The sequence below is a fragment of the Nycticebus coucang genome, chromosome 20 (genome assembly GCF_027406575.1).
Source record: "Nycticebus coucang isolate mNycCou1 chromosome 20, mNycCou1.pri, whole genome shotgun sequence".
Taxonomy (NCBI): domain Eukaryota; kingdom Metazoa; phylum Chordata; class Mammalia; order Primates; family Lorisidae; genus Nycticebus; species Nycticebus coucang.
The window spans coordinates 67,031,309-67,173,120 of NC_069799.1; the positions used below are offsets into that span (position 1 = coordinate 67,031,309).

General features: G+C 50.3%; 2 protein-coding genes across 5 annotated transcripts; one reads left to right on the forward strand and one right to left on the reverse strand.

The window, feature by feature from the left end:
• Positions 1-34,613: 34,613 nt before the first annotated feature.
• Positions 34,614-66,200, forward strand: PITRM1 (pitrilysin metallopeptidase 1). 3 transcript variants are annotated; one of them, XM_053573279.1, is made up of 27 exons: positions 34,614-34,691; positions 35,741-35,840; positions 38,144-38,250; positions 39,373-39,524; positions 40,039-40,153; positions 40,232-40,328; positions 41,478-41,638; positions 43,822-43,948; positions 44,181-44,269; positions 45,026-45,154; positions 45,679-45,792; positions 45,989-46,085; positions 46,893-47,027; positions 48,202-48,340; positions 50,680-50,796; positions 52,043-52,175; positions 53,247-53,367; positions 53,475-53,551; positions 53,779-53,944; positions 54,213-54,313; positions 55,865-55,985; positions 56,825-56,896; positions 57,608-57,720; positions 59,321-59,446; positions 64,274-64,419; positions 65,562-65,664; positions 65,788-66,200. In XM_053573279.1, exons 1-27 carry the CDS (start codon positions 34,636-34,638, stop codon positions 65,879-65,881), a joined length of 3,108 nt encoding a protein of 1,035 aa, XP_053429254.1. In that variant the 5' UTR covers positions 34,614-34,635; the 3' UTR covers positions 65,882-66,200. The 3 variants fall into 3 exon arrangements, with proteins under 3 accessions (XP_053429254.1, XP_053429255.1, XP_053429256.1); XM_053573280.1 differs by lacking the exons at positions 34,614-34,691; positions 35,741-35,840 and having other exon boundaries at positions 40,043-40,153; XM_053573281.1 differs by lacking the exons at positions 34,614-34,691; positions 35,741-35,840; positions 38,144-38,250; ... (5 more) ...; positions 44,181-44,269; positions 45,026-45,154 and having other exon boundaries at positions 45,685-45,792; positions 45,969-46,085.
• Positions 66,201-67,460: 1,260 nt separating this feature from the next.
• Positions 67,461-114,292, reverse strand: PFKP (phosphofructokinase, platelet). 2 transcript variants are annotated; one of them, XM_053573282.1, is made up of 22 exons: positions 114,063-114,292; positions 104,854-104,927; positions 93,748-93,825; positions 92,178-92,367; positions 90,773-90,938; positions 90,329-90,373; positions 90,015-90,123; positions 86,974-87,069; positions 85,724-85,816; positions 85,104-85,229; positions 84,530-84,594; positions 84,082-84,151; positions 83,760-83,906; positions 83,319-83,389; positions 82,676-82,763; positions 81,715-81,867; positions 73,701-73,865; positions 71,296-71,357; positions 70,529-70,640; positions 69,310-69,409; positions 68,136-68,238; positions 67,461-67,863 (listed from the first exon to the last, which is right to left on the reverse strand). In XM_053573282.1, the coding sequence occupies exons 1-22, from the start codon at positions 114,172-114,174 to the stop codon at positions 67,725-67,727; spliced, it is 2,364 nt and encodes a 787-aa protein (XP_053429257.1). In that variant the 5' UTR covers positions 114,175-114,292; the 3' UTR covers positions 67,461-67,724. The 2 variants fall into 2 exon arrangements, with proteins under 2 accessions (XP_053429257.1, XP_053429258.1); XM_053573283.1 differs by lacking the exon at positions 114,063-114,292 and adding an exon at positions 105,063-105,084.
• Between the last annotated feature and the right edge of the window lie 27,520 nt (positions 114,293-141,812).

The window sequence follows — 141,812 nt, forward strand, 5'->3', positions numbered from 1 at the left end:
TTTGCAGAGGGAGGAGAGGGCATGAGAATTTGTACTTCACAATGTAAAAAATGTGAAGCAATTTTAAGTGATCCTAAGTCTTTTTTTGGAGAGGAATACTTGCAATCAGTAGTACATAGAGCTAAACATTGATTCCATCTTCCTCAAGAAATGTATTTACCTGATCCTTGGCTTCCTTCAGGATACACAACTTTTGAAATGAGCATGGAAAACTGCCCTTCTCTGCTCCTGGGTCCTGCTTTGTGAAAATGGGACGAGTACAACCCTTAAACAAAACCATCATCACCACCACAACCATTATCACCACTATCATAACACCATCCCCAACACAAGCAGGTGCACCATCGCTACCATCATCACCACCACCACCACCATCTTTGGCACAATCATCATACTATCTCCAACACAACCAGGTGCACCACCACTACCGTTACCATCACCAACACCACTGTCACCAAGATCATCACACGATCCCCAACACAACCAGGTGCACCATTGCCACTATCATCACCACCACCACCACAAACACCAATGGCATCAGAAACGCCATCACTAACACCACCAAAAACACCATTAGGAATGCCATCACCAACAGTGAAGCCATCATTATTATCATCATCACCAATGTAGTTAGAAACACCATTATGGCTATCATCACCACCAGTAAAACAATACCATCATCACTTTCTCATCATCATCATCACCACCATCATCAAAAATACCATTAGAAACACCATCACCACAGTGAAACCATCACAAACACCATCACCACTACCATTATCACCGACACCGTCATCATTAGAAGTACTATCACCAGTGCCATCTCATCATTGTCACCATCATCACCAATACAATTATCATTGTCACCATCACCATCATGAGTAGCACCAACACCAACACCATCACCACCTCCCCCATGGTGACCCTCAGCAACACCGTTACCATCACCAACAATATTGGGGGTACTTAGGTCGGGACTAAACATCCTAAAAATCAAAAATAAATCCTGTATGTACATCTAACACCAGCCTATTTGTGACAGCACCCTCCAGGAAATGGAGTCCCTAACTTGCCCAGCACTGGGTGTGAAGAGAAGAGGAAGAAATCAGCACTGGGTGTGAAGACAGTAGGATGAACTCAGCACCAGGTGTGAATACAGAGGATGATATCAGCACTGGGTGTGAAGACAGTAGGATGAAATCAACACCGGGTGTGAAGACAGTAGGATGAAATCTGCACTGGGTGTGAAGACAGTAGGATGATATCAGCACTGGATGTGAAAACAGAGGATGAAATCAACACCGGGTGGGAAGACAGTAGGATGAAATCTGCACTGGGTGTGAAGAGAGTAGGATGATATCAGCACTGGGTGTGAAGACAATAGGATGAAATCAACACCGGGTTTGAAGACAGTAGGATGAAATCTGCACTGGGTGTGAAGATAGTAAGATGATATCAGCACTGGGTGTGAAGACAGTAGGATAGTATCAGCACTGGGTGTGAAGACAGTAAGATGATATCAGCACTGGGTGTGAAGACAATAGGATGATATCAGCACTGGGTATGAAGACAGTAGGATGAAATCAGCACTGGGTGTGAAGACAGAGGATGATATCAGCACTAGGTGTGAAGACAGTAGGATGAAAACAACACTGGGTGTGAAGACAGTAGGATGAAATCAGCACTGGGTGTGAAGACAGTAGGATGATATCAGCACTGGGTGTGAAGACAATAGGATGATATCAGCACTGGGTATGAAGACAGTAGGATGAAATCAGCACTGGGTGTGAAGACAGTAGGATGATATCAGCACTGGGTATGAAGACAGTAGGATGAAATCAGCACTGGGTGTGAAGACAGAGGATGATATCAGCACTAGGTGTGAAGACAGTAGGATGAAAACAACACTGGGTGTGAAGACAGTAGGATGAAATCAGCACTGGGTGTGAAGACAGTAGGATGAAATCAGCACTGGGTGTGAATACAATAGGATGAAATCAGCACTGGGTGTGAAGACAGTAGGATGAAAACAACACTGGGTGTGAAGACAGTAGGGTGATATCAGCACTGGGTGTGAAGACAGTAGGATGATATCAGCACTGGGTGTGAAGACAGTAGGATGATATCAGCACCGGGTGTGAAGACAGTAGGATGATATCAGCACTGGGTGTGAAGACAATAGGATGATATCAGCACTGGGTATGAAGACAGTAGGATGAAATCAGCACTGGGTGTGAAGACAGTAGGATGAAATCAGCACCTGGTGTGAAGACAGAGGATATCAGCACTGGGTGTGAAGACAGTAGGATGATATCAGCACTGGGTGTGAAGACAGTAGGATGAAATCTGCACTGGGTGTGAAGACAGTAGGATGAAATCAGCACCGGGTGTGAAGTCAGTAGGATGAAATCAGCACCGGGTGTGAAGACAGTAGGATGATATCAGCACCGGGTGTGAAGACAGAAGATGATATCAGCACTGGGTGTGAAGACAGTAGGATGAAAACAACACTGGGTGTGAAGACAGTAGGATGATATCAGCACTGGGTGTGAAGACAGTAGGATGATATCAGCACCGGGTGTGAAGACAGAAGATGATATCAGCACTGGGTGTGAAGACAGTAGGATGAAAACAACACTGGGTGTGAAGACAGTAGGATGATATCTGCACTGGGTGTGAAGACAGTAGGATGAAATCAGCACCGGGTGTGAAGACAGTAGGATGAAATCAGCACCAGGTGTGAAGACAGTAGTATGATATCTGCACCGGGTGTGAAGACAGTAGGATGAAATCTGTACTGGGTGTGAAGACAGTAGGATGAAATCAGCACTGGGTGTGAAGACAGTAGGATGATATCAGCACCGGGTGTGAAGACAGAAGATGATATCAGCACTGGGTGTGAAGACAGTAGGATGAAAACAACACTGGGTGTGAAGACAGTAGGATGAAATCAGCACTGGGTGTGAAGACAGTGGTATTAAATCAGCACTGGGTGTGAAGACAGTAGGATAATATCAGCACTGGCATTTTACGTGAATCATGATTTCCTTTGCAAGTTTTAGCATTGGCACAAGGAGGTAGTGAACTGGGGAGTGGGGTGAAAATAAAGACCCTGCATGACAGGCTGAGAGGCAGACCGAGTGGAGGCCGGTGTGTGTGGCCCTGCCCGGCAGATGGGTGGCCTTGCACAGCAGGGACAGGCCCAGAAGCCCGCATCCTCCTTGTGCCACCCTTCACCTGTGGTCACAGGCCCTGAGTCTTCCCACATGTGGCTTTGCTTGATTGTGTGTGAAGAGAGAACAAACAAGACCTAAAATACATACACACATGCACAAAGCTGAGCTTGCAGTGTGCGGGGCTGAGGGTCAGGGCAGGGGCTCACCTGCGGGAGTGACTTGAGGTGGGACCCAGGGTCTCCAGGTGCCCTTCAGGAGACCTCACCAGGACACGGCTCCCAGGAAGGGAGACACACAGCCAGGGAAAGGCTGAGGGGAAACACGGACATGGGGCCAAAGGGACAGCTCAGAGTGGGCTCAAAGGACCCCCCCAAACCCAGCAGCACTTCTGAGTCTGAAAACTGTGAAACCAGGCCGAGAGCTGAACGTAGGAACCGAGGAACAAAACAGAAGAGTTAAAATGGGTTTGGAGCCATAAATACCAAAACCACTGTGCAGACTAGTCAGCTGGTAAAGAGGCCCGGGGGTGCAGAGGAAGAGGATGGAGAGGTGACGTGTGGGTAAGATGGCGCATGGTGAATGACAGGGAACAGGGAACCCACATATGAATAAGGAACTTTCTAGAGAAGGGGCCAAAAAGTAGCACAGGGAAACCCGCAGTCCAGCGTCCAGGGCGTGGATGTGCAGCCCCCAGCGTGCTAGGTGACATCATCCTGACAGCATTTTCAAACAAATGAACAAGTGAATAATAATAATTAAAGGGAAAAATTCTGCAAATATGCAGATAGTTGGCATAGGGTGCAGGGGAGTACAGAAAAGAAACAGAATATTAATGTCATTCATGTACAAAGAAGTGCATAAAAGCTCTGATATGACATTAACTGCCATTAGTGAAGGGCAACACTGTGGTGTGTGGTCTCTGAAGATGGTGGGGAGAGAACCCTGCATGTCCGAGACATCGCAAAGTACAGACCCCAGGTCCTTCTTCTGAGAGAGCCTGAGGCTCCCTGCACCCTGGCACTTGAGGGGGAAGGACTTCGAGTGAGAGTGGGCCGGCCGAGTAGGGAGAGGACGGCTCCTTTCTGCAAGGACCTAGGGCCGTCCAGCTGAGCACAGGCAAAGCCAGCTGCACAGCTGCAGCGCCCAGCCCTCTGTTTTCATGAACTTCTTCTCATCCTTTTTCTACCAGAAAGTTTGGTTTGCTTAGCAAGCCTCACCCACAGAATGAGACCAGTCCATTTTTCAATCTCGTCTCCAAGGAGCATGGTTTATTTAACTTGTTAGCAATGTGTGACTTTGTTTAAAGGAAAATGTCAAACGCAATTACGGTAGCACCCAAACTGACTGATTTTTAAGCAGACTTGATGTGATCTGCTCTTTCCCAAGCCTTTGGTATCTTAGCAGGGAATTTTCAAATAATAAACAGTCTTGAAGCTGCATGAAAAAGCTAAAAGACAAACCATAATTTTGGCCCCGATCTCTGGATGGGGGGTTTTCCTCAATGATGACAACATCGGTGGGCTGAGTACCAGGGCAAAAATAAACACAAGTGCAGCACAGACTGCCAGAGAGAAGATTATTGAGGGAGAGTTTGCTCTCCAAACAGAAGATGCTTGACTCGTTCAACAATTTCTAATCGTTCAGTGATAACCCACCTTGAGTCCTTCAAAGGTCACAAGCACTTCCTGTTTGCTGAAGTGGAATTAGACTCAGGGACACACAGTGCTGCGGTGAGATGAGGGGGCTTCCCTCACACAGAGGACACTCTGGGGGAGGGAGGAGCAGTGGCAGGAAGGGGAGTCCTCAGGCCTCCCCCGCAACTGTGGCTTTTCCTCCAGGTCTGTCAGATTCAGGGGAGGGGTGACAGGCACCCCAACCTCCTGTCTGCCTGTCATCCTATCAGAGGCACCACCCCCTCCATTCTGTTGTGTGCATTCAACAAACTTTTCTGAATCTCTGCAGGGAGTCTGTGCTGGGTGCTAAGGCCGCTGTATTCACCTTCAGATTCGCGTGTCTCCTGTTCAATATGTAAAATACACACTCAGTGAAATACATCAAAGAGCCTCCAGGAACTGTGCAGGGTGATAGAAGTGGCCTGATTGGCAAGGGTCAGATGTCACCTGGGGTGCCCATGGCCCCGGCCCTCAGACTCTGCTGAGGGGTGCAGACCTGTGAGTGAATCTGTTCGTCAGGCCCCCAGCTGTGCTCCTCCCAAGAACCAGCCAGCTGGGTACATGGTCCTCAGGCATTTCTGCTACGCGCCCAGGGGTCTGGGGTCCACATGCCCCAAGCCCCTGAATCATGGGAGGCTGCTCTTCCCTCCCTGCCACGGAAGAGCTGCATGGCTGGGCTTCGGTATCTCCAGTTTATTGTCTCAACCGATAACAGACGCTTCAGCAAAGTAGATGATTAAAGACCATGTTCCATAATACAATGACTGATTCCATAGACACAATAGCTCACTGCCCCTCCCTCCCTCCACTGGTGGGGCAGGGACATCACCTCACCTCAATTAGCCAAACTCCAGCCCACCCTGCGGCGGGTGACACTCAACACCTCCAACATCGTGCCCATAAAACCAGTTTGCTCACCTCTGTGGATCACATGTAGTTTTAGAACAATTTCAAAATCTCCTCAAAGTAATTGGTGAGAAAGAAGAAAGTTGGTTATTTGCTCTAAGAAAAAACAAACTAGTGAAAATAAATTCCGTTATTCCCTAAATATGGTATGTGCTTAAGGCACCAGGCAAAGCCAGACACCTGGGTGGCACAGGTGGGAACTGTTTTGGTCAGAGACGTTTTTACCAGCCCATCTCATGGAAATTCTGTGTTAGGATATGGTTGTCCTTCTTTGGCCCTTTTTCTTAGGAAGGAGTCATGTGTGTTCTCCCAGGACACTGTGGCCACTCCCTCCCTGCCACCCCAGCCTGTGCCTCTGCCCTGAGCATGTTCTTCCATCCAGCAAACTCGCGCGCACTAGAGCCGGAGGGCTTCTGCGCCACCGGCCACTTCTAGTCACAAAGGAGAAGCCCCAACCCCCGCCTGGAACAGTTTCTGTCTCCTCCTTAATCTCATCGCCTCCCACCTAATGCTGTCCTCTGTCACCCCAGCCCTGTGCAGGGCGGCTCCCCTTACAGTGGCAGCAGAGACACGAGCTTGCAGGCAGCGCTTAGGACCCTGGCAGGACTCTGCTCCTGCACCAGAGTCATTAGGTTCTGTTATCCCAGTTACCAATGAAGCCTAGTTAAGCAGCCCCTCTCTGGAAGGGGCTGCGTGGCTCATCCGGTCACAGCCCATCACCCCAAGAGCTTCACGTCAAGAAGATGCAGGACCATGAATCCTTTCTGGGGCCAACATGAGCCACTCTGGAATCACGGCCAAACAGGCATGGGGTGTGAGGGGCGCTCCTCCCCCAAACACTCACCTTTCCTTTCCTTCTGTCCCCTTTATCTTTCTGCAGGTATCTCCCCTCTAAGTCTTTCTGATGATTCAAACCACCTTTAAGCAGCTCCTGGCAGTGGTGAGCTCCGTGATAAGCACCCCACGCATCTAGGACTGTGACTGATGTAAGCTAGACATCTACAAAAACATCTCAGGGGTCACAGCACCAGCCACATACACCCACATGGTGGGTTTGAACCTGGCCTGGGTCTGCTAAACAACGATGACAACTGCAAGCAAAAAATAGCCGGGTGTTGTGGCAGGTGACTGTAGTCCTAGCTACTTGAGAGACTGAGGCAAGAAAATTGCTTAAGCCCAAGAGTTTGAGGTTGCTGAGCTATGACACCACAGCACTCTGTGGAGAGACCTGTAGGACGATGACAGCTGCTCCCCAAAAATGGCGGAGGGATGGGAAAAACCTAACCTGTAGAGATAGCTGCTCCCCAGAAACAGATGACGCGCTAACTGCTTGTACTACATTAGGCAACCTATAACGGAGTCCCTTCCCTAAGCCCGGGGGCCCCCTCCTCAGCCGGTGAGACTCAGTACAGAGGCGTCCCTCCAGGAGGGTTTTAGACTCTGTAGGGAAGATGAGACAATTAGGCTTTCTCGCCTGAGGGCCACGAGGAGCCAGATTATTTTGAGTAAGGATGATTAGTCAGGCAGGTGTCCGTGCTTTCTTAAGTAATGGTCATTAGGCGTGATTCAGAGCCACTGTTGTTCTGGCCACTACTTAAGGCTTTCCACGGGGGGGGGACGCTTCGGCGCTTGCTCACCTGTCCTCCGCAAGCTGCCTGCAGGGCGCCCCACGGGTCTGTCCGAATCCCGTGTGAACCTTCCTGCCTCAAACCCTGGCAGTACAGATTCCATTTCAGGAGAAAGAAGAGGAAGGAAGAGGAGAGCTTGCTTTTTTCCGAGCTGTATCATTTCTACAATAAAGTGCCCTTGATCCTTCCGTTGGTGTCCTCGTCCCTGCTGGTCAGCGGCCCTGCGACACCGACACACTCTACCCAGGGCAACATAAAGAGATTCTGCCTCAAAAAAAAACATACGATAAAATAAAGAAACATCTCGGCAGCTGACTGCATGGGTTGGAATTGATGAACTGAATTCCTGGAAGCCCCTTGCAGAGAAGGTTTCTAATTCACAGCTGACTTCAGCCTCACCATTTGCATTTCACTTGGTGCGCAGTCATTAACAAAGACTGATTGCATGAGCATTAATGTGATTGAAATCTGAATTAATATATTTTAATAATTTATTGTTTTTATAATTCCAAGACAATAGGATCTGTGAGATGGACCTTATATGCGTAGACCAACGGAATTCAAAACGAGAAAGCCATTTTACCTTCATTTCCACCTAAATTAGTGAATTTGCTTGTCCAACTACAATCATTTTCCTCAGTGGTGACAAGTAGTGAATTTTCTAGCTCTCACCACAGAAGCTCTGTTCTTCTAAGGCTGCACACCCATCCTTTGGTGACATGAATAGCAATGGCTGTTATGCAGTGCTCCACAGAGGCTGCAGGGGCAGCCTGAGTCCTGCAGTCCTGAGCCCCATCCAGAGGTGTGAGCCCTCACGGCACAGGGCAGCGAGTCCTCAGCTGGACCGGGGGGAGCGTACACTGTAGGTTCTCACTGCTGCTGCTGCTGCTGCTCAACAGACCATCTGCCTTGTCTACTCTGTAAACAGATGGAAGCTAAGCACAATGAAATAAGAATAATCATCCTAGGGCAGCGCCTGTGGCTCAGTGAGTAGGGCGCCGGCCCCATATGCCGAGGGTGGCGGGTTCAAACCCAGCCCCGGCCAAACTGCAACAAAAAAAATAGCCGGGCGTTGTGGCGGGCGCCTGTAGTCCCAGCTGCTCGGGAGGCTGAGGCAAGAGAATCGCGTAAGCCCAAGAGTTAGAGGTTGCTGTGAGCCGTGTGACGCCACGGCACTCTACCCGAGGGCAGTACAGTGAGACTCTGTCTCTACAAAAAAAAAAAAGAATAATCATCCTAGGAGAATCAAGTTCAATAATCATTTTAATATTGAGTATTGAAAATCTACATAAATATGTTGAGTGCCATGGACTTAAGTGTGCATGTGGGAAGCTTTTTTATTTAGTCAAAAGGCCGACTTGAGTGTTTTTGCATGCCAACAGCTAATCTAATTTAGCTAAAATGCATTAAGTTTGTGTAAAGCTTTGTGTAAAACAGTGCCATGACACAGTGTAAAGTAGAAAGTTAAACTGTAAGCACTTTTAGATGAGAAGGCAGGTTTAGTTTCTTCCTTTCTTTTCTTTTTTTTTTTTAGAGACAGAGTCTTACTTTATCGCCCTTGGTAGAGTGCCCTCATCACAGCAACCTCCAACTCCTGGGCTTAAGCGATCCTCTTGCCTCAGCCTCCCAAGTAGTCCTCAGGGACTACAGGCACCTGCCACAATGCTGGGCTACTTTTTTGTTGCAGTTTGGCCAGGGTCAGGTTTGAACCCTCCACCCTCTGTATATGGGGCCGGCGCCCTAACCACTGAGCCACAGGTGCCGCCCAGGTTTAGTTTCTTACCTATATACATTTGAGACATTGTCCACTGTCTATGTTGACATACTTACATCAGTTGCTTAAAAACTGATAAACTGATCTGTCCTTTAATCATTCAGCATATGAGTTTGATGACATGATGCCAAATAACAAATTATACTATTTGAGCGTTTGTTTGAATGATTTAAATAGATTGGTTTTACCTGTGGACCTACATGGTGACTGTAGTTAATGACATTGTACTGTAGACTTGAAATCTGACAAAACACTAGATCTTAAATGCTCTCATGACTTAACTGTACTTAACTAAGTCAGATGACAGATGTGCTAATTCACTTTATTGTAGCAATCATTTTATAATGGATAGGTATACCAAACATTCCACTGTACACATTAAATACATACAAATTTTATTTTCACATATACCTTAATAAAATTGAGAAAATAGGTAAATAGGTAGGATGGATGGATGGATGGCTAAAAAGACAAGTGGATAGATGGATAAGAAGATGGATGGATAGATGGGTGGATGGATGAGAGGATGGATGGATGGACAGGAGATATTTGGCCTACGTAGACAAAATCTATATCAGATTAATATCCACAAGACATTCACAGTCACACAGTCTGAACCACAAATCCACATGGGGCACATGGACCTTGGAGCTATACAAAAGAAAGTCAAAAACATAATGAATGGCCTTTAAAACAAGCTGTAACCTTTTACAGAACACCAAAAAATTCTGCAATTTTACTAGAAAAGCTAAATGAAAGAAACTTACACTGGTACTAACTCCAATTTATGTTCCTCTGATGTAAGAATTATTATTAATGCAAATTCAATACAGATCAATAACTTTCTTGATGGTACACTGTCAGTTTTTCAAGTAATCTAATGAAATTAGTCCTTAAAGAGTGTAAGTCATTGAAGAGTGTAATTGCTGGAAGTGAACATTTTGGCATTTCTAGCATATTCAATTTATTATCTTGAATAGAAAGAATGTTATTATGTTGACCCCTGGTGTTAAGCAATTTAGATACTAAATACTAAATATCTATAAATTAGGTAAACTTACTGATTGTTTTTTATTGTTAAATCATAGCTGTGTACATTAGTGCAATCAAGGGGTGCAATGTTCTGGCTTCATATACAATCTGAAATATTCTCATCAAACCTTTCATGGTAGCCTTCTTGGCATTTTCTTAGTTATTGTATGTAGACATTTGTATTCTGCATTTAGTGAGTTTCACCTGTACCCGTTCTAAGATGCACCGTAGGTGTGGCCCCACCCATGACCCTCCCTCCAACCCAACCTCCCCACCTTCCATACAGTAAATATATATCAAAAATACTTTCTGTATTTTAATATGTTTTGTACTTTTGTATATTTTATATTTTAAAAGCAGCAAGAAAATGACAGGACAAAGTGTTTTTACCTTTTTTTTTTTTTTTTTTTGGCCAGGGCTGGGTTTGAACCTGCCACCTCTGGCATATGGGACCGGCACCCTACTCCTTGAGCCACAGGTGCCACCCAAACCGTTTTTTTTTTTTTTTTGAAGAAAAGCAATCATTTTCTTGGAAATCATTTATGGGATTGTAATTTTAGTTTAGTCTAGTTTATTTTTTAATCCTATGTGTATAAATAAAGTCAAACATTCCACAATAAATAAATAAATAAAAATAAAACAAGCCAAAACCAAGGGGTGAAGGCAGTAGAGAGCAAATGCAGACAATAAGATTCTATTATTAAACTATAGCTATCTATCATCACTGTAGTCAAAATCTTTGGTAAAATTGAAAACGATCCCTGATTATTTATAATTGTTGTCTATAACACACACAGAAAGAAACAAATAAACAAAAATCCTCTGGTAAAACTCTACTTTGAAAGGATGATTTGTATCAGTTATCTTCAAAGCCGATCAGAACCACCTTCCAGCCTGACCCCTTCCTTGTCTCCAGATGGCTTGTGCCTGGCAGGTGCTCCCACCTGTGGCAGGTCTTACCCACCCCATTCCCCCGCTAGGTGAACACCCAGCCGTCTTCTGTGATAAAGAGCCCCTCACTGCAGGGATTGCATCAGAAAACGCTTACATCTCTGTTGTCCTATGGACTGCAAGGGCATTGTCTTTTTAATCCTATCATTTCTTTTGACAAAATGTTATTTTTGATTCTGCTAATAATGAGTAAAATAGATAGTGTTAGCATATACTAGATGGTTAGTAAAACTAATTATCTTACCAGCCTGTGTTAATTACCTACATGCTATTCTTTCATAGTCATTCGTTCTTTACCTTGAATATATTTGAATACTTTTAAATATATATATGGATCCTTCGTATGTATTAGTAATTTGAATACATTTAAGGATACGTACAGCAAAGATTGTATCTTCTAGTCACTCATGGAAACAGTTTCTGCTGAAATAACCTAGGTTTTCTATATTTATAAATTTTTATTAATTACTCAGAACTGTTAGAACATTGTGGGACTTACTTCCATCCTGTGTTATGCTTTCTGGGATATTTTTACTAATTTCTAAAAAATGTTAATGGTAGTGAAATACACATAACAAAATATTTCTAATCGTAACCTTTTAAAGTGTCCACTGTCCTGCCATTATCACCACCACTCCTGTCCAGATGTTTCGTCTTCTTACCCCGAAGCTCTGTTCCCACAACATACCAGCTGCCCACCCGACCCCCAGCCCTGCTGTGACCATTCCGTTTTCTGTCTTTATGATTTTGACTACTCGAGGGACCTCCCGTCAGTGCAGTCACACGGTATTTGCTTTTGGAGACTGACTTATTTCACTTGGCTTAATCCCCATCCACTCTGTGGCCTGGGTCAAAATGTTCCTTCTTTTTAAGACAATAATATTTCATGGTGTGTGTCCACCACAATTTGTTCATGGGCAGACACTTGGATGACTTCCACATTTTAACTACCGTGCATAATGCTGATATGAATATGAATACAAGTATCTCTTTGAAACAGTGCTTTTTATTTATTTATTTTTTTTGTAGAGACAGGGTCTCACTTTATGGCCCTTGGTAGAGTGCCGTGGCCTCACACAGCTCACAGCAACCTCCAACTCCTGGGCTTAGGCAATTCTCCTGCCTCAGCCTCCCGAGCAGCTGGGACTACAGGCGCCCGCCACAACGCCCGGCTATTTTTTGGTTGCAGTTTGGCCGGGGCTGGGTTTGAACCCGCCACCCTCGGTATATGGGGCCGGCGCCCTGCTCACTGAGCCACAGGCGCCGCCCGAAACAGTGCTTTTTAATTATTTTGGGAATATACCCAGAAGTAGAATTAAATAAATAAGGTCATGGAACACAGGACACTGGCAGTCAGGGGGTCGGTGAAGCTTGCAGCCCCGAGACAATACTCCCAGGTGCATCCTGACTCAAATAAGTGTTTCAATGTTTATAAATGTTTCTATTGGTGGAAAAAGCAATATTCTCAATTTGAATGTCTCATACCACACTAACATCTCAGTGGCTCCAACAGTCCAAACTCTATTTTAATAAAATGCAAAATCTGAACATATTTATGGAGCTGGGATTGTCTATCCCTCTTCATGGACAAATCTTAGGACATTTTTTTTCTCTTTGGTGATTAAGGCGAGCTTCAAATGCAAGTTAATGGGACCCAAAGTATCTCTATTTTATGTTATTAAAGGTAATCTTCTTTAATTAACGTAATCAGGGGAAAATAATATACCGTGGAGACCAAAAAAAGTGGCATCATCTTAGATCAAAGATTTTTTTCCTGTTGATTATGTTTGATTATATTTTAAAAACAAGCATCCTAAGAGTTTCTAGAATGCAGTAATTTTATTTTTTACTGCATTTACTTTATGTACTACTAATTCTTACTTTTAAATTATAAGACAATTGTGTCTTTTTGTAATGTTTGTAATGTCAGTAATCTAGAAGGGGAAAACTGCACATTTCCTTAATTTTTATGAATAAAATTATTTCTAGAACTGTAATTACTGTTTCTGAGCAGCCTCACAGAGAACCCTCACTGGCTCGAGTCTGTTGCCTCTCCAGCACCATCTAGAGGGGGTTCAATGCAAGTGCCAGTCCAAGTCTGTTGCCTCTCCAGCACCATCTAGCGGGGGTTCAATGCAAGTCCCAGTCCAAGTCTGTTGCCTCTCCAGCACCATCTAGGGGGGGTTCAATGCAAGTCCCAGTCCAAGTCTGTTGCCTCTCCAGCACCATCTAGCGGGGGTTCAATGCAAGTCCCAGTCCAAGTCTGTTGCCTCTCCAGCACCATCTAGGGGGAGTTCAATGCAAGTCCCAGTCCAAGTCTGTTGCCTCTCCAGCACCATCTAGAGGGGGTTCAATGCAAGTGCCAGTCCAAGTCTGTTGCCTCTCTAGCATCATCTAGGAGGGTTCAATGCAAGTCCAATCCCCCAGCAGGCCCATGTTCATCTGAGTGTTTTGAAGAGCATCACCAGGCGGGTTTAGTTGGGGCCTTTCTCATCGCATGTGGAATGTCTGTTGAGCAAGGCCTGTCTGTAGGTGGTGCAAAAAGCTCTTGCTAAGGCAAAGAGCAGCCACACAAAGTGCCAGCACAGCCCTGCGTGGGGCCCACCTGGGGAGAACAGCAGCACTGTGTACACCACACCCCGATGGATCTGTGCATTATGTATGATTGAAATCTCAGGAGAGACACCTGTACCAACAGGAGGACAGAACCTAGACAGAAATGAGGCAGAGGAATGGAGATGTGGGCATGGCTGGGGGAGCCCAAGGACAGTGGGGCCCAGGGGAAGACCATTAGGACAGTCACCTAGAAGACAAATCCATGGATTTGTGTATCCACTGAGGCTGCCCACGCCCTGCCACGGCTGGTTTGATACAGAGCTGGAGGAATTGGAGGTGCCCTTATAAATTCCACGGCCTGATAGTTTCAGCCACAGCGCTCGTCTTCCTCCCAGAGGCTGAGTCCAAGCCAAAGTGCCATCAGTCTGCTCTGGGGAAGGTGCTCTTCCTGGCCAGCAGATGGCTTCCTGCTCACCTGTTCACATACCAGAGAGAGACAGTGACAGAGCAGAGAGAGATCTCTTTCTCTTACAAAGACACCAGCCCATGTGGAATGAGGGCCCCACTGTTATCGTCTGACTTAACCTTAGTGACCTCAATTAAGACCCTGTCTCTAAATACAGTCATTGATGTTTGAGGTCAGGACTTCCACTTACACAAGTGGCTGGGAGAGGAAACAAAATTTAATCCACACTGGGAGCAGGAGGACACAGCCAACCACTCACTGACCCCACTGTCCCCAGCTCTCTCCGAGCTCCCCAATTGTTTGATAAATCTGGGACCTCTCCCTTCCAAGAAAACACCTTGAGTGTGGTGGAAATTTCTCCTTGCTGCATATCCTCCCTAAATGATAGTTCCATTTAAAGGAGGACCCAAGTGACTCTGTGGGGAACACACCCTAATACTCCAGAGGCACCCAGAGGGCAGGCTGAGCCTCGCTCCTGCACATCTGCACCCAAGCCTGCCCTGTCCCTTGGTGGAGCCAGATTGTCAGGGTGTGGAGATTAGCTTCAGACAGGTGAGATGCAATCTGTCCCCTTTAAAGCTCGACTGTGACCCCCGGGGACAGAGCCTGCAGCCCAGGAGCACCCTGGAGGGACTGCCCAGGTGTCACTGGGCGTACGTGCATGCACGCACACACACACTGATTATTCTTCACTTTTTTAATAAACTAAAATGAAACTGATGGGAAACCTTGGCTAAAGGTAAGTTGTGAGTAGGAAGGTGAAGCGGCTTTGACTGCTCTTTGACAGTCACCGGCCAGCATTCTTCCTGCAGGAGGAAGAGCCCCTCGAGGCAGCTGTCCAGGTCAGTAGTGTTGTCTCTAGAGGAAGAGGAGCAGGACGTCAGGAAGGTATGGACGTGCCCCCATGTGGACAGCCAGACGAGCACACGGCAGGGCCCTCACACCTGCTTTCCTGTTTGTTTATTAAGCTACATGGCCAGATAGAAGGATCAGAAAGATTTTGTTAGAACATAGAAACCCAGTCTAGAGGGCAAAGTGAACCAGGAATAATGAAAATGGTTTTAGCCTGAGGAATGTTTTATACCAACAAGGTCAGACACCCACATGTCACTTGTCAGAGGGCACCTGAGGTCAAGTTAGGCCCCAGGGCAACATCTTCCTTGCAGCCTTCATGACACTGGTGCTTCTCACAGATGCAAAGAATGCATGAAAAAAGCAATGTTTGGGAAAAATTATAACAGAAGTGGACGCGAAATGAATGTTGGGAGCAGAGGGGATTAGGACGGGCCAGCCTGAAAGACCACTGGTGGGATGTCCCAGCAGGGCATCTGAGTGGATCAGGGTATGAGCTTGATGAAGGAGGGAAGGTTAGACCTAAAGAGAAGTGGGGTTTGCCCTCCTATGCAAACTAAAAATACAGATGTGCTTAAAGTGTGTTTATGCAGCCTGATGAAAGAGTCTCTGTAACAGATCGTTACATGATGCTTAGGATTTGGGAAAGGCAGGAGGAAGAAAAACTAACGAATACAGACCCTCGCTTACGAGTGCAATTGGGGTCACAGCAATAAACTAGATGAGATATTCACACTTTATCATAAAATAGATGTGTTAGATTGATGTGCTCAACACAGGCTGGTGTGAGCGTCAGAGCACGTCCCAGCCGGCTGGGCTAAGCCACAGTCCTCGGCAGATTAGGTACATCAAATGCATTTTCAACTTAACCATATTTTCAGTTTACAATGGGCTTATTGGGCCGTAGCCTTACTGTAGGTCAAGGGCCATCTGTACTGGGTTAGACCACCCCCTAGTCTATTGCCACAATACCCCCAGGTCCCTTTAGGGTCACAGCAGAAAACAAACCAGTTTAATGAGCCTTGCATTTAATACCCAGCAAGATATGGCCAAAGCATCTGATTATGAATCTGATGTGAAATTGCATCATCCTGAGTGCTAGGTGGGACTCAACCAACACCTTCGGATCACCCTGACGGTCACGGCACTCACCCCCGTGTGGAGGCATAATTAATTGGGGGTTTGTAAATACTAGTCACCCCCATGTGGAGGCATGATTGATTAATTGGGGGCTTATGAATACGTCTTCCATAATCATTTTTCATCTTCAGCAAATCTGTGTCAATACCCTTGTTCACCTCTGGCTTCTACATTCCTGCTGTCTCTCAAAGGAGATCTAATATTTCCTTTTCCATTTTCATAACATTTTTAGGAGAACGTGACCCCAGATTTGACAGCAGTAAAGAGCTGATCAATATGTGCCTTAAGGAGGAATTACTGGACACCCCTGTGCGTGGACCAGGCAAGGGTCCTCCTGGAGAACGCGTTCACCTGCTCTCTGTGGAAGCACCTGCGTCCTTGTGTGGAAAAGCTCATCACAGCCCTCTCCACGGTGACAGGGCTGTCAGGACAGTGAAACGCTTCTAACGAAGTCCTCTGACGCCCTCCCAGGACTTCAGACCCCAGCAGGTAAAATGTCACTCTTCCTGCCACCAGTTGTCACTTCCTGTCCCAGCTGTCACTCTGGTTTGGCTTGACTGACTTGCAATCACTTTGTTAAGAAGTTTGTTTTTTTGCCGGGTATGCTGGCTCACACCTGTAATCCCAGCTCTCTGGGAGGCCAAGGTGGGTGGATCGTCTGAGCTTAGGAGTTTAAGACCATCCTGAGCAAGAGCAAGACCCCAGGTCTTTAGGAAGACCTCAACTAAAAATAGAAAAACTAGCTGGGTGTTGTGGCAGGAGCCTGTAGTTCCAGCTACTCAGGAGGTTAAAGCAAAGAGGATCGCTTGAGCTCAAGAATTTGAGATTGCTGTGAGCTATGACGCCAGGGCTCTCTACCCAGAGCAACAAAGTGAGATTCTGTGTCAAAAAAAAAAAAGTCTGTCTGGAATTCCTCCCAGAATCCCCTGGCTACTATTGGCACATACGCTAGTGAGGCCCTCAAGCACTAATTTTTGAAATAGAAAATGCGATTAAATCTACTGGACCATCTTCTCAGGAAGTGTGAATATACACATGCAAGAAAAATCTGCCACTAATGTGAGGAGGTTTGTAGCTCATGCAAGCTTGAGCAAGCTTGAAAACATTCTTGAGTGGAAGAAAGAGTGACCGAGTAATAGCCCACTACATCTACTGCCTGGACCCTGATGGAGATGAGGACCTTGTGTGTTTCCAAGGCTGTAGTTAAAATTATTGATATATTTGTTTTTAATAAAATGTATTATCTCAGCATCTCCCTAGGATATTATTTTAGAATTCACTGCATTTGGTTTCTTAATTTTTTTTATGCCCCAGAAGAGTAGAGAAAAGCCATTTATTACCAGAAAGAAAATTAGACAGATAACTGCCTCCCGGGAGGTTCTGTCGGTCTGGCTGGCCCATCTTGTTTAATTACTGCTGTGTAACCAGGCCTGACCTCTGTTATCACTCTGTGGTTCTATCTTCTGGGGTTGGCACTGTGGCAGAGGTTTCCAGACATTTTATTGTTATTATCCGAAAGAAACATTCTCATTACCATGCCTAACTTGGAACACGGAATAGTGAAAAAAATTTAGAAAGGAAGAAATCTGAGAGCTATTCAGTTCTTTTAAATTTTTGCTTTGCAAACTTTTTAGTGGCCCATTGGCAGACACGACATCTACCTAGGTGACAGGAATTCAAGAAAAATAAGTGAGTTCCTGAGAGGCAGGGCCTGGCACTGTGTGTCCTCAGAGAAGCTGTGGAATGTGCCTCAGAGGCAGGGGATGACTCTGGCTCCCTTCCCCCACCTTTTCAGCGTCCTAGAACTGTCTTGAGGTCATCACTTGGTATGTTTACTCGGAATCCTTTAAAAAGCAAAGCCTTATTGCGTTTCAAATTTCAAGGTATTTTCAAAAGTAGCACATAGGTTCCCCTATGCCCGGGGTCACACATCAGGAATTTCATGCTCACATTGGGTCGTCTGCTTCTCATGTTGTAGCTGAGTGAGGCTTGCCTGAGGAAAGCACCCGAGGCCCTGGGAAGCAGGTGGTGGCCGTGCCCTGCACCGTCACTGGGTGACACCCTCTAACACAGGGCCACTGCCCATCCTCTACGTGGTTTTCTGTGAAGCGGCCATTGCTGTTTGTGTCACAGTCACTCACATGACCAAACTCCTCGGCCTTGAGCTTTACATAGAAATTTCAGCTTCAAGTCCTTTATCTGATTAATTGCAGCCCCGTCTGGTCTCCCCTCGCAGCAGTCATGGTGTCTGGATTATTTCCACCTTTTAAAAAGCACCTGCCCTCCCCTCCTGCCACTGACGCTGGGAACTAACTTATCTGTGTCTGTCTGTGTCCAGGCTGGCACACGCCCTGACCCTGTTCTATGTCCTAAGCAAAAGTTTGTTGAATACATAAAGAATGAATGAAATGTAAATGACTTATTGTGGCTCAAAAACACACCTAGCATGTGTGTTACTCATGTTTTAGGGGTGGGAACACTTTTCCATGATTTGGCTGCCATGTGACTTTAACACCCACCTGACCTTCAGGGTCCCTCTCCTCACCAGGTATTTGAATTTCCTGCTTGTTTGTTTATTTGAATTGTTTGATTAGGTGACCCTGCCCTCCCCTCTCCCCCCTCCCTCCCCAAGTTCACCAGGACCCCTGGAACCAGCTTCAAAGTCTTGCTGGTAAAACCTCACACAGCACACTAAGCTGTTAACTGCTGACCTGGGGGACTCAAAAGTCCTCAACCAGGCCACAGGGGCTCTCAGCATTTCCCTGCCCCACAAACCTCCCATGGGAACACCTGCCCTCAGGTCCTGCACCTGCAGCCCTGTCTGTCTCTGCAGTGAGTTTCAGATGCAGTCACCCCTTAGCCCCTCAGAAAGAGAACCCCGCTGGATGACAAAGCAGAATTTGGTCCCTAAAGGAAGCTTTTCCATGCAAACACCTTCTGCACGGTGTGGCTGGAGCAGTCCCCCATTGCTGCACACGAGCCTGGGGGCCTGCCAATGACCCCTGCCTGGGCTTGAGGACCACAGGTTCTCATCCTCCTGCAGACTTGTGCTAATGCCCTCGAGTATGTGTGGGGCGCTGCCCACACTGTGCAAGACAGGCCTCGTTCCACACTCCAAGAACGTCCAGTCCAGGGAGAAGAAACGGACAGGTGGACCAGCAGTGATATGTGTCCAGGAGGACAGCTGGGCTGAGTCAGAGACACCAGCATGTCAGGGCCGACTGGCCAGCACGGCTGGGCACCACCCACGGCCAGCCGGGGTGGCTTTCCGGAAAGGTGGGTTTTCAGCTCTGTGGGCAGCTGACTGGAGGTTTTTCCTGGATGGCTCTTTGCAGACCCTCAGGAAGTAGAAGAACATGACAGAGAGCGTGCTGAGATTAGAACTCCAGGCTGGCATTTTGTGGCACTAAGAAGATGTGCAGGAAGCTGAAACAGAAGCAGGAGGCATAGCACACTGCTCTGGGAAGTCTGCCCATGAAGAGCTGGCTCTATCCTAGCCCCGTGGGCCGCACGCCGAAGAAATTCGAGACCCACCTCTGACGGCAGAAAAGCCAGACCAGAGGGGTGCCACGGCTGCTTCAGCAAGGTTAGACCCAAGCCACCTGGCTGGCTTCCTCCCCAAAGTGGAGGAGCCTCAGGGCCACCTCTGAGCAGCCAGGAAGCCACAGAGCTGGGTTTCCTCCCAGGCCCAGATAGAACATCCTCTGTGTACCCTAAAACTGTGGCCTTCCAGAATGGAACATCAGTGGGGGCGCAGTGGCTCACACCTGTAATCCCAGCACTATGGGAAGCCGAGGTGGGAAAAATCACTGGAGGCCAAGAGTTTGCTAACAGCCTGGTCAACATAGTGAGACCCTTTCCTATAGAAAACATTAAAAATTAGCTGGGCCTGGTGGCTTGAACCTGTATTCCCAGCCACTTGAAATCCTGAGGTGGGAGGATCACTTAGGACCCGGAGTTTCAGGCTATAGTGAGGTTTGATCAGCCCACTGCCCTTAAAAGAAAAGAAACGCCCACACCCAGCAGCCTAGGACCCTGGGGTCATGTATTCAGCCTCTGACCTGATTTGGGATAAATTGGTTTCAAAGAAACAATAAATGTATATATTTAACAAATGGACTTTTAGCAAATGAGATGTTCTAGAAAGCAGTCATCCAGGGGGTGGGTTTTGGTGGCCCACGAGCTTCTAAACTGGTAGCCAATGCCAGTGGTCAGGTGGGCAGCACCCACCTTCTCAGATCGAACAAGTCCCCTGTACGTGAAGGATGTGTCCTCCCTGGCCCCCTTTCTCTTACTAGTCCCCACGGCTTTTCAGGGAGCATTAGGCTGTTACAGCGAGGCAAGGAAGTTCTGCAAAAATAAACCTCTGTTCAACTCTGTCCAACAACACCATTTGGTGGGAGGAGAGATGTCAGTTTCCACCTGTAACACTGATGGGAACCTGTCTGTGTCCTCCACGAAGAAATGACCATTCACTCTCAGGATATGGAGCACAAGATTGGTGCTAGCCTTGGCTTCTGGAGGTTCTGCTCATAAAAGAGTAAAAAAAAGAGAGGAAGAATAAACATGGGTGGGTAGCTAGCAGTCTGTGCCCCTGTGGACCCTCAGCTGCATCTTCCTTTTCAGCTCTGCTCATGCAATTTCACGCTACGTTGTCCCGGCCATTGGCAGGAAAGGGAGAAACTTTCAGACTTTCCACACTTAATGAGACACCTCTGTCTCTGTTTCCTTATTTTGATTGAAGCAGGGTTCTAAGTAAGTGTGTGTTCTAACAGAAAAGCCTGGAATGTATAAACATTCACTAGACCCATGAAATGCTACCAATATTGGTATGTGTATGTACGCAAATGCATTATATGTATAAATACGGCCATATAATAAATATTTACCATAAAAAAAAGAAATAACTATTCACACACAATGCTGTCTCTGTTCTATTATCCAGTATGCACCAGGGACCCCAAAACACAACGCGAGTGAAGGTTGGCATTTCCAATAACAAAGTTGTTAAGGGAAAAGAGCCCCAACTCTGTACAATAATGTAAAGAGGTTTATTCTGAGAGAAATATGAGTGGCCGTGAACCAGAGAGCCATGCCCAGGAGCCCTGAGCAAATGGACTCACCGTGGTTGAGTCACAGTTTGGTTTCATACATTTCAGGGGGATCAGAATTACACGCAAAGTCATACGTGATTACACAGAAGGGGTACACTACTTTGGCCCCAAAAGGCAGGACATCTCAAGGCAGGGAATTACAAAGGTTCTCTGATCTCACTTGAACCCAGGAGTTTGAGGTTGCAGTGAGCTACACTGGTGCCAAAGCACTCTCACCTGGGCAACAGGGTAAGAGTGTGTCTCAAGAAATAAGTAAATAAATAGACATCCTTTGATTTATAATTGGTTTTAAAAAAAAAAGAAACCTTTGTCTAAAGGCTTGGAATCTTTTAAGTTAAACTCTGTTGAGCAGAGACAAACCACCAGATGTATATCAGACATATATTCAGAGTCAAGTGATTGCTCAATGAATCAATGGCCTGCAGGTGTGATTCAAGCTTTGTCTTACAGCCTTAGGCCTGTTTATGAGTTATTAATACAAAAGGCAACTCCAGGAGGGGAGGGGGGCATGGAGAAGCGTGTCTGACCTCCTTTCTCATGGCTAATAACTTAGATTTAGGGTAATTCTGGGGTCCCATTGGCCAAGAAGAATCCATTCAGTCAGCTGGGGGCTTAACATTTTATTTTTGTTCACAAAGTGGTTTGTCCAAAGTGACAGCTAGCATGCAGTCAAGTTACAACATAAACAAATGGTGTTTGCCTTTGTACCTGCAGGAGTGTGGGTTACAAGTAAAGAAACTGGCTCAGAGTTGTAAACTGAGAAAACCCAAGTATGGAGAGGGCTGCAGGTGCGAGTGGGGGGAGGGCACACCCAGGGCCTCTGTCCTCCCGCTCTAACCAGCCTTATCTCTGTGGCTTTGTTTTGGAGGGGCTGTCTGTTCTCTGAGAAACCCAGGTATAGAATGAAAATATCTGTCCTAAGAGTACCCCAAAAGTTCTAGAAATGAGTTTTTGCTGACTTGGCTTGAGTCACTTGTTTGTGGCTCAGCAATCACCAAGCCAGAGGGATAAAATGCTCTGATGGGGCAGGTCCAGAGCAAGGATGTGGGCCCAGCCACCAAAATCCCAGGAATGGGGGCCGGTGTGTCCAGGACAAGGCGGGCCCTCACCCAGCAGGCAGCAAACCCAGGGAAGGGTGGCCAGCCCTGCAGTCTGGACGCCCAGCCCCAGAGCACAGCTTCTCCTGGCTTTCAAACCCACCGCCGCTTTCCATCAATTTGCAGTGACAATAGCTTTGTTCCACTTACCCGGTTTGAAATGCCAACTTAGCAGTATGAAGTGGTTGTAAGTTTGAATAACTGTCATGAAAGCAATTTGAACAAAAATAAATAAACCATGTAAAGGACACATTTACTCCAATGCAGAATCCATGCCAGGGAAATTGTAAGAAAGGTGAGGCAGCCACCTAGCGGCCACCTGCTGGTAGGTCCTGCTGAACACCAAAGTAAAGGGTTGGGGAGACTCAATTTAAGGGGAAACCATTTTACCAGTGAAAGGAAATGACATGACTAAAGCAGGGGGTCATTTGCTTCTTTAAGGAAAATCTGGGCTCTATCTGGAAATTCACTGTTGGGATAATTATACAGAAACTACTTCATTTCACTTCCCTGTGCCTGTGCTAACTTCCACTCTGCTCCTGGCTTACTGACTGAAACTGAGATTTTTGGCCTATGAGCGGTAAGGTTTTCAACGAGTGTATTTCCCTGCCTCTAACTCTTACGTCTGTACTTCACAATCGTATGACTTAATAACACCGCTATTAGTTTGACATTGAATGACGTGAATCCATCTTAGTAACATAACACTCACTAAAGACAGCAATTCTCAAAACTTTGTCTACCACGTGTTATCATTTTATGGGGTTAAAATCAAGTCAAATAAGAAATCCATGTGTTTTAAGCTGGTATGGGCATGTCATAAACATCTATAAGAAGCAAGAGAATAGTTATCTTGGGTCAGGGAAAGATAGTTTGGAGGGAAGTTGTTATTGCCAGTATTTTAAGATATCATAAAGTGCATGAATAGAAGTTTGTGAAATATATTTATAAAATTAAGTCCTGTCATGGAAACTCTGCAGTCTGTCTTTTCAGTTTGTGTCTCAGTAGAATTTTTGTTGTATTTGATGTCACACCAGGTCTGAGATACAAAGAGGGTGCGAGGGGAGTAGGGAGAGAAAGGAGGGGTGTGGGGGGCTCCCCGCTGGTACCTGCAGGTTTCAAGGAGAAGTGGCAGCATCAGCTGTACACGTGTGTTCCTGCCTCATCTGATCACTACTGCACAACGAATTCACAGAGCAGCAGAATGGTGGAACAGAAAGGGAACTTGGAAGACTGCTTCGACCTCTTTATTTTGCACAAAAGGAAACTGGAGCCCAGAGCAGTCGTGTGCCTTCCCCAGAGCCACCCAGCTTGGCAGTAGCGGGGGTGGAGATGGACTCCCGGCCCCGTGTTGCTGAAATACACCTTGCCTCTATCTTCCCACTAGGGCTCAAGAGTAGCATTACCTCCGTGGCCTTGTTGGATGTTACTTTGTACACCTTTGATTAATGCATGCAGAGTGCTTGCCAAAACTCCGGGCACAACATTTCCCCTGTGAAATAGCAGAAGCCACAGATGCGGCTTATGGTGTGGCCTTGGTTTTTAAAGACACGGAATGGAATGTATGATACACAGACTACTTTTCTTCTTAAAGTTTCTCATTGAAGTATTTTCACATAACAAATCTACCAATTTTAGATTGTATGTATTAGATTTGTATATGAAGTATCGTTTGCCGATAATAACATGATGTGTTTAAGTGGTCGTTATTGAACTATGACAAAAATATCTCTTCAGAAAAGAGATAAAATAGCCTATATTAGTATTCAGGAAAAACAAAGTAGTATGATAGTAAGCACAAGAAGCCCTATAATATGTGATCAATATTAACAGAGACATGGGGTTTGCATTCTTGAACAGCATTAGGCTAACACTGTCCAGGAGGAGCCAGGCGTATTCACCGGGTGCATACTTAGCAAACATGTATATGTCACGCATGTTCCCCATTCACTTTGGGGTAAAGACTTTCATGAAATGCGTTAAAACTAGGCTCTATCTGTCGAGGGGAACAGAGGGCGTGAAGATGCTATGTCTGAGCTCCATAACCCAGCTGGAACAGGTGCACGTTGCTGGTCACTCACCAGGAAGGAACACCTTGCATGGCCACACGAAGAGAGGTGGGTCAGCCTTACTGTCCAGAGATTGGTTGAAATTAGCAGAGAAATGAATTTTTCTTTCCTTGTTTCCTTAGGGCTGGGATCTATTTAACTCTTGGGCAAGAATGTGGTAAAAGAAGGGGGTATACTGAGGAGTGAGCAACTTCCATCTCATCATGGCCGGGAACCCTAGATTTTAAAGTGTTTCTGGGGTTACCTTAGCCAAACGGGGCCATTCACTCCGTGGGGGGGGTGGTGGGAATTTTAAGTATTTTCTTTATTTCACGCTCACGATAATATTTTAAGAACTTAAATATCCAAAATTTATTATAAGAACCAGAATCTGTGTTTAAGTTTATATATAATTCATGCTGAAAAAGACAAAAGCCTGCATGAGAGATATTACTTTGATGGTTAGATTTTCTAATACAAGTGAATAAATAATTTCAGAAAAAGAGCAGGATGATTCATTTAATGTAAACTTAACGCAGTGGGCTACATATTTATTTCTAAAGAAATAATAGGAATATATTTATTGAATCTGGACAATTTTATAAATATACCCTTTGGTAGTATCAAAAAGTTCATGTTAACATGATCACTAAAGTGGCAGTAAAGAGTTTGGAAGCCTCGGTAAAGGTTAACTGCATCTGTTGAGTGGATACCCCTAGAGATGCTAAAATATTGTAAGAAAAGATGAACATATTATATTAATAATAGCCCCTGGACAGCTTCACTCTTATTCTCATTCCAAGAGCTATTCCAGGGGCTGCAATTAGCACTTCTGTGCACTATTCTCCGATGGTTTAGCAGCACCCTGAGGTGAGCAATGTCTCATAATTATCAGCCTTCATTCTGTGAGGACACTTCTTTCCCGTGATGCTGTTTAAAGGGTGAATGTTGTTATGTCCTGAAAAATCTGTAACAATGTATTTCTTTGAGTTACTTCCAACTATCTCTGACTATTAAATTTAAGTATTTCTAAAAGGAACATCTTGGTTTCTTACTGTTCTTCTGGAAGAAACAGTAGATTACAAACTGTCATGTGAAGTTATTGTACATTTGAAAGTGACTTGTATTTACTCAGTAGAAGACCCTTTAAAAATCTTTAGAAGTCAGAAGCGTGTTGGAATGACTATTATTGTTATAATTGCGGTAATGTTAATATCAGCTTTAAAGCTTTTAAGCTATCCCTTATTTGGTTCCTATTATGTAAAAGATACTACGGTGAATGCTCCCTGTATTCTATAAGATCTGACGTATTATCCCTATTTTACAAACTAAAAGATAAAGATTTTAGGTAAAGTCCTTAAGCTCAATTAACCCCAAAGTGGTAAAACTGAGATCCAAACCCAAATCTTTATCATTAGAAAACTTTATTTTAGGGCGGCGCCTATGGCTCAGTCCGTAAGGCGCCGGCCCCATATACCGAGGGTGGTGGGTTCGAACCTGGCCCCGGCCAAACTGCAACCAAAAAATAGCCGGGCGTTGTGGCGGGCGCCTGTAGTCCCAGCTGCTCGGGAGGCTGAGGCAAAAGAATTGTTTAAGCCCAGGAGTTGGAGGTTGCTGTGAGCTGTGTGACGCCACGGCACTCTACCCAGGGCCATAGGGTGAGACTCTGTCTCTACAAAAAAAAAGAAAAAACAAAACTTTATTTTATTACAACTGCTTCCTCTCAAGTTAAAGGCAGAAATCGCATACAAAAAGCAGGAGGCAGATGAAAAAGGCTGGAAGGAGCAAAGGGGAATGAAGGGCTTTAGGCTGATGACACAGAGCTGGGACACCTTCTTTTCTATCTTGAAGTGTGCAAGAGAGGGGGAGGGGTGGAAGAGGGAGGAGGAGCAGAGGGAAGGACGCTGAGGCTCACGCCTGTAATCCTCACACTCTGGGAGGCCAAGGTGGGTCGATTGCCTGAGCTCAGGAGTTCAGGACCAGACTGAGCGAGACCCCTTCTCTAAAATTAGCCAGGAGTTGTGGCAGGCACCTGTTGTCCCAGCTACTCAGGAGGCTGAAGCAAGAGAATTGCTAGAGTCCAAGAGTTTGAGGTTGCTGTGAGCTGTGATATCATAGCACTCTTCCTGGAGGTGACAAAGTGAGACACTCTTGTCTCGAAAGGAAGGAAGGAAGGAAGGAAGGAAGGAAGGAAGGAAGGAAGGAAGGAAGGAAGGAAGGAAGGAAGGAAGGAAGGAAGGAAGGAAGGAAGAGGAAAAAGATAGAGACAGAGAACAGAAGGAAAAGGGGAAGTGAGCAAAGGATGTATGGACCTGGGGGACAGGTCCAGGTTGACATTTTCAGGGATTGCTAAGAACATCAACAGGCAATACTAAATGCTCTCTGCACCCTGGAAAGGGTACTATTGGGGCTCAGAAAACAATACCCCCAGACTCTGCTCTTGACATGCTGATGGACGCAGCCTCAAGTGTCTCTGGCGTCCCCCTCTCCTGTCACCCCCCAGCCTAGCATCTCTCGGCCTCTGCTGGTCCCAGAGCAAAGCTGAGGCTCCTCTCCGGCAGCTCCTCATCTCCTTACAGCTGGACTCGGCAAGGAGAACCAACTGCCCTCCATCCCTCCCCTGCCACACTTGACCTAGGGAGGAAACAAACCACATATCCATCAGCTGGTAAACGGATGAGTGAGGTGTGGTCCAGCCATACAGGGGATATTATTCAGCCTTGAAGAAGAAGGAAATTCTGACACTGCAACATGGACAGAGATGGAAGCTACTATGCTGAGTGAAAGAAGGCAGACACAAAAGCCCAGGCGCTGCAGGATTCCATGCATGTGAGACGCCCAGAGCATCAGGCTCGCCGAGGCCGAGAGCAGCACGGGGGATGTTGGGCCAGGGAGTGGGGGCGTCTGCGGCGGGGAGTGGGGGCTTGCTGCCTGGTGGATACAGAGAGTCAGTTTGGAAAGGTAGCAAGAGTTCTGAATATCACTTGCTTAACAATGAGTGTTAAAGTGAAACTCAAAAATTGTTAAGATGGAACATTTTATGTTGTATGCATTTTATATGATTAAAAAATGTTTAATCGAAGTGAGGGTCATACTGCTCACAATTTGACATTTTCAGATCAACACAGAGGGGCCATCTAGTCACATAGGCACCTGCAGCTCTGCCATGGGGACTGTAAGAAGCATGGAAGGGATTTCCTTGTTTTTTTCCCTAGAATTTGCTAGAACCATGGGAAGGGGTAGTGTGAGAAGAGGTTAGTCACTACACCAGAGTGCATGTCCCATGTCACAGGGCCGAGACAGCCCGTGGTGAGGAGTCTGACACCTCATGCTGCCCTTCCATTTGGGGAATCGTGGGAGCCCCAGCCAGCCCAGCCAGCCCCTTCCCACTCCCTGGGCTTAGATGGACAGAGAGGGAAGGCTCTGAAGTCAAGTAAGGGGCCTGGGGATGGACCATCCTCGTTGACTGAAAGAGCCTTCCGGTGGGAATGGGCCAAGGGGTGCGGAAAGCTGAGGACAGCAGCTGGCACGTGAAGCCAGCCACTCCGTGGTTGAACTCTACAAGTGAAGGCTTACCCCCCTTTACACCTCCAAACTCAGCTCTCCTGAAAGACCCTGGCATCAGAACCAGGACGCCCTTTCTCTTCCCACATCGGACGACCTGTGGGGGCATAGGAAATTCTTCCCACGAGGACCCTCCCTTTGGCACAAATTTATTTGGTTTATAACCCCAGAGGGCCTCACTGCTGCCCCAAGAAAGATGTTTCAACATTATCAACAAAGCCAGAACGGTAATGATTAGGATGTGGAGAGGTGTGTTAAAATCAGTCTCCTTTAATGATGATATGTTGATATGTTGATTGAACAAAGAAAGTATCAACTGAGAAGGAACAAAACCAGCTTTCCCCGGGGTACTCTCTATTTTATAAACGTGCCCTTGCCTCTGGCTTGCTTCCACTAAAAAGGCATTTCACCGATGAATATTTATTTCACTGCCACAAATGATAATGCCTAAAAATGGAGCATAAATGCTCTCATGGGCATTCTCCTCCTCCCCTTTCCTCTCATACGTACCCCTTTATTCTTTCTATAACCGGCAGGTATTTGTTTCAAAGCTCCAAAAAAATGCTACCTGAAAATTAAATTATAATATTCCTTTCCATTTCTGACAAATCAAAATCCCTCCTGTGCACAAGTCAGCTGGACTATGGTAGGATGTTCTGCTGAAGATGCCAACGGTTTGCAGTAAAACCTTCACATTTAATCCACATGATGATGATTTTCATCACTAACAAGAACTGAAGAAACCGAGGAGAAAAGCTGGAAAAAATGTATAAATTGGACAATTTTTTTTCTCAAACATCAACAAAAGCTTAGTAAGACACTGATGTTTGTAAACAACTAAATATTTTATATTTAAAGGTTCTTCTAGTTCATAAGACAAGATTTTTAACATCGTAGTAGGCAGAGTAACAACCCCTCTGAGAAGTTCCTGTCCTAATTCCTAGAACCTGCAACTGTGCCGTGGTGCATAGCAAAAGGGAATTAAAGTCGATAATCAGACAAGACAACTGCTGGGTGCGGCGGCTCACCCCTGTAATCCTACCCCTTTGTGAGGCCAAAGCAGTGAATGTCTTGAGCTCTCGAGTTCAAGACTGGCCTGAGCAAGAGATCCCATCTCTACTAAAAATGAAAAACTGAGGCAAGAGGATCACTTGAGCCTGAGTTTGAGGTTACTGTGAGCTGTGACACCACAGCACTCTAATCAAAAAAACCCCAAGGGGATTACCCTGGATTATTAGGTGGGCCCCGCATAATTCCCGTGATCCTTAGATAGAGAAGGGTGAGGCAGAAGCCGCAGATCCAGAGAAGTGGTGTCAGAGGAAGATTTGCTGGACGCTGCGGGCTCTGAAGATGAAGGCAGGGCAGATCCCAGGGGTGTGGGCAACCTCTACAAGCCGGAGAAGGCAGGGAAATAGACGCTCAGCCCACACCTTGACTGTCGTCCAGCCAACCCTATGTTGGGCTTCTATCCTCCAGGACATTAAGATGATAAATCTGTGTTGCTTTAAGCTTCCAAGTTCCCAGCCCTTTGTCACAGTTGCTTTAGGGAACTCACCCCCATTTCACTGCTGGGAGCTCACCATTTGGGGGAAGTCTTGTCTGTCCCCTTCCCTGGGAAATCTTTCCTGAGCTATGATCTTGCAGGAGGATCTTCACGCCTGCAGACATGTCACACTGCACAATAACTTCCCATCTGTCTCTCTGTGTGACCTGTGCTAGGCCAGAGGTTTCATAAATGTAATGACTGGGTCTTTAATCTCTGCCTAAGTACTAGTTCCAATACTTAGCAGCAGCAAAATGGGTAGCCTATCCGGGAAGCTTAATAAATATTTATCCCATGTAAACAGTGATTACTATGAATCTTTCGGCCTTTTTAGTTTGAAACCAATGATCAGAGTATCCTGAACTGTTGCAAGGTTTATAAAATGGCTTGTCACAGAAAGAATGTAATCCCTGGTCACAGAGCCTACACCAGGTCAAACAGGGAGCCTTAAAAGTGATATTTTGTAACCAGCTCAGTCAGCCCTGGTGTGGTCACACAAACTTTCTGGAAATTCACAATGCAAACAGTGGCTATGTTTTAGCAGTGAAAAGTGCGTTACTTTTTTTTTTTTTTTTTTCAGTACAAAGAGTTTTTTATTGACATTGTTTTTAACAGTTTAAACATCCCAAACAAATAGAATTTGAGCAATGGCTAAGAAAAGAAACATTTGAAGAAAATACATTTTGTCTTTTAAATTCCCAGTCTTAATTTTTCCTCTCCATTTGATCCTTCCCAGCAGGTAGTGGTGCCCTTGCATGATGTCCTCTGACACTTCCTAGGCCTTTTTCTTTTTCTTTCATTAATTTTCCTTAGAACAGTATTCACTCTTAATGTGAATTTAAAATGGATATTTGCATTTTATGCATTTTGCTCAATTTTGAACACAGATTTTTTTTTTCCTCTTCTTCAAGTACTACAATTCAAGCATCAGCAAATGCGTGACAAGGATAAAACACGTGTTAAGGCAGGTAAAGGCCCCTTCTCAGGCTGAGCTCCATCCCTGAGATTGTGCTTTGAATCCGGGGTCCCACCTGATGACTTTTTCTGAGGCCATTCTAATCTTGGAAACCTTTTCTATTACAGAAAGCAAAAACAAAGTTTAAACCATGTGTTTTAAAAGGATGAGTGAGAACAGTAGAGCTTTCAAACTTCTAGAAGCGATAGAAGCTGGCGTCACCACCACCACCTCGGGTGGGTTGAAGGCCCTGGGAAGCAGACATTCAATTTTCGTCCGTGTCCGTTACAACGCTGGGTCAGTTCTCCAGCAACCTGCTTGAGTCACAGGCCAGTGTGTCTCCTCCACGGAGCAGCGTCTGCTTCTGGCTTCTGAGTCCTTCATTTAGTCTCTTTGCCTCTCTCTCCATGCTGCCAGCATGCTGTGTGAATTATGACAGCTTTGTAAGACTTAATAAGCCTTCAGAAACGAGTCTGTGATAAAAGGCTGCCGTGAAAGCTGGCAGAGTAAATCCGCCTCCCTGTCCTCAGAGATGGACTTGCCGGTTCTTCACTCTTTCCTCCTCTTTATGTATTTTATGGTCACTCTGTGCTCCTAATGGGTTGGGATTTTTACCAGAATTGCATTACATTTTTGGAGAGTACTGACATCTTTGTCATGATGAGTTTCCTATGTATGAATGTGCAATGTTTTGTCATTCATTTAGTTTTCATAAATGTCTTTCATTGAAGTGTTTTTCTAGGGTCACAATTAAAATCTCCCTTGGACTCTTCCCACTAAAGCAGGAGGGTCCCCCACTCACATGAAGGGCATCAGCTTGTATCCAGCATCCAGGCGCTGCTGTTTTTTTTTTGCTAATTTATAGTCCACATATGCCTACCTGAAAAGTGACATGTGCTACTATTTGTAGCATCTGCAGCATTTACTTACATGAAGGTGTCATATTTTATTTAAGAAAACTCTTCTGGATAGACTTTTATGTTGTTCTATATTGGTTGTGGTAAAAAATGCTTCAGGGAACATTTATTTACACATCGCTGTGCTTTAGTGAGAATATAGCTGTAACATAAATTTTATGAAGTGAAATTTCTGGTGAAAAGTTACACGCACTTAAAATAATGCTAAAGTGCTTTTTAAAAGACAAAAATAAAATATAGTATATTTCACCATAGTTAGAGTATGAAAATATCTGATCCCCATTTCTGCACAAACCTCACTACTCTTTGTTTTATGAAATAGTTACACATGACAAATAAAATAATGAATGTCTCAATTGGTACTGTATCCTTATATTTAAAAAAAAAGCATATATAAATTTCTCAAGTTAAAGAAAGATGTTAAGAATATATTCAAGAAGAATCTTAATAACATCTTAAATTTTCTAAAACAATTTAAAACTCCCACGATTAAACTAAATTCAGGGAAAGGAGCTCTCTAACAAAAGTGGGTAGGGAACATAACTCACAATGACATGAAATCAACGTCAGCCACATCAATTGAGTTTCTTAATGAGTCATTTTAAACAGACAGAAAATAAATTGAAGGCTAAGATCAGTGCTGGGATCAGTGTCACAAGTAAGGGCCACAATAATAAAACGATGGAATTTTAGGGTTGAAAGCAAACTTGCAGAAACTCTGGTCTCTTCTTTTTTAAAAGGTGAGCCCCATCTCTACAAGTTAAACAGAAAGTTAAACAGAATGTTTTGCTCAAATTCAGAACTGATGTTCAGTGGTTGGCAAATAGGTTACACAATAATTATTTGTTGAGTGAAAATGAAAGAATGACTAAGGGGCTGGGGTTGGAGGCTAGGTTTTCTGAGAAGCACTGGACTTTTTTATATTGCCTTACAAGTACTGAGTTTGCCAATATTTCATATAATGCTACAATCCTAAATTTGGAGACACTGAGTTAATATCTCATTTTTCAATTCCAACAGTTACCAGTTTCAAGTCAACGACATAGAATCTTGGAGAACACCATATTTGGTTAAATCACTTTCATATTTTTCTTCTGGAGGTAGAAAAATCTTGACTTCCCTGGTTTTTTTGCTAGAGCTGCCCTAACAGCAATGCCCAGAATGGTGGCTCAGAAGGGCAGAAATGTATTGACTCAATACAGATTTAGACAACACAGAAATCTCTTGTTTCTGGAGGCTGGGCGTCTGAGATGCAGGTGCTGGTCCAGGCCCGGTTCCTCCTGAGCTCCCAGCAGAATCTCTTCCCCCAGGCTGCTGGCAGGTTGCTGGCAGACCTTGCTGTTCCTTGGTTTGTGGACATGTCCCCTGGATCCGGAGTCTCTACCTTTATCTTCACAGGATGTTTGTGTATGCATGCACGCCTTTGCATCCAAATGTCCCCTGTTTACAAGAACACCACTTCTTATGGAATGATGACCTCACTCCAGCTTAATTATCTCTGTAAAGACCCCATCTCCAAATAAGGCAATTCCTGAGGTATGGGGATGAAGACTCCAACAGACCATTTGGGGAGACACAATTCAACCCCTAGTACCCCGATACTCACCCGATTCCAAGTCTTGGTTACAATCTATTTTGACTTTTTGCAAAAAACTCACTTGCTAATCTTACCAGAATGATGGTTCTCATGGCAACGTAGAACGTGTTTTCCTAACAGCAAAGTACATAGACGGTTTCTGATTTTTAATTTCTATATTACAATTATTCGTGTTAATATAAACTGACACCACCATCTAAGTGTTAAAATTAGATTGAATACTACTCAAAATAAGTATGTATACATGTCTGCTGTTTGTGTGTAGGTCGAGTTTCTGCATCGGCAAGATTGTACCGTGTGAGAACACAGTAGGAAGTGGTAATTACTGGATTTACACAGCATCCATTCCTCAAAGGCACACAAATACCATCACCCACCAGGGCCTCAGTTTCCCCACACTCACAGCGAGGTTAATGACACCCAGCTGTGTCCCCCAAGATCACAGGGGTGTTGGACGAGTCATCCCTGGAAGGAAGTCACAGCGCCGCGTCTCTCATTATCGCTCGTGCTCAGTCAGGTTGGTTCGGGTTCCACGCTGAGTGGGCGCTTGGTGAGGGAAGGTATCTGGTGGCGTTTTTGTGACGGTATCACCCTCCGAGTGGCTGCCAGGGCCTTTCATGTTCCAACCCACTGCAGCTGTCTGCTCTCCAGACAGCGAGGAAGGCGGAGGGAGATTCGAGTCCCTTTGTATTAGTGGGACACGAGGAAGCGGGGGTCTGAGAGTCCAGGTCAGGGCCGGACCCCGCCTTCCTCCTGTCCAGACCACTTCCCCGCGTGTGGCCTCTGGAGCCTCTCCCTGCGTTTCTGGGGGTGGGGAGGGCGCGACATTTTGGCGACCCCAGACACACAGGGGTAGTCTTCTAGGAGCGAAATGCAGGAGGACCGGGGAAAGAAGCGGTGGGCAATCCGCACTGGGCGATTTCTTTGCAGGGTCCCTTGTAATACTCCTTAGCCACGAAGCCTCCCAGGCTCCAGGCTCAGGCAGCGGTTGGGACGGGCTGCGCGCGCACCGAGCCCTGCAGACAGACGCCACCTCGCAGACAGCAGGTGCAGGCGCCCAGGCCACGCCAGAAAGGAGGTCGAGGGCCACCCGGCCTGGCGGACTGGCGCCACCTCGCAGACAGCAGGTGCAGGAACCCACGCCACGCTAGACAGGAGCTCCAGGGCCACCCGGCCTGGCAGCGGGCGCCCCCGTCACTCACCTGCACAGCCCCGCCCTCACCCGCACAGCCCCGCCCCGTGGGCACGCCCGCACGCACTTACGCAGCCCCTCCCGGCCCCGCCCCGCCCCACGGACACGCCTGCTCCCGCACAGCCCCGCCCCACCCGTACAGCCCCCAACTTGCCCCGCCCCGCCCCCAGTACCGCCCCCGTCATCTGTCCACATCCAGCACCCTCTGCGCCCCGCCTCTTTTATCCCGACGCCCCGCCCCTCAATAGCCACGCCCCGTTCCTCAGGCCTGTCCCGCCCCTCCCGCCTTCCAGGCCCGCCCCGACGCAGCGGGGGCCCGCCCTTTTCCTTTCCAGCCTATCAGGAGAAGGCCGCCCTTGGCGCTGACCAATGGGAGTGGCGGGCGGTGCGCCCCGCCCCGCGCCTGCGTCGGGCTAAATGTTGTCCCGGCTCCAGCCCCGCGCGGGTGTCGGCCATGTGGCGCTGCAGCGGGCGGGGGGTGCTTGGCGTACTGCGGAACCTACGACGCAGGTGAGGCGCGGCGGGCGGGCGGGCGCCGGGCCCGGGCGGGCTGGGGGTGCGGCCGTAGGCGTCTCCCCGTGCCAGCGTCCAGGGTTGCAGCTCGGCATCCCAAGGCCCGGCGCCCAGCTGGGGAACGCGCAGGCCCGACAGGGGTCCTGGCCCCGGGGGAAGCGCGAGGAGGGGCCCCTGTCCAGACCCGGGCTGCAGGAGTGACTTCCCCAGGTGGGTGGTCTCGGGCGAGTCACTGCCGTGGGTTTTAAGGCATGTAATGAAAGTAAGTGGCGGTTTGTGGTCAGCGTTAATAGGTTTGCTCACATTTCATTGTTACGAGGAGCAGAGTCCTTAGGACACCAGGACTCCAACGTGCCGTGCTCTCTGAGTCTGCTGTGCTCTCAGTAAAATGGTCGCTTCCTGGAATTGAATTTGGGGAAAAAGAAGACAAAAAACGTTTAGTTGTCATGCTAATCCCCCAATCCTTACTTGATTTATGGTGCAGTTTTGGTACTGTTACCGCAGGTGAGGAAACACGGGATGTGGTTGTTGGGAATCCCTTAATGACCCCTATGGAGACTTCAAATTTGGCAGCAGAAACATTAATCTTATATGTAGGATGTTACCAGAAGGTATATGGGGGAAGCCTTAGTATTGCCCCTCAAGGCCTTCATAATATTGTTGGTGATAAATAACTTCTTAAATTTCTCTGTCCCACAACTCCAGAGTTTGCTTAATCAGTGAGAAAGTATTGGTTGAGGATGCTGTGATGGAAAGAGGCCATTATGACATGAGAAGGAAAATTTGTATTATAATTATTTATGGATATGTACAAATAAAAGGTTTTCAACATTTAATTATTAATATTTTGAAGCTCCTGCTGAGTTGAGTAAAAGATTATTAAAATGAAAGGAATTTTACCAGACATTAAATTTCCAGAATGTGCAATATTTAATTTTTCTGTAGTTAATAATCTTTACTACATTTTCATTATGTTCTGAATTGTGTTAGCCAAGTCATTTTCCTGCACATCATTTGACTTTGATGACTTTCCTTACATACTACAGGACACACCACGAGGTGTGGAGATGGAGCGGTCACCTGGCTTGTGAGAGGGCCCTGCAGTATAAAGTGGGGGAGAAGATCCATGGGTTCACCATAAACCAGGTACAGTCCATCAGCTCTTTACGAGTTAGTGTATGTCACAGATAGGACATCTGTTGGCTCTGAAGGTCCATCAGAGTCAACACTGGGGTTTTTGCTCTGTGTCCCTGGGCCCTGGCACAGCACCTGTTTGGTGGTGGCTGCTCAGCCAGGCAGAGCTTGCAGATGGCGCGATCCCCAGTCCCTTCCCTGTGCCCCTTGAGGCCTGACATCTGTTCAGAGTCTGGAAAGTAGCACTACTAGCAGGGTCTTTGTCACCTAACACACTCATATTTCTGCAGCCACACCTGGCGATTTCCTCTGAGTGTGATCTGCAAAGACTCCGTGCCCTGTGTCTGTTCGGTCAGGTTTTGCCAATAGTTTGCTGTAAACTTAACAGAAACTTTCTTTTCTGAGCTATTTGGATTTCAGAGTTATAGGGAAGAAAAAGATCATGGGCTTATGTTTATGTTAAAATATATTCATTTGTTTCTTGCTTTGTTTTATTGCATAAACCTTTCACATTGCTTTTTTATTTAATAGGATAATCAAAGAATATGTACTTGAAGCCTGTGGGTGGCTGGTGGCTGTTGATGCTGTAATACACGTAGTCACAGCTTATGAACTGAACACTCACAGGCAGCTGAAGCTCAAAGCCTGGCTCAGTGATCATCTTAGAAATGCCAAGGTGGAGAGGAGGGGTTTGTGGAGGTGGTGGCATTGAGAAAGAAGGCCATCACTCCCTCAGCAGGGCCATGGGGGTGTTCAGGCAAGGTCTGGGCATGGTGAGCTACGAAGCCCGTCTGAGCATTTGCAGAGTCCCTTGAAAGCCATGCAAAGAAATTTGGACTTATAATACACATTACTGTTAACAAGGACCATTTTGGAGTGTGGATTATTTTCCTTTATTTTTAAATTGTATGGAAACTTATTTCGTGATAGATAAACCATGCTTCTTGTTTGAGAAGTAGTTACTATGAAAGCTGTTTCATGTATTAGGCAGACATTTCACTGTATCTGCCGATTTTGAATACGTTGATCCTCTATTATAAAGTATAGTACACTTGTAAACGTAAGTAATTTAACAGCTGTAAATTATGCAGTTGTTAGCAGACCACTATATGCATGTCATTTGTGTGGCAAGGCTCCTAGATTGGGCTAACAAGACCCGAGGTCTCAGCTTCGCTGAGAGCTAGTTGTGTGAGGATAGGCAGGTGACGTTCAGGGCCCCGGGATGAAGGATGGGCGATGAGTGATGTCAACACAGCGACATGTTGTGTAGCTCAAGGAAAGAGGCGGCTGACAGGTGAGAAGACAAGACAATTTCTTGAATGCTAAGGACTGTGGACCCTTAAATTGGGGACTTATAGGGAAAGAGGTAGTCCCTCACCCTGGAATTGAGGATTTGTTTATTTTCATTGGGACGTTTTTACCCTCCTGGCCCCTGACACTATTCTAGAACCCAGCCCCAGTACACCACTTGATTGCTCATCCTAAGTGCGAGGGGGTAAAGGTTACCCTGGGAGCATCCTACCAACGTCACAGGCTCATCGGTTCTAGCCTCTTCCTCCCTGCAGGCTGTCCTGAGCGCTGAAGGAGGTAACAGTGGAAAGGCAGGCGGCAGCAGCAGGCAGTCAGCCGAGCAGTGCTGCGCGGGACGAGTGGTGCTGTGAGGGCTGAGCCGTGCTGCGCGGGACGAGTGGTGCTGTGAGGGCTGAGCCGTGCTGCGCAGGACGTGTGGTGCTGTGAGGGCTGAGCCGTGCTGCGCAGGACGAGTGGTGCTGTGAGGGCTGAGCCGTGCTGCGCAGGACGAGTGGTGCTGTGAGGGCTGAGCCGTGCTGCGCAGGACGAGTGGTGCTGTGAGGGCTGAGCCATGCTGCGCAGGACGAGTGGTGCTGTGAGGGCTGAGCCATGCTGCGCAGGCCCAGCTGTATGGGACAAGCGGTGCAGTGCGGGGAAAGCGGGGCTGTGTGGGCTCTGCACTGTGTCACAGAGAGGACAGGTGCCAGGGAGAAGCTGTGTCTGAATTCTGTGCAGCTTATCCCATCAGCCTACCCTCAGTCCCACCTGCCAGTGGGGATGCAAATACCTTCCTGTGATGTCTCCAGACAAGGCCTAGCAGATGAGTGCGCTCAGAACAAGGAGCACATTCCCAGCAGCCTTTCCACCTTTGTAGGGTAGAGACTTGAACAAGGCAGTTCTGTCTCTTTCAGGTCTGACCTGCTGGCTTCCTGGCAGCGGGACAGCCAGTTCTCTCAGTGTGTTAAGGTGACCATTTGAATGCCATTCTGGCAGGGTCAGCTCTCACATTGCCATTCCTGACCCAGGTGACATCTGTTCCTGAGCTGTTCCTCACGGCAGTGAAGCTCAGCCATGATGACACAGGAGCAAGATACTTACACCTGGCCAGAGAGGACTCAAACAACCTGTTCAGGTGGGGGCGCTGCAGGGCCATGGTCTGAGCCCTGTGCAGGTGGGGGCGCTGTAGGGCTGTAGTCTTAACACCTGTTCAGGTGGGGGTGCTGCAGGGCCGTGGTCTGAGCCCTGTGCAGGTGGGGGCGCTGTAGGGCTGTAGTCTCATACCTGTGCAGGTGGGGGCGCTGCAGGGCCGTGGTCTGAGCCCCGTGCAGGTGGGGGCGCTGTAAGGCTGTAGTCTCACACCTGTGCAGGTGGGGGTGCTGCAGGGCCGTGGTCTGAGCCCTGTGCAGGTGGGGGCGCTGCAGGGCCGTGGTCTGAGCCCTGTGCAGGTGGGGGCGCTGTAGGGCTGTAGTCTCATACCTGTGCAGGTGGGGGCGCTGCAGGGCCGTGGTCTGAGCCCCGTGCAGGTGGGGGCGCTGTAGGGCTGTAGTCTCACACCTGTTCAGGTGGGGGTGCTGCAGGGCCATGGTCTGAGCCCTGTGCAGGTGGGGGCGCTGTACGGCTGTAGTCTCACACCTGTTCAGGTGGGGGCGCTGCAGGGCTGTGGTCTGAGCCCTGTGCAGGTGGGGCCGCTGCAGGGCTGTGGTCTGAGCCCTGTGCAGGTGGGGGCGCTGTAGGGCTGTAGTCTCACACCTGTTCAGGTGGGGGCACTGTAGGGCTGTAGTCTCACACCTGTTCAGGTGGGGGCGCTGCAGGGCCGTGGTCTGAGCCCTGTGCAGGTGGGGGCGCTGTAAGGCTGTAGTCTCACACCTGTGCAGGTGGGGGCGCTGCAGGGCTGTGTTCTGAGCCCTGTGCTGGTGGGGGCGCTGTAGGGCTGTAGTCTCACACCTGTGCAGGTGGGGGTGCTGCAGGGCCCTGGGATGTTTGTGTTCAGAACATCCTCCATATAGGAGGCAGCTTGACCGACACCTCACTAATATATTGTTCCTCACTGCATGAGTTTATGTCTTCATCTAAATACAATAACATTTTATAGTCTGAATTAGTGATTTCATACATTTTAGTTAGAAACACTTTGTTGAAAGATTGTGATGTTAAAACATTTACTTCTACTCACCTGAGGCAGTGCATGCCAAGGACTGTACTGGGCAGTATTGAGCTTCACCGCCCTTCACCTCTTCTCTTTTCTGGCCCTCAGTGTGCAGTTCCGCACAACCCCCATGGACAACACCGGCGTCCCACATGTTCTTGAGCATACAGTCCTCTGTGGCTCTCAGAAATACCCATGTCGAGACCCTTTCTTCAAAATGTTAAACCGGTCATTATCCACTTTTATGAACGCCTTCACAGGTACGCCGTCCTGCTGCCGAGTCCCCGTTGGGTCTGCCAGGCACAGTTACTGGTTCAAAACAATTTTCTTTTGGGAATATTGCTACAGCATTGGGCCTCTGTAGCATTACCCTGAATGTCGATGTTGTGCGAGCTTTACTTTTAGTAAGTGAGGAGAGGGACAGGCTGGTGGCAGGAACTTTGCATTCTGTGGGGAGGGAAATCAGAAAGCAGATTCAATCTGGGCGGGATGAGCTTGTCTCCCGACGATGTGACAATCTCAGGGGAACCTGGGCTGTATAGATGGTCACTGAGGAATTAGCACAGGCACCTGTCAAGTGCAGACCCTGACTTGGTCTGGGAAAGGCGGGATTCAGGGTGGTGGCCAGGCGCAGCCCTGGTGTGGGTCTGGAGCCCAGGTCACTACCTTCCCCCTGTGGGCAGTTACACTCACGGTCCTGGGAAATGAGAATTAAAGGTAAATGATTTGTACGAACCAGTCGTATTTAAAACTTTGCTTTTCATTTTTGCCCAGCTAGTGACTATACTCTGTATCCGTTTTCCACACAAAACCGCAAGGATTTTCAGAATCTCCTCTCTGTGTATTTGGATGCAACCTTCTTCCCGTGCTTGCGGGAGTTGGATTTCTGGTATGTAAAGAGTAACTAATTGATTCAGACGTCAGTGCTAGAATTGGTATCATCTTACAATTGTTTGTCGTTATTTAGGCAGGAAGGATGGCGATTAGAACACGAGGATCCCAGTGACCCCCAGACGCCCTTGATCTTTAAAGGAGTTGTCTTTAACGAGATGAAGGGCGCATTTGTAAGTTTTCTTCCTTACGTGTGTAAAATACTGAAATATGGTTACATTTGGAAGGTAGTTGACCTTCAGTTATTTAATGTTTGCATCTTAGGAAGTAACTTCTTGAGTTGGCTGAGCTCAGACCATGAGCAGACGCCCAGGACAGCAGGCCGAGCTGCCCGCAGTCCCAGAGCCTCTGACCAGCAGTTCTGGCTATGCCTGGGATACGTGGCTTTGGGTGGCGGTCGCAGCGGGCCTTCGAGATAAACTCTATCTTCATGCTGGTCTCCCCCACTCCCGAGAGTGCACTGGGCTTTCCCTGGGGCTCTGGGGCAGGCTGGGAAATGCAGGCCGGGGTCCAGCTCCTATGTTCGGCCAGACTCTAGAGAAGTTTGTGGAGAAATGCAAAACTGTCACTCTTCCCAGTAATTTTTTGTATTTTGTTATGAAAAGTATCATTCAGAAAATATTAATGGTAGTGTGTAGTCATGGATTGAGTTAACTAATAAGTAACTATTTTTATAATGCCTTGGTTTTACTGTATGAATACACAGATGCAGATACCTACAGAATCATAAAAACCCACAGTCAGAAGCCTCATGAACTTGGGAGTAGAGAGGGTCTTGAGACCGTGTTTCTTTACTATGAGAACTGCTGTCTAGGCCAGTGCCCCATGTCCCCTTATGACTCTGAGGACCTGCCTGGTCTGTCCAGAGTCTCTGCAGTGTGGGGTGACCTGCACACACAGCTCTGCTGCCTGCATCCTGCAGCCCCTTTCAATGGAAAACTATTTCTTATCCTTTTATACTTAATTTCGTTGCCTTTCTCCATGACCCTGTCTTCAGACTGAGTTGTGTGACTCCCCGCCTGCCCTGCAGCTGGATGAACAGAAGGACACCTTCTGCCTAGCTGTGGGAGATTGCTCACCCAATCTGTGTCAAAAAATATGTTTTCTTGCTCTTCCAAGAGAGCCAAGCCTTGGGTGCTATGCACAGATTGTGAGTAAGTTGAATGTCATGTTCAACAACACCTGCCTGGGGTCCTTGCTTCCTTGTTCATCATTAGGATGGTTCCCTTTGCGAGGCCTTATAGGTGTATGCTCCAGAGTGTGACTGCTTTGATGGGCTGTAATGATGTGTGTGTATTCACTTATTTTCTTGCAATTTCAAGACAGACAACGAGAGGATATTCTCACAGCACCTTCAAAACAGACTCCTTCCTGACCACACGTACTCTGTGGTGTCGGGTGGGGACCCGCTGTGCATCCCGGAGCTCACGTGGGAGCAGCTTAGACAGTTCCACGCTACTCACTATCATCCAAGTAATGCTAGGTAACGCTGCGTTTGACAGTTGAATGGTGGATTTTGAAGAGTTGGCTTGTTTGCATTCTTACACTAAGTTGACTTAGCACTTTTCACCTTTAGCAAAGAAATGTTTGCTTAAGACATACGTAAGTGTAGATAGGATTGGTTGCTTCAATTCTCCCGTCTGACTGACTTGAACACTCATTTTAAACATCTGCAGTGGTAACTGGATGCTGCTGTGCACTGGCTGCAAACACAGCCCTCGGAGTCACCCTGGAGGGGAGTCCCGACCTCACCTCCTCACCTCCAGGTCCCAGTTTTGTGACGAATAGAATGGGGTTGTGTGGGGGGCACCACCCGCTAGGACTGGCCCCGCCCTGGGCACGCAGGTGTTGTTAAACAGTGCCTGCGTTTATGAACCTTACCTACTTCTCGGTGCAGTTCTGGTTCCTCATATCGCTAATAATAAAACACTCGTAGTTACATTTACAGATAAATCCTAAGGTCAGATCACATTTGCAAGATTAGTTCATGTGACTCCCCACTACTTAATTACATGGGTATTCTTGCTGAGGTATTTTTGAAATAAATTATAGGTGTCATCATAATCATTTACCCTGAAGTATTTGAATTTGTTATACTGAAACATGAGGATTTTTTTAACACACGATCACATCATAGTCACATTTAACAGAATAAAGCATATTTTCTTAAAACTCCCTACTTCTTATTCTTTTTTTTTTTTTTAGAGGCAGAGTCTCGCTTTGTCGCCCATGGTAGAGCGCCATGCCATGGCGTCACAGCAACCTCCAACTCCTGGGCTTAGGCAATTCTCTTGCCTCACCCTCCCAAGTAGCTGGGACCACAGGTGCCCGCCACAATGTCCGGCTATTTTTTTGTTGCAGTTTGGCCAGGGCTGGGTTTGAACCCACCAGCCTCGGTATATGGGGCCAGCGCCCTACCCACTGAGCCGCAGGTGCCGCCCCCTACTTCTTATTCTATAGTCAAGTTTTCCGTTTGTCTCCCAAATTTCTGATCCAAGTGAGGCCCATGTGTCATGCCTTGTCAGCCCAGGGCCCCCACTCATGGCCTGTGATCATCTGGGACTGTTTGTTTATCTTTATGGTCACATGGCCCCAACTGTGGCCCGTGGGACTTCCTTTCTGACAGTTTGGTTTTGGTCTTCAGTAACTTTGGCTTCTGCACCACATGACCTCCGAGCACCTGCACGCTCAGGCCCTCCCTGCACAGAGGTGCCGCAGGCCAGTCCCCCCGGCTCTGTGACCTCTGACAAATGAGGAAGCCGTTGAGAGACCAGAGTCCTGATGTTAGGGCCGCCACTTGCCAGTGGATTGTCCAGACCCCGTGCTAAAGTAGGTGTCTAAACTCTTGAGTGTAAAGTTTATGAAGGATCTTTCAGACACTAGTTCCTCAAACAGCAACTAACCATACTCAGGCAACGCAGTAAGATAGAGACCAAGCCTGCCATTGTAACCTCCTCTGGTTGAATAATTGTGTTAGTTGAAAATGTGCATAACCCAAAATGAGTAGCCTGAAGTTGACTTTTATGAAGTGCTTTGTCAGTTGGATTATCGTGTTACTCTAGCTAGGGTCATGGAAGCTCTTAACAAATAACTCACTTGCTGTCTGTAATGCCTTTATGATAGATTTAAAGGATTTGCATTGCATTGACTAGTTCTGTACAACTTGTGTTTTGTTTGAACCACCTATACAGTTGAAAGGGCAATCACTTTTATGTGGTGTTTACAGTTAAACTAAGTGAAAACACAACACACCCCCCTTTGATGTTGGCACCAGGGTGGAAACAGGTTGTTTGTGGCTTTAGCCGCTCCGCCCAGGCCTCCCTCAGCCCCCATGGACACCGGCATCTGCAGGTGGGGCTGAGGCCCAGGTACACTGCCTCTTGTACCTGCACAGCTCCGATGCAGTGTAACTTGGCAAAGCAGGTACATGAGGGCCCAGCAGCAGTAGGTGACAGCGGGGGACAGCCGTGATGCTGGGCTGCAGGGGATCTCACGGGAATGCTCCTCGCAGGCTCCCAAACTAGTGGGACCTCGGTAACCATGGGAACCTCAGATAAGGGGAGATTACTGTGTACTGTATTTCCTTCATTTCATGCAAAAAGCCCTCACTGTCAATTTCTAATCTTTTAAACTAAAATACACTAACATATTCCCTGAAAATTTTAGGTTCTTCACTTATGGAAATTTCCCATTAGAACAGCATCTGAAACAAATTCATGATGAAGCACTGAGCAAGTTCCAGAAAATCGAGCCCAGCACCGCAGTGCCCGTCCAGAGGCCGTGGGACAGGCCCGTGAGTGCCCGCGTCCCTCCCCTGCGGATGTGCCACGCCGCATGCTGGAGTAGGCCTTTAAGACGCTGCTCAGTCTGGGAGAGCTTTTCAGGCTAGACAATGGCTCTTTGCTTTCAAAGAAAGTTAACTTAGTGAAAACCTTTCTTGAGCCATTCTGTAAATCCTAATAATCTACAGTAGTTGAAAACCTTTCTGACTCTGCACCTGCTTAAAGTGTTGTGTCGTTTTGCAGAGGGAATTCCAGATAACTTGTGGCCCGGACCCCTTTGCTGCAGACCCCTCTAAGCAGACAACGGTCAGCGTCAGCTTCCTCTTACCAGAGTGAGTATGTGCAATTCAGGCACATATGGGCTGGACAGCAGGGGATAGTGTCCAGGCTAGAAAGGCAAGAGGTGAATTCTACAGTCAAGTATAAATTACAACATAGTTAGGACTGAGTGAAGCGGGGTCCGAGAACAGAGAACAAAGTGTCAAGGTGTTTAATAACATCTGAAAATCATTTGCAGTAGCCATCAGGAAAAGACGTAATTTACATACTTACTGCATTTTAAAGCTTTCTTCCTATAGAGAAGGGAGTGGCTGCCATGGGGCAGCAGTTGTGAGTGTTTTTGAGGTCATGGTTCCCTTTCAGTGTGAGAATGATGCTATGAATGCTCACCTTGGGAAAAACATACCATGTGTAAAACTTTGTGATACTAGATCGTGCCTTGAAGTTGGTCAGGAAAGGAAGACAGCAGCTCTTCCTGCCAGCGTGGTCTGTGCCGTGGTGGCTGTCACCTGTCACCTCCCTGTACAGGGCTGGTGTCGTAGCTACCACTGAAGTAGTGTCTGTGAAAGTACATGGCCCACTGTCGTGTGATAAGCATTTGATATGCAGCTGAATTTATTTGGGGACCACAACAAAGTCCAGGATATTAAAAGGTTCTCTTTTGCCCATATGATTATGAAAATAAATGTGAAACACAAGTATGGAGATGAAAGTTATTTAATAATGAGTTTAGATGGCTGTAGAAACACACAGGGACCAACCGTCTTCCCTCTGTTCTCCTCCTCTCCTTCCCATCTGCTCCACTGAAGTATCACTGACATCTTCGAGGCCTTCACATTGAGCCTTCTGTCTTCACTGCTGATTTCTGGGCCCAATTCTCCCTTCTACAAAGCCTTGATTGAGTCTGGGCTCGGCACAGACTTTTCTCCTGACGCTGGGTAAGTGCTGCTCTTAGCGGGGACCAGATGGGTGTGACTTTGCACCCCCTTTTCTGACCCTGGATGACGGTGTGTGGTTGTTAAATTGTGAAGTAGAGGCTGGGGTGCTGCTGAACATCCTCAGTGCTGGGGGGACAGCCCCAGACAGGACTCCCTGGACTGTGCTGTGTCACGGTCCAGTGCAAGCTGTTTGGTTGCTGAGAAAAATTTTTGGGCAAAAAAGGTGAAAACAAGGACAATTGTGCCAAGTTCTCAGAATGTCTTAACTGCTGCTTGTTTTAAAAGTTAGTTCATTAAATGTTCTTAAAAGTTTTAAGATTTTTGTTAAACTCAGCAGTTCTCTAGTTTTAGATTAATTTTCCTGTGACTCAAGTGTTTACATTCTAGTGTGACCAGCGTATCTGAGAACACGGCTTCAGTGGCTTAGTGGCAGTCGGGGGCTGAAAGTTCTCTGTCCCAGCCTCACGCGCAGCCCATTACGGTGCCATGAGCACCCGGGAATCCTCCCATCATCTGTGTTCCAGATACAATGGCTACACGAGAGAGGCGTACTTCAGTGTCGGCCTCCAGGGCATTGCAGAGAAGGACATTGAGACGGTCAGAGCCCTGATAGACAGGACGCTGGATGAAGCGGCCCAGTAAGTCGGCTGGTTTAGTGATTTCCCTGTCCCCATGCATCCTGCTGCATTAGGAGGTGGGGGGCCGGGAGGGAGTTCGCCGGTACTCGGCCCTCCCTGGGTAAAGCCTGTGTGTTCATCTTCAGTGTTATCTGTCTCTGCTGCCTTCCAAAGCTGTTTTCTTTTCCATGTCTTAGCTCCTCACTATGTTCTACAGGAAAGGATTTGAAGATGATCGGATCGAAGCTTTACTTCATAAACTGGAGGTACAGATGAAGCATCAGTCCACCAGCTTCGGGCTGACCCTGACATCGGTGTGTTGTTTCATGGTGCTTTTCGGGGGGGGGGGGGGGGGGGGGGCTTTTTTTTTTTTTTGTAGAGACAGAGTTTCACTTTATCACCCTCGGTAGAGCGCCATGGCATCACACAGCTCACAGCAACCTCCAACTCCTAGGCTTAAGCGATTCTCTTGCCTCAGCCTCCCGAGTAGCTGGGACAACAACGCCCGGCTATTTTTTTGTTGCAGTTCGGCCGGGCCGGGTTTGAACCCGCCACCCTCGGTATATGGGGCCGTCGCCTTCCTGACTGAGCCACAGGTGCTGCCCGGGGGGGGGGCTTTGTTTTCTGAACCTGCACTTAATGGGTCTCGACAGCATTGAAAATACAGATTTATACTGATGATGCTTTTCATTTGAACCTTAAAAGTTACACTGTTTTGCATCAGATATAAATTTACTTATTTAGTTTCATGATACTTTGTCTTTTTATTAGCTTACTTAATTGGCTTTTTGATATTTTATTCCTGTGTTTGAAACAGATTCACACAGTATACTTTGAGTGGGGAGGGATTTATGATAGATAACTGGTAATTTGTTGGTAATTGCATCTTCTAAAAATAATTAAAACTTCTGCTTTTTATTTTGTTAGGACAAAGCAGGGTTTTAATGGGTTTGTTTTTTATTTTATCCTACTAAACAATGACTTAATTATTGTTGTAGTCAATCACCTCTGGTGTTTTTAAATACAGAAGCTAGGATGTTAGTAAAGCATGGCCCTTAGAGGTTTCCTGGGTAGCAGGCAGCTCTGGTGCAGCCCGCTATGACCGTAACCTTCTCCTCCAGTGTGTGGCCTCCTGCTGGAATCACGACGGGGACCCCGTGGAACTCCTCAAGTTGGGAGACCAGTTGGTTAAATTCAGGCAGTGCTTAGAGGAAAATCCAGACTTTTTGAAAGAAAAAGTAAAACGGTATTTTAAGGTAAGAAAGTTGGAAAATTTATTTTTATAATTTTGGAGTTGAATTTTATAACGATGGAAAAAATGTTAGGATGTAATTTATGTAAGTAAGTCAATTTCTGTTAATACATAGATGACAATTACTGATTTTCTAATTAAAAATTCAAATGCTTACCTTGAATTTTTTTTTATTCTAATGCAAGTTGGCAGTTGGTTTTTTATATCTGTGTGCCTTTTTATACACGAACATATGTATGAATAAAACATCTGCGTATATTTTCCTAGTTTGTTAATAGAAGAATAATGTGAAGCGGGGAGCAGTCACCCTCGTGTGATGAGCACGCCGGCCGTTTTGGGGTTGAGTCCTTTGACGTGTGCTCACTGGTTTCCCAGGATCTGCAGGCACTCGGCTGGCTGTGTGTTCCCTGCTACACGCTCATCAGCGTGATAGAACTTTTTAGCAGGTGTTACTGTGTCGGAGAGATTGTCATCTGCTCTGTATATTTGACCTACGTTTTCTCTAAGTTCTAAATTATTTTGCGTAAAATTTCTCTTAGATTCCTAGTCTCACCTCTCTTTGTAGTGGTGTTACTAGTGAGCATGTCTGGGTGTTCGATTATTGAAAAAAATAAGAGAAGCACATTAAATCACCTGTCATTTACTTTTATATAAAATCAACATCTATTTAGTCCTAATAACTCACAAAGTATTGAATGGAAAATTTAGAGCCTTTTAGAAATTAATAGGATGAGGAACACTAGATTAAAATCTAAGTCAGAAGTCTTATGTTATCTGCAATTTACATTAAAATAAAAGATTTATAATATTTAAAAGTATAAGCCTTCTTATAACTAAGGTGTGACAAAAATGTTGACTATTGATTCATTTATAGTTGAGCCATAGCAAGCAAGATGACAATCCTAGTAACGGTGGCATGTAAACATTATACAGAACATTTCACTGTGTAGTAGCTGTGGTTGTGAGGGTTTTATGCAGCTTATGTACTTTAATCTACAAAACAGTGCTTGCAGTGAGTTCTGTTACCAACATTACTTTAAAAGTAGGAAAACGGAACAGGACCAAGCACATACCCATGGAGGCAGGGCTCCATAGCAGGTTTTAAGAAAATCTTGTTTTCTAAAATAAATAAAAGAAAGTCTTGTTGTAACCTGGCTGCTGTTGCTCGACTGCTGCAGAATAACCAGCACAAGCTGACCCTGTCGATGAGGCCAGATGACAAGTACCACGAGAAACAGGTGCAGATGGAAGCGGAGAAGCTGAAGCAGAAGGTCCAGCCTCTCTCCCTGGAGGACAAGCGGCAGATCTACGAAAAAGGTCTGGGATTTAATTTGTGCTCAGAAACGTCGTAACTGTCACCCAGACCCAGGGAACTTCCTGTGAGTTCATAGTTGGGGTGATTGTTATTTCAACCAGCTGGAATCTACAGGGCGCCGAGAGTGCTGTGTTTTAAGTGGTGGCAGGTGCCATAATGTGCCATAGATTTGGGCATGTCACAGTGCATGTTGGATTGCCTGGTGAGCAGAGAGGCCAGTGTCAGCTGCTGCCCAGAGCTGTCCTCAGGGCGTGAAGGGTCTGTGCTGCCCACTGACCCCTGGGGTTGGCCTGGGACATTCATAGGTGGGCGGTGCACCTGCTCATGTGGTGATGTATAGTGGGTAAGGGAGCGTTGTGTAGGGGGACAGGGGCAGCAGGAGTTTGGCCAGGCAGTGGGAAGGAAGGCCTGGAATACAAGGTGGGGACACAGATGCTTCACAGTCAGGTCACCAGAGTGCGGGGTCATAAACAGGGTTGCATTGGCCATGGTCAGCAGGGTCACGGTGACAGGATTCAGCAGGTCGTGGTGACAAATGCAGCAGGTCAGGGTGGTGACACTCAGTGGATCAGGGGTGGTGACACACAGCGGGGTCAGGGTGGTGACACTCAACGGTGTCAGGGGTGGTGACACGCAACGGGGTCAGGGTGGTGACACGCAGCAGGTCAGGGTGGTACCACTCAGCAGGGTCAGGGTAGTGACAGGCAGCGGGGTCAGGGGTGGTGACACGCAGCGGGGTCAGGGTGGTGACACTCAGCGGGTCAGGGGTGGTGACATTCAGCTGGGGTTGAGCAATGAGATTCGGCAGGGTCATTGTGGTGACATTCAGCAGGTTACGGTGGTGGTATTGGGAATGGTTTTGAGGAAAATTAGAGAAGCCAGAGAGAGAAAATTGTCAAAAGCAATTAGAAACATAAGCGTGACAAGAGCTGAAGCTGGGATGGTGGGAGTGGGAGGGTCAGGACCTTGCCAAAGCCGGTGGAGGGTCCCAGGGCAGGAGCCAGGGGAGCTCTCCAGCTAGGGTGTGGCCCTCTGCAAGGACACATCTGCAGACTGATTCAGGACTGTCTCCAGACTGTATGAAAAACTTGAGCAAATCAGTAATGTGAAAACAGCTATTTAAAATGACAGGGAAGTATTTTGGTAGGTACATCATCTAAAAAGATACTCTAATGGCAAATTAGCACATAAATCATTACTTATGTGGGAAATAATCTCATTATTTTCTCAGGGAAATGCAACATTTATTTAAAAAGTGCAAATCAAAGCTATGATCATGTATAATTACCCAGTAGATACAAGAGTTACTTGAAGACATACTGCTTGTACCAGGTACCCGTCGTGTGAAAGACGGGAGCTTGTCCATTGCTGGTGGGAGAGCACAGTGGTGTGAAGACTGCACTTGGGGAGTCAGTTTCCTAGTGTCTGGGTGCTGACTCCGCTCTCCTGTTATTTACCCAAGAGCAATGACAACCTCTACCCACAATGGGATCATTGCAAATGTCCATCAACATGCACAGCCATACAAAGAAATACTAGTCAGTTATAAGCAGGAGCAGAGTAGTAATGAACTCCACATTGATGCCTCTGAGAAGCAAACTGAGGCCGAGTGGAGTGAGCCAGACTCAGGAGAATGAGTCCGTCTGTGCGGAAACATGGGCGGGCACACCGTGGGCAGAGGGCCACTCAGCAGCTGCTGGCACCCAGGGGTGGGGTGGGGTATCCTGGAGGGCCCTGGACTGCTGGGGTTTGGGGCAGGTTGGAGTGTATCCAGGGATCTTGTTGCACAAGGACTGTTCAGGCCTGTCCTTACAATCCTGCTCTGGCCCCTTGAGTCCTCCTTTCCAGATTGTGATTGGCGAATGATTTCCTGAGGGGGAGCTGCCTCCCTCTCATTGAATCAATAGAAACATGGTTTTAAGCATTGCTAGGATGTATGACATTTATGAAATTACATTAAGCATTTTGCTGAAATAAGTGAAAATGCAATAATAGAAAATAAGTGAAATCATTCAATTTCAGTCCATCAAGAACTGGTTTGAAAACTCTTACAAATAAATTTAATCTGTCTAGTATACATTTTCAAAGGGTGGTGGGGAAACTGCTGGCGACACACCACCTCTCCCCATAAAAATGCTTTTCTGAAATAAGCAAGAATCAGAAGGACCACTGACTGAGCAGACGTGCTGTGTCCAGTTCCAGCCTGCTGGGGACAGCAGGGACCTTAAAACTGCAGCCCTGAGGTGCCTTCGCTGGCCGGATGGCTGACTATGAGTGCAGGGAGGTGCCTAGAACCTTCGGCTGTAGCACTGACCACCATGCTTTTCCCGGATCTTTCTAGGTCTGGAATTACGTGCTCTGCAGAGCCAGCCTCAGGATGCCTCTTGCCTGCCGGCGTTGAAGGTGTCGGACATTGAGCCCACCGTGCCTGTCACCGAGCTGGACGTGGTCCTGGCAGGTCTCTGTCCTCTTCATGGGTGCTGGGTCCCTTGTTGACACGACCTACCAGTCTCCACAGGAAGAGCAGAGCCACATTTTAGATGTTTTCCCTGAAATATCTGAGCGTCCCCAGTCATTACAGTGCTGCTCCCCGCCCCCCCAATGTCTTGTGACTTTTCTTGAGTTTAGTGATGGTGGCGTTCCTCCCGGAGCCCCTGTCTGCTCCTCTGAATGGAGCTGGGAGGGAGTCCAACGAGGCTTTGGGCTGGGCCGTGGCTGTGGTTAGTGCACTTTTAAAGTCACCAGCGTCCTCTGAGTTGCTGTCAGTGCAGGGATAGGAAGTGCCTCACAGGTGTAAGTGTTGGCGGTCCCAGGGTGGATGGCAGGCTGCAGGCCTCTCTCCCCCTGGCTGTGCCCTCAGTGTTCACACTGCCTGCCGGGCACTGCTGTCTCTTACTGAGCTGATGGGGCAGAGTTCAGACCGTGTCCCAGTGTTGCTGGTTCCTGTGGAGAGTCCCCAGCCTGCCTTCTGTGTTTCCACAGTGGTTGTGTCCCCATGTCTGATTTGTTTGTGTACACACACACTTGTGTCTCTGTGCGTGTGTGTGTGTATGCAAGCAAGCGGAATCTTTCTTCTGGAAATCAGGGTTCACATCCCACCAGTCTTTTAATGCCCCACAATTTTTATTTAATGGTGAATTTCCTTAATGTACATTAGAAGAACAGTGAAGGTGAGTCCGTCATCAGTAGCTGACTGAACCCTCCTCTGGCTCAGGACATGTCCCAGCCTGGCAAGGCCTGGCTGTCCCTACAGGCACTGGAGTCATCTAGGGCAGCACCAGGGCCTTGGGCAGGAGTGTAGGGCCCAAGGAGGGGACCTGGTGGGGAAGGAAGGGGTTTGGATGGGCAAGACGGTAGGGTTGGTGTCTCAGGCTGATGCTGGGTGAAGGTGGGTGAGGTAGAGAGAATGGGGCACCCCTGTGGCCATCACTGATCTGAAACTAGGAGAGCAGGGCCTCTGTTCCCCCTTTCTCATCTTCAGAAAGTGAGGGTTACTTTAGCAATGACTGTTGCAGGCTTTTTAAATCATAATGGAGGTATAGCAGGGAAATGTATATGGCCTATGCCAAGTGAATGGATTTTTTTTTGTTTTTTGCTGGTACAAGTTTCAAACCTTCATCCTTAAGAGCAGTAGCATTATCTCCTAAATATTAAAAATGGTTAATGTCATGCTGGTAAAGCCATCAAGGCCTCTGTGTTTCCAGCTGGAGACACCCCCATCCAGTACTGCGTGCAGCCCACCAACGGCGTGGTGTACTTCCGGGCCTTCTCCAGCCTGAACTCGCTGCCCAGGGAGCTGCGCCCCTACGTACCCCTCTTCTGCTATGTCCTCACCAAGTAGGTGTCAGATTTGCTTGTGAGACCCCGCACATGTCTGTGTGGGACGAGTGTGTACTTTATAAATGTGTATGTGTGGTTCTAACACGTTTGTAGTAATGACCATTTAGTGGATCAGTTTTCAAAATTACAGAATCATGGAGTAAAAATGTAAAATATATTGTGCTGGTAATGTACAATATAATGTATTGGTTTACAATTTTCGTTGTATGAAAATTGTTTTCCTATCACATAACGTTGAAATATGAACCTAGAGCATAAGGTAACGCAGCCCGCCCAGCACAGAGGTGCTGATCTGGTGAGATTTGGGGGAAGACCTCTGTTGACTCAACAGTGTAGTGGCCGCCTGGAGCATCACGCGTGCCCACCCCACTTTGCTTCTCTGAGCCAGTGCTGCCGTTGCTGCTGTGCTCCATACCGGGTGTCTGTGGGTGGGCTGGGGACTGTACCCATGCCCCAGCCCCATGCCCCTTCCCTCAGCCCTGTGTGCATGCCGAGGGTGGCAGAACAAGGCGTGGACAGGACTGTGGGCTTCCCTTCCTGTCCAGGGGCCTGAGGCCATGCAGTGAGCTGGGGTCTGCTGCCCACACCCTGAGCTTCAGCAGCTGCCCTGGTGGGGACGGAGCATGTTGCCCAGGGGATAATGGGCCTCCTGACAGCTCAGAAAGGTTCATTCTTCAGACTCCCCCCGCCCCCCGCCCCCATCACAGATACTTGAGAGCATGAAGTAGGTGTCAGGGTGTGTGGGAGCCTGAGAGTGAGGAAGACTCACAAGCTCAGGCCTGGACGCCCGCACTTCAGAGTTTGATTTTCAGTGCAGACATCACCCTGGTGCCTAGTGGCTGGGTCCTGTGAGGGTCCCAGCTGGCGGATGCTGGTTCCTGCGCAGGGAAGGCTCCTGAGTGCTCCAGAGGGCACATGGCCACCGCTGTCTTGCCTGGTGATCTTTGAAGTGTAAAAAGGGATTTTTTAAGCTGTGGCTAATTTAAGTAACTTGTAATTCAAGATGCATGATTTTGAAAATGTACAGCAAAAGTGCCTTGGGGTTCAGGTAAACTTCTGTCTCATCAGGATGGGCTGCGGTGTCCTTGACTACAGGGAACAGGCCCAGCAGATAGAGCTGAGAACTGGGGGCATGACGGTGTCTCCACACGTGCTCCCCGACGACTCTCACCTGGACACCTATGAGCAGGTAGCGTTTACCCTGCAACACGGTGTGCCACAAAGTTGTCTCCCCAGTGGGTTTTTAGAAATTATTCTGCAATAAATGTTTCCTTTTATGTGTCTTCCATGATTCAGGGTGTTCTGTTTTCATCTCTCTGCCTGGATCGAAACCTGCCGGACATGATGCACCTGTGGGCTGAAATATTCAACAGGTAACTTCGCTTGCACATGACGTTAACTCTCAACTGGATGTGTCCAGAACAGACCGTGCTCGTGTGGGTGGTTGATTTCCTGGCCTGATCTTACTTGTAACTTCCGTGGCCTTGTAGAATCTGAGGTTGTTGAAATGGTCTATAAACATCATAAATCTTCCTTGGTGAAGCAGGGAACATGGGGACCGGGCAGGTCTCCAGGAGTGAATTCTTTTCGTTTCCCATAGCCCGCACCTTGAAGAAGAAGAACGCTTCCGAGTGTTAGTCAAGATGAGTGCTCAGGAGCTTGCAAATGGGATTCCAGACGCTGGGCACCTCTATGCGTCCGTCCGGGCCAGCCGGACCCTCACACCTGCCGGGGACTTGCAGGAGACCTTCAGCGGCATGGACCAGGTGGGCTGCTGCAACAGGGCGTGGCTGGTCTGGCTGAATTAGCCACGTCTCCCAGAGTTGTTCCTGTTCTCTGGGAATAAGTGGCTTATGTCTCACAAAAGGTAACTTTCTAATCAACCACATTTCATGGGGAAACATTTTTCCTTTAACTCACGTTCCTCTTTGTGCCACCCAGCCCTCGACCCTGCTGCCCCAAGCCGGGCCAGGGTTGGGGGCATTTGGTCCTAGGCTCCATCACAGCCTCTGTCCCTGTGATTCTCTGGTCCAGGTGAGGCTGATGAAGAGCGTTGCAGAAATGGAGGATGTCACCCCCGTCCTGAGGACGCTCTCACTCATTGGGACGCATCTCCTGACCTGTGATGACATGAGGTGGGCTCACGACTCACTTCCAAACAGATGTCCTGCAGTTCATCCCATCTTGTCAAGTGTCGGTTTTAGATATTTTTCACTTGAAAATTATATAGAAAGTATTATATATATATTACATAAATTTATCTTCAAGAGAGAGGGAAGCTTGGTAAAGCTGTAGAGTATAGAATGGATTCTAAGCTTCAAATGCTCTTAGAAGCTAAGAAACCATTTTCTATTGGGAAAAAGATCAGTATTTAAGTTCAGTAAAAGTTGTATTAGGTAGGTGGTAGAGAAAGCAAGTTAATTTTATCCTAGATAATAGGTATATTTAAGGCAAATAAATGTTACTTTGGTCCCAAAAGCAAATGGTCTGTAAAGGAGGCCTCAGGGAGAGCAGCAGAGGGACAGACCAGAGTGTAGATCTGTTTATTGCAAAAATAAAATTATCTGATGGTTTGAGGGAGACATCCAGCACCTCGGCCACTCCGCACAGTGCTGCCCATGTCGTGTGTGGTCTCAGCTCCCCGATTCCAAGTTCACTGATGGGGTGTTCAGGGACACTTAGTAGAGGAATGCTGTGTGAGCTGTGTCCTGGCACAGGGTCCTGGCACCATCCTGCTCCGTTTCCAGGGTCTGCAGCAGGTTCTATGGGGCGGCCTGTGGCGAGCACCTACGAGGCCTGGTCAGGCTGCACCCCAGAATCCTGGCAGCTTCCTTCTCCATGAAGCCCGACTCTGCATGTTCACTGTGGGGGATGAAGGGGTAACGTGCAGGGCAGCGGGCGCAGCGCCTGGGCTGGAATATCAGTTTCCTGTCTCCCACTGTTAATCTAACTAACGTAGACTTGGGGGGTAGGGCCAAAAAGAAGAAAAGACAGTAGGCCTCTGTAGCTGACCACCTCCCTGCACTGACCACTCCCCCTACTGACGTAATGCGCGTAGACCTGCCACGCACCACAGGCGGGTGTTGGCGTGTAGGCCCCACCCCTGTGGCGGCCGCTGCCGCGTGCTGTGTGCTGACTGGTCACCCGCAGTCCCTCAGGGTCACCTGCAGGTCGACTACACGGTGCTTTCGCCGTGTTAGTGTCCAAGTGAGTTTTATAGGACAGTGTTTGTGATTCTGTAGAATTTGACAGTTCTACTTTTCATATACTTTTGAGAGCATGGTGAATTTTTGGTGCTTTGTAAAGTGATGTTCTGCTTTTGCAACAGTTCACACTTTCAGACTAGACAGCCCTTCACCCTGTCAGTTTCTGACAGTGGGTCTGAAGGCCTCACTGGCGGGCATTACTGATGCTCTCTTTATTTGCTTTGCCCTTGAGAGGAATGGGGTCGGCTGAGCTGTCTTTGTGTCTCTGGCTGTCCTCAGCTGGGGGCTCAGGGATGTGGACGTCTGTGAGGACATGAAGCCACCGAACGGGGACGGCTGTGCTGTTCCCACATCTGCCTCCTGTTCTTTTTAACATTTTGTACAGAGACCATTTAGTACTTACTTTTTTTTTTATTTATACAAAATGTGATTAGTATGATGAGTTTTTAATAGTGATGGTTTTATGATTCTCTCTAACAGGTGCGCGGTGAATGTGACTCCGCAGCAGAGGCCTCAGGCGGAGCGGGAGGTGGAGCGGTTCCTCGGGGCGCTGGGGCGTGGTAGCAGGGAGCGGAAGCCGGTGCACCTCCATGAGGTTGAGGTAACGCCCACACAACAGAGGTCTTGGGCACCTCCCTGCTGGGCAGGTTACTCAGCGTGTGTGCGTGTATATTAGCCCACTGAGGCCAGATGGTCCAGCAGGCAGGGGACACTGAGGCTCTGGAGGACTAAGAGACCTCCCAGGGTCGGCCTGGTGAGAGGTGGGTTAGCCCTGTGGCCTAGCCTTGACCCAGTGCTCACTTCCTCCTGCTGCTGCTTATGGCAAACAGTGTCCCCGGGGGGTGCGGTGTCATGAGAGCAGCCAAGTGGTCTGAGCATGTCTGTCCTTTTGAGGCTTTGGAGGACACAGGGTGTAAAACCCTTTCACTGTGACGTGGTGGTTCTGGGACTTTGCTCTGGATGAGTTATACCAGTGGCCGTAACCCCAGTGAGTTTGGTTGGCGACAGGTCTCTTTGACTGTCGCCCACAATGTAGCTAGAGAAGCCTCATGTGTCAGAGGAGAAGGGTGACAGTTGTGGATTCTGGTGAGTGCACATCCCTCATCCCATCTGTGGCCTGGTCTCCCTGCCCAGCCTTGCGCTGTGGCCCATGAAAGGGCCTCCCGCCCCTCGGGCCTCTGTCGCAGCCCCTGTGTACACACCGCCACTTGTCTGCAAACAGTTCCATGACTGTAAAGGGCAGGAGGAGGAAAGGAAGTTGAAAACAAGATTTCTTTGTGATATAGGAAGACTTTAACAATCTTTAACACATGAAAACACTTGGTATTTGCACCACGTAAACAAATTGTTATGAGGTCTGAGGATTTTATGACTTGTGCACCTTCTCAGGTGTCTCAGGTGAGTCTTGGGTCTTCTTGTTTCTCTTGAAAACATTTCCAGAAACCTGCACACAATGGCCCTGATGGAAACACAGACGCCTGTGGCTCCCAGATCGTGAGGAAGCTGATCACGGTGCGTTGGAACAGCCCACCTGGCTGCGTGTGGACTGGCTGCGCTCCTCGGAGCCTCCGCAGGGCTGCTGTGTCCTTAGGCTGAGTTGGCTGTGCCGTTCTGTCCCTGCCACCCCAAGGCAGCACTGAGTGAGCCCGGCTCTGGGCAGTCTCGCTGGCCTTGCCGCCTCGCAGGTGTCTTGCTAAGAGTGCAGGCCATGGCACTGGGACAGGGTCAGCTTGGCAGTGTGCTTGGGCCCCAGTGCCCGCTGTGCTCTGTGCTGGCGCCTTGCTGTGGTTTATCATAGCGTGTGGCCGAGTCCATGGCCCTGAGAGTCAGTACCACACAGATGACGGGGAATAGAATGTATCTAATGGATTAATAGATTTTAAAGGCTTTGTGTCAAGACTGGAGCATCTCATGTGAATTTTAAAGTGGGAAATTGTATAGAATGATAGTGTCAATGCCTTGTTCCCACACGTGTGTCCAGCTAACGCCCTCAGGGACGTGGGGCATTCAGGTCATATGTGTGTCCAGGTAGCACCCTCACAGACATGGGGCATCGGACGACAAGCTTGCCCAGTTGGCGGGGTATGCAGGCTACCCACATGCCCAGCTAGTGTCCTCAGAGATGGGGTTCATTCAGACCACATGTGTGCCCAGCGAGCGTCTTAGAGGCATGGATTGTCCGTCCCATCTGAGTCGGGGCTGACACCCTCCCTCATCTCATAGGAACCCACCTTCGAGCCCTGCCAGATGAAGACCCACTTCCCGCTGCCCTTCCAGGTGAACTATGTGGGCGAGTGCATCAGAACCGTCCCCTACACGGACCCAGGTCACGCCAGGTAGGAGGCGGTGCCGGAGTGGCACCCTCAGGCTGCGCCTTAGTAAGTGTGTCCAGCGTGTTAGGAGATGGCGAGCCGTGTTCCTCGTGGGACGGTTTCACACTGACTTGAGTGCTGGGTGCCATGTCACCGGCTGCTGCCGCTCTGCCATCTACAGGGTCTGGCTCTTCCCAGACTGCACCTGGCTGAGAGTTCAAGGCAGAAACTCAGACTGTAGATCCAAATGGCCTTTATGAAGAAAATGCCCTGCTCTTTAGCTGTTTTTGTAAGAGATTGATACTCCTCACATCCTATAACAGAAAAACAGATATGGCCTAAACGCAAACTCACCTGTCTGCAGGTGAAATGGCACAAAGCGGGGCAAGACTTTCTGATGTGTGGAACAGACTGAGCCCAGGTGTTTACGCTCGGCCCCTCCAGGAGCCCAGAGCCCAGAGCCCAGCAGCAGGCGTGGAAGGCACAGGGAAGAGCATGGGGTTGGGGCAGGACGAAGGACGCTTGGGGAGCCTGTCCTCGAGGCCTGTAGGGTGGGGAGGCTCAAGCTGTGCCACAGACCCCCAAGGACCACAGGATTGAGACAGGCTTGTGTCTGAGAGCCAGGGCTGGGTTGGGGCTGGGAGCCTGAGCCTGTCCCAGAGCCCTCTCAGGTTAGGCTCCGTGCCCTGGCCTGCGTCTGATGCTCAGTGCATGGTTCAGTAGGTGGTGCTGGCTTGAGCAGCAGCAGCCACAGCTGTGCCCCAAACAGGAAGAAGTGTGGGTGCTTCCCTCTGCTCTGTGGCTGGCATTTGTCTGTGCCCGTTGCTGGGAAACTGTCTGAACCAAGAGAAAAGACCACAGGATCTGTCACTGGGCTGGTGTTTCCCAGAAGCCCCTCCTGTGCCACTGTCTCAGGCAGCCGGACTGAACTGAGGAGGGTGGACGGACCCAGGGACTTGGACATGGCCCAGCAGAGGGGGGAGAAGGTGGAATCCTGACACAGCCAGTCCAGGTGGACGTGTGTCCCACAGTGGGCAGACGGGGGAGGGGCAGCACCCCCACAGGGTGGCCAAGACCTAAGCTTTCCAGAAGATTGGCCGTCACCATCCCCAGTGTGAGTTAGCAGGAGGACAGGCTTGTTGGGGTCTGTGTTTTCTAAGCACACCTGTGGAAATTTTCCCTGGGGCTCACTTAACTTTCTGTCCATATTCTGAGATGAGACATTTAAGTGGTCATTTGTGCATGTGGCCTCACAGTAAAAATTAATAACCCATTTCACTCCATCAGGTATATGACGGAGTACCATCAATATGCCATGGGTACCCGCGTGGTGAGCAGTGCTGTGTGCCGGAGTCTGGGACAGGGTTGGTTCTTCTAAGCCGGGAAGGCCCGAGTTGGGCTGGACACTGCTCATGAGTTTGCTATTTCTTTTTGTCTGTTAAAAAAAGAAAAAGAAACCCCAGTGGACCATGATGCACACATTATTTCACAGCATGACTTTCCCCACTTTTGGCTTCCTTCAGGTGTACTCTGGACATCTCGTGATCACTTGTGTTATAAGGACATTAGCACTTTCCTGCTGGCTGAGTCGTTTTTAACCTGAGTTTTTAATCATTCATTTCAGCCTTAAGATCCTGGCACATTTAATGACTGCTAAATTCCTGCACACGGAAATTCGAGAGAAAGGGGGTGCCTATGGCGGAGGCGCGAAGCTCAGCCACAGTGGGGTCTTCACCTTCTACTCCTACAGGTGAGCAGCCTGCCCGCTGCCCCCGTGATGCTCCCATCCCCAGTAGCGCCACACAGCCCAGCCCTCTGTGGCGGGGTTAGGACTGGCCACGTGAACAGGGGACACTGTGAAGACAGCAATACTGGGTGGAGGGCAGGAGCCTCCATCTCTGCAGTTTGGCTTTCTCAGGTTTCAGTTACCCATAGCTGGCCTTGGTCTGGAAGCATCAAATGGAAAATTCTGGACATAATTCATAAGCTTAAAATCACAGGCCATTCTAAGTAATGTGATGAAGTCTCTTGTGCCCCCTTCCATGTTGCCCAGATGTGGATCGTCTGCCCAGCGTGTCCTCTCTGCACGGCTTCCCTGCCCTCCCTTCCTCCCTGACTGCCCCTGCTGCCCTCTTTCCCCTCTCTCCCTCTCCTGCTCCCCTTCCCTCCTTCCCTCTCTCCTTCTCTCCCTCCTTCCCTCTCTCCTTCTCTCCCTCCTTCCCTCCCTCCTTCCCTCTCTCCTTCCCTCTCTCCTTCCCTCTCTCCTTCTCTCCCTCCTTCCCTCTCTCCTTCCCTCTCTCCTTCCCTCTCTCCTTCTCTCTCTCCTTCTCTCCCTCCTTCCCTCCCTCCTTCCCTCTCTCCTTCCCTCTCTCCTTCCCTCTCTCCTTCTCTCCCTCCTTCCCTCTCTCCTTCCCTCTCTCCTTCCCTCTCTCCTTCCCTCTCTCCTTCCCTCTCTCCTTCCCTCCCTCCTTCCCTCCCTCCTTCCCTCTCTCCTTCTCTCCCTCCTTCCCTCCCTCCTTCCCTCTCTCCTTCCCTCTCTCCTTCCCTCTCTCCTTCTCTCCCTCCTTCCCTCTCTCCTTCCCTCTCTCCTTCCCTCTCTCCTTCTCTCTCTCCTTCTCTCCCTCCTTCCCTCCCTCCTTCCCTCTCTCCTTCCCTCTCTCCTTCCCTCTCTCCTTCTCTCCCTCCTTCCCTTCCTCCTTCCCTCTCTCCTTCTCTCCCTCCTTCCCTCCCTCCTTCCCTCTCTCCTTCCCTCTCTCCTTCCCTCCCTCCTTCCCTTCCTCCTTCCCTCTCTCCTTCTCTCCCTCCTTCCCTCCCTCCTTCCCTCTCTCCTTCCCTCTCTCCTTCCCTCCCTCCTTCCCTTCCTCCTTCCCTCTCTCCTTCTCTCCCTCCTTCCCTCCCTCCTTCCCTCTCTCCTTCCCTCTCTCCTTCCCTCTCTCCTTCCCTCTCTCCTTCCCTCTCTCCTTCCCTCTCTCCTTCTCTCTCTCCTTCTCTCCCTCCTTCCCTCTCTCCTTCCCTCTCTCCTTCCCTCTCTCCTTCTCTCCCTCCTTCCCTCTCTCCTTCCCTCTCTCCTTCCCTCTCTCCTTCTCTCTCTCCTTCTCTCCCTCCTTCCCTTCCTCCCTCTCTCCTTCTCTCCCTCCTTCCCTCTCTCCTTCCCTCTCTCCTTCCCTCTCTCCTTCTCTCTCTCCTTCTCTCCCTCCTTCCCTTCCTCCCTCTCTCCTTCTCTCCCTCCTTCCCTCTCTCCTTCCCTCTCTCCTTCCCTCTCTCCTTCTCTCTCTCCTTCTCTCCCTCCTTCCCTTCCTCCCTCTCTCCTTCTCTCCCTCCTTCCCTCTCTCCTTCCCTCTCTCCTTCCCTCTCTCCTTCTCTCTCTCCTTCTCTCCCTCCTTCCCTTCCTCCCTCTCTCCTTCTCTCCCTCCTTCCCTCTCTCCTTCCCTCTCTCCTTCTCTCCCTCCTTCCCTCTCTCCTTCTCTCTCTCCTTCCCTCTCTCCTTCCCTCCCTCCTTCCCTTCCTCCCTCTCTTCTTCTCTCCCTCCTTCCCTCTCTCCTTCCCTCTCTCCTTCCCTCTCTCCTTCCCTCCCTCCTTCCCTTCCTCCTTCCCTCTCTCCTTCTCTCCCTCCTTCCCTCCCTCCTTCCCTCTCTCCTTCCCTCTCTCCTTCCCTCTCTCCTTCTCTCCCTCCTTCCCTCTCTCCTTCCCTCTCTCCTTCCCTCTCTCCTTCTCTCTCTCCTTCTCTCCCTCCTTCCCTCCCTCCTTCCCTCTCTCCTTCCCTCTCTCCTTCCCTCTCTCCTTCTCTCCCTCCTTCCCTCCCTCCTTCCCTCTCTCCTTCCCTCTCTCCTTCCCTCTCTCCTTCTCTCCCTCCTTCCCTCTCTCCTTCCCTCTCTCCTTCCCTCTCTCCTTCTCTCTCTCCTTCTCTCCCTCCTTCCCTCCCTCCTTCCCTCTCTCCTTCCCTCTCTCCTTCCCTCTCTCCTTCTCTCCCTCCTTCCCTCTCTCCTTCCCTCTCTCCTTCCCTCTCTCCTTCCCTCTCTCCTTCCCTCCCTCCTTCCCTTCCTCCTTCCCTCTCTCCTTCTCTCCCTCCTTCCCTCCCTCCTTCCCTCTCTCCTTCCCTCTCTCCTTCCCTCTCTCCTTCCCTCTCTCCTTCCCTCCCTCCTTCCCTTCCTCCTTCCCTCTCTCCTTCTCTCCCTCCTTCCCTCCCTCCTTCCCTCTCTCCTTCCCTCTCTCCTTCTCTCTCTCCTTCTCTCCCTCCTTCCCTTCCTCCCTCTCTCCTTCTCTCCCTCCTTCCCTCTCTCCTTCTCTCCCTCCTTCCCTCTCTCCTTCCCTCTCTCCTTCCCTCTCTCCTTCTCTCTCTCCTTCTCTCCCTCCTTCCCTTCCTCCCTCTCTCCTTCTCTCCCTCCTTCCCTCTCTCCTTCCCTCTCTCCTTCCCTCTCTCCTTCCCTCTCTCCTTCCCTCTCTCCTTCTCTCTCTCCTTCTCTCCCTCCTTCCCTTCCTCCCTCTCTCCTTCTCTCCCTCCTTCCCTCTCTCCTTCCCTCTCTCCTTCCCTCTCTCCTTCCCTCCCTCCTTCCCTTCCTCCCTCTCTCCTTCTCTCCCTCCTTCCCTTCCTCCCTCTCTCCTTCTCTCCCTCCTTCCCTCTCTCCTTCCCTCTCTCCTTCCCTCTCTCCTTCCCTCTCTCCTTCCCTCTCTCCTTCTCTCTCTCCTTCTCTCCCTCCTTCCCTTCCTCCCTCTCTCCTTCCCTCTCTCCTTCCCTCTCTCCTTCCCTCTCTCCTTCTCTCTCTCCTTCTCTCCCTCCTTCCCTTCCTCCCTCTCTCCTTCTCTCCCTCCTTCCCTCTCTCCTTCCCTCTCTCCTTCCCTCTCTCCTTCCCTCCCTCCTTCCCTTCCTCCCTCTCTCCTTCTCTCCCTCCTTCCCTCCCTCCTTCCCTCTCTCCTTCCCTCCCTCCTTCCCTCTCTCCTTCCCTCTCTCCTTCCCTCTCTCCTTCCCTCTCTCCTTCCCTCTCTCCTTCTCTCCCTCCTTCCCTTCCTCCCTCTCTCCTTCTCTCCCTCCTTCCCTCTCTCCTTCCCTCCCTCCTTCCCTTCCTCCCTCTCTCCTTCTCTCCCTCCTTCCCTCTCTCCTTCCCTCTCTCCTTCCCTCTCTCCTTCTCTCCCTCTTTCCCTCCCTCCTTCCCTGTCCTTTCCATTCTTACCTCCTACCCCAAGTCACTCCTCGGGCATCTGGGTTATCAAGTCTCCTATTGAGCCCCCGCCCTGCTTGTGCCCAAGTCACCCTTGTTTTACTCAGAATGGCCCCAAAGTACAGGGTTTTTATTATTAATCTCATCCATCTAACGTATGAATCAAGCTTTATCTTAGGTGTGTCGTGTAGGAGAACAGAGTGTCCAGAGCGCTCGGTACAGTCTGAGGGCTGGCCCCTCCTGGAGGCGCTGTCAGGGGAACAGAGTGTCCGTGGCGCTGGGCACAGTCTGAGGTCCGGCCCCTCCCGGAGGCACTGTCAGGAGAACAGAGTGTCCGTGGCGCTGGGCACAGTCTGAGGGCCGGCCCCTCCCGGAGGCGCTGTCAGGAGAACAGAGTGTCCGTGGTGCTGGGCACAGTCTGAGGTCCGGCCCCTCCTGGAGGCGCTGTCAGGGGAACAGAGTGTCCGTGGCGCTGGGCACAGTCTGAGGTCCGGCCCCTCCTGGAGGTGCTGTCAGGGGAACAGAGTGTCCGTGGCGCTGGGCACAGTCTGAGGTCCGGCCCCTCCCGGAGGCACCGTCAGGAGAACAGAGTGTCCGTGGCGCTGGGCACAGTCTGAGGGCCGGCCCCTCCCGGAGGCGCTGTCAGGAGAACAGAGTGACCGTGGTGCTGGGCACAGTCTGAGGGCTGGCCCCTCCCGGAGGTGCTGTCAGGAGAACAGAGTGTCCGTGGTGCTGGGCACAGTCTGAGGGCTGGCCCCTCCCGGAGGCGGACGGCTGTGTCCTCGGAGCCCTCTGAGCTCGTGTGCTGCCCTTTTATTTGGAGCAGTTCCTATAACCCTGCTGCCTAAGGACAACACATGTTCTCAAACTTTGGGGATAAGGGGGTGGCTCTCCTGCCTCTGTCACCCGGTGCTCCCCACACTCAGGCCCCCAGTCTCTCTGGCCATGCCGTCCAGGAGATGCACTTTTGGATGAAGGGGAAGGTCCCAGCCAACTTCACGTCCAGGATGACCTGTGGGGACTGGCAGGGCTGGGGCTGGGAGCCTTTGCACCGGGACGGAGGTTCTCAGAACCGGCCCACCCAGCAGGTCCTCACCTCTCCTGCACGTGTCTGGGGAGGCCTGGGGTTTCCTTCACCCTAACTTTTCTGCGGTCTTCTGTAATCTCACTGTCATCCTACCTTCCCTGTACTGTGGTGGCCCCAGGCCGTGTGCCTGATGGTGCCCTTGGATAGAAGCACGGCGGAGTGTGGGCAGTGATGTAGTCAGACTTAGGTTTCTACAAAGAGTGATTTTGCCAGGGGGTCGTTTGGACTGTTAAATATTAAAATAGAGCCATTAGCAAACAGACACTGTGGAAGGACTGTTATGTCAATACGGGATCATGACTTTTTCTGTTGGTAATATGCTGCAATTTCGTAGGGATCCAAATTCCATGGAAACGCTCCAGGCCTTTGGGAAAGCTGTAGACTGGGCTAAGTCTGGAGCATTTACACAGCAGGATGTGGAGGAAGCGAAGCTGTCCGTGTTCTCGGCTGTGGATGCTCCCATCGCCCCCTCAGACAAAGGTACTGGAGCAGGTGATAGGGACCACGGTAGGGCCTCAGTGGAGTAGGGGACAGGGACCACGGCGGGGCCTCAGTGGAGTAGGGGACAGGGACCACGGCGGGGCCTCAGTGGGGTAGGGGACCACGGTGGGGCCTCAGTGGGGTAGTGGACAGGGACCACAGTGGGGCCTCAGTGGGGTAGGGGACAGGGACCACGGCGGGGCCTCAGTGGAGTAGGGGACAGGGACCACGGCGGGGCCTCAGTGGGGTAGGGGACCACGGTGGGGCCTCAGTGGGGTAGTGGACAGGGACCACAGTGGGGCCTCAGTGGGGTAGTGGACAGGGACCACAGTGGGGCCTCAGTGGGGTAGGGGACAGGGACCACGGCGGGGCCTCAGTGGAGTAGGGGACAGGGACCACGGCGGGGCCTCAGTGGAGTAGGGGACAGGGACCACGGCGGGGCCTCAGTGGAGTAGGGGACTGGGACCACGGCGGGGCCTCGTGGAGTAGGGGACAGGGACCACGGCGGGGCCTCAGTGGGGTAGGGGACCACGGTGGGGCCTCAGTGGGGTAGTGGACCGCGGTGGGGCCTCAGTGGGGTAGTGGACAGGGACCACAGTGGGGCCTCAGTGGAGTAGGGGACAGGGACCACGGCGGGGCCTCAGTGGAGTAGGGGACAGGGACCACGGTGGGGCTTCCCCACTCAGCGTCCACACATGTGTTCCCAGTCACCCCTGTGTGGACCTCAGGCAGTAGTGCCACCGTTCCAGCTTCTTCTGTCCGCATGTCCTTCTTTGTGGTGTGGCTTTCACAAGTGACACCTTAAACATCAGCCTTGGAAACTTGCTGCTTCCCATTTAGGCGAGTGCATCCTGTTGTGGGCCATTTCCGAAGAATCAGATCCTATCATTTCAGAGCTCAAGTGACCATGGCCCAGTGAGGCACGTGCCCAGTTCACAGGGCACAGCTTACTCATAGGTCAGAGGGTGACATGCGGCCACAGCAGGAGAGTGGCTGCAGCACCATCGCCCGATGTCACCAGGGCAGGGCTGTGGGGACTGGACTGGGGCTGTCCCAGGCACTGGGGCTTAATGGTGCACCTGCCCTGGCCGTGGGTGGCAGTGTCCCAGCAGGCAGCCACTTCACCTGTGCTCATCTCACAGGCCTGGACCACTTCCTGTACGGCCTCTCGGACGAGATGAAGCAGGCACAGAGGGAGCAACTCTTCACTGTCAGCCACGACAGCCTGGTTGCTGCAAGCCACGCGTGAGTGTGCAGCTGAGTGTGCCTTGGGCTGGGGCTGCCCTGGTAGAGAGAGCCCCCTTCACCCTGTCCTCATGGGCCAGGGCTGCCCTGGTAGAGAGCCCTCCTCACCCTGTCCACATGCAGGTACTTGGGCACTGGGAGGAGCCCTCACGGAGTGGCCATCCTGGGGCCGGAGAACGCCGAGATTGCTCAGGACCCGTCCTGGACCGTCAGGTAGCCACATGGCCCTGCACCTGGAGCCTAGTGGAGCGCCCGCACTGCCTCTTAAAGCCTCTGAGCTACACTTAATTGGAAAGCTTAGGCACATTGCTGCTCTTTCCAAACATCTTAACATCATTCTTGAAATTTTGCCAAAGGTTTTAACTGGCAAGTTAGACAAAAGCTTCTGTATCTTAAGGAAATGGGGTGACCATGAAATTGACAGAACCGTGCAGTAAAGATGCACAACTCAGCCTTGTGAACCTTTCTAGTGACACAAATGCTTATTTTGTCTTTATCCTATATTTATTTAAAAATAAAGGGCAACTCTAACCTGTGCTTTTGTCATCATTTTAAGTGACCTTTGCTGAAGTGTGGTGTATGTTAGAGCCTTTATTATGGAATGAAAGGCTGAAACGAGCATGTGTGGGAAGGTGGCCCAGCACCTGCCCTGGCCCAGAAGGCGCAATGACATTCAGGCCCTGGGGAGCAGCTTTCCTGACAGATGCAGGTGGGAAGGTGTCCCAGCACACTGCCCTGGCCCAGAAGGCGCAGTGACACTTGGGCCCTGCAGAGAAGCCTTCCTGACAGATGCAGGTGGGAGGGTGTCCCAGGACCTGCTCTGTCTCAGAAGGCACAGTAACACTCGGGCCCTGCAGAGGAGCCTTCCGGACATGCAGGTGGGGAGGGTGGCCCAGCACCTGCCCTGGTTGAGAAGGTTCAGTGACACTTGGGCCCTGCGGAGGAGCCTTCCTGACAGATCCCGGTGGGAGGGTGACCCAGCACCTGCCCTGGCTGAGAAGGTGCAGTGACACTAGGGCCCTGCGAAGGAGTCTTCCTGACATATGGCAGGTGGAAGGGTGTCCCAGCACCTGCCCTGGCCCAGAAGGCGCAGTGACACTCAGGCCCTGTGGAGGACCCTTCCTGACAGACACAGTGGGGCAGGTGGCTGTGTTGTATCCTCAATTTCCCAAACTTTATCCCCTTCTCTGGGGCACAGAGGTCTGGGTGTCACCTGTTGGAAGCTGGGTCTGGGGGAAGAGGTGGGAACTTGGGGGCACCCAGGTGTCCCTGTCCCATACACGTGTGTCTGTGCAGGTGCGGGCTGTCCTGGCACCAGAACCCTCTGGGGCTCCAACCCAGGCCCACCCAGGATGGTGAGTGGTCTGGAGGAGGAGCCGGGTGTCAGATTCCTAAAACCCCCTTGGTGATCTTAAGCTGCAGATGGGGCTGGATGCAGGTACACTTGGGCACCCTCCTCTCTCTCACTGCTGACACCTGTGTCTCATCTCACTTTAGAGCCCATAAGCACAGACGCGAGTGGCCTCACCCACCAGCAGGCCCAGGGGCCCGGCCCACTGCGTGGTGCAGTGGTGGAGCTCCGGGGAGGGACAGTTTGTGTGCTTCACACTGGCGTTTGCTACTGGACAGAACCTGGCCTCTGCTCTCCTTTGGATGATGTGCACAGTTCAGTTATCCCTATAAAAATATTTTGCTCATCTTTGCCCTCAAAACTGCTGAGAAAACCTTTAATAGCCACCCAGAGATCTTGAGGTTTTGAACTCCTCTAAAAAAAAAAAAAAAAACCAGCACAGCTGGAGTTTTAGCCAAAAGTTTAATTCTACGAGACACACACACACACACAGTTTGCAGCATGGCAGGGGCAGCAGACGGCTTATGCTAGGCGAGTGGGGGGTGGGGGTGCTCTCAGGTTGGGCAGGAACGTCAGTGCTTGTCGACAATACTTGCATAAAGTGCTGATAAATAACTTAAGTGTTACAAAAAAGGACGGTCCCCAGTAACCCCTAGGCCTCATGAGCGTGTGGTCCAGGTGGCAGCTCAAGGTCGGTCAGCAGCTGGGGTCAGATGGCCTCGGGCTCCATGCGCTGCACATGTTCCAGTTGGCCGGCGTCCGACACGTCATAGGTCGCCTGGTACTTGGCCAGGATCTTCATGAGCGGCCGCAGCTTCAGCCACCACTGCTCCTTGGGAATCCTGTGCCTGGGGGGAGGGGACAGAGAGGGACAGCCCTGCTGCAGACACGGGCCCTGTGACATCACTGCGTGAGCCAGAGAAGGAAGCTGTCATTGGGATATCAAACATACTTTCTTATTTCTAAACCTGCCCTGCTCTACAAGTCTAGTGTTTTTCACTCTGCCTCAGGAAGGCTGATGGTGCCTCACAACCCGACAGAGCTGCAGCAGCTGCCACGGAACTGCCCCAGGGCACGTCCCTCCCTGGACAGCAGGACTCGGTGAGTTTTGTTCACTTACTCGAAATCCGTTTCCTTCTTCAGCTCTGCCACAGGTTGGAAAAGGACATTTCTTTTGCTTATTCCCAGTACACAAACGGAATCATCAGAATTAAATCTTTTTCCTACAAAAATTAAAAAGAGGTGAGAACAACCACTCATCACATGCGTCAGGCACAGCAGCACAGCAAGGAAAGAATGGGGGAGAAGAGAGTTTGCTCATGAGGGAGCAAGTCGGGGAGGACGCAGACCCCAGAGCCACCCTGACCCTGGGCGGATGCAGGGACTCCCTGTGTTGATGAGTGCTTGGGAACTGACAGTGAAGCAGGTGGCTCGCACAGCACGACCCATGTCCTTGAACCCCCCACCCTGCAAAGGGCAGAGAGGCTGTTCCAGGGACCGGCCCCACAGCACGGAGCTGGGAAGGAGCTTTTGTTTTTACAGGGAGGTGAATAAATGTTTCCCTGAATACTGAAATAGAAAGTTTGTTTAAATTGCAGAAGCCTGAAGTTTAACATTAATTTTATGCTCATGAATGCACTTGCTATGAGAGGCTGAATTAAAAAAAAAAGGCAAGAAGAAAACAGATAAATGAAGAAAAACTATTAAGAGTCCAAGCCAAAGTCTGTTCTTTGAAAAGACTAAAATCAGGTTGAAACTGTTTATGTCGCTGTTTTTTATGGCTGTCATTTTTAGAAGGCGAGCCTGGAACCCGTAGAGAGCATGGCCAGGGAAGCAGGTCACGGAGACTGAGGCTACTCATGGCACGGGGAGAGTGGACAGCAGAGAGACACTCTTAAGTTCTGAATGAAGAAGGGAGGCTAGAAACCCCCACTCATCCTCACTTCTCCCGAGATATTTGGCATAGTAAGTATCCTATGTGACAGGTGACGGCAGCAAACACCAGTGTGTTCCCCGTAGCCAAAAGTAAAGAAAGGTCACGTTTAGCATCCTGCCCCAGTCCCAGTGCACCCAGTGCACTGAGGCTTCCTGGCTGAAAGCAAGAACACTGCTACGTTATCTGAATGATCGTATTAACTGTATTTAATTATGACCTTGTATTAATGATCATATTTAATTATGACCTTGAAGTCGCAAACAGCAACACTGGGAGTGGGAGAGCAGCTCGCTAATGTGAGAAGGGGCAGACACCCTCCTTGGCAGGACTGGGCCCCTGCGGGTCCCGCAGCCCCTACCTTTGCTGGGGCTCTCCTTCAGCTTGAAGGTGATCCACTCCATTGCTCGGGCAGAGATTTTGGTTCCAAAGTTTCTATCAAATGGCGAAGGTGCTCCCCCCTGTCGGTGGGTAAAGTTACGGGAGACATTAGCTACACAATACTTTATTTGAGGAAATTAAATACAAGTGAAAATTGTATTTAATTGTATTTCTACTTAACAAAATTTACGTTTTTAAGAGAGTGAAATTTGCAAATGTGGTTTAGTTTTGTCTTATTTTGCATAATTCTATTCTTGTGTATACCTGAGATAGACCAGAACAAAACTAAAATCTGTGACCGCCACAGCCTGAACTCAGCTGGGTAAGCACCAGGGGCTTAGCCAGTGACACACGCCTAAGTCTCAATCATTTCAGGGTCCTTTGTGAGGGTTCCTGTGCTGACTGGGTGGCACAGTTCCCTGTGAGGGCCTAACAGGAGGGAGTGCGCTCTCATCAGACCCAGTCAGGGAATGCCCCAGCCCTTTGGGGGTGAATTAGGGGCCTAGATTAAAAGTTCCCCGAACTGCAAGGATGCAGAGGTCACCACAGAAAGGAACTCACGCGGGAACCAGGAGCCAGCCCAAGGCTCATCCCAAATCCCCGCCAGGGCGACCCCGCAGTTCACTCCCCTCCCCCCGTCCCCACTTTGTCAAGTGTCAGTGTCAGCTGCCGGCCACTCCACTTTAAATCTTACAAAGCCCTCATATTGAATTTAATGAAGTATTCAGCACGAACTCAAGTGTGAATAAGCGTTTCCAGTCCACTGGTGTCACTATTTACACAAAACCTGAGTTTTCTTTAAAATCCTCCACACCCAAATACCACAACCAGAAAGATCCCTAAAGCTGGTGATACCTGGTGTGACTTAAAACTTCAGACATTTCAATGATCTCAGGATTCACCTAGCATACATTTTTGTCTAAAGAGCCCTGCTGCGGTGCCTGGCTGCTGCACAGGGCCCCCATGGCCCCTGGCTGCTGCACAGCAACCCCATCTACTGCACATGACCCAGGAAATTCTTACAGCCCCTGCCTGCTATATGTGACCCCACCTGCTGCTCGTGGCCCAGCACATTCCTACAGACCCACCTGCTGCATGTGGCCCAGCACATTCCTACAGACCCACCTGCTGCATGTGGCCCAGCACATTCCTACAGACCCACCTGCTGCATGTGGCCCAGCACATTCCTACAGACCCACCTGCTGCATGTGGCCCAGCACATTCTTGCGGCAGTCGAACACACCCCTGCCCTCCTCCGAGTACAGCTGGTAGATGAAGTCGGTGGTATAGTTCACACTGGAGTTCTCGTTCCTGAAAGGCAGGGAAGTCCCAGCCTCACTTCCTGTGCCACGGGCAGGGTTCTGGGAGTTGTCTGCGGGATGACCGGGCACATGTTCCCTAGCTGTGCTAGATGCAGGGTGCCTGCCATTCCGTGGCCCCTCCCTCCCTCCAGCCCCAGGGGCTCTCTCTGCATTTCTGGTGACTATTGCCCATTTCTGGGATTGCTAATTGAAATTTCGGACTGTGGCCACCCCATCTGAGGTGGGACCTGAATCATTCCTTTGCTGGGAGTCTCCTGACAGTCCTTAGATGTGTCTGCTATCAGATCAAAGACAGTCTACACAGGGTCAGTACTGTCCGCAGTTGGGAGTCCACTGTGGGTCTTGAAACATGTCCCCCCCCACACACAGACAGGGGGTGGGCATGGGGTGGGGTGACTGTGTTTCCTTCCTTCTTCATAAAGGTCCAGGGCTTACTTTGGGACATACCATTAAAACATAATAGACTACAAAGCAAAAGTAAATGAATCCCCCACTTCTTGTTTAAATGTATTCCATGAGCATGAGGCTCCCTAGGCCACTCCCGGGCTTCCTCCGTCACCCCCGTGACAGCCTCGGCACAGGGACAGCTGCTCATCACTGTCAGGCCTCGTGAAAAATACAGGTGGGGTGAGGGTGGCTGTTACCTGAGCACGAGGCCCCTCTGGATGGACGTCTTCATCTTCTCTGTCAGGTGCTCCACGTTGGTCTGTAAGAGAGGGTTGGTTACTTGCCAGGTGCCCAGTGCTGATCAGTGCGTGGGCTGTGCCTGCAGGATGAATGCGCCGTGAGTGGACGCACCGGGCGGCTGCTCCTGCATCTCATGCTCTGTGCAGACAGCTGAGAAAATGTTGGGCAGTGAGAAACACTGCAGCAGCCACGGGGCACAGCGGACCCCAGCAGGAAGGCTGCCCATGCCACGGGGCACAGCGGACCCCAGCAGGAAGGCTGCTGGTGCCACGGGGCACAGCGGACCCCCCAGCAAGGCTGCCAGTGCCACGGGGCACAGCAGACCCCAGCAGGAAGGCTGCCGGTGCCACGGGGCACAGCGGACCCCCCAGGAAGGCTGCCTGGGCCACGGGGCACAGCGGAACCCCCAGGAAGGCTGCCTGGGCCACGGGGCACAGCGGAACCCCCAGGAAGGCTGCCAGCGCCACGGCGCCTTCCGAGGATGAGGATTCTACTGTGCATTTGCCAATGCAGAGATTTTCAACCTGTGCGCCCAGTGTGCCGCGAACATTTGTAAAGATTAATTTTTGAAAGAAGTTCAAACAACAGTAAACATTCCTTCTTTTTTTTTTTTTTTTTTTTTAGGTCAACATAATTTAAGTGTGTTGTGGAAATTTAACTATAGGCGCAAGCGTGCCGTGAGATGGAAAGGTGGAAATCACTGCTTGGCGCCCTGGCTTCACTTCCTAGTAGTGTCCCGGGCACCCTCCATAGGAAACAGCCCTCACTTCACAGGGTCTCGTCCTGTGAAACTGAAACGGCCCTCACTTCACATGGTCTCGTCCTGTGAAACTGAAACGGCCCTCACTTCACAGGGTCTCGTCCTGTGAAACTGAAACGGCCCTCACTTCACAGGGTCTCGTCCTGTGAAACCGAAACAGCCCTCACTTCACATGGTCTCGTCCTGTGAAACCGAAACAGCCCTCACTTCACAGGGTCTCGTCCTGTGAAACCGAAACAGTCCTCACTTCACACGGTCTCATCCTGTGAAACCGACATTTTCCAATCAAGAGACTCATTCATGCTCAGATTTCCTAAGGAAAAAAATGTCTCAGAAGAAGAAATGTACAAATCACCTGTCTCGGTTCATGTCTGGAGGAGGGCCAAGGGAGGTCATTTTCTAAAGCCCGTCCTAAAAATAAAACCAATTGTCAGCTTTAACTATTTTTTAAGCACCTGCTGTGTGTGGAAAGCCACAGCCAGGTCTGCTGAGGTGTCATCTTTGGAGTGCACATGTCATTCCACATTGGGGGACACATTCTGAGGGGTGTTGTTACGTGACTGCGCTCACACACACCTGGGCTGTGGGGTGTGACCTGCTGCTCCTAGTCCCAGACCTGTACCATGCGTCACTGTGTGACTACCGCAGGCAGCCGGAACACAGTGGCACGTCTGTGTCTAAACCCAGAGAAGGTACAGGAAAGATCCGCCATGAAAGGAGAAACTGAGTCACAGACGCAGCTCTGTCATGATCTCGTGACCAACACCACTGACCAAACCATTAAATGCTGTGGAACCCCCATGGCTGGCCGCCGCCCTTCAGTGGCCACCTCAAGATGACCTACTTCTCACAGACTGGACATGCACCACGTGTACGTGTCAGCCCGGGTTCCTTGTGGTGACCACCTCAGTGTGCTGACCAGTCTATATGGTCCCTGGCGTCACCCCTAGAGGTCCTGCTGTCTGTTGTAAGCAGCACCTTAGCAGAAACAGCACATCCGTCTTCTGTTGGCTTGTAGCTGGCTGTGTGTGCCCCTTCCCTGCCTCTAGCCCAGGCATCACCGTTCTGCAGGTCTAGCCACCCACGTGGCACCTCGAGTCCCTGACTAAATATGGCCTTTCACAGTGGACAATGCTCTTCCCCTGGTGCTCCTGCAGGCTGCTGCAAACCTCCCCAGCCTCAGACTGGGACGCCAGAGCCCAGGCCTGTCATAAATGTTCCAGGAGGCCCCAGGGAGACGGTTCAAGGAATCAGAGCCTGCGAAACAAGTCAGTGTCACATTTAAGTGGTTCCTGACACAGGTAAGAAAATAATGTGACAAACTGAACCATAAACAATGTGACCAACCGAATCACTGGCTTACAGACAAAACAAGTCAGCCTGTGTCGCCACACACAAGGATCACAGGTGGGTGTCCTGTCACCTGACACTCACTCAGAAATGCACTGGGACGCAGAAGATGCAGGCCAAGGGCCAGCTTGGCATTTTGATGACACACCTCCACTGCCCAAGGACCCTGCAGGCACCCACCGACACCACCGTCTGTGCAGAACCACGTGGACTCTGTGGTGGGTGCACCCAGGAGGCCCAGCCCCAACCTACCTGCAGGTCTCGGATGTCAAAAGGCTCCTCAAAGATGTAGGCAGCATCGGCTCCGGCTGCGAGCCCCCCCATGTTGGCCAGGTAGCCACAGTAGCCTCCCATAGTCTCGATGATGAACACACGCCTCTTGGTCCCACTGGCTGACTGCTTGATGCGGTCACAGGTCTGGTCACAGAGGGGAGATCGGTCACTCCAGCCCAGGGACCACCATGCGCCAGCCCAGAGCTCCCTCCCCAGCCAGGCATGTGGTCATGACAGCTGGACACAGGGGAGGGCCTGCAATGGCCAGAGGGGGGACAGACACCCGGTGGTGTCTGCCATGACCTTCCCAGGGCCAGGCAACCCCCGCTCCCTCCTGCAGGCACCACAGAACAGACAGACCCTGGGAGCTCTCACCCTGCTCTGCTCCCTGAACACGATCCTGCCACTGTCAGCATGGATGGACTGACTGATTCTTTCCTTTTTTTTTTTAAAGCAATTTCATTGTCTCCCTGGGTAAAGTACTGTAGTGTCATAGCTCATAACAACCTCAAACTCTTGAACTCAAAACGATCCTCTTGCCTCAGCCTCCCAAGCACCTGGGACCACAGGTGCCTGCCACCACGCCCAGCTACTTTTTCTAATTATTTAGCCGACATGGGGTCTTGCTTGTGCTCAGGCTGGTTTTGAACTCCTGAGCTCAAATGGTCCACCTGCCTTGGCCTTGCAGAGTGCTGGGATTACACGGTGAGCCATAGCACTGGCCAGCACAGGTGGATTTAGATTTTAGGGAGTGTCATGTTCCAGCTCAGCTGGTAGCACTCACTGTGCCATTTCATTTCTTCTGTGATGCTGGGGTCACCTTCAGACCCTCCACTCAAAGGCAGAAGGTGGCTCCTTAGACACAGGTGTCTGGAGAAGGCTTGTGGACAGACTGGCATGGGGTCTCTTGATGAAATGTCTACCACCTTCCCTCCCACACCAGTCCAGGCTGCCACCGGATCCTCAGCCTCCATGCAAGGCCCCTCCTGTCCGTTCACACTAAACTGAGGTCCATCCATGAAAACCCTGGTCTTGCAACCGAGTTCTCACCTGGTGCAAACTCAGCTAACTCCTCTGAGACACACCAAGGCCACCTTGGAGCCCTCTCCCCGCCTGCCAGACCCACCATCCTCACCCAGCTCCCTGCTCTGATGTGCTCGGCTCCTGCAGGCCAGAGTGGCCCAGGGCTGCCCCATCCTACTCCTGGAGCCCGGAACATTCCCTACTTGGTGATTAAGGTCTGGGGACAGAGAGCACCTGGGTCCTCCAGGCAGGCCCTAGGCACCGTAACTCGTATCCTTATGGCTCTCAGAAGAGACAGAAGGGGCTTCCAGAGCCCCAGCCTCAGACCCACGACGTGTGCTCCTCAAACCCTGGATGTGAGTGTCTTCAGACACAGAGTTTGTTGTCACTTGTTGATGCAGCCACAGGAGACTTTCGTGGGCATCTTGTGACCTGTCTGGCTTGGACTCACAGTGCTGGTCTCCCGGATGGACAAACCCCCCCCTTTTAGGGTCCCTGGTAACGGAGACGTCCCTTCCTGCCTCACATAAGACTGTGATTCCATGAAGGCAGGGATCACGGGCTGGGCTCAGACCCAAGTAGTGCCAGCCCTGCACAGGGCTGTGGGTGCCCCGTGAATGCTGGTCACCAAATGATGTCAGTGCACCACTGCCCCAAGTAGTGCCAGCCCTGCACAGGGCCGTGGGTGCCCCGTGAATGCTGGTCACCAAATGATGTCAGTGCACCACTGCCCCAAGTAGTGCCAGCCCTGCACAGGGCCGTGGGTGCCCCGTGAATGCTGGTCACCAAATGATGTCACTGCACCACTGCTGGTCACTGCTTGCAGGTCCAGGCTGACCGCCAGGACTCCCTGAAGGAGTCTCCAAGGTCCCCAGTGGACACACAGCCTGCAGGCAGTGGCCCGGAGTGGGACCAGGCATTATGAGACTGGGGGGTTGTGCACCATAGCAGCCCAGGATTGTCAAACTGTAAAGAGCACTCTGAGTAATAAACCAGGCCTGTGTAAAATCACTTCAATCTCTACTTCCAATCTCTGATGGATTCTTATTCTCCCCAAATGATTAGTTGATTTTTTCAAATTTCAGTATGTGTGCTAGTCGGTGGGCAGCCTGATATCCTCCCATGGGAGCTGGGGTGGAAGAGGAGCAGGCAGCAGGCCGAGGCTCACCTCCAAGATTACGTGGGGACAGGGGCCAGCCCCCAACGGCTCTGTGACAGGCCTGGAGTGTAGGACTCTGGACAGAGCCCCAGCCCTCTCTGTATCTGCCTGGTGTTCCAAACAGCTCCAAGCTACAGACCAAGCATCCTACCATTTTTTCTATAAAGGTGCTTTTTACAGAGTATAAATGTAATGTGCAGAGGTGAGGTGGAGTTTGCTACAGCGTGGAGGAGGAAGGAAGCCCTGATGTCCATGTATGTGTAGCCAGGCCTGATCCTGGAGGCTGGATGACCAGGACCACACATCCCTGGGGGAGCTGAGCTGACCGTCTGCAGAAGTGGCGTGACCAGGCAGGGCACAGCCCCCTGGGGAGCAGAGCAGAGCTCATGCCCAGTCTGTGCAGCATGTGCCGGGATGTGAGGGCAGAAGGAAGTGTGAGTCAGCAGAGGGTCCAAGAAGGGAAAGACCCAGGACCAGGCCTGGATGAAGCACAGAGCACTCAGTGCAGGGAGCTCAACACAAGGGGCTGACGAGGAAGCAGCCTCCTCACAGCCACCCCTGCAGGGGCGTGACAAGGACAGGCCTGGTGGGGAGGCAGGTAGACCAGCCCTGGCAGCGCAGAGTTAGAGGCCAGGACTCAAATCCTGTAGAGGCCGGGGCTGGGTGGGAGAGGGGCTGGGAGCAGGTACATCTCCCCCTCCCCGACTTGCAATTCAGCTCCGGGAAAACTCCTGAAACAACCTGGCCTGCCAGGCTCTGTGCCAGGGCAGCTAAGGCATCGCTCCAGCAGGGAGGACCGTTCATCACAATGCTGCAGCCAGCGTGGGCAAGCTGATCTAAAGCCAAAGGCCAGCTCTGCCCCATGGGAGGTGCCGGGCAGGTGGACCCTGCCTACCTGGCCCCTGTCCTGGTCCTTCTGGGCAGGGACTGCCCCACAGCGAGGGCCTGCAGAGCTGCCAGGAGTCCCCACATCTCACACATGGGCCACACTAGGGAGAGAGTGCCCGGCACATCACGGGCAGTCACTCACTTTGAGCAGGATGTGGCGATGGTGACGCCGCCCCAGGGAGTGAGGCTTTAGCTCTCCCCTAGCCAGGAAGGTCTGATTGTAAGCATGGCCAGTGACCCCTCTGCACTGCCTGAGGCCACAGATGGTTCCCTGGGAAGGATCCTATGGCCCCTGTTTCAGTGGGACAGAGCTGCTGCAAAGGGCCAAACCCTGAGACTGAGAAGCTAGAAAATCTGTCCTGTGGCAGCCAGTGTGATAAAAGCCAAGCTACCAGGGAAAGGGAGTAAGAAGGGGGTCTCAGCTTTCAGGTGGGAGAAATGAACCGTTACCCGAGGAAGGCCAACAGAGGTCACAGCTCTTACCTCAACTGCAGTATCAGAACCAAGATATGTCCATGCCTGGGACATCCTGGCTGATAGTGGTGGGCACCACACAAATGGGGATGCAAAACTCCTCGTGGTGGCCACATGCATCAGCCATGTTAATGTGGTAAGCCTGAAGCAGCAGGACCAAGCTGTTAGCGGTCAGCGTGGTGCCCAGCCGGGCTGTGGGAGGTGACAGGGAGGGCTGGTGTCGCCAGAGGGCCAAGGGAGCCAGAGGCTGGTTCAGGGTGATCCTGGCAAAGCACAGACCCCACAGATGGCCGTGTCCTCACCCGGGGAGGTACAAAGCGGGAGCAGCAAAGCAGGCAGCAGGCAGAGGGGGCGAGGTGCCGGCGGTTAGTCATTAGATGGGACAGCTTGTCCTCGCCATCTCCCAGGTGAGGAAGGCTGATTAGGTCAGGAAGTATAAGGGCAGTGCCAACCTCATGCACGTCTATGGCAAGGGAGGACAGAGAACACAGCTGTAACGACTACACAGATGGCTGGTGTCACCATGCAGAGGCCACCTGGACACAACCATGCACAGGGGACAGGCATGCAGTTGGTGTGCCTAGAGCACTGGCTCCTTGGAGGTTCTCATATAAAGTGGGACAGAACAGCAAGACCCAGACTATCAGCTTTGGAACTCCACAGGGAAACAGTGTGGCCCACTGCCACATGGTGAGCTGTCCCTGTGTGTGTCGACCAAGCTAGTGGGATGCAGGCCCCTGCATCTACCATTTCTAAGTCCACGCAGTGCCACATTGCTGATTCCAGCCCACTTGTGGGCAAAGCCACCCCACTGACAGCCCTTCCCTGGGCTGTCTCCCTGCAAGCCCCTGTGCATTCTGCTACAGAAATTGAGTGGTGGGTGTGGGCTGAGATCCACGCCCTGGGGAATCACCAGTGCTGTGGTCACACCCTGGGGCCCCCCGAGTCTGGACGATGGGGCAGGACCTAGCAGGTTAGTTCTCAATGAGCAGATGGGGAGCAGGGGTGACGTGTGAGCTGAGTCCCCAGGCACCAGAGGCCCCGCTGGGCTCTGCCTCTCGGGTTTGGTTGTGGCGGTTATCACCAGATTTCCCTCTAAATGACACAAACCCACCCCAGGATCGGAAACCTCCACCTGGGGACGCAGCAGGCTCCTTAGCGCCCTTCAGAGCCGTATTCGCTCTCCCTCCACTGTGTTGCTCTGGCTCGCCCTGGGGGTCAAAGGGCACAGCCATCACCCCAAGTGCCCCAGAGGGGTGTGGGGATGGGGCACGCCGAGGGGTCAGCGCCTCACACACCACAGCATCCTCTGGCCCTGCTGACTCCTCCCTCCTTTAGGCTTCCAGGAAATGCAGGTGGGGTGGGGAACCTGGCAGAGCAGCCCTGGCCTTCACCTGCTCTGGCTGCAGGTGCAGGTGCTCTGAGCCCCGCCCCCCGCCAGGACACTGGCCACCCACGCGGGAAATGGCAGTAACGGTTTCCCCATCTGGCGACTCTACCCTGGCTATCAGCCAGGCTCTGGCTACTGGTCCTTCACCAGCTCAGCACAGCACTGCTAGTATTAGGACAGAACAAAGTGATGTGAGGATACTGAGGAAGGACAGGAGGTCCCAGTGGCAGGCTCTGCAGCTGAGTCCTGAGAATGTTCCAGCCATCCGCTCTGAGGTGTCCCCGACCCTGTCCTGCCCAGAAGCCCCCCAACCACTGTCCTGTGTCTGCTGAGACTTTGAGGGATCCCTGTGAGCCCAGCTTAGAGCTGGCAAGGACGAGGAGATGGGCAAAGACGGCGGAGGGCAAACAGCGTGCACAGCCGGGCTCTCAAGCTCCACACGGCCACATCTGGGCCACCACCTCACTGCGCTGGGGACTCGTGAGCTCACGGGGGATGTTCAGGAGCTGTGTGGCCCTGCCTGCCACATACAGGGAACGTCCCCCATCCCAGTTGACAAGCAAACCATCCTGGAGTTCACAAACATCCCCACAGGGGGATCAGCTCCGCTGAGAACAACTGAGCTTTCTAACAAAAGGAGAGGCCCTATTCCACAGATTGCAAACCTACGTGTTCCTGGAGCCACAAGGCAACCACAGTGGGCAGAGCCACCAGGCTGCAGTATACAGGGTCCTCTGGCTGTGCCCTACAGAGCCCAGTCTGGGCCTGCTTTAGGCTGCTGAATGGCCAGTGCCAGCTCAGTGCGGGTCCCCCCTTCCTAAAGGCTCCCTTACCCAGTGGACAGGAGAGGCCCAGTGTGATCTTCCAACAAGTCACCTCAGGCCCTTGTTTCCTAAGGACACCTCCAGTCCCATTGCTTCTCATAACAGCGATGTTCAGGCCCAGACCCAACCCACCCAGAAGGATTTGACTTCATTTCAGCTTCAAACGCAGAACTCTGGACAAAGCTGAGACCACATCGGCATTTCTCACGCTCTGCCTGCAGTCCACAACGGGCCCCAGCTGCTCTCTCCTCCCTGCCCAGCTCCTGGCTGTCATGGCACTCGCTGAGGTCGCCCTGCCTGCCCGGCGTCTCTTACCCTCCATAAAACCACGGTCACAGCACCAGCGAGGAGACCGCTCCCTTGGAGCCTTGGAGACAGTGGGCAGCAGGGACCACGCGTGGTCACTCACCAAGGATGGCAATGACACACTCTCTACTCGTCCCTTCCTTTCTCACATGTTACAATTGGTCAGCCTGCCTTTGAGAAACCAAAGGAAAACCTGGATTTTTAAAAATCACATTGTAAATCACAAAATCCCCCATAGGGGTGTCCAACCTTATCTTTTCCAACCTTTTTTTTTTTTTTTTTTATTTCTGCCACTCATTGGGACAGGAGAGTTGCCTTGGCCACACAGTAAATACACAAATACTAAGAAAAGCTAATGAGCAAAATCAAGGTCTCTGCATCATTTTTTTGATAGCTGACACCACAGATAACCAAAACAGTCCTCAAATAATCTACATTTGGTCCTTGGGGGCCACAGGTTGGACACCCCTGTGGGTGAGGGGATTGAAAAAGAAGTGGGATTGATAATCACATTTTTTTACCCCTTGCAGATCTTGTTTTTCAAATTTTTGACACTACACATTTATTATATATGTATAATTTGAGTAAAAGAGTTCTTCTTAGCAGAAGACCCCAGAAATATAAAACAGGAGAATCTTTTCTTTAAGCCTGAAAGTGCTCATCAGTGACCACTGGGAGGCAGGTGCCTCGGCCAGCATCTTCAGAGCTTCCACTAAGGGTAAAGGACAGCTTCAGACTCTCCACCCAGGCCCCTCAGTGAGCTCTGCTTATGCTCCCAGACCTCCTACCACAAGGTCAACTCGTGCAGGTAAAAGAATGATACCAAAAAAGATGACAGCCACTGTGTGGAAGACGCAGGCCAAGCTTCGCGTTCACAGCCGACCACGGTCAAGGGCCCCCACCAGCCCCACCACAGCCACGGCGGAGAGTAAACAGTCACCAGGGGGCGCAAGTGAGCCAGCAACAGTCCCTCCCAAAGCCAGTTTCTTTAGTACAAAAAGTGAAGAAAGATTAAGTTCTGAAAAGCAAGAAACAAGGGCTAAACATCACTTACCCTTCGAGTTGTACTTTTTAAAAAGGTTTTTGTTTTTTATTTGCCAGCGCTAGAAGTAAGTTTGATGCCAAAGATTTAAGAAAAAAAGAATCTTAGAAACTAACACTCATAAAACTAGGTCTCACAAGGAAAATTGGAACTTGACAACTATAAAAAATTTTAGACACTGAAATAAAAAGACAAGTATTCTGTGTTAGCTTCTGATCTTCAAATACCACGTGAATTACCAAGTGTGATTCATAAATATGATAAAAATGTTTCTATGTTTTGTTATCGCCTCCCAGCAAAAATACTAAAACAGCATCAATATTGCCCTAGATGTGATTTAACATCCCAAGATTCACAAGGGGAAAATGATGTTACAGCCAAAACCAAATATATAATAAATGCAACCCATGGATTCAGGTCAAGGGATAAAATTATAAAATACCTAGTTTTATTTTACTCTTAAACATCAAGACAGGGGCTCTTGAACACAGGATTTATCATAACATGTGCTACAGGCCCAAAGGTAAGTTTTGAGCATCAAAACCCAAAAAACTAACCAAAACCCCCCTAATTTTAATGATTATCCAAATCACAAAATACTCCTGGGGCTACAGAGGGTCCCTGTCTTTCAGCGAGTTTTGGCAGGGATACATCATCCCAGCAGCTGCACAGAAAAGTTTTTCGATTAAAGATTTCTAGATCCTAAAAAAATATTTGTATAATTTTCTGGAAAAAAAATAAGCAGAAGAGAAAGGCTCTCATTCAGGGCATCTGTGAGGCGGCAGGTACATGCACACTGTTTACAAAAGGCTGTGCCCGCAGGGTGCATGTCTCCACGCCTCCTCTGGTGGGTGCGCACACACACACACACACACACACACACTTACGTCTGTGACAGTGTTCAGAGCCGTGTCTGCCCCAATGCTGAAATCGGACCCAGGCACATTATTGGAGACGGTGGCAGGAACCATGACCATGGGGATACAGAATTCCTCATGCTTCTCCCGGGCTGCAGACAGTTCTAGGAGCCCCAGGTAGGCCTGTCGGGGAAGGGCAGGCAGCTGAGGGGCCGGGAGCTTGGGGGACAGTTGCTCCCCTGTCAGAGCATAGGAGAACACGGCTAGAAAATCAACAGAGTCACGTTAAGACCTCAGATGAGGATGCAGGAGAACACAGCACATTACCATGGAGAAGCAAAGTCTGATGATTTGAGGCTCTTACATTTTCCTTAAAGGAAACCAAAAGTTTGTCATGGATCTGATCTTCCTTGAGTAGGAAAAAAAATGAGGACTATAATCTCATACGTGATTTTTAAACAGTCCAGACATACAACCATCTTACTGTCTGAGGCAGTGATTCTCAACCAGTGTGCCACAGCACACCACTGTGCTGTGAGCGGGTCTTAAGTGGGCCAAGAATGTGTTTAAAGATCATTAATTAAATTATTTTTGAAGCCATTTCAAAGCACAGTCAGTATATTCTTTTTTTATTCTTTTGATCAACATAATTTGTGCCGTGGAAGTTTGACTATAGGTTCAAGTGTGGCATGAGATAAGGAAGGTTGAAAACACTGGTCTCAGGAGCCGATGGACTTTAGAATCATTTCTGCAGATGTGACCTGCACCAGCTCACTGCACAGGTGAGCCCAGTAGGAGCCAGGCCCTGGCTGCCCAACCAAGATGTGTTACTGGGGAGGGCACTCCTGCACTGTTATTCCTCTGTCTCATGATCAGCCAGTGGCAAAGGGGCTGAGGTCTGGAAACAGAACTCGAGAGCCGTGGACCAGGGCTATGCGGGCATGAAGCCAACACCTGCAGGATGGACAGAGGTGGCAGGAACAGGACGTACCTCAAATCCACCGATGACCAACAGGGCGTGAATGCTATGGGAGCGCAGCTGCTCAGCAATCTTCTCCAAAGACTTCCCAGGGAGGACACTAAAAACAGTCAGACCAGGGGTGAGGTCAGACTCCGGCAGACTTTCCAGACCCAGGCACACATAGCACTGGGCACCCTGTGGAGGGAGCCACGCTGTCCTGCTGGCCGCCCTCCCCGCTGCTCCCCATGTGCCCCATGGAGGATGGACAGCATCTGAATGAGGAATCTCATCTCAGAGAGGAATCTGATCTACCTCCATCATCCCCAGCTACATGGGGCACCGACACTGTGATCCAGAAAAAGGCATTTTTATGCTAATATTTGTGGGTAGCAGAGCTGCCCAGTCCAGCTGTCCAGCAGCACCAACCTACTGTCCAGCATGCTGTGGGCTGGTTTGTGTTTGCAGTGTGGCTGCCAAGGCTTAGGGACATGCCCACCTTACGACCTCAGGGGCTTCCTGGCTAACAACCCCTTATTTCCTGGAGTGAGGGCAGGTGCCACCCTGAGCTGCACCCTGTAGGAGGGGAAGGGCCATGGACACCACGGTGCCCTTCCAGGACACAGACATTTCCTGTTCTGTGAGAACAGGCCAGGTGCCAAGATTGGAAAATTACCGTTTTGTCCCAAGAATGGAGCCTCCTTGGCCTGTCCAGCCACCGACATCTGACCAGCCAATTTCTTTGATCTAATGTGCAAACACAGAATGAAACAGCTGAAGTGAAAAAAGAAGGGGAGTTAGAACTCTTTAAAAAGGGCTTCGACCTCAGCCTTCAGCAGGCTGCCTTCCCGGAAGACCTGCAGGGCCCGTAGGGGTGGGACATCATCTCACAGGGGCACCCCTGAGCCCTCACATGGCTGGGCCCCAGGGCAACCATCAGCTGAGAAGCACAGGGCGCCGTGACCCCCTGCCCGCAGGAACCCGACTCAGGAGGGGACTCAGAGCACATTCGGCGACCTACAGGAGCAGACCTTCCACCTGCAGGACCACAGGCCTGGACGGAGACCTCAGGAAGGCGTGTGAGCGCAGCTCAGACCTGGCACTCTGGGAAGCTTACCTGGCCTTTGGCCAAACCGTCAAAGCCATCGTAGACCGCGAGCATCTTGTGGCCGTCAGCGATGCCCACACGCACTGCTGCGCGCACAGCTGCGTTCATCCCCGCCGCCGGCGCGCCCACGTTGATGACAGCCACGTTACAATTGCTCTGCAAACAGGAGGGGGCAGCACCAGATCACCAGCACGTCAAGCCCCACATGCTCCACACCTGGCAGTAGCCATGCCACACAAGGGTGAGGGCCATGGGGGGAAGGTCCACGGGAGCAGCTGGGGCGACCAACAGGAGCTGGCTGTGCGGGGCCTGCATCCCCCCGGCCGCCTACCTTCATGATCTCATCATCTGGCAGTTTCATGGCAAGGCGCTTGTAGGTGTTCAGGTTGTTCTGGAAGCTCCTGAAAGGGAAGGGCAGGTGGCCCAGAGCTGAGTAGTGTGGACAGGACACGAGGGAGCGTGTCTGGGGGGAAGGGGGCCACAATGGACAGCAGCGTCACTTGAGGCAGGTCTTCTGACAACAGTCACCTTGCACCTTCATCTCAGTAGCTCCCCAACAACCCCCGACCTTGCCAGAAAAAGCCAACAATAATTTTTTTAGAAATGGTTTCTCTCTGATGAGTCCTCGAGGCCTTCAACCTATACAGACTGTGCCTACGTCCTGCCTTACTTTGTGACATTTTCACATCTAGACAAAAACAGCACAGTTTCCAGCACATTCCCAAGCCCGGGGGGACCCACGTTCCCAGGGAAACAGAGCTTTCTTTAAGACACCTCACCTTCCCCGCAGCTGCACAGCATCTCTGAATCTTCCTTCATCCATTGCCTTCTGCACATCCTGGGTCTTTAAGAAAAGTATAGAAAAGAAAGAACACGTTAAGTCTCAGCCCCTCTGTCGTCTGTGGCCACTCAACTGGAGAAGTTGAATCATGAAATCATGAACTACGTTTTGGAAACTAAAAGGTGATGATGACAGTTTTTAACACAGTGGACACTGTGCCCAGCTGCTGCTCAGACGACGTTATGACTCCTTCCCCCTTCCTCCATTTCCAGGAGCGAGGGGTGGGTGCATCTCAGACTGGGCATTGCTGGTTCATGTCCCCGGGGCAGGAGGATGGCAGTGGCTCATGCTATAGCCCCTGGACAGGACACACCCCTCCCTGGGACACCTGCAGTGGGGGTCTCTCCAGTGGCCACTTCCCTGCAGCTCTCACAGGGCCAGGGTGGGAACAGGAGCCTCCCGCCATCCCGAGGACAGCCCACCTGTTCTCAGAAAGTGGGTTACCCCCCTGGTCCCACCCAGCAGCAGTGGGACCCCATTGTCCCTAGCTGGGCAGGGCCCGCCCCGCTCACCATCTGTACACACTCCACCAGCGGCAGGCGTACTGCGTGATTTCCACTCAGTGACACGACGCAAGCTGGGACCTCGGGGGTGGCCTCCAGCAGAGCGATGACTGCCTCCACCCCCATGCGGCTGGCCTGGAAGCCATGTCCATGCTGGTCAAGGGTGGCCATCTCTCCCATCCTCCCCACCACAGCTATAGGTGCCACCAACTTTTCTCCGGTCTCCCCTGTTCTCAGGCAGCCTCTCCCACCCCCTAGCCCTCTCTCTCGCAAAGTGATTCCAATTCCACAAGGACTGACAGGGCGGGAGCACAGGGACAGTCCAGCCACCTAGACAGCAGAGACACTGAGAGCAGGGAATTGTCCTCATTGGTCTCTGGAAACCCACATGGGGGTGCCACCTGCTCCTGCTGGGATGAACCCCCCCATCGTCCACATCACTCCAACAGAGGTACTCTGCTGCCCACGTCCCAGGGCCCGCAGGCCTAGGGACCCAGCCATGGCAGCAAGTCTCCAAGACCTTTAGGAGAGGGGCACCGGCCACCAGCATGTCCAGGGCTGCCATGCCCTCTGCAGTTGGCTCTCCTGGAACCCCCAGGGAGAAGCCCAGCCCCACCGTCTTCACTCACCAGAATCCTGTCAAATGCTGAGGGGGTCCCTCCTCTTTGCACATGCCCGAGAATGGTCACACGTGTGTCGTACCCCAGCTGCTTGACCACAAGCTGCGAGGAAACACCCCATTAGTAACACAGCGGGCACGAGGCTCGGACTGGGAGCAGGTCCTAGGTGGTGAGGGGAGACTTCTCTGCCCTTCCCCAGGGCTAAACGGGAAAAGGGTCATTTCTAGATGTGGCTTCCTGAAGGAATATTTAGTTTAGTAGCAGGCTGAAATATATCTTTTGAGATAATGCTTTCATTATCAAAACTTTGCCTCTTTGAAAATGAACATAAACAACAATTTTTTAGAAACCATTCTAGTAGTATCTATTTAAAGTATTACTTATATTTTATGAATACGAAAACATTTCCTTTAACCACCTTAAACTCACAGGGCTGAGACATGCACAGTGGGAGCGGGCGACTTGGCCAGGCCCCAGTCCTCTGCACTTCACTCATGCCTCTGCGGAACAGCGGCCTGGGGGTTCAGTGCCAGACCCTTCCTGGTCCACTATCCCATGATTTCATCTCACTCAAGCCCCAACTTTGCTGACTACATTTCACAAACACTGGCAGATGTTGTCCACACTCTCTGTCGGTATTTAACATCCAGGGAGGAAGGAGCTGGCGCTGGTGTCAGGAAGAGGCCTGTGTTGTTGGTTAACTGGCCATAACTGAGCATTGGAAAGTAACCGGCTTGCAGAGCCAGGTTGGTACCATTCTCCACCTAGCTGGCTGCATGAACCAGAGGCTGTCTTCAGCCCCATCTGCAGCAGGGCTGGTGACGGTGGCAGAGGCCTACCGATACAGGCTGGTGCCAGTCTGAACAAGCCCACCGGTCTTCCCTGGGCACAGCCATGAGGACACCCATGAGCTGTCACAGCACTTTCTCTGTGAGTGACAACATGCTGGGAAGATGCTAGAAGTCGGGAGGGGGACAGGGACCAGAAGACACCACCTGTCTCATGTCCTGAGTCAGCTGCCCAGTGCTCAGTCCCCACTCTGGGAGTTTTCTAAAACAAAGACCACACATGGCCACTCAACTGGAACCCCCTTACTTCTACCGGGAAGCTGTGTGTTTCCCAGGTCACTGAAGTCGTGAGTCATTGTAACAACATGTTTAATTATCAGGGAGAAAAAGATTCCAAACAAAGACGCAGTGTGGTGGGGAGACAGCTCCTGCCCCGGGCAGGACAGAAGGCGAGCGTGAGAAGCCACATACCTCCTTGACCTTCTCGGAGGTAATGGCATTATTCTTGGTGTCGATGGCTCCTTCAGCCACAATGATGATATTGAGCCTTTTTTTCCGGGCACGGTTCTAAGGAGTCAGAAAATTAAAGCTCTTGAATTCCTAACTCATTGTTAGCAATGATGGAGACAAAGCCATAAACATTCGTCTCAAATGGAACTGGCTTCTGTTCAAGCAGAAGCCTCAGTTCAATAGAACTGCTTGTGAGGACGCCAGGAGGGAGAGCTGCTCTGGGGTCCCAGAAGGAGAGATCTGGGGTCTGGCAGCTCCTGTGACATCACCACAGCAGATGAAAACCCCTGGTAGGGGTGCTGATGTGCTGACAGGACCTTCCCCAGGTAGGAGCACAGAGGCCAGACCCATAGCAGGTGCACCACATATCCATCCCAATTAGGTAACACTGCCCACAGGCAGGGCAGGGCACAGCCAGGACACGGGAAAGACTGTGCCACTCTAAGCCCAAAGAGGGGGTCCTGGGTAGCCGCAGCTGTACCAGAGCAGCCAGCACGTGCTGTCAGGATGCCCATGGCCACCACTGCCACACTGTCATACATAGGCACACAGTGTCACACACTGGACATGGGAGCCTAAAATGGCCTGTATAGTTAACACTGGAGCTGCTCCACAATGCGTGTTACTAACTTGCTCTCAGGAGATGTGCTTTCTACACTGTCCCAAACCACAGACCATCTGGTGGGAAGTGTCCCTGGTGCCTGTGTGGAACCCAGAGCAAGCCATGCCTGAAGCTGCCCCCTGCCAGAGCACGGGGCAGCCTGGGGGTTCTCAGCCCTGTCTCTACATCAGGTATACATGCAGATTCGGTCTCAGTTTTGAGAGATACTGAACGTGCTTTGCCTCAAAGAATTTATTTGTCAGAAGCATTTTCTTACAGGTATAGCGATACGAGTACAGAGTGATTATTTTAGAATTATTTGAGGAAAACAAAACTGGAAGCGATGACAATTCTATTAAGTAAGAGAGTAGCTAAACAACCACGACTGTCATGATGCAGAGTGTTCTGAAGTGGGTGCAAATGTTCTGAGTGAAGAGCAAATGTTTGGGCAGGAGACCTCCTGTCTGATTCACCAAGTGCCTCCTCGTCTGTGCCTGGACAGCGAGCTCACTCCCTGGGTGAACTCACTCCCTGAATCTCCATGGCAACACCAAGGGGGCCTTGGCAGAGCAACCCTGTGCTACAGATGGGGAGCCGGGGACACAGAGAGCTGAGGCTATTTGCCCAGAATCGCCCTGTTAGTGGTTGGGCCAGGAAGGAGCAGCAGGGGTTCTGATGCTTTGGGCAAAGTAAATTTCAAATACAATTTAAAATAAATATTTAGAATAAAATGATTTACAAAAAAAATTGTTATGCTAAAATAACAGTTGTAAGGTATTTTAATGCATTTTAATTTACCATACTGAAACACACATGTTCTCGGGGATGTTCTGGGCCTTACTTCTGGGCTAATTTATCCAGCAAGATACTTGTAAGAACATTTTCAGTGAGGCAGCGCCTGTGCCTCAAGGAAGGGCACCAGCCCCATATACTGGGGGTGGCGGGTTCAAGCCTGGCCCCCGGCCAAAAGTGCAGAAAAGAAGAAAAAAACAAAAATGTGTGCAGTGCTGTACTAATGACCAGTAAAAACCAACAGCAAATGCAATGTTATCACGTCCCATTTAACTGATGGTTTTAGTTTAAACCTAACTCTGCCAGCACTGAGGGGCAGCAGCGACAGGGCTTCCCTCTTGCCATGTCTGACAGTGGAGTTTACAGTCTGAGAGCCACAGAGGCGGCAGTGCAGACCTCACAGTCAGGGAAGTAACCCGGAATGGCCGCGCCAACCCGCCCTCATGGGGCCTCTCCTCCTGACCTGCAGGCTCCCACACAGAGCCCGTCTCATGAGGGCTGTGATGCTGCCATCGAGGGCCAGGCCAGGGGCCCTGTCACGGAGGAGAGAGGACAGCAGGGGACCAGTCCCAGGCCCCTGGGCCACAGACTGCTGGGGTAATGTCCTGGGTGACGGTCTTAAACTGGATATTCCTCACGGCCACATACAAGTGTCAGTTGCAAGGAAAAGCTCTCACACCTCACAGAGCCAGCCACACAGGAGCCTGCCACCCAAGCAGGCAGCTGAGGGTGCTGCTGCGTCCCCTGGGCCAGACCCGGCCACAGGGGACCTTCCCCTCCACTGGATGTGGTGCTTGGTATCACCAGTCACTGGTTTATTTCAGCTGTGACCATCAAAACACGGGTGACTTTCACCAGTGAAGGCACAGCTCCTTACACAGATTCACACGCAGACTCTACGTCAGCAAAGCCTATTTGGTTCATTATTTGAATTCTTTCCTTGGAACATGTTACCTTGAAGGCCCAGGGATGTCTGATGGCACACGTGGCCCTTGTGACTGACGCTGCTGATGTGTTTGCTGAGCACAACTAAACCAGACCAGCGAGGAGACAGAGCCCACACAGTGTTCAAGCTAACCATGGTCTCAAGGGAGGCCTCTAATGCCTTGAGTGTCGGCCTTCATAGAGGGACACATTCCCTGTGTGGCAGTCTGAATATGAAATTCAAACCTGCTGTGAATTCTAGACACAGCAAGAGAAAATCCTGGCTCAAAATAGCAAGGAAACAGTCAAGCTAGAAAACCCAACACAGCAGAGAACTCCCAGCTCAAAGAGACGTCACAGAATCTGACACAAAGTGTTTAGGGCATTAAAATCAGAGAAGCAAAATAGTCCTGCTCTGATCAGGTATGTAGGAAACGAAATTGGAGACAGACTCTCTCTCTCCGTCTGATTTCTCATAACAGCTGTAATCACAGGGCACCCTCTGTATGTAAAACTAGAACCCTGCTCGGAATGAAAAACAGACATCACTGTGACATCAGGAAGACATTTGATACGTGAAGCGCCTGTGAATAGCCGGACCTTAAAATGCTGTCCAGGTGGAGACGCTAAAGGCCGTTCTGAACTCGGCAGCCAGTGGGCCCCCTGGGTGACAGACGCGAGTTACCTCTGAGAGCTTCTCACACAGCAGCTGCTCCCAGCCTTCCTGTGGTGGAGATTCTGGGAGGAACACCCAGTCCGCCCCGCAGGCCAAGGCACTCACCAGGGCCAAGTACCTTCAAGGACAAAGTAGCAGAGTCAGTGGGGACTGTCCCTGGGGCACCCCCAGGGCACCCAGCTCAGTGACAGATTTGGGCAGATCCAACCCTACAATACGAATCAGAAATGTAAACTGCCGGGGGAGCTTCCCCAGGAGGGGTGCAGGGCACACAAGGGGCCACTCCAGGGCTCCTGCACTGAGTCATGTCTGCACATACGCACCCACAGTGTCTCCCCATGACCTCAAGAACGAAGGTCCTCTGGTGGCTGGAAAAGAAGAAAGGGACATCCACTTACCATGACAGGGACAGTGCGACATGCCACCCTGCCTGTGACTGCTGCAGGTACATCAGCTTCCCCAAACTGGCTGTCCACACAGGAGCAGCTCAGCCCACTCTGGAGAGCAGAGGGGCCTCAGCGATGCCGTCTCTCCAGCTGCACCTTCACACCTGTCTGCTGGTGCCTGAGACACAATCAGATTCCCAGGACACTTTCCTGACCTCTTCCCAAGGAAAGAGGCCAAAATCGGGCCAAAGTCGGTCACTTTTGTCAAGAACCACGACCTGGGACACTCCACCCAAACACAGGCCGTGAGGCTATGGGGTCAGCATGGCTGATGCCCACTTATCTAACACCCCAGCAGGACACCCCCCCGAGCCCTCCTACCTCTGCGCGGTAGTCATGATGGCGTCGATGACCTCGATGATCCTGTGCAGGGCCGAGTCGGTGCCAATGGTCATGTCTGTGCCGCAGAAGTCGTTGTCGATAGAGCCCACCATGCCAACCACGTTGAGGTGGGCGTACTTCTGCACGGCCTTCTCCTCAATCTGGCCTGCGTGGCGGCAAACAGCACACCCCATCCCCACTAGACAGGTGCCCCGAGCGTGGGGCAGGGCAGCAGAGGGCAAAGGCACCAGCCATCCTCCCCTTTTTATATGATTTTACTTTCTCAGAACTCCAGCCACCTGGTTCAGTACACTAAAGAAAGCAGGGCCAGAGGTGGAAGCAGTTACTCAAGATGTGAGCTGCTATGTGGTACTGAGAGAAGAGCAGCAAAGTGTAAGAACAAAAGATTACTCTGCACGCCGTAATCAGTGGATAAAAACCACAGTACTACCCGACAACAGCTGCAGAGAATAGGCAGCCCCAAGACCCGACACCACCTTCATACTGACTCTCATTTGTCTTTGGGGAGCGGGACCTGGCTGGGGCGACTCTGCAGGAGGGAGGTTAGAATGGCTGGGGGGCAAACATGCACTTGCACTTGGGGCACCATCCTCTCCCCTGCCACCTGTGGGCTCGCGTTCCAGCAGACCCAGATGGACAAGAGGACACTGGGAGCCCTTGCTTCAGCCAACTAGGCAGCTGGTCTCCACTCCCCAAGGAGAGTCTTACAAACCATGGGGTCAGCTGCTTTGTCTCCAGTTCACACCTTCCACAGAGTTGCTATGAGTTCCCACAATATGCTTTTGCTGATCATATTTTGTATTACATCGGAATTACATAACATCAGCTTGAAGAGAGAAAAGACTGCACACGTGTAGGGTTCTCAGAAATCCCCCCTAGACAGCGTCAAAGGAGATGAAAGGTGATGCAAAGGCAGATATTTATCACCCAAATAAAGTCTTGCAAAAACTTGAAGTATTCAGAAGTGCCAGTGTACAGGAGGGACACGGTGTGAGGACTCAAGTGCGGACACTGGTGCCCAAGGGCTGGTGTAAACCTGCATCCCACAGCTGGGCCATGTGGCTTCTTCCTTTCCAGCCTCTGATTCCTCACCCATAAATGAACATAAAGAAAAGACCTGTCTTTGAAGGCCATTGTGGGGCTGCCAAAAAACTACCCCTGGAGAAGGTGGATGGGAGCCTGGCTCGTCATGAGACTAAATGAATGACTTTCTTATTTTGCTGTTGTCGCCATCGGAGGCCCAGCAGTCCTGGGATGCTGATCTGTGGGGTCTGCAGCACCACAGTCAGAAGGAAATGCACCTGCTCTGAGGCTTTCTGAAGACAAAAAGACGGACAGGGGACAAGAGAACCTGGGAACCTGGCAGCGTGGGTATAAAACTCACCGTTCTGGGCCAGCTCCTCCAGAAGCTCGGTCCACTCCTTCCGGAAGATATTGGCCCCAGTGAGGCTGCCGTCCCCGCCGATCACACACAGGTTGGTGATGCCCAGCTGGGTCAAGTTGTAGGCGGCCTTCAGGCGGCCCTCGCGGGTGCGGAAGGCCTTACAGCGTGCACTGCCGATGATCGTGCCGCCCTGGGAGAGACGGGAGGTGCTGGACAGAGACCAGACGGGCCCGCCCAGCACACCTGCAGGCCTGTCCTCACACATAGGGCTTGGGGGAGCAGAGTCTCCCCCACTTCACCTTTGGGGTCAGTCAACTATGAAAGTCTGTGATTGCCCCATTTTCTGTCCAAAACTGGAATTTTTTTCTTTTTTTTAAAGAGATGGGGTCTCACTATGTTGCTCACCCAGGCTGGACTTTCACCTCAGTCTCCAACTTGCTGGGATCACAGGTGTAAACCATTGCACCTGGCCCTTTCCCCTCCCATCTAGAATCCTATGGACAAAGAGCCACACAGTGTTCCCAGGAGGGCCGTGGAGGACACCAGGATGGACTCTCAGCAGCCATCAGCCAAGCACACGCAGAGCAGACCTGGCCACGGCAAGGCTGCCCGTCCCCCAGGGACACATCAGGCCTCGTCCAGGTGAGCTCAGCAGGTCACAAGAGCCAGAGACAAGCCGTGGCTCCGAGCTGTGGAGAAACAAGTCGACCAGCCGCCCTGAGGGCCTGACGCTCCTGTTAGATCCTCTCACCGCTGCTCAAGTAGAAGCAATAGGGTCTGGGGCCAGTCGGCTTGCTCTGTGCTATGCCCCCACTCCTTTTAAAAGGCTAAATTTTAAGAAAATTGAATTTGATCACCCAGACCTCCAGAGGAGATAAATTATGACACACGAGATCAAACCACAAGCAAAGAGCTTTTCACAAAGTCCATTCTCTCCATACCGTCTCTGCTTCTAAACTGATGCAGGAGCTTTCTAAGTGAAAGTGTTCCCTGACTTTATTAGATATAAAACTCCCAGTTTACCTTAAACTCACAGAGCGCTGAGCAAGGTCTTTAAAACTGCCCGTCTCCCCCGAGGTGGTCCCCACCTCACTTTGTGCTCTCAACCAAGGAAGCCACCCTGGCTCAGCCCAGAACAGGGACATGTGTCCCCATGAAGTCCGCAGCACTCAGAAGCAGCCAGGCGGGGTCTTCCCAGCCTTTGTTCCACTTTGTGCCAAAGGGTGTGCCAAACCCCAAGGGCTCGCGTTGTCACAGCTAAACACACGGTACCAACAAACCAGAGAAGCCCCAAGGTCATTAGTCTGACCTGGGAACAGCCAACCACCAGAAGCTCGAAACGGGCTGCAGCCGTCACCCGTGACTTTTTTCTGCCAGGGTCACTGAGTTTACATCACATACAGCTTTTTATTGTTTTAACTGAATTAAATGACAACTCAAAAATGTGCTCTTGAGAACAATGACGGCACATTAATCTGTTTTAAGTAGTGCTATAGCACAAGCATAAAAGGTTTCAAACTGAAAGCATTACTTTCTAACTTAGGGAAAGAGACGGTAGCACGGTACCCACCACCTGTAGGATGTTGGAGACGCTCTCCCAGTTGGCTTCCGTGATGTTCTTGCCGCCATCCACCATGCCCTGGTAACCCTAGACGAGAACAGAAAAAGCCTTCTTACAAACGAGTGAAATTGTACCAGGACGTGAACTGATGCTCAGATCACATCAACACAGACACCACTGACACAGTACGTAGTCCCCAAGCATTCAGCAGTCACAAGTCACACACAAAACGAGTGCTGCCTGGAAATACTCAATTGTGCAAAAGCCTCTTAAATTTAATCTTGAATGATGGGAATGTCTACCCAGAGTCATCCACAGAGCACAGTAAGGAATAGAAGTGGTTTGCTCACGGTCCGGCAATTCCCGAGAGATCGAAAAAGGACATGTTTACCCTGCGTGTTTATAACCCCACACGAACTCACACGCATGGGGTGGTGTTGCCGACCACACCACAAACACGAAAGAAAGCAAATCCTCAGGGGCCTGCTCCACCTGCCAAGGCACATCCTCAGGGGCCCGTTCCACCTGCCAAGGCATATCCTCAGGGGCCCGCTCCACCTGCCAGTACCCATCCCTCAGGTACACGTCAATATTTCTAGACAGCACAGCTGGATAAGTCAGTCAGCCTCCCCTTCTGACTTGTGAACATCATTGCGGTGGTGAACGAGGTGTGGGGTCTGCACCTTTACCAGGACCCCACCTAAGCTCACAGCTCTAACTGGAATCCATCCCCCACCCTCCAAAAAATACACAGTATCAAGAAATGCATCAATGTCCAGCTCTAGCCACGTAATGTACTTTCCACAGCATTTCACCTTAAAAGGGATGCGCTGTTAACATTTAAATGTTAACATTTAGAAGAGCTGGTTCTAGTGCATGGCCACTGCGGACCCATAGCCCACCCAGTGAAGGTGTAGAGACAAGTGAACAGGATGACGGTTTAATAAATGAACCAGCTCGTGGAGGGTGGAGCTGTGTGCAGAAATCAATCAGTAGCAGATTCCTTTCTGGTTGGTCCATTTGTACACTTATCTTTATGAATGTAAACTTAGATGAAAAATAATCTAGTGCAAAGCTACAGAACACCTTCTGTACACACCCCGCTTTAACTAGGGGTCACTTGTCATTGTAGCACAGTCCCCCCATCTGAAGGCCTCACAGAGAGCGTGCTGCCAGCAGACCCCCTGGAGGGGTCCAGCACAGAGGACAGCCGCTGTCCCTGTGGAGAGAGGGTGCACAGCAGGGATGAGGCTGGATCCAGGCCTCCCCTCTGATCAGACCACCACCTGCATCACATCTTAGGGTGTCCATGTCTGTCTAGGGACAGTACCCGGCACAAGCCACCAATCACAGGCCACACCCCTCCTTACCCTAAGTGTCTCCCACAGGTCTTATTTCTAGAGGATATTAAAAAAGAATAGGTGGGTGGGTGGGTACATGGATGGATAGACAGGGATAACCCAGCCTGAGCGTGTCACTTTTAATCATTCCTCCCCAGGAATGGGGAAGGTCACGCTCCACTCTGCACACACCAATGCACACCTGCTTCTGAGGCCAGTCTGACACTGAACAATTCACCCTGTGTGGCAGTCCCGACACTCCAGATTCATTTCTGTGAAGTGTGAGAGGCAGGGAAACGAGGAGGCAGGCTGGGGCTGGGGTCTAAGCGTCAGACCCATAGCACTGTGTTGAGAGGGACACTGGCCAGAGGGGGTCTCATCAGAATAAATGCCTGACCAAGAGGCCGGAGCAGCAGGCTTAGCCAGGACCAGCCTGCACAGGACACAGAAATGAAGGCCTGCTGAGCTCCCACTCCAGGAGCCGAGCAGCGGTTAGTGCCCTGTGCTCTGCTCGTCCGTCAGCTGTCAGGTGCACTGTTCCCCGTGTGCTCAGCTGTCAGGTGCTCTGTTCCCCGTGTGCTCAGCTGTCAGGTGCGCTGTTCCCCGTGTGCTTAGCTGTCAGGTGCACTGTTCCCCGTGTGCTCAGCTGTCAGGTGCGCTGTTCCCCGTGTGCTCAGCCGCCAGGTGCGCTGGTTCCCAGGCACTCAGCTGTCAAGTAAATAAAGAGGCTCCAGGAAGACCCAGCCACTGCTCTGCCAAGGAAGGGACTGAGCTTGCTAGAGCATCTTCAGACACCTGGACACTGAGCCAGCTGTGAGCCTCAGACAGATACAACTTCCCAACTCCCCCAGCGAGTGGCCTCCCAGACCCTCAGCCCCCCAACTCCCCCGAGCGAGTGGCCTCCTAGACACTCAGCCCCCGACTCCCCCAGCGAGTGCCCTCCCAGACCCTCCATCCCCCACCACACGCCATCTTAAAACCTGCTATTTTCACAGGGAACAGAAGAATGTCCTTCCCTTTTATTCACAGAATTTAAACACTAATTTAATAAAATATTTGTTTTCTTTTTTTACAATTCCCTTTGCTTCAAGAGTGATGGAAACTGTTCTATGAACACATTTTGAAAAGTAAAATCTTTTCTAAAAATAATTGGATTATTTTGTGTAGCATAGATATATGGTGAAGGAAGCAATTAAAAGATGGGAAAGTGGGACTTTGTTAGCACTGCATTCAAAGCTTTTTATTAGGAGTAAGTGCTAAGCTGCTATGGAATGACTCACCAGCTAATTTGCAAAATCACGATACCCACGTTACATGAGAACAGTAACTACCAACCGCGGTTGTAAGCTGCCTTTTACTAACAAGGAAGATGTTACTAAATTAAAAGGACCAGTTTTACTCAAATGTACTATAACATATATAAATTCAGACAATTTTTTCCATTGAAGTCTCCTTCGAAGGCTGAATACTTATTTTAATACAGTCAAAGCCCAAACATTTTCTACAATTCCCTTTTGCAGTTTGCCTTCAAAAACCAGTGTTATGAGTCACGTAAGAAAACACACCATAAAAGCTTTCACTGTTTGCTCAGGTTTTGTCAAAATGAACATCATCTGTCTTCTTGACACTAATTCACCAGGGAAGCCTAAGAGCTCCTTGCCAGCCCACATCAAATCCCTCGTCCAGCAGAATGTTTTACATCCAGTCACTTGATCACATCTAAGAACATGTCACAGGCTCCGTCATTTTCACTTCTTGTTTGAAATGGTTTTGAACAATGTTAAATGAGCGTTTTAGCCTCCTAATCACTACGAGGGTGACAGCGTGATATTAGAGGTGGTTCTGACCAGTATTTTCAGGCACTTGCTGAGTCCGTTATAAATGCAACAAAAGCTGGTCCTCCTTCAGTAGCTGTCTCTTCTGTGAGATCCCACAAGTATTTTTTAGAATTGAAAAGCCACGGGAAATGACAGTTCCCTGTCACAGCGAAGTAGGCCCATTCTTCTGGAATGCTTGCCTGATAGGTCCATATGTTTTCTGAACTGGGTGAAGCTTCGTTCCAATTATGATTTCCTGAATTCCTCAGTCAACAACTAACTGTTCAAATGGCAAACATTCAAACTGCTGGAAGAAAACAAGATACCAAAGACATCGCATTGCAAAGGTTATTTCCTAGACCTTGTTATCTGCTCCTTGTGGCGGGTACAGTTACTGCATTCAGGGGTTTAATCTACAGGTTTTGCTCCTTCTAAGTAAATGCGCAATTATTATTATTATTTTTTTTTTTTTTTTTGAGACAGAGCCTCAAGCTGTCACTCTGGGTAAGTGCCGTGGCATCACAGCTCACATCAACCTCAAACTCCTGGGCTCAAGCAATTCTTCTGTCTCTGCCTCCCAAGTACCTGGGACTACAGGTTCCCGCCACAAGGCCCAGCTATTTTTTGGTTGCGGCCATCATTGTTGTTTGGCGGGCCTGGGCTAGATTTGAACCTGCCAGCTCAGGTGTATGTGGCTGGCGCATTAGCCGTTTGAGCCACAGGTACCGAGCCCACAATTTTTTTTTTTTTTTACATTTTCTATAATGTAAAAAATAATAATAAATATTATTATTAAAAAAAAATAATCTTTCCTTAGTTTATTCTTTAATAATTTAAAGCATTTCACTTACAGAACTCGGAGCAAGTGTGTAGAGCAGTCAGCTCCGAACAGCTGTCTGGTTGTAGACAGAGTCAACACCATCCTACAAGGCTAAGTGCTCAGGACAAACAGCCGGCAGAGGGTTCTCCTGTCAGTGGCTCTCAAAGGTCAGGAACTGGGACTTTATTTTACCCACAGGAGATTCACAGGCAGAACCTGAGATTGGGCATCCCCCCACACATCCAGAGCCTTGCCCTCCATCCACCTGGGCTCTGAAGGGATCCTCTCATCCAGCACGCTTCTTGGTCACCCCACAAAGGCACATTTGCAGATCTAATTCGTCATGGAAAATTCCTGCGAAGCAGGTGCAGGATCTGTCCTTGGTGAGATTTAATTAACTCTAAAATTCTAAAGTAGGTTAGAACAGGGCACATCATTGTGTAGACTTGTATTTGGAAAACCAGTTAATAAGTCAACAAGATTTATTTAGCCCTCAGGCACTATTGCATTTCTTTAAGCCAAAGTTAAGAGGGAATAATTCAGGTAGTTTGTACAGCCAGTTTGGGGCAAGTCACCCTTCCTGGCAGACCTCCTGGGGTCAGCTACCCTCCCCCAGAGGGGTGGGAGCGTGCGCCTGTGGCACTTTGAAAAGTGACTGTAAGGAGACCGTCTGCGGCCAGTTGTGCAGATTAAGTCAGAATCGCAGGTGAAGAATTTAGAGTGGGACCTGTCATCGAGCTTCTGACATAAGGCTGTGCTTCACCCTGTAACTGCCTTCACGGTCCCAGACATGCTCTGGCTGACGTTCCAGTGAGACAGCAGGAATGAAGGGGAGACCAGCCCCCAGGAACCAGACTTTGACCCAATGTCAGACACCGATCCACTCGGCGGACGTGCACACATTAGTGAGAGGATAGAGAGGCTGGGCACAGACCTGGCGGGGTTTGGCCGTGAACCTAATAGGAGGCTGTGCTCACTGACACACACACACAACCGTACATGCAAGAACGTCATTTTTAAACAGAAATGTAGGGGTAGTTTCAACTTCAAGAAAGTCAAAATCCAGAAATGTTATAGTCATGTTTAGAACCTCAAAAGATATGATCAAATGAGATTCGGAGAACCTTGCTTGTCCTGTAGAGAACTGCTGGGGTGGCTGGGGTCACCAGAGGGGGGTTGAGACAGTATAAAATAAGTTTGTCCCCAAAATGTCATGACTGGTGCCATCACCTGTGCCCTTGTCAAGCAGTCCCATCAGCCACTGTTGTGTACACATTCCAAGAACACAGACATGACCCAGGTCACGGAACACCTGCCCACCAACACGTCACCGGGATCCCTTCCCCAGCCTCATGTCAGCCTCTGGGAGTCCAGGCTGGGGAGGGGAGTCTGGGCATCTCTGGGGAATGAGTTGGTTTTTGTTTGTTTCTTTTGTCAAAGTGTGACATTTGTCACCTTAAACATTGTGAAAGCAAAGGGTTCGATGTGTCCAAGAAGAAAAATGATGTTTCTTATGGCATTTGGAGGGTCTCTTCCTAACAGGAAGGAAGAGGTGGTGCCCGTGTATTAACAAGCTTGAAGGTTGTTTGTTGGGGTGTGAAGTCAAACACCAGGGGCTGACATGGGGATGCCCCAAGATCCCACAATTCAGGCTCCAAGGTGGCTGATCTGGGTTCCCCTGAGGCTGACCAGCCAGAAGCCCCAAGGAGCTGGGGTGAAGACCACAGCATGGACGCTGCTGCTGTCCTAAAGTCCCTCATCCTTTCAGAATAAGAAGGCGTAACTTAGCTGATACATTTAGAATTTGTTTTTAGTCCTGAAAAGGTTAGCTGCAAAAATGGTCAGAGTGGCTCCTAGCCTTTCTTCAGGGTGTGGAAAGTGACAGAGACAGGCTCTGATAATATTTACAAAAAGCTGCCTAGCGCAGGGCCAAACCATTACGATTTTTTCAAAGATGACTCCTAAGTTAGTTATATTTAAAGAGCTGTAATAAGAATTTTTAATATGCAGAATAACCTTCACCAACAAAATAGTAAACCCATGAATCAAACTAAATGCAACAAGCCAGCTAGTTTCTGCAGACTTCAAGGCAGAGTTGCATACAGCACTCTGTCCCTGACTCTCCCCAGCCCACTTCTGATCCACCTAAACCCAGGGCAGCTGTGCTGGGCATATCCTTTGTACAAAGCCTTTGATATATTTACTGTCAAGTAGCTAGAACCATCTGTAGGTTTCTAAGGGGAAAAAACCCTAGAGAGGAAAACCATAAAGAACCCACAATTGGCTCATCAGGTTGGAAAAACCAGGAGGATAGGCAAACTTCACTCACCACAGGACGCGGCCCAGGGGTGTGGCCAGCCCCGATTTATGGGCACAGCATCAGCCACGCCACATAGCCTGACAAAGTGAGTGCCGCACTCTTGGGAGAAATTCCAGTGTTTTCAGATCAGTGTCCTTTCCATATACTTCCTACTAATCAATACTAACCTCACTGACTGCTTTGGTCTGTTGCTAACTAGACAGCTCTAGGTGACAGAGAGACCAGGCTGTGAGTGAACAGACATGTTGGATAAGTTACTAGATGATGCTTTAAAAAATGAAATAAAACCAAACATATTCTAAATTGGAGCCCAAGTAGGTTTAGAGCAGTGGTCTCCAGGAGAGAGTTTGCCCCCAGAGGTCACCTGCTGACATCTGGAGATATCTTTGACAGTGGGGCTCAGGGTGCTCCCGGCCCGAGAGGGGGAGGCAGGGGTGCTGCCCAACAACACAGGACCCCCTACCCACCCACCATTTCTCAGCCCCAGTGCCACAGCTTTGAGCTTAGGGGAGTAGCCCTGTCCTGTGGCCTGGTCGTCTACAATGCTGACATGTGCACAGACAGGCAATGTCAGGTGAGGCCCTGCTTCCCTGCCCAGCCACACAGCAGCAGAGGCAATGGTGTCTTGTCCCCTGACACCTGGTCAGATACCCCACACCCTGCCGTGCTCAGAGTTTTCCCAGTACTTTCCACCTGGGAGGCAGGAGGGAAATGCTATTTTCATGGATCATATTAGTATACAGAAGTGAAAGATTAGCAGCCCCTGGGCCGCTCCCCCAAACCCCAAGAGGGAGAAGCACGCCAGAATTCAGGTTTGGGGTTTTGTGGCTAACATTCCCTCGTGTGTACAGAACACAGTTTCTTTATCTGTTCATCCACTGATGGGTGCTTGGGGCCTTTCTGAGCCTTGCTGCACAAGGAATATTATTTACCCACAAAGAAGGACAGGTTCCTGTCATCTGCAGCAGCGCGGATGGGACAGGAGGATGTGGGATGAACCTCACAGAAGCCAAGTGTAGGAGAGTAAGCGAGCTCTGGAGACAGAGAAGAGGGGCAGAGTGACGGTCACCTGAGGCTGGGAAGGGAAGCAGGGACAAAGATAAAGTGGGGCCGGTTGATGTGTGAAAAATACCTTGAGGCGGAAGCAATGATACCTAGCGATGGGTGTCCCAATATAACAACTTACTGTGTATTTCAAAATAACTACAAGAGTGGAAACAGGATGTCTTAGCACAAATGATAAACGCTTGAGGGATGGAGACCCCAACCACTCCAGTTGATCATCACACACTGTGCACCCCATAAACATTATCATCTACCCATAATAATTAAAGATTTACGAAGCAATCTGGACGTGAGCACACCTGTAACAGGCAACTTGGGAGTGTGCACCCATCACACCGCTCAGCAGGGAGAGGCTGGAGTCTTCACACCAGGCGGGTGAGTGGGTCACACAGGGTTTGGGCCAGACATGTCTTGGTGGCCCAATAAGTTGAAAAAAAAAAAAAACGTGGCAGATTTTAGGGTGTTCTCCTCAAAATTACAGACACAGGATTTTCACGTCTATAATGGTGCGATGATGCATCTCAAGAGGGACTCCATTCATTTACTGCTACAACTGGGCAAATAAAACCCGCCTGGGCTGGGACCTGGGACTGCAGGTTTCCAGGGAGCTCGAGGCAGGGCTCATGTCCTGGAGCATCCCCTGGAGACGTGAAAGGGCAGGGTCTGCCACTAGGACGTCATACTTCCTTGGGGGGAGCTGAGGATGGTGTCGGGAGAAGCATCCTGTCACCAGATGGTGATTTCAGTTCAAGCCAGTCTGACCCAGGCCATTCCTATCCCCCTCCAGTAAGAGAATTCCAGAAGCCTGATGACCCTTTGCACCCACAGTCATAAACTGCACTCAGCTGTGCTTCAAGACACCCTCAATCAAGGTGCCACTCCTTAGCAACAGTGACCACGACACCTAGAGCTGCCCTTAATTGCTATGCGCACTTGAAGGGTCATGTGGCAGCATCCTCAGGAGGAGCTGCAGGAACTCCACATGTCTCCCTGAAGGAAACGAGGCCTGATGTCAGGAATCCTCCTTCCGCGGGAGAAAGTGGCATCAGGAGGAAGCACCTTGCCCCCTGGGGCAGTTCTGGCCTCAAGGCCCCTTCCTTCCTGGCTGATGGAGGAGAGAATGGATCTTGTTTGCCTCAGAGCAAGCCCAAGCCTCAGGGGCAGCCTCGAGATGCACACCAGTCCCTTTGTGCTGCGCCCCAGAGTCCTGAGGACACCCTGGTATCACCAGAACACAGCTGGACACAGGGACCAGTAAACCACTCAGTCACACAGCAGCCACAAACACAAACCCCTGAAACTGAGCAACTGGACCAGTTACCAGGTCAAACGTCCGGCACCCACAATCACCCCTGCCTTTCTCCAAGGAATGACATTCAGACCCAATACAGATGAATTATGCAGCAAGGTCCTCCTCCTGGACACTGCTGACGTCTGTGCCAGGTAATTCTCTGGGTGGGGTCGTGCTGTCCCCTGCAGCAGCCAGGCAGCACCCCTGGCCTCCACCCACCATGGCAGGAACAGTTCTCTCCTCCACAATGGGATAATCAAAAAATGTCTCCAAACATGGGCAAGTGTCCCAGGGGTGAATCACTCCTCCCATCCCCGGCTGGCAGTCAGAGGCGTTGACTCTCTTCCCGGCCCTGCACAGCCACTGGTTTCTTTAACTGTGAAGTTACAGAAATAACTTCCTTGCTCACTGACACGGGTGAGCACATTAGCCTCGGTGCATGGCAGCCTCTGGCCGCCTCCCGCTCCTGGGTTTGCACACGGCAGCCCTCTGCTGCACCTGGTGGCGGTGGGTTTGCTTTCCCTGCCCCTGCTTCTCCAGCACCCTCAGAGCTCCATGAGGACCATAGCAGTTGCTGTAGTAAAGGGACCTGGGCTCAGCCCACAACTGCCACAGTGCCAGAGACACTGGGAATGGCAGCAGGGCGCCAACGTCACAAGTTTCCTGGGGGGTCTGTGAACTACATGTCTCTGGTGGCTTCAAAAACATCTTGCTAAGTATGATAGAGGGAACCTCATCTGAGGCTGCCCTAGCCCAGACAGCTTTTTACAGCCACATGCATCATGAGGAACTGCCCTGGGCAAGGGTGCAGCTTCTCTCTCAAGTCCAAGGCAGAATGCACAGCAATGCACACCCCACCCAGAAAAAAGGAGAGAAAGACAGGAGGCAGAGGATGCCAGCTCAGTCTGCACACGTGCTCCGAGCAGGGGCAGGGAAAGCAAACCCACCGCCACCAGTTGCAGCAGAGGGCTGCCGTGTGCAAACCCAGGAGCGGGAGGCGGCCAGGGGCTGCCATGCACCGAGGCTAATGTGCTCACCCGTGTCAGTGAGCAAGGGCCAGCAGCCCAGGGATGGAAATTCACAGGGGTGAGCCGACCGTACAAAGATCCACATGGCAAATAACGGAAACAACGATCTGGAAACGCTACGGTTAGCCCCAAACTTTTAAAACTGCCCCCAAATCAATCACTAAAAGCAAACCCCACATAAGCACAGCTTAAACAGAGCCAACCAAAACATGAGAAAAGCCTCTTTCTAGCAAATAATAAACAAATGTGCTCTGGCAGACACGTGAGCGCAGACCACCAGCACACGTTTTACAGATGTGTACAGGAGCCCTCGGGGTCAGGTTTAACAGCCGCACATGGGGTTTCAGGGGCTGGAGCAACTCTCGTCCTGTGTCTGGCGAGGCCGGGACTGGGGGTCTGCAGAAAACACCTTGGCAGAAATCATCCCCACCTCTGACAGTCCATGCCATGTCTTAGGATTGAGATAATGTACAGGCAGATTGTACACAAATTTAGCACAGATCTCACCCTGTTCTGAGAGCTCAGAAGTGGGGAACAGCGGTGGTAACACCACCCTGGAGAACTGGCAGAGATGATCGGGGGCCCCCCAGAACCAGATGTCAGCCTGAGAACACTGTGTGGGCGCTCAGAGCCAAGCGTAGAGCCCCCGCAGCACACAGAGAGCAGTCACGACAGCAAACAGCAAACAGCACTCACGGGCTGCCGTGGTGAGAGTGCAGACTCCCGCCCCGCCTTCTACACACAGTGCCGTCAGTGACGTAGGAGGAATTAGGTACTTTTAAAAATATAGTCTTTTCTTCCCATTTTTTAAGCTATACTATATTTTAAAAATTTAATGTATTTTTTCTACTCATTTTTGAAATAAATATGTGTTACACACGATGTTGGTGTCCTCTGTTCCAAGGCTCCCAGCCCTAAGTCTCTGGGACCCCAGCAGGATCTGCCCCTTCTTACAGTGTCTTCACTCAGAGCTGGTGCACGTGGCCTGCTAGGGAGGTGGTTCAGGTTTTACACTAATGATGAGAAGCTCAAAGTGGCTGTTTCTCCCCATTTCTCTTAATGTGTTTCTCAAAATCAGCCTGTGCTAGGATACACGCTGCGTCCGCAGGGGAGAGATACAGGCAGCACATCCATTCCAGACCACCGAGCCTGGCAGCCCAGACGGCCATGTGGGCTCCGTCTCATCCCCTCTGTCCCCTCACTTGCTAACACCAAATGCACAGACCAGGCATCTGTGGCATGGGGGGCCACAGGGTACTGTGTAAGTGCCTCTGGCCTGAGCTCCCTGAGGCCTGGGGGGACACACACTGCCCATCAGGGCCCCTATCCCTGCCTGCCACAGGAGATAGGGAACAGCAGCCTGGGACTGTTGGACACTGGGTGGGAGGTGGGGTGCAGAAACCCGAGTCACAGCACGAGCACAGCAGCACTGACCTCGTATATGAAGTATACCTTGGCCCCCACGTATATTCCCATGCGCACCACAGCGCGGACAGCAGCATTCATACCTGTGGAGGGAATAGGACGACAGTTACCGAGGAGCCTGGGGACCTCTGGCTCTGCCACCAGTTCGCCAAGCCTGTCGGCAAACTGCATGACCTCCCAGCCTCAGTTTCCCAGTATGAGAAACGGGTGCCGAGGACCTGGAGAAACTGCCAGGACAGGGCAGGTGCTGCATGCCGAGGGGCCCCCTAGGAGAGCCCAGGCGGTCTCAGTTCAGGGCACACTGCCCTCGTGCAGGGCGGACTTGTAGGCAGCTCCATCTGATCACAGAACGGTGCAGAGGGTGGGCACTTTGTACTGGCCAAATTCTGTGTCTGTGATTTGAGAAGATGTAAATTGACTATTTTATCAACTAGTGCAAAAAACACAGAAAAAAAACAAAAAATACCCTAGGCAACAGGCTTAAAAGCACACGATTTTATAAGAAGTAAAATTAAACCAAACTGGTGTCCTGTAAATGACGATGCCTGGTCAAGCTAAATCAAGGACTTCTTCCTTGCTTTACTAAAAAGACATTAAGAGCCACGTTACACAAAGCAGCCTCGTGTACGTAGGTCTGTGAGACACAATTGTGCTGTCCACTGAAGTTCTACCTGGGGAAGCGGAAAAGTTCATTTCCTTTTAGTTTTGTCTTTACTTTTAAAATTTATTTTATTTCAAAATGTAATGAGGATATGCATGTTTTAGTTACAAAGAAGACAGACTAGTGGCCAAGAAGCACATGAATTCTCCAAGTCTCATCATCCGAGAAGGGCAAATCAAAGCCACTCTGGGATCCCACCTCCCTCCAGTGAGAAGGCCCAAAACAACAAACGTAGGTGTGGATGTGGAGAGAAAGGGACTCTCATGTGCTGTGGGTGGGACTGCAAACTGCAAACTGCAAACTGCAAACTGATTTGAGTAGCCACTCGCTCCTGGGCCACTGTGTAGGCCTGAAGGACCCTGTCCTGCTATCTGGCTCGTGGGCGAGGCCCTCTGGCAGAGAAGTGAGCAGGCAAGAGGAGTGTGTCCAGGGCAGTTCTGGGGTCTTGCACTCAACACTAGCTACTGTTCTTAGGACCAGTGCAGGCGTACTGGGCTTGATGCATTTCATTTTGGTACCCTTACTAGCAAATCAAACAACCTTTCTAAGTATTTCTGTGGAAAAATGCAATCCTCCCCCCAAAGCAAAGCTTTTAATATTTGGAAAGGAACCTCTTCACAATTTGCAAAAATCTAAACCCCAGTCCTCAGGAAAGCTCTCATCCCATTATGAGAACCAAAAATAAACTTTAGGACAATCAGGGCAAGTTAAGCAGCAGATATGTGACAACTACTCAAAACACAATAGGAAAGACAGGTGGCTACACTCTCTTCTGGATTTGATCTGTTGTAAAATCGCTTCTACAGGGAGGTAAGGGGGACAGTCACAGAGCCCACACCCAGCCCAGCAAGAAGAGGCCGGGGAAATCCCGATTTACCAGCTGCTCGGAGGCCCTCGTTCACAAATGCTTCCTGAGGTCCTGTTCTGGTAAAATTTAAGTTGAGATTAATTTTTTCTTTTTTTTTTTTAGAAACAAGGAACATGTTTATCCTGATGAAATAATTCAGGTCCATCCTTCCACCTCCTATGTTGTCTGAAGGGTGTCAAATCTCCCCAACTTAACCTCTCTCGACAGCATCAAGCCTTTTTCCTTACGTGTGACTGCCCCATCACTAATTTCAGTACCTGCTTTCCCATTTGAAAAATAAACTGAGGATGTCCTTTTCTCTTGCTGGTTTATCAGAAAGCAGCTGTTGAACCCACCCCTCCTTACTCTTGCACCGGAGTCCTTCCCACCCCCCTCTGCAGTGATCCAGGGCTGGGAAGATGAGAACCAACAGGGGAATTCTGTCCGGGTGTTGGCACCCCAGGGCCAGTCCCCAGCCAGGCACCTCTCCAGACTCCTGGGCCATCCAGGCCACAGGGTCTTGGGTTGAGGTGAACTTGAAATATATCTGTAAGGGGGAGTCTTTACTCAACCACTGGTGCACCACCCTGTATGTGAGGACTGGGTCCACCCTGGCCCCAGCTCTGGGTGAGCACACCACGGATAAAGCGTAAATAAGGCAAGCACACGGGTCACACCCAAGGTAGAACACCCTGCACGCTAAGGAGAAAGTAACAGGTGGGCTGTCATACCCATCCTGAGCTTGGGGTCGCCCCCCTGAAGAGTGATGTCCAAGGCAGGAGGAAGGCGGGAGGTTCACCAAATGAACATCTGGAAAAGACAGGCAGGGGCCTGAGGCAGGAGTGAGGCTGGGCAGGCTGTGCTCCTGCAGCAGCAACTGTGTCAGCAGGGGCCTGAGGCAGCAGTGAGGCTGGGCAGGCTGTGCTCCTGCAGCAGCAACTGTGTCAGCTGTCCCCTGAACATCACACAGACACTCACAGGGGGACCTTCTAAATACAGGCTGCAACATGCCAGCCACTGCTCTTCAACCACCGTGCCCCTCAGAGTAGCCACCAGCCACACATGTCCCATCCAAATGGAGACCCGTCCAAATGGAAACCCGTCCAAATGGAGACGCACTGTGTCAGTGCACACTGGATTACAAGGACTTAGTAGGGAAGAAAAAGAATGTAAAATATAATATTAATAAACAATACAACAATTATGTAATAAAATAGTGGGTTAGGGCTGGGCACGGTGACTCACACCTGTAATCCCAGCACTCCCGGGAGGCTGAAGTGGATGGATCCCCTGAGCTCAGGTTGGATACCAGCCTGAGCAAGACTGAGACCCTGTCTTTAAAAAATAGCTGGGCGTTGTGGTGGGCACCTATAGTCCCAGCTACTCAGGAGGCTGAGACAAGAGAATCACTTGAGCCTAGGAGTTTGAGGTTGCTGTGAGCTGTGATGCCAGGGCACTCTAGCAAGGGTGACAGAGTGAGACTCTGTCTCAATATAAATAAATTAATTAATTAAATTGTGGGTTAAATAAAATACATTTTTATGTGAATTTCACCTGTTGATTTTACTTTTTTCTTAACGTGGCTACTATTAATAGATCATTTAAAAGGACATACATGATGCGGGCTGCCAGGGTAAGCCTCACTCCTCCTGGACAGAACTGTCTACGAATATGCTCTTTAAAACTGTGCTGGAATCTTAAGCACACCTCGCCCCAGCGATGAACACAAACTCCTCATTAAACAGTAATAAAAATTGCTGTCAGGTGCCATGATGGAGTTAATTTCCTACTGAAGGTTTTGTGTGTCTTTACCCATCTTTTGCTATTACGAGCACTGCTATAAAGAATACCCTGTATTAGCCTACCTGCCTCTGTCTCTGCACACTTGCTGTGTCTTCCTTCCTTCCACAATGGGTGGGCTCCTCCCTACCCCATGCCCTGACTCACTCAGGTCCCCAGTGCATCCTTGGGTGTGCCTGTGGTCACCTAGCATCCTGCAGCCCTCACAACCCTCCATATGAGGCCTGAACCTGCTCCTCAAGGGCTCCCTTACTGACTCCTCCCCACCTGCTACCCTTACCAGCTGGTAACCCCCACCTGGTTCACAGGCAAATTCAAAGTCCTCGCCTGCCTCCAGCTGCTCCTGCAACAGGTCAAAGGTCAGTGACTAGGCGCTCTTCTTCCCAGCCCAGCTTCCTTCTCTGCTCTTGCAACCCCAATGGAAGGGGCATCACTGGTTGCCCACAGCCTCCCTTGGCACCCAGAGGACTGTGCATGTGCGGAAGGGTCACAGAAACAAAATAGTAATAATAATAAACCAAGTCCGAATAGAGAAGGAAGCCTAAGTACCTGAGGCTGCTATACACCACCCTCCTAAGCATTTTCTCTCCAGGGAAGTTCTGATCAGATCACTTACACACACATTTTCCAATAGAAGGTCCTATGTTAATGAATCTTCTCAGTCAAAATTCTGGTCAAAGTGAGAAAACAATCGTGTGGGACCACTGGAAAGGGTTTGTCTTAGAGAAACCTCTGAGGAGCTGATTTGCCTGGCTTGCAGACTGCCTAAGGACCCCAGCTGGGTGTGGCACAAGCCCCTAGGGGGCCGGGTCCCCAGGCTGCTCTAGGCACATCAAGAATGGATAACAGGCTGGCAGGCCCAGGACTGTCCTGTCTTTTCTCTCACTTGGGCCATGTGTCAGGAAGAGAGGAGATAAAGACTGAGGGACATAGAGACTGGGGTGGGGGGGGGTGTGTGTGCCTTCATTCTGCAAAAGAAAACAGGAGGAAAGCTATGTTACCTAGTGTGATGAAAATGTGTCAAACGGTCTATGAACCAAGTGTATGGTGCCCCATGATCATACTAATGTACACAGCTATGATTTAATAAAATAAATAAATAAATAAAAAAGGAAAAAAAAAAAAAGAAAACAGGAGAGCATCAGACCACTTGAGATAGCAGGGCCAGGAACCAGGACCTATAAATAAGCTGGAGCCTCTGTGCTCTGTTCCCCTGCTGGGCTGCTGCTCACATCCTGACAGGCAAAATGACTGTAATTCCCAGCAAACTGCTGGGCGGTAAGGCTGCAGAGGGCAGAGGAGAGCGCACACTTCGGAAAAAAAAAAAAAAAAAAAGACAAGACAGAGCTTGTTGAGAACAGTAACTCACAAAGGGACTCGAGTCTTTCCTTGACAGACAGCCTTTTGTCTGTATCCACACGCACATGGGTAACATCACCATAATCGTGGTAGATTTCCAGTTCGGAATCCTGGTATTCACCACGACCTTGTTACTACTTTATCTTCATCTTTCTAATTTTAATTGCTTCCGACAGCCAGTCAGATTGGTGGAGCTCATTCAAATAGTCCTAATTCTCCCTGATAAAAAGTTGGAGTCATCCATGAGAAGCTTTAGTTTCCCATAACCAAGGGAGAAAATATGGTTTTTTTTTTGAATGATGATCAAGGGTCATCCAAATATGTCACACAAAGCTATCTGCACTATCTGCATTTATAGAAAATGGTGTAATTTCACCAGTCTCCCACTGTGCAGTGGGGTCACACCATACTCCTAACACACTGCCACCTAGGCACAACAATTTTTGCTAAATTATTACATTTTAAACTATGGAGATCCTGTTAAGGAAAGCAGATGCCAAGCTACAGGCAGGGGAGGGGTCTGGAGCTGGGTGGGAAGGGATGACCACTGTTTTGGTCATCGTACTGGCCTTTGAGGCCAGCAGAGTCTGGCCTTTGCATCGTACTGGCCTTTGAGGCCAGCAGAGTCCCAGCTCTGATGGAGCCCATGAGAGACTGATGGAAGAAAAGCCTTAACGTCTGGGTCAGGTCTTCTGTAACCTCACACTTCTAATGATTTTAAAGTTCTAACGTGGAGGTATTAATAGCTCCCACATATTGCTCTGAGGATTAGAATGAAGCTAGAACTGCTAGCTACTGGCCACTTCAAAGCCGGAGACAGTCAACTCCCATCTAAGCTCCACTGACAGCCCTGCACAGGCAACACACAGGTGCCCACAGCCCCCAGGCCTGGCCTTATCACTCAGCTTCGTGAGCTCCGGGAAGCCAGATCATCTCCTATGTAAAATGGGAACACATTAGTGCCCAGGAGCACTCAGTGGCTGCCACATCACCAGGGATCAATAGATATCAGTTATTCCCATTATGGTTGGAAAGACTTCCAAGTGCTCCATTTACTTGGACTTTCTGGTATTGATGTTAACCTTGCTGTCGACAAAAAGGCCACAGCTTTCAGATCCAGCCCACCCTGAGGGCACATCCTCAGCGCCATCAGGCACCAGACCCTGCAGAAACTGCAGCTGTGACTAAGAAATGACTCATTTCTGGTGGGTGTGGGCGCTTCGTCACGCTAAGTCTGTCCACACAGCCATGTGGAATTATTCCAGGTCAAACTGAAAATCAGTCTCAGTTGGCAGACATTTCTAGGGACAGCAGAAGCTATCCAAAGACAGAAAAAAGGAATCAGCCTCAGATATGCTGGAGACATAAGTAGAATACAGATGGGAGACTTTCGGTTCTATTTTATAATGAAGTAACATAAATACCATTGGGGTTAAAAAGTGCCCCATCCCACTGGTGTCAAGTGTTACACCACTTTTGCTGCCTTGATTGCTATTACCGTAAAAAAGGCATTTTCTTGGGGTGGTACCTGTGGCTCAAAGGAGTAGGGCGCTGGCCCCATATGCTGGAGGTGGCGGGTTCAAACCTAGCCCTAGCCAAAAAGTACAAAAGAAAGAAAACGCATTTTCTTTTTCATGACAAAGCCAGAGATTATCTATATAATTTTGAGCAAGTTCAGCTTTGCTCATCTAGATCATACAGCTTATTAAACATGGCCCAGGGGATGGTACGTTATTGGGATTAAGAGCTGACAGAGCTTGCTTTAAATCTGCCACCACCATGTGTAAGCCTCCCGACTTTACCTATGTGACACCTCCCCATGGGTCTCCTTCACCTCCAAAATGCAGAAACATGCATCTTGTAGCCCCATAATGAGGCCTGGAAGTAAGAGTTGTAAAGTTCCTTGTGCATAAAAGTTTCTCAATAAATAGTAGCTACGGCCATCTGAACATAGAATTTTACCATAATTTGCTACCTGAAGAAAATTATCCTAAAATGAAGACCTCAATTCATCTCCAGCAACAAGCCAAATTCTTCTACCACAGAAGAAATCAAGCATGGAAATACTTTAGAAACCATGGTAATGGGGAAAGGAAGAGCAGAGAGAGGGAAGGAGGGAGGGGGGTGGGACCTTGGTGTGTGCCACACCTTTTGGGAGCAAGACACGATTGCAAGAGGGACTTTGCTTAACAAATGCAATCAGTGTAACCTGGTTTCTTGTACCCTCAATGAATCCCCAACAATAAAAAAAATTAATAATAATAAAAAAGAAACCATGGTAAATAGTACAAGATAAATCAGTATATCTGACTTCAGAAACCACCGTCAAACACTCAACATGGGGGTGCAGTAAGTGACATCTGGGGAAATGACCTCTTTTAAGGGTCTGCACATCTGCTGTTGCCCAGGCCCAGCTGGACACGAGCTTTTTCGACAGGAATGCATCCAAAGCTTACACAGGCTCAGCACAGTACCCCCAAGCGCAGGGCTGTTGATATGGAGCCAGTGGCTTCAGATATATCCAAGGAAGACCTCTCAGCAAGCTGGCCAAGGTGGGCTTTCCTAGGACAGCTGGACGTGAGCCTTGTGAGCCCTGCTGGTCCCACCTGCGGAGCTAAGCGCAGTCGTCCTATCAACCAGACTACCCCATCCCAGCCACGTTCTCTCATAACACTGGTTTTCAAAGTATCCTTTTCCACGAAAGAGGAGAGGACCCGCACTCACGGCCCCTTAACGTGCACGTCCCTCACAAACATCAGCTGAGAAAACGGGGATTCTGCCAAATGTGCGCTGATCTCACTGTCCGAGAACTGCCAAGTACTTTAGCCAACGTCTGCAGAGAGCGCAAAGCCTGACCCAGAAATACTGTCTATTTTCAACAGACGCAGTACCTTAACTCTACAATAACCTTGACACCCTAACCTTCCAGCCCTGGCGGCCAGCAGAGGTCAGTTCTTTTTCTCCGCTGCTTCCCTTTCCAGGCCCAGGGCAGCATCTGCGAACCGCTTCCCAAGATCAGAAGCTCTTTGGGGCGTCACCCTGGGTCTCGCCCCGACCCCGTGGCGCCTTCTTCGTCCACACACAACTTTGGGCAAGTTTAGGTAAGGAAATGTGACCCTCGTCACTTCCAGTTCACTTTCCGACTGTCCAGTCTCAGCCTTTGCTACGTCATATTTTCTTCCTCTGAGAAACCAGCTCTCCACGAGGAGTGCTTGTACTGGAACCCTGTTACCAGACCGCGGTCGCTAGAGGAACCCTGCTTCCCTCCAGGGAGGGAGGCGGGCCTGCGCGGCCTGGGGGCGGTGCCCCGCAAGGCGACCAGGGTCTCCCGGGGACTGCGCTGCGCTCAAGGGACCCGGTGCCGCACCTGAGTCGGCCAAGGGCGCAGGGAAGCGACGGGCTGCTCATCACGTAGGCGCCCGCGGCAGGCGGGGCGGCACCCAAAGCGCCCCAACCTGCCGCCCCCGCGCCGCCCTGCCCGCTCAAGGGCAAAGGGAAGGTCGCCTGCAGAAGGGGCAGAACTTAAGGGCATCGGGCCGTCCCCGGACCATCCCTTTACGGTGTGTTTTCCCAAAATAGGAGGAAAGGAGCGACCACCGGGCCCACCCATCCGGGACAGGGAGAAGAGATGAAAGTCACAGTCAACACCCGGCTGCGGGGACGCATCGCCAGCCTTCCCCAAGTTCAAGGCTCGGAGGGTAACTGCCCGCGAAGCGCCGGCCTCCTGTCCGGGGGTTGGCTCTGCCCGGACCAGAGACGTACACGGACCAGGAAACTCCACCGTCTGGGGGCCCAAGCGCCCCCACGTGCACTCAGGGGTGCAGCCCACAAACCCCCTCTTCTAAATTTTAAATATTTTCTTAGCGTGTCCACGGGCCGCGCGCGGGCCCCCTCGTCGGGGAAATCAGCCTCAGCGTTGGAAGGGAAGGGGGAGCCTGGAGTCAGCGCGAGCGCTGGTGACGTCCCGGAGGCTGGCGGGGAGGGCCTGCGACCCATTTCAGTTTTCAGTTTTGTCACGAGCCGGAAGGCGACAGAAGGCAAGAGCCGAGGAAACCCTTTTTCAAACCTCCCAGCTAAAACGTGCGGCGCTACCGGGCCGCCGGGGCAACCCTGCGGGGGAACCCCGCGAACGCCCCGCCGCGCCCCGCAGTGCAGCAGCGAGACCTGCTAGCGCCACGCAGGGGCCGCGAGCCGGCGGAGCGCTGGGGGAGCCAGCCGTTTTTCCTACATTTCAGAGGCGGAGCGGGAACACACGGCAGGAGGCCTTGGAGCAGACGCCCGGCCCCTCCTAGGGCTCAGGTGCCGGACGACGTCCTGGCTCGCTCCAGGTGGCCCCGCTACGGGTCTCGATTTAAAAAATAAACGTTCAGGTGGAACACACCCTGATCTTATCAGTGCAGAATCCTACCGCCATGTGGCTTCCCTACACCACCCCGCCACGACCCCTGCTGCCTTCCGCCCCCGCCTCTCCCCGTCGCCACGCGCAGGTCCTCAGTCCCCACCCTGCGCCGCCCCGCAGCGGCCCGGGTCCGGAGGCGGGCGGACGCGCACCTTGGGCATCTCCGCCGCTGGTCAGCACGCCGATGGCTTTGCCGGCTCCGGAAAGGGGCTCCAGGACCTTCCGCAGGGAGCCCTTCCTCGCGGGGGGGGCGTCGTCGTCCATGACGAGGGGCCCGAGGATGCCGGCTCCCCTGGGTGCGCAGCAGGCAGTGAGAACCCGGCCCGCGCGCGCCCGACTCGGAACCGCCGCCCGGTTGCGCCCCCGCCCGGCCCGGGCGCCAATGGGCGGCGGCGGGCGGGGCCGGTGTGTGCGGGCGGGGCCCGGCTGCGGACACTCAGCCGAAGGAGCGGGGGCGGGGAAGGTAGTGCGGCAGCGGGGCGGGGCGCCGAGCTGGGGGGGCAGTGGAGGTGGGGTTAGCGCCGCTAGCCTGGGCTGTGAGGAGCATCGCTGACCGAGGTGCAAGTGGGCGAGACATCATCAGTTAGGGGGGCAGGTGGGTAGAATTGGGGGAGCACCGCAGATAGGGGGAGAGGAGGGGGAGGGCTGCAGGTAGGGGGACTGACACGGGGGACTTGCTGCAGGTGGGGGCGTAGAGAAGGAGGCTAGCGCCTCAGGTGGGGGTGCAGGGAGCGTCGCTTGGGCACGCAGGGGGCGGGATTTCATCGGTTTGGGTGGGGCGGGCTGGGGTGCGCGCAGGTGGAGCGCAAGCCGGCAGAGACACCTCTTGCCTGGCGTGTCGGCTCTGGCAGTTGGGGACCTAGCCGCGTCGGATGCGCGCGCCCCAATGAGGGTTCTTCCTGGCAGCCGCGCTCTGAGCAGCTAGGGTGGGAAGGTGGGTGGGGGAGGCGCCAGGGCGGCTTCCTGCTCCCCACGCCCGGGTTTCCCCCGCGCCTGAAGTCGGGGCGGAAGGACAAAAGAGCAGATCCTTCAGCGGAGGATGGGGGAGGAGCGCGCCGCCGGCGGGGTGGTCCCTGAGCTCCGCTGACCATTGAGCTCCCCTGAGCCCGGGAAGAGGAGGCGGTGCGCGCGACCCTCGCAGGCCCTTTCCCCAGGCCTGCGTGCTGGAGGATTCGAGCGGGGCGGCGGGAGCGCGGCGGGAAGCTGGGACAGCTTTCTCTGAGGACCCCCTTGTGCCTGAACCATTAGCCGAACCTCTGGAGGCTCTGCTGGGAAACGCCAACTCCAATGTGCTGGGTGACTGATCATCAACAGCTTCGTTTTCTCAGAGCTTAACCTGGGCCAGTTACCGTGCTGTGGCGGAGGGTGTATCCCCCACAAGTAGCAGGGTCACCCGGTCTCTGCAGTGGTCACCCTTTCCTAAGGGGCCCCGCCGAACGCTTCACGGGAGAGGATGGTGCAGGCCTGAGACCACTGCCTGCGCAATCGGGGCTCCCTGAATAGACAAAAGAAAAGGAGATGAGAAAGGCTCGTTCTGTTAACCGGAGGAGTCTGCAAAAGCATCGCGCGGAAGCCACTAGGCTAACAGGGCGATCGATTCTGTGCGCGCCTCCTCCTCCAGCGCTGCTCTCTGACCATCAAAAACGGATCACAAAAGAGAAAAAAATTCCGCCTTGTGTAAGACTGGATGGTCTGATCTCTAGCCTGTCCGCACGGAGCGTTCCCAACCCAGGATGTGCTCAGAATCACCTGTAAACCCCTCCCCGAACACTGGAACACTGAAGTCCTATTTCTGGGCGCGTGGCCAGGGAATATGTATTTTTAACAAGCCCCCTGGGTTATTCTGATGAGTCAGAGGCTGAGAGCAGCTGCTCTAATGCATTGAGCCTGAGCATTATTCTCCTAATAACAGAGAGGAGAGTTTGGGGTGTTGTGGCTGTGGCACGTGGGTGGCCTTCACCATCCAAGGGTGGGGGGCAGGGCCAGGCCCCCAGCACCCCCCATGGGCGGCCAACAGCCCCAGGTCTGCTCTGCTGAGTGGAAGAGTTACTTCATCCTGTCTTGCTAGACCAGATTACTCTTAAATTTGGTGCCTGCAATTTTACTTTAGCCAAAAGCCCTTTATCTTCTTATAAAATTAACATTTTTGTAATTTAGAGGATTAGTTTATCTGTCATCAAATTGCCTGCAGCATAGAAAGTGATATAAGATAAAACCTAACAGTTTAAACATGACAATAAGTGAAGTGAATTATGAGTAAAAATATATGCTGGAATAGTAGCTGATTCCTGTTACAATTATGAAAATAAATATTTATTGACATGGCAGTTATGTGCAGAACATTTCAATAATGTGCTGACTCAGAAACAGTGTGAACCTCTGTGTGTGTGCACAAGTGTGAACCTGTGTGTACACAAGTGTGAATCTCTGTGTACACAAATGTGAGCCTGTGTGTGCACAAGTGTGAACTTGTATGCGTGTGTGTACACAAGTGTGAACCTCTGTGTGTACATGAGTGTGAACCTCTGTGTGTACACACAAGTGTGCATATAGAGGTGAACATATCTGGGTATTTTTATTTCTTTCCTTTTACTTAATGTGGGTAATGTATTTTTTTTCCCATGAACAAGTATTGTTTAGTAAATAAATAAATTATAGTTAATTAAAACACAGTAAGGTTTGGAGTTGTAAGACCCCCAAGATCATGTATATTTTTCAATATTTTGTCTACATACAAGGGTCGTGGTTGAGGAAGGCAAATGATTATTCTCTCACTATTCTGACCTAATGCTCAGTCAATCCAGCTATGACTATATAATGATAGCTATTATGTTTCTTCTGTAATACATAATTTTAATAGTTTGTCAACTGGAAGTATTCTAACTTTGGCCTTACAAAAGAATCCTATAATTCAAGAGGGAGAGACAGCTTACATGTGTGCCTCCTAAAACCACCCCAAACTCATAGAGCTCACACCTGCACACATGTATCCCATAGGAGTGAGTCCAGTAGGCAGGGGCCAGGCAGCTTTGCTGGTCTCCAGCACTGGGTCTCTCTGATGCTGTAACAAGGTGTCCACCAGGCCGGAAGTATCTTCTGAAAGCACGCAGCAGGCTGTTTCTTGGTCCCCTCGGCAATGATGTTGATGGGATTTAGGCCCTGGCAGGCCTCAGTCGTCCATTGGCCTTGGCTGCAGGCTGTCCCTGCCCTTGGCAGGTGGCCAGCTCCCCCAGCACAAGCTTTTGGCGAGAGCAGGGGAGAGTTCCAGCGGACAGAACCCACAGCACTTGGCGCCTGATCTTGGGAGGAATGTGCCGTGTCTTGAGTCTGAGTCTATTCGTTAGAGGCAAGCCACTAAACCCCACTCTCTTTTGGGGTCCAGGCACAAACATGGGGCAGAGGTCATGGGTTGGTCACAGTGAGGCTGCCGAGGACAAGGTGGCATGGGACGTGTGTGGTGGACACATGCCCTTCACTCCTGCCTTCTGTGGTGAGCTCAGGAGCACCCATGTGTCGGGAAAGGAGCGCAGTGTGACATGTGGTGTGCTACACACATCAGAGCTGTGGCCCTACTGCCCGCTTGTCCCCTGACATCCCCCCAATGCATGGAAGTGGCCCGGCTGGCCCTGGGTCCTCCTCACCTGGGCTCCCAGACCCCATCCTCCCCCTGCTCAGGCAGAAGCCTCGGGGGTCCTGCTCCACCCTGGCCTCAAAATCCTTTGGCTCCCTGGTCTGGGCCCCTCTCCATCATGGCTTTGGTCCTGCTGGATCCAAGGCACCTTCCCTGACCTGCCAAGCTCCTCACTGCCTCTGCCCACTGCACGCCTTGGATGTGCTCAACCTAGAAGCCAGAGGAGCCTCTCAGGAGGTGATCCAGGCCTCTCCTTCCTCTGCAGAGAGGGGTCTCACCACTGCCGTTCTGGTCCCGCCACCACCACCCCTCTGGTCCCACTGGCTCCTGACTGACCTTCCCGGGACCAACCCAGGGCCTCCACCCAGACCCTCCTCCTCCAACTCGCCCACCCACTTCCCTGCGGTCTCCAGCAGTCACATCATGGGGACACTCCCTAAAGACCACCCTTTTAGAAGCTGCACCTTCCACCCACCCCCAGTCTCATCTTTTCCTCTCCTTCTCCAGAGGCTCTGTCAGCATCTCACATATGGGACGCTGCACCTGTCTTCTCTGTGTCCTGTAGGGTCCTCCCTGGACTCCCAGTGCCACAAAACAGGGATCTTTGTGTATATCATACTTCTGCAGCCACAAGGCCCATGGTGAGGCCTGGCACAGATAGAGTGCGTGTGTCCTGAGTACTGTGAATGAAGGCGTGAGTGAGTGAGTGAGTGGAGGAGAGAGTGAGTGAGTGAATGAGTGAGGGAGTGAATGAGGGAGTGAATGAGTGAATGAGTGAGTGAGTGAGTGAGTGAGGGAGTGAATGAGTGAGTGAGTGAGTGAATGAGTGAGGGAATGAATGAGTGAGGGAATGAATGAGTGAGTGAGTGAGGGAGTGAGTGAGTGAGGGAGTGAATGAGTGAGTGAGGGAGTGAAGGAGTGAGAGAGTGAGTGAGTGAGTGAATGAGTGAGTGAGTGAGCGTGTGAGTGAGTGAGGGAGTCAGTGAGTGAATGAGTGAACGAGTGAGTGAGTGAATGAGTGAGTGAGGGATTGAATGAGTGAGTGAATGAGTGAGGGAGAGAATGAGTGAGTGAGTGAATGAGTGAGTGAGGGAGTGAATGAGTGAGGGAGTGAATGAGTGAGTGAATGAGTGAGTGAGTGAGTGAATGAGTGAGGGAGTGAATGAGTGAGTGAGGGATTGAATGAGTGAATGAGTGAGGGAGTGAATGAGTGAATGAGTGAGTGAGAGAGTGAATGAGTGAGGGAGTGAATGAGTGAGTGAGTGAGGGAGGGAGTGAATGAGTGAGTGAGTGAATGAGTGAATGAGTGAGTGAGGGAGTGAATGAGTGAGTGAGTGAGTGAATGAGTGAGGGAGTGAGTGAGCGTGTGAGTGAGTGACAGAGTCAGTGAGTGAATGAGTGAACGAGTGAGTGAGTGAGTGAATGAGTGAGTGAGGGAGTGAATGAGTGAGTGAGTGAGTGAATGAGTGAGGGAGTGAGTGAGCGTGTGAGTGAGTGAGGGAGTCAGTGAGTGAATGAGTGAACGAGTGAGTGAGTGAGTGAACGAGTGAGTGAATGAATGAGTGAGTGAGGGAGTGAATGAGTGAGTGAGGGAGTGAATGAGTGAATGAGTGAGGGAGACAATGAGTCAGTAGGTATCTTGTGGGAAGGAAGAGCTGAGCTCCTCTATGACCCTGTGGGTACAGCAGGATGGGCCTGCCCCTCACCAGCCTTCAACTCACACTTGGTCCACGAATCCTGAAAGAATCAGATCTCACCAAAGTGGCAAAATCTTAGAAACAGCATGTTTTTTCAATATTTAAAATACTCAGGGCACTTTCTTACCTTGAAAACGGCCACTAAGTGCCAGACCTAGCATCTTCCACTCCCGCCCCCAGGTGCGGGGTCCTCCCACATGGACACCTGTTAACTCACCCAAGACAATGCACAGCCACTGCGCTGTGTCAGCCTCCCACTCCAGCCTCTCCCCTTCCTGCTTGTGTTGTTTACTCTGGGCGAGTTGGCTGGAGGCCTGCAAAATCCCAACACATCAAATCTGGGTAAAAGCTCAGTGCTTTAAAAGGCCATGGGGCAGTGGAGGAGCCCCTGGCTCCCTGCGCGCGCCTCAGCTTCCCTGGATGCAGACACCCCGTGAATCCAGGCCCTGACCCCCTCCAGCCCATCCACCTGGCTGCCTTTGTCTACTCTGCAGCCCCCACTGCACAACCATCACCCCGTCCCTGCTTCTCCAGCCTCCTTTGCCCCTGGAGATGAGACATTGATAGCCCTGGGAAGAGGAACCTACCTGCAGACAGGAAGCTCCTGCGGCCCTCAAAACAGGAAGGTGGAAGTCTCTTTATTTCTGCAGCAAGAGGTGATGGGAGGACCATTGTGAGTTTTGGCTCCTTGTAGCACATCTTATCAACAGCATGCGTGACCTGAAGCCTCTCTCCCAGAGTGACTTTATTCCCTTAGTATTTTGCTGTTGCTGATTAATGGAGAGGTCCTCAGACTTCCCACTGCGTTTAGTATAATATGAAAGCAGCGCCAAGCAGAGGTGTTAAGTAGGTGGCATTAATGTGGAAGCAATTGATGTGTTCTTTCAGAAACATCAACTGAACGTTTTCATAATTGCTGGGGTTACATCAGAGAATGGGAGGAGAGAGATGGCTTTCTATTGAAAAATAAGCAATACATGAAATCATTATTTCAGCAGCGTTAGAATCAGGCGGTTTAGTTATAAAATGCTATATCTGAAGACTGAGGTACAGATCTCTCCCCTAGACCTGGGATCTGTGTTGATGTGTGCAGGCTTGATTTAATGACTAGTTCTTGAATCTCTTTTTCTGCCATCTGGGAACTGAAGGGGCCCACACTTGAGGCATCCACGGACAAAGTAGTTGAAATAATCAAAGCCAGAACTATGAACAAAATGTGTGTCCAGTCTGCTGACAGGCACAGCAGAGCTGCGTCCCTGTTAGGAGGAGGGTTTACCTTTTTTGGGTATAAACTTTGAGATTCTGATGTAAGTCACAGGACCTCTTTCTCTGCCTAAAAGTGCACACACACACACAGGTGCACCCACACATATGCACATATGCACACACACAACCACATATTGCACAGCGCAGAGCACTCGAGAGCCTCGGCTGAGCCCACCTGCAGCAGGAGGGGTGAGTCTGGCCACTGCAGGGCCCGGGGCACAGCCATGGGCCATGGTGAGGGGAGGACAGCTCTGCGTTTGGGGGAGGGCCCCAAATACCCCTCTTATCTTAGAAGGCCAAGGCCAGAGCAGGTGGTCTTTGAACCTGGAACAAATTGACTTTTTGGCCCAGGGAATGAGAGCCTTGCCCACCAGGGGAGCAGACTGGACATCTTTGTCCCGAGTCTGTGAGGTGCACTCTGGCACTTGCTCTGATTCATGCCCTCCCTTCCTTTCCTGTATCTGAAATGTTGTCACTGCAAAGCTCTAGCTATTTAGACAGCCGACCCCTGAACAACACTGGCTTGAACTCAGTATGTCGACTTACACCCCCACTTCCGTCCGCCTCTGTTCCCCTGAGACAGCAAGACAAGCCCTTCTCCTTCTTCCTCCTCTGGAGTCTACTGTAAACTGGAAATAAAATCCTAAGTCCCCCACCATCTGAAAGCTCCCCTCTTGGCAAAGGCGATCTCAGAAAAACCTTAAAAGCTGAGCTCCCTGCCATGGTGAGAAGGGTGGTGGGATGAGCCTCTTTATACCATTCTGATTTGGAGTTTAGACACCACAACCGATCAGCATTAATTTAAAACAGAGATAATAAGACTGACAGGACAGACTCTTGGTGCCAATTAGATACCAAATTATAAACCAGACCCAAGGCCACCACGAGTGAGTCCTGGCTGCAGGTTCCCATCAGTCTTGGTAACTAGGTCATTTGACCCACTCTGACCAGCCCCCTTAGCTTAACTGAAACTTTCCTTTCTACTAACTCCAAGCTTTTAGGCAAAGCTTCATTCCTTGATCAAATTCCAAATCAATAGTCTCAGAATCCACCTACGACCTGAACTCCTCTGCTTTAAGACAGCCCCGCTTCTTGGCCTGACCCCTGTGTCCTGCACCTGTGTGGACAGGTGTCCCCGTCACTCTTCCCCCCCAGAGACACACAAAACCACCTACAACACCTTGAGACTATTCCCCAGTCACACCCACTGGCATTGGCTCCGCACAAACCTCTTTAAAATATTTAAGAGTTTGCTTTTTCTATTAATGCTACTCAACGTGGAGAAGGCCGGGGTGGTTGTCTTTACACCAACTCAATTCCACTTAATGGATGGATGATAAACACATTTCCTCTTCCTTATGAGTTTCACAAAAATATTTCTCTCGTTACTGTGTTGGACGAACACAGTGTGTAACACGCACGTGTGTGTAACAGACAGAATATGTGTCAACTGACTTCATGTTATCCATAAGGCTTCTGGCCAACAGTAGGCTGCCCATGGTGAAGTTCCCGGGGAGTCAAAAGTCACCGGCAGATTTCCGACTGTGTGGGGCATTGGCCTCCAAGCCCCACCTTGTGGAAGGGTTGACCAGGTGGTTTAACAGTGGCCATCTGAACACTTCTTGGGGGAAGGCTGCTCCCCACCTCCTGGACTCTGAGCATCTGCTATGGTGGGCCAGGTGCCAACACCTGCCACGTCACACACCCCAGGCCCTTCCTCTGTGGCTGGGCCTGCCTCCTGCCTCTTGCCTTCTGGGACTTCTCCTCCCCCCTGCCTGTGTCTTGACCAGGCCAGCCAGGTCAGTCAGGGGATTGGTCTCTCCTCTGCTCCAGCCGCCTCCGGCTAATCCCATTAGCTGGAGAAAGTTGCACAGTGGAGCCAAAGGGAGCTGCGAGATGAAGAGCAGGCAGGGGACTGGGGGAGAGAGACGGAAAGCTGGAGAGCTACACGGAGAGTGGGAGAGAAATGGAGAGAAGTGGGACAGTTAGGAAGCTGTCAGGTCACAGCGCTCCATCCTCGTGAGTGCATTACTGGAGCTATCGCAGGGGAGAGTTTGTTACAGAGCGAGCTTGGCCTCCTCACCAGCCCCTGTCACAGCAGCATAAACAGACCGAGACACAGTGTTCTAGGGCCCTCGGCCCTCAGAGTTGTGATGAGAAGCTTATGGCGTTGCCTCTTGTGGCAGGATAAAATGCTAAGTAATTATGAGGCATGAATTCTGACGTTTCTGCTTCCATCTAAATATTTGATGCACTTTTTATTTTGTGAGCCTTGGTTGTTGACCCCTGCTTGCCATGACCCAGAGAGTTCTGGAAGAAAACCATTTCAGAAACCTTGGTTAGTCTGGTGCGTTCTGTCTTATCTAAGTGCCCGGAGGAAGGCTCTGTCCCAGGGAGCTACTTGCAAAGCACAGCTGGCGACACTTTCCTGGAAAAGCTTCCAGAATGCAGTCCCTCCAAGTGTCATAGCTTCTAGAATTCATTACAGGCACCAGAGGGCAGTTAAAAGGACCGGAATGTTGGGCCTTAATTCTTCCCCATGCTGTGTTGTGGGAAATGTGCCCACCTCCCGCTTAGATTCCCTGTTTATCTTTCCGGCCCCCAACTGGCCCATTTTCGAAGGATCCCCCAAGAAAACTGTTTCTTACAGTTATATATAGTTGATATATAAGTCTTCCAAATTTAGAAATAAAAGGGCATAGAAGGAGTTTACAGGCACTGGGGGGCTTAATGAGAGGGCTTTGCAATGGCGAGGGGCTCCTCTGACAGTTCTGTCTCTTACCCCAACGCCTTTTCTGTGTCTGGTCCTTGGAGGCCTCAGTCCCCCAGGATGCGCATGAACAGTCGCTCCCCCCTGCAGGGCTCAGCTGAAATGTTGTCTGTGGAAAGGGCCACTCAACGCCCTTTCCTCCTTTACCACTGCCAGACGTGTGCCTGAAATGACTCATTCCCCAGCTCTGTCAGTGTGGCCCTGTGACCCACTCTGGCCCTGAGATAGAAGTTGAATTGTTGAGTAGGACTTCCAAAAAGACTCCTTAAAAAGAGCCTTTATATTTTCTTCCTGGTTCTTGGAATGCAAATGTGACTGCAGGAACCAAGTTGCCTTTGGGAACATGAGGTAACCTAGAAGTGCCAGCCACCCTGAGTGGAGGGGCAGAGGGGATGATGGAGGAAGCTGGCTCTCTGATAACCCCGGGGCTCTGCACAGGTGAGGACCGCCCACTTCAGGCTCCTTCCTTCAAAAGGATTGAACTTGTGTGCAGGTCACCGCTCACGGGGGTCTGACCGTCAGTGACACACCCCTCCTGTTGTACTTGAGGGCACTTTCTCTGATCTCTAACTGTGCCCTCCCAGATCCCCACCAAGAGCTGGAAGTTTTGGGGTCACAGAATCTGCCCTCCTCATTTGATAAAAAGGACACAGGCAAAAGAGAGTGGCCGGCCACGGCCACACCATAGACGGATCCGACCTTCACACAGGAGAGGGGTCTTCAGACACTTACCTGAGAAAATAAAAAGTGGGGGATGTTTTGAGGCCCGGGTTGTGTTGTTTCACAAGGATTTATGTTTGAGTGGGTGGCGGGGAGTTAGCGCCCCTGGCACTCTTCACGTCGAGGTCTCCCCGTGTGTGGGGGGAGGGCTGGTCACCAGCTCTCTGCGTCCTCATCCCCCACCCAGCACCAGGACAGGGGGACCTTCTCACGACTTCTGCTTGTGGTGGGCTTTTACTCTTACCCCATAAGACCTCAGCTGGGACCTGATTGGGGGGCTCTAGGCTTTGATCTGGTGTCGCCGCTCTGTGCAGCTGTCTGAACAGGAGCAGCTTTCAGGGTGAGGAGGGGCTTTGGTTCCTGCCAGTTTCTTCCCTTGGCTTGGGTAGATTCCTCCCCCAGTCATGCATTCGCAAAGGTTTATTTTGGTAGCGTTCACCCAACATTTTAGTTGTTTTTGTTGGGAAAGAGGGAAGTACCTAATGCTGGGAGAGTCTGTCTGCTCCACATACCCTGTCTTCTCCGTGCTGTGGTCCCCAGCTGCCCACTCAGTGCTCAGGGTACAGAGGCCGTCACACCTGCCGTGCCTGCCTGCCTGTTAATGAGAAAGACAAAATTATTCTGGGGGCAATGAGATAGTTACATAGAAATAGTAAAATAAATTGTTAGAGTTGATGAAATTAAATTAAGTGCTGATGCTCAAAATAATTGCTGACTTTCATATGCCGGCAAGGCCCAGACCAAGTACAGAGAGAGACGGCCAGGTCTTGGCAGAGCCCAGGGAGGTTGAGTCCTCTCTGCCCAGCCCTGGTCAGTCTCCAGTCCCTCCTGCAGCCTGCAGCCTGGTCCCGAGGGCTGGGCGGGGACCAACCCCTTTTGGGTCAGTCCTCATTTGACCCGCCTCTTGGTTGCAGCTCTTCTCTTCTGTGATGGGGCCGCACACAGGAGTCCTTGTTTCCTGCACCGGCTGGCTGGCTCCGGGCGCAGGGATGTGGCCATTCCACGGGTGTCCTTGGCTTTGGCTCCAAGATTTTGACCTCAATTGGGGATTCAGAAACTTTCTTTTTAAATTGTATTCTCCAATTTTGTTTTAAAGTCAGGCACATAAGGCTATGTTGAACAATTTGATGAGAATATTTCAGATTGTATATGAAACCAGCACATTGTACCCCTTGATTGCACTAATGTACACAGCTATGATTTAACAATGAAAAAAAAAAGAGAAAAAAAATAAATTCAGGCAAAGTAAATAAGTAGATGAATTTAAGAGGGACACATATAAAGTAGGGTGAGCCATGGTGCCCGTGCCCCAGCGAGGCTGCATGGAGTCCGCACGGCCAGGCCCAGGCGTGGCTGTGAGCCTCCCGGGCCCAGACCCGAACAGGGAGGGGGCAAAGGAGATGCTGAGGCCTCCATGGGGTCCCATCTTTTAGGTAATGAGCTTTCCAGATTTTTTTCTTAATTTCTAGGGATTTAGAGTCATAGAAATAATACAACAGCATCTTTTGCCAGCAGTGGTGAGTTTTTCCAGCTGGGCAGAATAACCAGGTACAGATGAGAGGGCAGGTCTGTGTGTGTGCGGGGAATGCAAGGGGTGCTGGGTGGTCTTCAGGGGGGTTTCCAGGAAGGTGTGGGGGGGAGGGAGAGAGAGGGGGAGAGAGAGGGGAGAGAGCTTGTTTGCATAGCTTGTCAGCTGTATCCTGGTGACATTCCAGGAATGACTTCAATTTTACTGGCAAAGGGTCCTCAAATTTCTTCTATAAACATATAAAATCTTGCCATCTCCTGGGAAGAGTTACTTCTGGAACTCTTCCCTGGAGATGGCTAATTCCAGATAATGTTTATAAATTCCTGAGATTCTCGTTCAAAGTTGGTTATTTTCCCCTGACTTTTACTTGTTTCTTCCTGACTATCCATCTCAAGTTCTGCAGGTCCGGGAGAGCCTTCTTCTGGGACCTGCAGCCTGCCTCCTTGCACACTTGTTCAGGGGCTGCTGGGTGTATGTGTCTGTGCACGTGCACCCCCGCACACCCCTGCACACCTCTCCACACACCTGCACACCCTTGCACACGTGCACCATCAGATAAGCTCACTGAAGGAAGGTGAGGCCCTGGGGGTCTCACCTGCACCCCGGCTGTAGACCGGACTGTTTTCCAGGGTCAGGGTCACCCTCCAGGACTTCCACCATGTCTCAGAACCCCCCCCTCCCCTCACAATCTGACCAGCCAGCCCTGGGTGGCAGCTGTTAAAGGTCCCTGGGATCTGGGAGGAATGATTAAAAGCTCTGCTGCAGGTGTGGTGGTGAGTGTGCAGGTCACCTTGAGTCCTTGGGGTAAGGCTGGCTTCCTGGAGGTGGTGCCTGTGGGGCAGGCAGGTTTGGGAATGTGAGACCTGCTCAGAGGAGAGTTATGGGGAGAGCAGGGCCTGTGGGAGGATGCAGGTGAGGGGAAGGAGCAGTGGGGTGAGGGGGGAAGCAGGGAATGGAGGGCGAGCCAGAGCAGAGAACAGACGGGAGGACAGGTGGGGAGGAGGTGAGGGGAGCAGGTGGGAGAGCAGGTGGCAAAGGAAGTGGGAGGCAGGGGGAGGAGGCAGGCGGAGGAAAAGAGTGGAAGGGGAGCTGTGAGGGGAAGGGGAAGCCAGGGCACAGAACAGGTGGGAGGACAGTGGGAGGGGAGCAGGTGTGGAAGGAAGTGAGGGGAGCCAGTGGCATCAGGCAGGGGCCCCATCAGGAAGGACCTGGGGAGTCTCCTGTGTGGACTCTGTGCTGAGGTCAATGGGGAGCCATGGAGGGTGAAGTGAGTGAAAGTGAGAGCATCCTTCTCACTGGGGCACCAGTGCTGTGCAGGGCGTGGGCCCGGGGGCCAGGACGGGCAGAAGCTCTGCGGGAGCAAGGTCAGGCTCAAAGTCCATGAATGGCAACTCCTCATCTCCAGTTTGGGGATGACTTCAGGGAGTGTAGGTGTCCAGTACTTTGTTCACAGGACACTGTGGAAGCCCCCGGCCTGATGGCTGGGGAGGTGCCAGCCACCTGTCCTGCAGAGCCTGCCCACCCAGGGCAGTGTTCTGGGGTGTGGCCTTTCTCGTGTGGCCATGCAAAGGAGCCCAGTATGGTTCTGGGCAGATGGGGACTGACCTCACCCTCTAGGGCAGCGGTTCTTCAACCTGTGGGTCATGACCCATTTTTAACAATGAAAATACATTGTGGCATTAGGCAGGTGGAGAACCACTGCTCTAGTGTCTGCAGCTCTGCTGGTGGGGGGAGGAGAGCAGACAGCGGCTGAGGCTGCTGGGGCCTCACTGGCCGGGGCCTGTGCTGGCAGGTGCGTGGGGGACCTGGTGGCCAGGCGTGAATGTCCTGGCCTCAGTCTCAGGCTGGGGAACCCTCAGGGCAGGCAGTGACCAGCATGTTTTATTTAATGTGATGAAGTAGAATGGAGAATGCACGCGTGCTTCACGTTCTGCAAGAGCAACTGCTGCTTTCTGAGACTTACTTCAGCTGTGAGTGGGTCAAAACTGTGTGATGCATGATTCTTTAAAAAGCAGTTTGAGTGAATTATATTTTAATAGTGGCATAACAATCATAGAAACAGGACTTTCTGGGTGACGGTTATGCAGAGTAAAATTAGAGAAGTGCTTTAGTTACTTCTGTTACTGATTATGAAGCAGCCAGAACTTTTACAGAGACCCTAATCTTCAGAGAACCGTTCTCATCGCCGCCCCTCATTGCCTTATTCCTGACAGGTGCGTGACAGCCTCTGACACCTGCACTCTCCTTCCTCACCACACGATGGCCCCAGAACCCCACTGAACACACAGACAAGGCGTCCTAAATTCTCCCTCAAGGGTGGCAATGACTTACCCTCTGATTACTGAATTAGAAGAGAATGAATCATTCCCCCCAAGAACAGATTTGAAGATTTTCCTGGGAATTTTCATTTCCACATTGGTAGTGGTTCATGGGTCTCATTAGTTAACGTGGCTTTTTATCACTTGCAATACACAGAATGTGCTTTCTGATGTTCGGAATGGAGTGCAAACCAGTTGCATTCAAACCATGCGGGGACCCCATTCTCCTTCAGGACCACCTCAGCAGAACCATCAGCATTTTCAAAGGACTCTGTCCTCCTTCAAATCCAGAAAGCTTTGTCATATATTTTTGAGGCCCAAAAAGTACAAAAAATATTTGTTTCCTGCTATTTTATCAGCATTATTCTTTTCTTTCCTCCTGGCTTACAGCTTCATTGAGGCGTAATTGATGACAGCCAACTGCATGTGTTTAAAACTTACAGGTGTGCGCTCCTGGCACGTGTGCACACCAAGGGGGCATGGACCTACCCACCGCCCCCAACTTCCTAGGGCCCTCTCTCCTCTGCCCTTCAACAGAAAGTTCTCCCTGTCCTGATAGATTGTCTACATTTTCCAGAACTCCACTGGACAGAATAACCCTGTAGTTCTTCCTCAGCTTTTCTCACTCAGCATCATTGATTTGAGACTTGGCCTCAGCTCTTCCTCTTGGTTGGCGCTCAATCTCCTGCGGCCTGCGTGCGTGTGTGATAATTTGGTTATCTACTCACTTCTTGATGGATGTTTGGGTTGTTTCCAGGTTTTAGTTGTTACAGATCAAGCTGCCATGAATGTCCACGTACAAGCCTATTGTTCCTTTCATAGAAATAGCGAGGACCCCAACAACTGTGTCCTCTGGAAGGGATATAGAGACACTTAAAAGAAACGGCCAAATATTCTCCCAAATGGTCCTACCATGGTACATTTCCAACAGCAGTATGTACAAGTTCCAGTTCCAAACCCGCACCGACACTCGGGGCCAGCTTTTCAGAGTTTTGCATGTGTCACTTGTCCTTACTGACTGTGTCACTCAACAGCTTCCCTCATTCTTATTGCCATCTGTACATCATCGTTAATGACAAGTCTGTTTGAATCTTTCACCCTTTTTAAATTTTTTTTTTTTTTGAGACAAGGTCTCCCTCTGTCACCCACTCTAGAGGCCAGTGGCACCATCACAGCTCACTCTAGCCTCCCCTTCTGACCTGAGGACAGCCCCCCACCCGGCCCTCTCAGACTGTGTGTGGGGTTCATAGGCCTGAGCTGCTGCCGCTGGCCTACAGGTGTTTTGTGTTTTAATTATCAAGTTGCAAGAGTAATTTAGAAATGTAGGTATGAGTCCTTTATCAGCTGTGTCCTTTCTCCTAGTCTTTAGATTGAAGATTAAAAGAATTTCAGTTTTGATGAAATACAACTTACTATTTAAAAAACGTATGATTGTGTTTTGGGTGTTATAGCCAAAAAAACTTTGGCTTAAAGGAATTCCACAGTTAATGTTTATATATGGTATGAGGTAGGAGTAAGGTTTCATCTTTTTTTTTTTGAGACACAGTCACTCTCTGTTGCCCAGGCTAGAGTGCTGTAGCATCATAGCTCACAGCAATCTCCAACTGAAGCAATCCTCTTGCCTGAGTCTCCCAAGTAACTGAGACTATGGATAGCACCTGCCATTATGCCTGGCTAGTTTTTTTTGTTTTTATAGAGATCAGGTCTCACTCTTGCTCAGGTTGGTCTCATACTCCTGATCTCAAGGGATCCTCCTGTCTCAGCCTCTCAAAGTGCTGGGGTTGCAGGGGTGAGCCGTCATGCTCGGCCCCATTTTTTAAAATATATATATATTCAATCAATACGCTGCCTTGCTCTAGAACCATCTGTTCAAAAGACTCTCCCTCTCCATGGAATCCCTTTTGCAGCTCTGTTGGGGAATGACTGACCACAGCAGAGTGAGTTCACTGCTGTACCTGCCACCGTTCGTCTCTGGGTCTGTCCTTTCCTGACACCACACTCCCTGGGCCATTTCAGCATTCGTGGTGACTCCTGCTATGAGGCAACCTGAGTGCTTGTACGGTTCCTCTTTTTAACAGTGTCACAGCCCATTGTGATCCTAGAGCAATAATAGCTTTCCAAGGAAACGTGTCCTCAGTTTCACTTCACTTTGCATATTCTTTTCCACTAGCTTTGCCCTTTTGTGGGTTACGTCAGTAAAACTGATTTTCACTGAATTTTCACTTGGACACACTACTATTTTAAGTACTAATCAGAAAGAAAGAAACTTCTGATTGTAAGATGCATTCTGATATTAAAATGTTAAAAAAATTATGATCTATGTGTATTTGACTTAATAAAAAATAGTAAAAATAAAAAATGGATTTCATGTTTAATGAAAAACTGTAATAGAAAATTATAATAAGAAGAGAAAATTCAACACGGTTGCCCCATTCTCAGAGAGGTGGAAGATTTCCTTGACTTCATGAATGAGCAGAGTATCTTTCACTAAACTGGCTTTACCTTCGGGCAGCCTGGTGCACAGATTCTTCTTGGCGCCATCTTTCACTGTTTTATTTTCTTCTCTTTTCCTGTCCTTGGAGGGAACTTGATTTCCTTCAACGGTAGCCAACTCACTGAGTGTATGTGAAAGACCCAGCACACAGGCTTACAGACCCTGACCGCTAGTTAGGGCTTCACATGTTGTGGCACCAATGGCTTTGACTTTGGGCCATTAGCCTTTACCGTGGTTCCTTCTTCGTTGGGGTATCTGGTCATCACATGGGGGACTGACCAGCTGCACTGTTAACAAGACCTGGGTAAAGCTGTGAGGCGTCTGGAATCACATATTTGCCGTGTAAATAGAACTGAAGCTGGCTGAGCACACTGTCTGTAGGGCGCTGGTCCCTGCGGTTTACCTGTGTGGTCTTATCCAACCTTTGTGATGCTCTTCTAAGGTAGGATGCTCAGACTCACCTGCTAGTGCCCAGGCTCAGAGAAGTGATTGTCTTTTAGGTGGTCTCGTGTGGCTGTGCTAGACTTGGCGTTGGGACCGGCCTTGGGCTCCAGAACCAGGACCTCACTCACCCTAAGTCTGTGCTCTCCCAGCTCCTTCCATCCCACTGGCAGGTGCCCGTGGAATCTGTGAGTCTAAGCTGGCAATGTCAGAAAATTTCGTCTCCAGCATTGAAATTCTGATGAATGAAGCTTTAAAAATAAGCCATAATTTTAGACTTAAATATTTGGTTGCCAATCTGCTTCTTTTATTCATATGGAATAGTTAAACAAAGTATAATTTTTTATTTCTTAATATTTTTATTTTTTTTAAATCTAAGCACAACGGTGTGAACATTCGAGAGCCTAAAAGACTCTGAAGTGTCACCCTGTGAGGGATTATTTCCAGCACCCTGATTAATGATTGATGAGCAGTTTTCCCAGGTTTTCCTCCTCCCAGGTCTCTCCTGCTGTGGGCTTGTGCATCACGCACTCACAGTCACTGGCCACTGACTCCACTCTCTCCTTCCTTCTTAAAGGTGTCAGGTCATCATCTTTCTTCTTGAACTGAACGTGCCTTTTCATTGTGACCCTTGGGATCTGCTGGCGTGGGAAGGTCAGCTAATACCCAGAGATAGTGGACAGCACTCGGACTGCACCGTCACATGCAGACCAACCCACCCAGGGCCACTGCCCAGCCCTCCGGGCCCGGCTCTCACTCCCTCTACCACCTGCACCTCCCCCAGGCCCAGCCCCAGACAGCTGGGGGCAGCTCTATGCCCCACAGCCCACCCGCATTTTTCAAACCAGCCAATCCCAAGCCTGCCCCCTGCCTCCGGGACTTTATAGGGAAACCACAGTAAGGGCCCCGGCCACTGCTGCTCCTCCCCTCTGCTTCCTGGTGCACCGTGGACATGCCCCCCCTCTCAGAAATTGAAACAAACTATCTTTTCAATAACTGTCATTTCCTACCCTACTGACTTCACCATACCTAAACAATAATAAAACATTCTGGGCTCAGTGCCTGTAGCTCAAGTGGCTAAGGTGCCAGCCACATACACCAGAGCTGGCGGGTTCAAATCCAGCCTGGACCCGCCAAACAACAATGACAACTACAACCAAAAAATAGCCGGGCGTTGTGGCGGGTGCCTGTAGTCCCAGCTACTTGGGAGGCTGAGGCAAGAGAATCACTTAAGCCCAAGAGTTTGGAGGTTGCTGTGAGCTGTGACGTCATGGCACTACCCAGGGGGACAGCTTGAGGCTCTGTTTCAAAGAATAAAAAATAAAATAAAATAAAAATTGAGACACTTGTAAGTATTTCTTTCTCTATAAAGAGAATATAGAGATACTGATGTACAAACTAAACTAGAATAATATATGTGCATTCTGAAAGGGGGAAACATGGGTTCCTTATAAGCTATTAAATTCAAACAGAAATGCTGAAAGCTGAAAACCACGTGACCCTGTATCTCTCGCTTCAAGATACTTGCCTGGAGAACAAAATGGCTCATCACTGCTTACGTGCTTATAAGGTAATATTTCCATACAAAATATCTATTGTTAGCAGGAAATAACTTATATGTCCATGTCTCTATTATAAGGAGTGTAAAATACCAGTCAGTTTTAAATGTGGGAGTTTTAAATATTATCCTTCAGAATCTTAAATTTCAAATTTGCTGAAAAATTTTTATCTGAAGTAGAACATTTCCCTGCACAGATGGTGGTGTACTATGAAAAAAAAAATGTATCTACCCATCATGGTGTAGGGTGAAACTGTCTTTTATAAAGCTAAGGCAATAATCTTACATAAAACCTTCTCCACTGGATGGTTCCCGTTACCCATCTGGTTAGCCAACATATAAAGATAATTGTGAGTTCATAGATGTTTTATAAAAATGCTTAACCCCCCACATGACATTGAACTTGAAGTAATTAAACATAACGTTTCCTGTAGTACTGATGAATGTGTGAGTCTGTGCAGGTGTGTGTAAGTCAGAGCGAGAGAGATGGCAACAGAGTCTGAGGCTGTCACATACACCGTATCCCGAGGCTTTTCCGGCCAAAGGCTAATTTTCAGTTCCTCTTCTAGGAAGAAATGATTTCCTGGAAAGGTGAAGTGAGCCTAAAACGCTGCCCTTATTGCCATGGTAGAAATGAATGCAACCCACCCCTACCATCATCCAGGATGTGTGGGGCAGCTGCACAGCTCAGTACAGGTCACTGGACACACACACAACATTTTTTTTTTTTCTTTTTCTGTCACCCAGGCCAGAGAGCCATGGCATCATCACAGCTCACAGCAACCTCAAACTCCTTGACTCAAGCAATCCTTTTGCCTCAGCCTCCTGAATACCTGGGACTATAGGCCCTCACCACGATGACTGGCTAGTTTTTCTATTTTTAATAGAAAATAGCCTCGCTTTTGCTCAGGCTAGTCTCGGACTCCTGAGCTCAAGTGCTCCTCTCGCCTCAACCTCCCAAATGCTGGGACTACAGCTGCTCACCACAACACTCAGATAGTTTTTCTATTTTTAGTAGAGACGGGTCTTGCTCTTGATCAGGCTGGTCTCCAGTTCCTGAACTCAAGCAATTCACCCGCCTCCGGCTCCCAGTGTTGCTAGGATCACAGGGATGAGCCCCTGCACGCAGGCTTACAGACTGTGAACGAGCTTGTAAGGAAAGAGTAAACTTTGAAACACAATCCCTGAAGAGCGAGTGTGCATCTCCACATGGATGAGGACTCAGGATTGAGTGGAGCCGGAGGACGCGAGCTCTCTACAGTCTTCACGACGCTCCTCGTAACAAATTGCTTCATATCACTGGTTGACGCTACCTGGCCGTGAGGAATCTGGTGCCAAAGAACATAAAACACAGGGTGAAAAGCCCCCTTGGGAATCTAGTTTATAAGAAGAAGTTTTCTGATGAGGGTGCTGTGCCAAACAAGGCCCGGGCATTATGTCTGATCTAAGGAAGGCAGTGTTGGCTTTGGAGAGAGATGAATTAATTACTACTCTGAGCCCCAGGAATTAACCCGTTCAAGGTGATGCCGAACCATGATGAGTAAATTATCTTTTGGGGCTGAATACCCTCTGGACATGAAGTTCCTGTGTTTACAGACAAATTTCACCCACTAATTACTGAGACCGGGTGAGGGGAAGGAGAGAGAGACCTGAAGATTCATAAAAAAGTGGCTTGATTCAACTTTACAAAAGTATAGTCCCAATGCGCAGTGCCTGTGGCACAGTCAGTAAGGCGCCGGCCCCATATACTGAGGGTGGCGGGTTCAAACCCGGCCCCGGCCGAACTGCAACAAAAAAATAGCCGGGCGTTGTGGTGGGCGCCTGTAGTCCCAGCTACTCAGGAGGCTGAGGCAAGAGAATCTCTTAAGCCCAGGAGTTGGAGGTTGCTGTGAGCTGTGTGATGCCATGGCACTCTACCGAGGGCCATAAAGTGAAACTCTGTCTCTACAAAAAAAAAAAAAAAAAGATATATATATATATGTGTAGTCTCAAACGATCAGTGTCACTGTTAAAGGAGACATCAGGCTGCACTGTGATCATTGGGAGCTCTGGGAATTTTACTACGTCTCAGCATTAGGTTATTTCCCTCGGGGAGGTGAGAATGTGGACAGTTAAAGCTCCTGTTGTCAGCTTACACGTCCAGTATTCTAACCCCAGTGAGCAAATGGAACTCAGTGCTGAACTGAAAGCTGTCACGGCCACCCCTCTCCTGACACGTAGGTTCCCTGACCCCTAGAGTACGACGGCCATTTGAACTCACTGACACCTCCAAGTTCCTCAACTTTTCTTATTAAGACAAAGCTATTGTAAATTAGTAATGAAGGGGAATTTCAGGTCTGAGCCGTTTCCAATTTACCCTCTGCTGAACAAGGGCAGCTTGAATGTTTGACCTTCAGATAAGTGAGTGTCTTTTCTAAAAATCTGTCAAGCTTACTTGATCCAGAAGAGAATTATATCCTGAAGGTCTCTTTTCTCAAGAGGTTCCTGGGTGTAATGACCAACCGGGGCTTTACCCTTCACAGGAGGTGACAGAAGGTGACAGAAGTCCATTGGCAGCCTTTTCTCCTGCCTGTTGGTTCACGGTCACATCCGCAGGTGCTGATATGATATTAGAGTAGTATCAGCATGTTTGGGGGATTGTCTGTTAAAGAAGTTCAGTCCTGGCAAGTGCTAGGTCTCAGCAACAAGCTCTCCAGTGGAGTACGAGCTTTCCTGGGGATTTTTTCTTCTTTTTTCTTCTTCTTCTTTTTTTTTTTATTTTTTTTTTAATAGTTTTTGGCCGAGGCCAGGTTTGAACCCAACACCTCTGGTATATGGGGCCAGAGCCCTACTCCTTTGAGCCATAGGCACCGCCCATGGTTTTGTTTTCCTAAAAAGCTTTCCTATAAGTGCTGCACTCTGTGCCAGGCCTGATGATAAGCCCATAAAGCACCTCTGATCCTCACAGTGAGAGTCCCATTAGTCCCATTCACAGGACAAGCACAGACCACCTGGTGATTTGACACAATTACGTGACCAGGGAGTGGCAGATGCAGAGGGTCTGGGTGGTGGGCCGAGTGCTGGGACACACGTCACGCTGCTACAGAACCTCCCGGCATGCAGCCCACCGTTCATCTTTAAATGTACTAGAACTTAACTTCTGGGAGAAGAGCTTGGGCCTCAGAGCCAGGCTCTGGTGTGAATCTAGCCCAGCCGCTTCCCAGCTGGTGAAGCTCAGAAACAGGCTCGTCTTCCTTCATCTCTGTGTCTTACCTATTACAAAAAATAAGTCATCCTGTAGGGATTCTGGGACAATTAGGAAAGAAAAACACTAACCACCTGGCAAAAGAATTCTGAGGGCCTGCTCTTCAACCGTAAATAAGATCAACTAAATATTAAAAATAAGGCACAGAGGGCAGAAAATGTGTGGCTAGAACAGGATATTGTAAGCCCTTCTACCCCCAAATAATCTAGTGCTGTCTGGTTTTCCAGTCCCAGTGGTCCCAATAAAATTCAGATGGCAGCGGCAGTGTCTGCAGAGTCAGGGCGTGGGCGCCTTGTGGGGGAGGCTTAGTAGTGAGCTCACGTCTCCTCCCCGACACACTGTCAGTCTCTGGCTCCCCAGCAGTGATCAGGTTCAACATGCCTTCCAAGGTATTTGCAGAGTAACGAACTATTTCTTTTTACTGATGGCAGAAATATTACGTTTCACCTGGGTGGGCCCACAGGAAGGAACGCCACCCGGGAGCTCCCTGAGCCCAGCCTCTCTGTCCATCCCCCTTCCTGGACAGCAGTGGCCTCTGCTCAGCTGTCTTGACTCTAATTTTTTTTTATATACATGAATATAAGGAGATGGCACCCATCAGTATTTCTAATATTTCTCTTTCCACACTTCCGGGGTGAGCTCGGATTTTGCTCTGAGGAGCGGGGGGTGAAGACCAAAAAGATTAAATGAGTTATGTTTTGTTAATTTGAATTTGAATTTACTTGTGTCTTGTCCAAATGAACTGAAATTGAAAGGGTTTCCCTTTACTTGGGTCTGTCCTGGCCTTTCCTCCAACCTGACCTTCCATGCCTGAGCCCTGCCTTGTCCCACAGGGACGTGAGCACGGTCACTTTAACCAGGGCCCCTGAGCGGAACCTACTGGAAGGTTCTCTGGATCCTTCTATTCAATGCCCGCCAGTTCAGCGTGCCCCCAGTCATCCAGCCTGGCCACTGTTTCACGCTGTTTGTTTGTTTTCTATGCACCCCCCCCCTCACTGTCCACAGGGCTGGTATATTTCTTTTGTTTTCAGTGAACACTTTGGTGCCAGACACAAGGCACAAATTGAATATGTATATTTGGAATGAGGTTTATGAATAACTCAGCGTGAAAAGGAGGAGTTGCCTCCAGAGGCAACTCCAGAATTGTGGGGGTTTTGAATACTTTTTAATTTCCCTGGCCCAGGAAATCTGAAAAATTTGGGGGTATAAAAGAGGTTTATAACTTTTAAATTTGGCTGATAAGGATGGTAAAGCAAACAACCAGGCTGTCGTCTGATATTACTATGATTTCATAAAAGCATTTTAGAATCAATGCCAAGAAATTATCATATTCCTTTCTTTAAAAGGTATTAGACACTCGGCAGGGCCACTCACTGGCTGTCTGTCTCCCCACACCTGAGTCCTTGTCCTCTCTGTAGAGTGAGGGAACAATCACTCTGTGACCTGGTCACACCTGGATCCTTTTCCTTCCTGCAGAGTGAGGGGGAGAATCTCTTCTGTGACCCAGTGACATCTGCAAGTTGGGTTCTCTCAAAATCACTGAGGCAGGCGGGGGATTTGCAGGTGGAGTTGGAGGTCGAGTGGGAAGGGGAGGTGGGTGTGGTGGGGACGGACATCACCAAGGTCATGCAGACGTTGAGGAACTGTGGGGTGGAATTGCCATGAGGAGCCACGTGGCTGCTGTCCCCATGGCTTTCTTAGTTACTTTATTATTTTTTTATTATTATTAAATCATAGCTGTGTACATTAATGCGATCATGGGGCACCATACACTGGTTTTATAGACCATTTGACACATTTTCATCACACTGGTTAACATAGCCTTCCTGGCATTTTCTTAGTTATTGTGTTAAGACATTTATATTCTACATTTACTAAGTTTCACATATACCCTTGTAAGATGCACCGCAGGTGTAATCCCACCAATCACCCTCCCTCTGCCCGTCCTCCCCCCTCCCTCCCCTCCCTCTCCCCCTTCCCCCTATTCTTAGCTTATAACCGGGTTACAGCTTTCATGTGAAAGCCAGAAATTAGTTTCACAGTAGGGCTGAGTACATTGGATACTTTTTCTTCGATTCTTGAGATACTTTACTAAGAAGAATATGTTCCAGCTCCATCCATGTAAACATGAAAGAGGTAAAGTCTCCATCTTGCTTTAAGGTCTTAGTTACTTTATTAATCACTCCCTCTGTCCCTTTGATGTCTATGTCCAGACCTGTCACCCCACCCCACAGGCAGCCATGTTCACATGTATTCTGTTTTCCCTCTGAACCCTACAAACCAACTCTCTTACCCTGAATTCTGGAAAAAGACCCCAAGCCAAGGATTGGGTTCACACAGTCTGCTCAGGAGATGGCCGGGGGACACGCGAGCAGGCAGTGGCATAGTGAGACAGCTGCTCAGGGAGCTGAAGAGGGGCCATTAGTGCCCCAGTCCCACATGAGCAACCATGGTGTGTCCCATGGGGGAAGCAGCCAGCACGCCTCAGGGACGCCTTGCGGGGAGCAGGCGGTCACGTGCTCACCAGATCACTGCACATGGGGCCGAGTGAAGGACGAGGCTGCCCTGAGCCTAGCAGAGGCTGCTGGTGTTCCACGTGGAGAGGACTTGAATGGCAGGTTCGGGAACACCACTCTCACGCACTTCAAGTCCCTGATGGCGTCACTAGTCACTAGTCCCCTTGGTCCTTCCAGGCAGCCAGTGCTGCTTTTGGTTCAATACTTTTTGTCTGAGCTTTTTCCACGTGGTATTCCTCATCTTATTAGCTTTCAATCCCAAGGTCGGGGAGCCAACGAGGGGACTCTGTCAGCTGCCAAGAGTGCCCATTCCAGTCACACACCTGGACCTAGGAACAGCCCAAGACAGGCTCCAGGATCTGCTGGACACACTGAAAGACCAGCCTGACCTGACTGGGGGCCACCGTGATGTTTTATGTCTCCTGGAATTAGTGTCAGATTGGAGCCAGAGCCCGCAATCTCTGAAAAGCCTGAGTATTTCCTCTTCCCAGCACATGGTCACCCTTGGGGAAGCCTGGGACAGGTGACAGTACATGTTTCTGGCAGTGTGCTGTGACCCTGCATCCCCAGCACAGGAAGGTTCTGGGACTATGAACTCATGTTCTGTGGCTTCTATCCCATAAGGTGCCAGTGTTTAAGCATCAGCAGCCTGCATGTCCGTGAAAGAAACCGCCTGATCCCATTCTCTCCTCCCCGACTCTCACCAAGTCTGCACTCGTGACCCTGCCAGGGAAGCACCCAGATCTGAACTGCAGAGAAGGCTCATCTGTCTGTGCACCTGTGTGTGTGGGCATGGAAAATATTCTGCCCAGAGAGGAGGAAAATGGAGCAAAAACTGGGCATAGTTTGTGTAAGAAAGCTGCATGTGGTCATTAAGAAAATGAGATGGTATTTCTAAGGAAAATTAAAATCAGGAAAAAGAAACACTCAGTTCTCATGGAGCCAGGAGATTGGAAATGGCACTCAGGCACCAAAGGAACAAATGAGAGATTACAACATCAAGGGCTGTAACTTGGAAGCATAATGTTCCGTGGGGAGCCCAGCGGCGGCCAAAGCGTGAGACCCACATAGCAATCCCGCTTTATTTTAATGTGTTCTGTGCCCGCCAGTGAAAGTTCTATTTGTAAGGCAAAGCCTCGCCTGACCTCTGGGAAGCCGTCTAAACCTCTCTGTCCCCAAATTTCTCCATGTGCCACAGTTAGAAAATTGCCTTGGCCCCCACATGCCGTGTAGGCGAGGGTCCCCTATTTTTCTAGACATCGTTAGCAGGTAGCCAGGCGGATGGCTGTGGTCTCAACATTATAAACATTGCGTGCACAGCAGTAATCACAGTCGGCGATGAAGTCGGCCTGACTTCAGCCATCTCTGGGCCCAGAAGTCCACACAGCAGTTGGAGGCTGTTCACAGAGCCACATACCAGCTTGTCACTTTTCCATTTTCCAGTTTTCTACAAGCTTTCACTGACAATATGTCCTCTTGACCTGTCATCCAACTTGACTCAAAATAATTTGGTATCATTTTATTTAAAAGATGAGTGTCCCATACTTGTCCCCTGCCAACTATAGTATCCAAGGTTGGTGTGTCGGGTTGAGCTTCCTCATCCATGGGAATGTGACTGGGGCTTTCAGTGTCAGGGCAGGAGCTGCGGGGACAGACATGTGTCAGGACATCATGCCAGGAGACAAAATCAGTTACACACTCTGGGATGAGCGTTGGGAGAACTGGGATGCAGCGACACACTGGGTGAGGCTGAAACTGGGAACAGGGGAGCTGGCTGTCCTGTAAACTACAGCCACAAGAGCCCAGCGACACTGAGGGGAGCAGTGTCTGCTCCCTAAGAGATAAACATCTCTTGGTTAGAGCCAGAGTCCATCTTTCCCTGGGAAAATGTTTCTGGGGAGAAGAGGGGAAGAGATGAGCATGACAATTGCTAACACAGTGGGAAGCTTTTTGTTCTAGACCCAGTGGTGTCATCGTCCTGATTTTAGGAGCAAAAGGGACAAATGTTCACCTGCTTGTGGAGCCATCTAGGAAATGTTGTCGCGGGAGCTGTGAGAGGAAGCCCAGACGTGAAGTGTCACGGCTCCCGGAGGCTGAGGGTTTGGGGGAGAAACGTACAATGCATCCGAGAATTTGCACAGGTTAGCAAGACCCTGCCCTATTTTCTAAAAGTCATTTTGGTGTCAAATGAAACAAAGGGACAGCAGAACACACAGGAGGAAGGTGTGGACTGATGAACCACCTTGGTCGAGCAGCCTCGGTCAGGAGACAGACTTGGCCACTGTGCCGAGCGGCTGTCCCATGTTCCGGTTGCCCCACACAACTCCTCCTTCCCCCTGACAGCAGCCACCATCCTGACTTACAAACAACTGCACTCTGTGCTTTTGCTTTTTATAAAGTAAGGTCAGCATCCAGACCGCATCTCGAGACACTCTTGTTTGAACTGCCTCCCCACGCCTTTTTTAAAAGTAAGTTGGACATTTCTCGATGTCTCCTCTGATCTGACGCTCCCCTCCTTCCCTTCCTTTCCCTTACAGATTATTTCTTGAAAATCTTGGGACTGTTTGACCTGTGCAGACCCTCTGAGTCTGGGTGTGATGTGTTCGTGTTCAGGGAGCACCTTCTCTGCTGTGTTCCCTGCAAATTGGCAGATGGGTGTGCAAACTGGGTCGGGCGCCAGGTCCACCACTCTTCAGGTGGTAGGTGCCTGCGTGCTCGCTCGTGAGAAGCGATACAATGTCTGGGTGTGTCTCCTTCTGTGATGTCAGCAGCCGTGGATGCGCAGGTCCTAGCCCTGTACACATTGGTTCACTGGGAGGTGTAAGATAGTGATGTTCTAATGTCATCACTTGCTTTTTACTTGTTAATTGGAGAAATTTAATAAAGAGGTAGTTTCCTGGAGGTACCCTTTGGTTACCCGCTGATAGAGTGACTGCTCGGCCCATTCTGCACACAACTAGCTCTTCACATAGCGAGCAGCTTCCCTCTCATCCCCGAGAGATGGCCAGGTGGGTGTGTGTCTCCCCAGGTACCCAGGGGTGGGGGGCACTGGGCAGGGAGAAGCAGCTGGACGTAACAACAGAGTTTCAAAACAGGTGACTTGCCACACCTTCTGGGGGCAAGACATGATTGCAAGAGGGACTTTACCTAACAAATGCAATCAGTGTAACCTGACTTATTGTACAATGCCGCACCCCCGGCATCTAGCCGGGGTGAAGTGGCGCTGTCCGCATTATAAAATGCGTGAGTAGGTGGTATGTGCTCCCCGGAGCGAAACCCCCAGCCCCCCTGGTTTGCGACAGCAGCGCATAAGTTGCCTAGCATGCCTTTGTTTGAACGTAATGACTCACGAGGTGCGGCATAAAAGCCTAAAAAACCTTTGCTCTGAAACCTGTCTGTTCAGTTGGATGCCTGATTATTGCCTGATTGTCTTGGGAAACTAAGAATAAACACAGTGACTTACTGATCCACAATTAAACACAGCAAGTATAGCTGTGCTGAACTCAGTGGCTCCAAGAGAGCCTACACAACAGCACGTCCCTACCATAAATGTCAGTGACTTGAGACAATGCAGGCACGGCAAACAAGATGTTCCAACATGACACCTTCTGCAGTAAAACTTTACTTAGAAAAACATCTTACTTCACTAATTTTCATATGTAACACAAATCAATAAAGTAGTTTAATGTTTAACAAACAATGAATCAAAATATAGTTAC

Coding starts and splice junctions, on each gene's coding strand:
- PITRM1 (XM_053573279.1), top strand. CDS start 34,636: ATGTGGCGCTGCAGCGGGCGGGGGGTGCTTGGCGTACTGCGGAACCTA. Junction 38,251..39,372: donor GACTCAAACAACCTGTTCAG/GTGGGGGCGCTG, acceptor TCTGGCCCTCAG/TGTGCAGTTCCGCACAACCC. Junction 44,270..45,025: donor GTCAGCTTCCTCTTACCAGA/GTGAGTATGTGC, acceptor GCTCCACTGAAG/TATCACTGACATCTTCGAGG.
- PFKP (XM_053573282.1), bottom strand. CDS start 114,174: ATGGACGACGACGCCCCCCCCGCGAGGAAGGGCTCCCTGCGGAAGGTC. Junction 87,070..90,014: donor TGTGTGAGAAGCTCTCAGAG/GTAACTCGCGTC, acceptor CTGACTCCTTAG/AACCGTGCCCGGAAAAAAAG. Junction 82,764..83,318: donor TCCATTCTTGGGACAAAACG/GTAATTTTCCAA, acceptor GACTGTTTTTAG/TGTCCTCCCTGGGAAGTCTT.